This window comes from Malaclemys terrapin, chromosome 4 (genome assembly GCF_027887155.1).
Source record: "Malaclemys terrapin pileata isolate rMalTer1 chromosome 4, rMalTer1.hap1, whole genome shotgun sequence".
NCBI lineage: Eukaryota > Metazoa > Chordata > Testudines > Emydidae > Malaclemys > Malaclemys terrapin.
The window spans coordinates 27,940,638-28,050,660 of record NC_071508.1 but is presented as its reverse complement, the minus strand read 5'-3'; the positions used below and the strand labels follow the sequence as shown (position 1 = coordinate 28,050,660).

The following is a 110,023-nucleotide window of genomic DNA, read 5'->3' as shown; positions in this document are numbered from 1 at the left end:
TCTACCACTCCTCGCAGTTTAGTGTCATCTGCAGACTTGCTGAGAGTGCAGTCCACGCCATCCTCCAGATCGTTAATGAAGATATTGAACAAAACCGGCCCCAGGACCAACCCTTGGGGCACTCCGCTTGTTACCAGCTGCCAACTAGACATGGAGCCATTGATCACTACCCATTGAGCCTGACGATCTAGCCAGCTTTCTATCCACCTTATAGTCCATTCATTCAGCCCATACTTCTTTAATTTGCCGGCAAGAATACTGTGGGAGACCGTATCAAAAGCTTTGCTAAAGTCAAGGAATAACACGTCCACTGCTTTTCCCTCATCCACAGACCCAGTTATCTCCTCATAGAAGGCAATTAGGTTAGTCAGGCACGACTTCCCCTTGGTGAATCCATGCTGACTGTTCCTGATCACTTTCCTCTCCTCGAAGTGCTTCAGAATTGATTCCTTGAGGATCTGCTCCATGATTTTTCCAGGGGCTGAGGTGAAGCTGACTGGTCTATAGTTCCCTGGATCCTCCTTCTTCCCTTTTTTAAAGATGGGCACTACATTAGCCTTTTTCCAGTCATCTGGGACCTCCCCCCATCGCCATGAGTTTTCAAAGATAATGGCCAATGGCTCTGCAATCACGTCCGCCAACTCCTTTAGCACCCTCGGATGCAGCGCATCCGGCCCCATGAACTTGTGCTCGTCCAGCTTTTCTAAATAGTCCTGAACCATTTCTTTCTCCACAGAGAGCTGGTCACCTCCTCCGCATACTGTGCTGCCCAGTGCAGCAGTCTGGGAGCTGACCTTGTTCATGAAGACAGAGGTGAAAAAAGCATTGAGTACATTAGCTTTTTCCACATCCTCGGTCACTAGGTTGCCTCCCTCATTCAGTAAGGGGCCCACACTTTCTTTCACCATCTTCTTGTTGCTAACATACCTGAAGAAACCCTTCTGGTTACTCTTAATATCCCTTGCTAGCTGAAACTCCAAGTGTGATTTGGCCTTCCTGATTTTGCTCCTGCATGCCTGAGCAATATTTTTATACTCCCTGGTCATTTGTCCAAACTTTCAAGCTTCTTTTTTGTGTTTAAGATCAGCAAGGATTTCACTGTTAAGCCAAGCTGGTCGCCTGCCATATTTACTATTCTTTCTACACTTTGGGAGGGTTTGTTCCTGCAACCTCAATAAGGATTCTTTAAAATACAGCCAGCTCTCCTTTGCTCCTCATATTATTCTCCCAGGGAATCCTGCCCATCAGTTCCCTGAGGGAGTCAAAGTCTGCTTTTCTGATGTCCAGGGTCCGTATTCTGCTGCTCTCTCTTCTTCCTTGTGTCAGGATCCTGAACTCTACCATCTCATGGTCACTGCCTCCCAGGTTCCCATCCACTTTTGCTTCCCCTACTCATTCTTCCATGTTTGTGAGCAGCAGGTCAAGAAGAGCTTTGCCCCAGTTGGTTTCTCCAGCACTTGCACCAGGAAATTGTCCCCTACACTTTCCAAAAACATCCTGGATTGTCTGTGCAGTCCCCAGGCACCAAATTAAAATTGCCACAGGGAGAGTTCTAAGGGGAGTGACTCCTCCTTGTGGAAGCGGGTGTGAGGCCCTTTCCACTGCCTAGACTACATGGTTACCAGGTTGCACCCAGGTGTGGTGTGACTAGGCATATACCTGCATGAGCTATCACCAGTATCCAACTGACCCACATGTGATCTGGACCCCTGGCATGCAGAAGGGGTCATCACACAAAAACGTACACTCTTATGAGTTGAGCACAACGTGCACCTGGAGCTCTCGGCCTCACTCCTGATTAGGTTATTGCTCCATAACTCTCACCCCCTGTTGTATCACTTTGTCAAGTTGTGTCATACTGGGGCATATGTTGCTAAACCATTACATAACATTTCCCCCAAGATTCCCCCCTCCCTCTCTGCATGGCTGAAAGTATGCCGGGATTTCCTAAAGCTGTACCATCAAATTCGGTCCTGGCATAAGTGACTCCAATTAAGTTGTGCCTGCTTATGCCCAGGCTGTATTTGTCTCTTGCTGTCTACCTGCCTTCCGACGTGCAAGGACAAACTATACTTTCAATGGGACTTCTGTGAAATGTTCCATATCACTCCACACATGCACTGGGATCTTCTTCATGTCAAGCCACAGTGATGCAGGAGCACCAATAGAATGGCAGCCTTCTGTGACACACACCTGAGCTTCTGCATTCTGCCTTTCTGGGCTCCCCCGGCTTGGCACTTAGAAGCAAACTGTAATTACTAGTCACTTACAACCCAGGAAGGAGAACAGACAAATGGGATTAGTGGGTGTTGATAGTATGTGTCCAATGCATACAAAGACAGGGGCTGGCATGAAGGAGCTTGAAGGCTAAAAGTTAGATCTGGTCAGATGGGAGCATGAGGAACTTTAACTACAGCTCTCATGAAGCACCCTGGCAGTATTTCCAAAATGAAAAGTTCAGTCAAGAGTTCTCAAGTTTTATTTTTTTGCCCAAAACCTGGTAAATATTATAACAGAGTTACTGTTCTGGGAGGGAGTGAGTATGGCACATCCACACTCAGCCCCTAAAGTGTGTGGCTCCTCCCAGCCAGTCACTTGCCTTGGGAAGAGAGGGAAACTGCACTTGCAGCAGGAGGAGAGTTGCCCTCATCCCCTCATCCAGTAGCAAAGAGATGTGCTGTTCTTGACTGAGCGTACACCTGTGTCATTATCCCGGGGACTTCTCTCTCTCTCTCTGGCAGGTGTTTCCAACAGCTCAAGGGAGAAGATGGATTTTCTCTGAAATAAAGAAGAAGAGGAAGGAGCATATTCAAGAGGCTGTGCACAATGGCCAGGAGCGTGGGAAAAAGGGTGAGACAATCTAGAGGTGATACTAAATGATGGAGATTATGATGTAGCACAGTATGGAATGAAACCCGGAATCCCTGATGGATTGATGAGGCTGGAAGAAGAGGTGGAGTTGTGTTCTGTGTCAAAAATATTAGTATGTGACCTCATGGTCTGTTGATCGATAGGTTAACACAAGCTGGAAGAATCCCTGGAATACTAACCCACATCATTGGGTGTGGGGGGAGGGTTGAGACCTGCTAGGATAAACGTCTCAAGGATGGTAGAGGTTTACTTGGTCCTGCCTCAGTGCAGTGGGCTTGACTAGATGACCCCCACAAGGTCTCTTCCAGCCCTTCATTTCTATGGTTCTGAGAATGCCTGCTTGCTATTCACATGTGCAGTGGGAGTTATTTCTTTAACACGGTTCAGTCACTGGAGTGGGGAGTTGGGATCCAGGCCTGGTGAGTGCTGTTCCAAGCTTCAAAGAAGACTCGCTATGTAATTTTGGGCAAGTCACTTGCCTTCAGTGCCTCAGTTTTCCCTATCCGGAAAGAAGAGATAACTGTCTTACCCACCTTTATAAAGCAATTGGAGACCTATGGATACAAAGTGATATATGTGAGTATTATTACTAATTCTCTCTTCTCAGTGTTCTGTTACATACTTTTACTAGCAAAATTTTTCTAGTTTCACAGAAGCTTCATTGATACTAATACAGTCCCATGAAAAGTCTTGGTTTTGTCCAATCTGCATTTTCGGATGGAAAATGCTTGGCCAGCTCTGTTTGGTACTCCTGCTGGAGAGCATCTAAACCTGCAGCATCTCATCATGCCTGCCTCCAGTGCTCCATGACTTCAGCACCCTCGTGACTTGGTCTTTAGTAGCAGTCTTCTCTCTTCTTCACTGGAAGATTCTCCAAGATCACCTAATTCAACCTTGGCTTCAGTTCTCTTCGCAGGTCCCCACTGTGATCCTTGTTTCTATCTGATCTCTCTTTCTGATGTCAATTTGTTCCTACTTGGATTACAATCAGTGGGCACTCTTCAGGATGTCTGGCGCCCTTGTGTTAGCTCAAAACCAGGAAGGCAGCGTGTTCTCTATATCTAAGCTATCCCCATCCCAGGCCTGATTCCTCACTATGGAACCTTTTTGGGGGCTGACTCTTGGGGACGGGTTTGCCTTCCTAGCATCCTTAGAGCATCAAGTACAGTAGGTAGATCTAAGGATAACAGAACATTGTGCTGCCTGGCACCTGGTACATTCTAGGTGCCTCGCAGCAAGAGACTTATTGCTGTTAACACAGCAGGGACAATGAACTGGTAAATAATTCAAGCAGATTGTTGTGCCATGTCAAAAGCTTTATCAGATGAAAAGGTAGTTTGGCCTCTTTTAAAATAGGTGGCCCTGCTCAGCTGTGGAGAGAGGTGGGGTTCTGTTACAGGCCCAGGGAGAGAGTTTTAGCTCGTATTGTAGCAGCTTGTGCTCTTAGCTCTGGAGATCCTTGGTTCAGTCCCCAGTGTGTTGGCCATGATGGGGGCTGTCCCATAAGTTGTGGGGGGAGGGGTCATTTGGGATTTAAGCTGTGGTTGGCCTCAGACACTCAGGAAGCTGACACCCCAGGGGCCGAAGTGGGGACCTCCAGAGCTAAAAGCATGAGTTGCTACAGCCTGAGCCACAGCTCCCAAGTTGGGTCAGTAAGAGTCATATCGTCTGTGAATCGGGCATGGGGGGAGGGGAGACACACATGCTCACCAATGGGTTACAGTGGGACACTCCCACTCCACATGAGACAGCAGGGCATGGTTACGGATACATGTGTTTTGGTCCAGGCAACCTAAAAACCCAGGTCTGTTTGGTCTGAGTGGGGAGGACGGAGCGGAGGAGGGGGTAATTCAGATGGGGCTTGGGGAGTTAAGAACTCATTGGTAACTCAGTCCATGCACCTGCGGGCAGCCATTGCTGAGCATAAGTAAAGAGGGGAGCAGGGCCGTGCTGGACAGGCAGGTTGAAGCAGCATCTGCAGTTCAGCGAAGCAGGGTGGCGCAGAGCCCTCAGTCCGGGGGATGAGGTCCCAGGGCAGTGGCTAGGCAGAATGCCCTTTGCCCACCACTAGCAATTGTGCTGCTCCACTGAACTTCATAGCAGCTGCAGAGGCTGTCGCTGCATCGTAGGCCGCCCTATAGAGATTGCACCATGGTAGCCCAGCCATGCTGCCCCACAGCCATGTAAAGGTCACCATCTCATGCTGTGGTAAAAACCAGCCCTGCTCCAGCCAGCCTGTCTCCTCAGGCTCGCTCCACGCCACGGCTCAGCCGGCCGAGCAAAGTGCCGCAGGTGACTCCTGTGAAAACAAACCGCATCAGCCCAGCTGTGGCGGGGTCAGAGGCCCGGCTCAGGCAGTTTGTTGCCATCCAGGCTTGAGTTTCTGCCTGAAATGGAAAATCCCCCCTCAGAGTCAGGTGCTGAGGAAGTGCCTCGAAAATGCCCCCCAGTCAAAAGCGAGGCCTTTGAAATCCTCAGATTCAGCATGGAGGCTACTCAGGCAACTCTGAGCGAGTCCCAGAACCCCTGGGGAGCCGCCCTGGGAAAGAAAGGAAGCAGGCGGGCAAGAAACAAACCCAGCCCAGTTAAATGGCAGGAGGCAAGAGATTATTTGAACCCCCAGGGATCCTTCAACAACTGGAACCCGGCCCTAATGAAGCCCATAGAGAGGAGTATAAACTACTGAAAGTAGAGGAATCATAGATTATTAGGGTTGGAAGGGACCTCAGAAGGTCATCTAGTCCAACCCCCTGCTCGAAGCAGGACCAATCGCCAACTAAATCCTCAAATGGCCCCCTCAAGGATTAAATTCACAATCCTGGGTTTAGCAGGCCAATGCTCAAACCACTGAGATATCCCTCCCCACCCTTTGTTGGAAGAACAAATAGAGAAAGTTTTTAAAATCCTCTCCCCTGTTTGGCTGCAGCTGGCTGTGCCACCAACCCCAGCGGTTCAAAAATCGTGAGTCAGAGCCCAGCAAATCACGAGATTGACCCCCAAAACGGTCAGCTTTCGTTATTATAAAAAGACTGTTTGGGAGTTTTGTTTTTTGCCTTTTGTGTCTCTCAGTTGCTGAACCCCCCGCCCGTCCCCGGTGTGTGAGTGACAGCGTCGCCCATTTTCATAGAATCATAGAATCATAGAATATCAGGGTTGGAAGGGACCTCAGGAGGTCATCTAGTCCAACCCCCTGCTCAAAGCAGGACCAATTCCCAACTAAATCATCCCAGCCAGGGCTTTGTCAAGCCGGGCCTTAAAAACCTCCAAGGAAGGAGACTCCACCACCTCCCTAGGTAACGCATTCCAGTGCTTCACCACCCTCCTAGTGAAATAGTGTTTCCTAATATCCAACCTGGACCTCCCCCACTGCAACTTGAGACCATTGCTCCTTGTTCTGTCATCTGCCACCACTGAGAACAGCTGAGCTCCATCCTCTTTGGAACCCCCCTTTCAGGTAGTTGAAGGCTGCTATCAAATCCCCCCTCATTCTTCTCTTCTGGAGACTAAACAATCCCAGTTCCCTCAGCCTCTCCTCATAAGTCATGTGCTCCAGACCCCTGATCATTTTTGTTGCCCTCGGCTGGACTCTTTCCAATTTTTTAACATCCTTCTTGTAGTGTGGGGCCCAAAACTGGACACAGTATTCCAGACGAGGCCTCACCAATGTCGAATAAAGGGGAACGATCACGCTCCTCGATCTGCTGGCAATGCCCCTACTTATACAGCCCAAAATGCCGTTAACCTTCTTGGCAACAAGAGCACACTGTTGACTCATATCCAGCTTCTCGTCTACTGTGACCCCTAGGTCCTTTTCTGTGGAACTGCTACCTAGCCATTCGGTCCCTAGTCTGTAGCAGTGCATGGGATTCTTCCATCCTAAGAGCAGGACTCTGCACTTGTCCTTGTTGAACCTCATCAGGTTTTTTTTGGCCCAATCCTCTAATTTGTCTAGGTCACTCTGTATCCGATCCCTACCCTCTAGTGTATCTACCACGCCTCCTCGTTTAGTGTCATCTGCAAACTTGCTGAGAGTGCAGTCCACACCATCCTCCAGATCATTAATAAAGATATTAAACAAAACCGGCCCCAGGACCGACCCTTGGGGCACTCCGCTTGAAACTGGCTGCCAACTAGACATGGAGCCATTGATCACTGCCCATTGAGCCCGACGATCTAGCCAGCTTTCTATCCACCTTACAGTCCATTCATCCAGCCCATACTTCTTTAACTTGGCAGCAAGAATACTGTGGGAGACCGTATCAAAAGCTTTGCTAAAGTCAAGGAATAACACATCCACTGCTTTCCCCTCATCCACAGAGCCAGTTATCTCATCATAGAAGGCAATTAGGTTAGTCAGGCACGACTTCCCCTTGGTGAATCCATGCTGACTGTTCCTGATCACTCTCCCAAATGTATTGGGTACAGTGATTGTGGGTCCCGCAGCAGGAGCTCTCACCCCACATCTGCCTGCTCCCTTGCCAGCAATTAATTCTGTCCCCCAACCTCCAAATCAATCCTGTTCTCTCATCAGTTCTGTCATCTCCCCCACTCCCAGCTTCATCTCTGTTCCTCTGGGTGTTCTTCATCCCCTTTCTCAGGTTGCGGGGCTGCAGTGGGGCCCCTTTCCCAGGCTGTGTGGTGTTGGGGGTGTAGGATGGAGGAACTGCCCTGAGCCGCTGAGTGCTTTCTGCTCCCCCTCTCCTGTGAGAACGGTGTCAATCCCTGGGGATGGGGTGGGAAGGAGGTGGGAGCCTTGCCTGCTTCCTGCAGGAGCCCCAATAGGCTGCTCTGCCGCAGTGGGTGGGACAGTGGGGGAAGTGGCCAATGAGAGGGGTTTCCCCAGGCAGGGATGGAATTCACAGAGGGCTGGAGTTTCTTGCATCATCGCGGGACGGGCCGCAGCCCAGCCGAAATCCTGTCACTCATGAAGAAATTGTGACGTTTGCCGGCGCTGAGCTGGGTTTAGGCAGGAGCTGGCCTCTGGGAGGCCTGAAGTCTTTGTCCCAGTGGCAATAAACACCTGTTGCACTTGTAACCAGTTGGCTAATTGCAGCCAGCAGAGCGCCATAAACTATGGAGCAAGTGAACATTCACTTTTTTCTCGGGCTCACAGAGAGACTGTTGGCATACAATTGATATTTCTAAGGGCTGGTCCACACTAAGCCCCCAGTTCGAACTAAGATACGCAACTTCAGCTACGTGAGTAACGTGGCTGAAGTCGAAGTATCTTAGTTCGAACTTAAAGGTACTTATCGCGGGTCCACACGCGGCAGGCAGGCTCCCCCGTCGACTCCGCCTACTCTCGCAGAGCAGGATTACCGGCGTCGATGGCGAGCACTTCCGGGATCGATTGCTTGCCGCCGAACCAGTGGGTAAGTATAGATGTACCCTAAGGTGCAAATTTGGCTCCAAATTTGAGTTTTGTAAAAACTAACCCAAGCTTTGCAAAACCTCAGAGCCACTGGAAGATCTCAGGCTTTTATAGCTTGTAAATACCAGCGGCAGATGGAGGAGCTGGCCTTGTGGCTAGCCTGGGACTCAGGTGACCTTGGGGTAATTCCCAGCTCTGCCACAGACGTTCTGTGTGACCTTGGCCAAGACACTTAATCTCCCTGGGCCTCACCTCCCTAGCTGCAAAATGGGGATCAGAACATTCCTCTCTGCCTTGTCTGTTTGGAGTGTGAGCTTCTTGGGGCAGGCCAGGGACTTGGTGTCTGTACCGAATCCAGCACACTGGGCCCTGCTCTAGGCATGCCATGTAGCATCCGTCTCACTCCCGCAGCCAGGCTGCAGGGTCTGAGCAGGGTTTATCCTGCGGTCACTCCTCCCAGACTTGATAGCACCAGCTCTGAGGGCAGAGGAACTGTCTCTGCTCTGCTCTCAATGGCCCCGCATGGGATTGGAGTTGCCAGGGAAAGTAGGATGCAGCCGCTGGCTCCCTCAGGGCCTTGCTGACAGGAGGGTGAAAGGGAACAGGCTGGGGTGGTGGGAGATTCAATGGGGCTCATTGGAAGCAGGAGCAATGTTGGGAAGGCTGTCCCAGACACTCCCAGTGCCCCCTCCCCAAGCCTTCTCCGTCTCAGTGCCATAGGAGGGGCTATTCTAATGTTATGTGCTTCAGTGCTGTGGCATGTCATTAGGAGTCAAAATCCCAGATGTGCTGCTGGGCTGGGCTTGGCTGTGAGGCCATCCAGCCAGCTCCTTCTGCAGGTCCACATGCCACGGCAGCATCATGTGGCTCCTACTGCCGAGGAGGAAAGGGCCTTTCATGAAACATCACCTGCGGTCAGGGGCTGATGCTGGAAATCTGGTGGAGGGCTAGATTTCCGGTCAGCTGTTCTTTCTCTGGGAAGATACCCAAGAGTGAGCTCCGTAGGCACTGTCAATTCAGGAGCGCTTGACAAGTTCCAACAGAGAGGTCTGCAGCATTTTGGGAGCAGTATCGGGCCAGCGAGCCCTTTGATTGTAATCAGTGGGTTGGCAAGAGTCCCAGAAACTCGGAACAAAAATGCTTTGAACAGGCCAGATGCACAAGGTGTGTCGCCTTTAGTCTGTGGGGTGTGGAGCGGTGACTCATGGCATTATCATGTTCTGCTCCTGTGTGTGAAAGCATCCATCAGTGCCAGGCACCTTGTTCAGAGCTGGCCAGCAGCTGCTTTTTCACCCGCCAGACTTCCATCGCTCACATCCTAAGCTCTTGCTCCCCGTCTGCCCCCCTTTGCTGCCTCAGAGAATTGTGTGCTCCACCCCAGTACAGCAGATGGGCCCTTTGCTTAATGATAGTTGCAGATGCTGGGTTTGCACCCTGCTTGTTGATAAGACACTGCAGCAGGTCTGGGGTTAGGTCTCCACACCTTCAGCATTGTCTCTCCTGTGTCACAGTGCAGATGGCGCCTCTAATGCCGGCCAGACCTGCCATTCTCACTGAGCTGCAAGGACGCTCTTTTGTTTAAGATGCTGAAGGATTTTGATGACCTAGGTCCTTTCCAATAAGATTCTTAAAAACCACACTCTTTGGTTTGGTTGGCGGATGCTCCGCCAGTGTAGGTTACGAGGATCTGGTCCATTACTTTTTGAAATCTTCCCTATTTACATTCGACAGCCCCGGTCGGCAGTTTTGCTGAGGTTATGAAATAAAGCAGAGGCCTACGTGTAGTAACATTTGCATTACTCTGCAGCAGATGATTGGGACCGGGTTGATCTGATAAACATTTGGCTGTTTCTGCACGGTGACGAGCACAGAGTGTACCATGCCTGCATGGAACTGGTCTTGTTGGTTTGCACGGGCAGCGTACAGCATTGTATGGAAGCTGTCTGATGTCGACAGCTTCTCATCAATATAATAATTGCAGAATTACCTGGCACTGATTGTCACTTCTCCATTGGTACAAGAAATAGGGCCGCACAGGAAAAGAGCCTCAGCCTATTTCACTTTCATTTTGTAGCTGGATGTGCGAGCTCACAGACTGATATAGCACTAGATGGAAATGAGACAAAAAATCTTCCTCCAGGTAGTAATGTAATGCACCCCAATCCTGGACTGCACAGCCCCCTGCTATTTTTTCTTTTCCCACCTCCAGCTCTGCCAGTCCTCTCTCTAGTCCTGATGTGCAGCTGTCTGCTATTCCAGTCCTGGGACCACACACAGCTCCGCCGATCCATCTCGATTTTAACCCGCTGCAGCTGCCTCCTTGATGACTTGACTTGACTTGACTCTGACTTGAGCCTCTCTTTAGCAAAGAATGGTAATTAACTTTGTGGTGCTGTGGACAAGTGAGCGACTAGGGACTAAAGTGAGAAGAAAAGTGGGTGAAATACTCGTAGCTACACCTGAAGTACTCTAAGTACGAACGTTGCCATGTTTTCTCGCTCTTTTGACATTGATCCTGGCTTCATGAAAGCGTGAAATTTGTGGTACTTTTGCAGTCAAATTTAGGGTGACCATATTTCTTAAAGTAAAAACGGGATGGCTGAGGCTCGCCCAAGCCATGCCCCCCCCCCCCCCCCAAGATTGCCAGAGCTGCCCTCCCCATGCTGCCCGCGGCTGAGGCTGACCCCCCGGTGCCGCACGCGACTGGGGCTGACCTCCTGAGCTCCATGCCATCTGGGGGCGGGAGTCAGCTCTGCAAGCAGCGCTGCCCCACAGCAACAAATTTCTCCGCTCTCCTGCTGGCGGGCAGTGCTGCCTTCAGCTGACACCTCCGCTCTGCCTTGCAGCTGGGACAAATGCCCAGTTTGGGCAAAAATGTAGGGACAGCCGGGACAGAGCTGAAAAAGGGGACCGTCCCAGCCAAAATGGGACATATGGTCACCCTAGTCAAATTACTGTTTTCACAAAATGTTTCAGGGAGGCGTGAAAAGGGGCAGAACGAAATGGTGACCAAGTCCCCTCCGTGTTTTCCTCATGTCTCTGTACAAAGCCCATCAACCTTATGTGTGACCCCAGCCAGCACTTCAAGTTAGCCCTCCAGCCATGCAAAGCCAGATCTCTGACCCTCTGTGCCCCTGAGGTTCAGTAAGGAGAAGCCTCAGTATGAAGCATGTAAGGTCTCTGCATTAGGAGGATCTCTGTTCAGAAATGTAGAGGAGCTTGTTCCTCCTGAAGCGTGTCTGAGCCCTGCACCTGTACCAGCGGTATCTGTGCCTACACCTATCCTAATTAGTGCCTCGGCCTGCTTCTGCATCTGATTTTGTCTGTTTCACACTCGCTTTCCTACAGGTGCACCTGTTCGTTAGGGCTGGAAAATTGGGCTTTTGACCAAACAAAAATGGTTGCAGGAAGAGTCTGGTTCCCTAGGAGTGTTTATATTTGTGGTTGAAAAACTGACAAACTCAAAGCTGAAAAATTTGGGGGGTGGGGGGGGAGAATGGGTTTTGGTAGTTTTGGGTTGAAATTTTCAATTTTTTAATATCAACTCCCCCCACCCCTGAAATTCCCTCCACCCCTAAATTTTCTGACCAGCTCTGCTTCTTATGCGTGTATCATACATGTCTCTGGTACCTGCATTTGATTTTCTTAGTGAGAAGCTGTAGGCCATCCTCATGTAGGAGTGGAAGTGGAGCCCAGGTCCTCAAAGGGCTAACTCCCATTGCTTTCAATGGGAATTAGGCACCTACAGACCTTTGAGGATCCGGCCAGGGTCCCGTGCATTTTCCTGTCAAGTGCATGGAATGAAGAGCAGAAGTAGGACCAGTTCTGACTCTGAAGGGGTTTCTCTTTGGGGAGGGCTTCCCGTGGTGCTCCAGTAGCAGTACTAGAGTCTAGAGGCCCTAGCCGAGCACAGAGCCTTATTGTGCTAGGCGCTGTACATACATGGTGAGAGGTGTTCCCTGTCCCCCACAGCTTGCAGTCGAAGTGGACAAAGGAAGTGGTATGCTTTGACAGAAGGGGAACTGAGGCAGAGAGAGTCACACAGGGTTTCTGTGGAAGATCCAGGAACTGAACCCTATGTAGTGCGTCACCCCCTCCACACTTCTGCTGAGCAAACACCATGTCTGAAATCGTCTGTGCTGCGCTGTCAACCCAGGCAGCTCAAACTCCGGTTTGAGCCCAAACCCCGCTACCGTCCGCGCAGAAATCAGTCTGACTTGGGCCAGAACCCCTCTGGACTTGTGCCCGTGGGCCCTGCTGTGGGGGTGGGTCAGAGCCTGAGTCCTGCTGAGACTCTGCTGCAAGCCACAGACGCGAGTCAGAAGTTCAGCATAGCGCAGTACGGACGCGTTAGTCCGGCTGAGAGACCTGGGTCCCGCAATTGAAAGCCAGGTTTACAATGCAGCGTGGATGCTCTAGCAGACCCGGATTTACCATGCAGCGTAGAGATGCCCACAGAGGCGCCGCCTGTCCCGTAGGCTGTTGGTGCTGGTGCTGGATGCTGATCCAGTTCACATAGGGAAAAGAAAAAACCTCAAAGCAAAGAAGGGAGGGAGCAGGCTGCATGGGGAAGGGCCCAGTGATCCATTGCTGGGGAGGAAGGCGGTCATGCAGGGTAGTTTTCTACCTAGACACACAGCTGGCAATGAATCTGCAAAGGGGAACTGGAAGCTGTCACTCCGAGGATGAAGTTTCCCGAGTCTATTCCCCTCCCACTCCATTTGCCTGCTTTCGCTTCTTTACTGCCTGGTGCATTTATGTGATGAGTTTAAAAAGCGCAATCGCATCAAGGTCAGCAATAAACCTGCCTGCCCTGCAGCACCTGAGCTGAGCGCGCTGTGCTCTCGGAGTGGGTGTGTGCAGGCAGGGGGCTGTATATCCCGTCTGACGGAGGGCGTGCCAGCTCACACCCCAGCCAGAGAGCCAGGGGAAGGAGCACGGAGAAGCCAGCAGCAGAGGGACGTATGGCAAGGAGGGATTCTTGAGGTTTAACCCCAGCTCAAGAATTGTTACCGTTGTGTTTTCTGAAGTGCAGTCAGGTGAAGCTCCAGTCCACTCGCTCTATCTGCAGCCATGCTTCACTCTCCGCTGAAAACAGCCCTGGCTTATGAGTGTTTCCAAGACCAGGCCAGTTCTACATTGGCCTTGCCCTCGGATCACAAGCTGAAAACTAGGGGCACAGGAAAACAGAGAGTCCAGGAGCAAGTGATGATGACGGTGAAACGGCAGAAGCAAAAATCCTCTCAGTCGAGCCTTGGGCACTCCAACCGAGGTAAAACCCCATCCGCCGCGCTCCGAGTAGCAAGGGATTCACGTTCCCCCTCCCTGGGCTGCCTCAGAACCCACAGTGGGTTTGTATTTGGGGTCTTTGTAATCTAGGCTATTTGGTTCTGCTGGGTTTTGTCTATAGCTGACAAGCTGGCCCGTTTCTCTGGAGTTGCCTGCTGGGATTTCTCTGTCCAGAAGAAATGGCAGGCAATCTGGAATGGCTAGCACAGGACTAGGAGTCAGGACTTCTGGGTTCAATCCCTGCCTCTGTTGCTGTGTGATTCTGAGCCAGTGACTTTACCCGCTCTCTGCTGCCATTTCCCCATATGTAAAGTGGCAATCATCCCCTTCTCGTGGCTTGCTGTGAGGCATAGTTAATGTATCTTCATGATATGCCTTGACAGCATCAGATGGAAGGTGCAAAGCATTATTAACTCTTTGTTCCCTGACTCTAAATAAAGTGTTTCGCTTCCCAGACAGTGATCTATTTTCCTCTGCGTATTTCCCTGACAATTGGATTATTTGCCAAATGTCTTATGACCTGCTCTGTATCTGGGCTCACCGCTCTGTGCCCTTTGGGTGGCTTCCTCCCCCTCTAGTCTAGGCTTAGTAGCACTGACCGTGAGTAGCCCAACACATGTTTCCTGTAATAGTCCGGCTGGGCTCAGTGCAGCCAGCCAGACATGTGCTGTCTTTATACAGGGCAGCTCAGGCATGCTAAGGAGTTTAGAGTGGTGGAGAGCCAGCACCTTGTAAATCACAGGATATATTCAGTGTCTGTGGCTGGCTTGCTCTAGCAATCGCTGCTCTGTCGATTTGTTAGCACCTAAGAGGAGATGAAGGAAGACTAGGAATCCCCATCACATTTGAAAGGTGAAAATCATCTCTCCCCCGGCTCATTACTGCATCTTTGCACCTGAGCTCAAAGCGCTTTTCTGAACCTGACAGAAAGGCAGGTGAGCAGCATTGCACACATTTTACAGACAGAGTTAGTGAGGTACAAGAAGCAAAGCGACTCAGCCATGGTTACACAGCAAGTCTGTGGCAGAGATGGGAAAAGAACTGAAGAGCCCTGGACTATCCTTTCTCTTTAGAGTTTGCTTCATTGTTCTTCCTTTGGGGAACTGTAGAAATTCTCCAGCAGAGGGGAAAAAAACAAAACCCAAAAAACCCTCAGAGCCAAACCTTGCCCCCCTCCCTGGCCGTGTAGCATGGTCCATGTGTCGGGAAGGATTCTGTGACTGGGTCACCTACCTCGGTGATCATCTGAGCCGCTCTCACCATTCACTGCACCGAGTTATTCCGGTCTCGGTTGTGCTTGTGATTTCCAGTGGCCTTGCGATCTGGATTTCACTCCTGCCGAAAGAGCGGCAAAGCTGGGACATGTCCTCCTGGGGAGAAGATGTCCAGCTGTGATGGAAGGATAGTGAGGTGTTAGCAGGAAGGATGAGTGATACTGACGCTGAATGAGACATGCGAAGGTCTCTGCTCAACCCTTGAGGATCTGGACTGGCTTTGCAAGGTTGTGAGAATCTCAAGGCTGATATGTCTAGGTCGGGGTCGGCAACCTTTCAGAAGCGGTGTGCCGAGTCTTCATTTATTCACTCTAATTTAAGGTTTCGCGTGCCAGTAATATATTTTAATGTTTTTAGAAGGTCTCTTTCTATAAGTCTATAATATATAACGAAACTATTGTTGTATGTAAAGTAAACAAGCTTTTAAAAATGTTTAAGAAGCTTAATTTAAAATTAAATTAAAATGCAGAGCCCCCCGGACCGGTGGCCAGGACCCGGGCACTGAGAGTGCCACTGAAAATCAGCTCGCGTGATGCCTTTGGCACACATGCCATAGGTTGCCGACTCCTGGTCTAGGTGGACTCAAATATGAGAGGGGTCAAATATCCTTGTGCCTCTTCCAAAGATTCTAGGTTACAGTGGCACTTGACTTCAAATGTAGGGCTGGCTTCCGAGGAGAAGTGGGGCTGCATTGTGGAGTTTGGGGTAGGGGTCAAGAGGTTTATACAGTTCCAGCTGGCTTCCTAAGCCCCATCAAACTCTTTCCTTTGCATGCCGAACCCACAGCACAAGGGATGTAGCAGCTTTGTGGAGGAGCGTGTGTATGCAATACCCCATACTATGCCAGGATGGCAGTATATGACTCTGTGGCTGCTGTGATTGTGGGAGCCAGGGCGTTGGTATTGAAGAGGGCAGAGGCAAGCTTGTCTGTGCCAGCTGAAAGTGCTAATCACAGAGGTAACTGGAAGATGTGGTCATGTGTAAATCTGTTCCTAGCTCCTCTCACTTCTATCGCTTAAGGCTTTGTGGTCTCAGGACCTGGTAGAATAAGAAACAAACCAGGCTGACAGTAGGTGCTGGATGAAGAGGCAGGGACTGAGACAACTTTGCCAGTTAGTGATGCTATGGTCGCTGTTCACCACTAGCGCCTCAACTGTAGGCAGAAATCTTTGCAGACGTCAGGGCCGATTCTGCCCTACACCTTTGCTACAGCTCTGCTGGGGATTCAGCGTACGGCTGATGGGCAGGAGCAGGTGCCATGCAAAAAGTGTGTGGAGAAATTGGGCAGATATTTACATGCTGAAACAGAATTGCCCTTGAGGATTTGATCCAATAAACACCCTGATTTTCCAAAGTGCTGAGCACCCAACGCTCCCATGGATCTCAATGGGAACTGCAGAGCACTCAGTGCTTTAGAAAACCAGGCCCCTTGTTTAGGTAGATAGGCTCCTAAATCCAGGCTTCACATCTGGCTGCTGTTGAAAATTTGGCTAATTGTTGGTAATCACCTTGGATATTCTTGGCCAAGATATTGAGGAAACATCGACTATGGGACATTTTCTGCTTTTTGATTCTTCCATGTCTATTCAGGGACTAAATAGCATTTTGTTTTATGGCACCCAACATTGTGCTGGGTTCGTCACATGACATATAAATTGCACAAGGTCCCAGAAGACAGAGCAGATATCCCAAAGTTCCCTAGAGGGTGCGGCGGGGGTGGAATCTCAAAGCAAAGTCACTTGAAAGGAATTGGATTAGTGTGGGATTATTCAAAAGATCCTACGTGACCCAGGAGCTCGTAGAAAGTCAATGGGGCTTGTGGTCCTAAAATGAGGTGCTTTTTGAAAATTCCACCCCAAATCAGGCTGATTCTGAGCGAGCAGGTGTCTTCGTCAACAGCGACTCTGTGACCACCTTGTGCAGAGAGGCCAGTGAATGAGTGGGCCATGGAAAATGAACTCTCTCATCCTGGGACGGGTCTCTACAGCTCCCACTGCTGTGGTAGCGAGTGTGGGAAGCTTACTCTGTTGCTGCCCATTGCCAATCTCTGTTGTGGCTGGATAGAGGATTTTGCATACTCCAGAGCTGTTAAAATCAAGATACGTTGATTTTTTTTTTAAAGCCATAACACGGGCCATAAAATTTCATCCCATTAGCCCTTCATTGAGCACAATAACTTGTGTTTGGCTAGGACATGTCTTCTAGAGAGGTATCCAGTCTTGAGATGAAGACTTCAACAGCTGGAGAATGCATCGCTACCCATTGCTAGTTTGTTCCAATGGCTAACACCTTCCTTATTTCTAATTTGAATTTGTCTGGCTTCAACTTCCAGCCATTGGTTCATGTTGTGCTGCTCTACGCTAAATGAAAGAGATTAATATACACCCATTCCCTTACTATGGTCTGGGTTCCTGGGTTGTTAATTGTTCACTGTGTGGCTGTGGTTTATTCCTGTGATGTCACTTTGCATTTTTGAAATAGATTATTTTTGCTGCATGGATAAGGTTTGGGGTGGGGGGAACCTTCTGAATCTGCAAAGAAAATGGAAAAACTGCTCCCTTGACATAGCTTATCTCCTCCCCTATCCCTCCATCCGTCCTTTTAGCCCTGCTTAACGTAAGGTTGCCTGCGAGGAATCTGATTAACTTCCATTGACTAAGGGCATTCCTGCAACTCGTACTCACTGCAACTAGCCCTGAGTCACATGGGCAGCCCCACTGAAGAGTCTGTCAGCAGGACCCAGAGTTTGCAGGGGCAGACCCGAAAGACATACTAAGGAATGATAGAGGTCCGTACAGCAGTCTAACCAGCCCTGAGCCCGCTCCTGCCAGCACCTCTCTGTTCACCGTCACCTGTAGTGTGTACAGCTGCACACTAGAATGCTGTGGCCCAGCTCTCAGGTGGTGTAAATCAACATCTCTGCTGTTGACTTCAGTGCAGCTCACAGGTGCTGGAAGTAGGGGGGCTGCCGCACCCCCTGGCTTGAAGTGGTTTCCATCATATGCAGGCTTACAGTTGGTTCAATGGCTCTCAGCCCCCCCACTATACAAATGGTTCCAGTACAGTTGGTACAGCTATGCCAATTTACCCTGTGGAGGGCGTGGTCCTTCATGGCGTGTCTCTCCCTGCCACTAGGAACCCTCTGGCTTACCCAGACTCTGGCTCAGTCCAAGTGCATTGTAAAGATCGAATTAACTGCTGGACTAAAATAAATGGTGTACAGCGCACATTGAACTATTAGGTCATAATACTTCTGGGGGCAAGTGTAGGCTCTTCCCCAGTGAGCAGGACCAGTGGATTTCCCAGTAGCAATGAAGGGTTCCAGAAATGCTCCTCCTTTGGGGATTTTCCTTGGTACTCTCCCTTTTCCACCCCTCGCCATGCCATTTTCCAGGAGACTTTGGTTTTCACTTCCAGAGCCTCGAGATCTGGGATGCACAACAGCCACCTCCACTTGGAAAGGCAGATTATGGGAGACCCACATTGTCCTTCTCTCCTATCCACTGATTGCCAGTATCAAAGCCCCCGCCCACGATAAACTGAAGCATCAACTGCTTAAGTAGGACAGGACAATATGAGGCTGATGTTTTACATTGATTTCCCCCCACCCCACGGAAATGATGCTCTCTTGCATGGAAGCTGAATTTCCTGTCCAGTTCTAGTAGCTGAGGGCCACAATTCCATGACAGTAGAGAATGCAGATTTCACACCCCAGGCTTTAAAGAGCATAGCACTTTTGGTGCTGTATATGCCACAGAAATTCTCAGTAATAAAGCCAATCATTAAATCTCACGGGGAGGGGGCGAACTGTCCGTGATGCAAAATTCCTTGAGACTCCAGCCCATAGTAAGGAAGCTACACAATGAAAGCAAAGATGTGCATCAAAGGGGCTTATTTATTATTTGTATTGTATTATCGGAGTACCTAGGAGTTTAGACAGGATCCCATTGTGTAGGCATTGTACAGACCCCGAACAAAAAGACAGTCCCTGCCCCAAACAGCTTACATACTAAGTATTACAGACAGACGGGGGGACTGCAAAGAAACGATGAGACAATATCTGTCAGCCTGGCAGGTGGTGACCTTGCAACTCTGCTGACTGGTGACCCGATTCAATAAGCATTTAGCACTCTGTCCGTTGATGAGCATCAATCATGAATGACTCAGGGTGATGCTCAGCTAGGGAAAGAAACTGTTTTGCTGCAGCTCAGGGCAAATTAAGAAGGTCCTTATGAAAAAGGAGGGGAGGGGGAAATTGTCCCAAAAACAGTGAGGGTCAGATAAGCCCATGACCTGCCTTGAGCACCAAACCCTTCCTGTACTCAGGAGTGTGTAGTGAAGTAGTTGTGATATGGTTAGCTGGGTTACACAGAGCATTATGGGATGGAGCCAGGCTCCACCCCTCCCTTACTTTTAGTTAATGGAGTTTTCGCCTGACCCTTGTGATGAAGTTGAATGAAGCAGCAAGTTCCCAGCCTGCAGCTCTGTGAGTCGGCTGATTTTTGCTGCAGTGAGTGGTCCTTTTACAAAAAGGGGAGCTGTTGAACTGCATGGGAAGTGGGCAAGGGAGGAAGGCATAGAAGCTCTACTCTCGGTGTTATTGGACATGAGCACAGATCAGGAGAGTGTTAGCTAAGAAATGATTTCCAGGCAACTGGGGCCAAGGGATCTGTCCCTAGTGCCGGCTTTGTTAGAAAACACGTACCACCGGGGAGAATCGCATGGGTTAAACCCATAGTTTCATGTCCCACCCTACTCCTTCACCCTCCAGCACCAACCTGCCCTATTGAAATCAACCTGGGGAATTGTGCCAGGGAATGCATAGAGTGGGGAAGTACTCAAACGGAGCAATGCCAGTGTGCCGTACATCCATCCACACATCTTGCCACTCTCTTTGCCAATACAGCCCTTATAGGAAAGTCCTTTGGAAATGAATAAGGATTAAATGAGTTGGGTTATAGAGAAATTAATAGGGTTCTGGTCAGTGCTTAATTTGTAGTGAAAGAGGTGCCGGGGCTCAAGCAATTGTTTTCACTTTCATAACTGATGCAGCAAGCCCAGAGGTGCCGGGGCTCTGACCTGCCAAACTCAGAGATGCCGGGGCTCTGACCTGCCAAACTCAGAGGTGCCAGGGCTATGAACTATGAAGCCTAGAGATGCCGGGGCTCAGCCCTGGCAAGATCTGGCCCAAATTAAGAATTGGTTCTAGAGACATTACTCTCCGAACCTCTTGAGTTTAATGGACAATGGAATCTTCAGTCTAGACATCGGCACAGAGGAGTCAGGGGAAGATTTCCCTGCTGATGACCATTCTGGGTAATTTCTCCTACCTCTTCTGGATCAGTGTTTCTCCACCTCTGGTACATTGCTCCAGCCTAGGATGATCACATTGAATTGGCCCTGTTAACACTGGTTCTCCACTTGTGAAGTAAGTCCCTGCTCTCCATGTGTCAGTATATAATGCCTGCATCTGTAACTTTCACTCTATGCATCCGAAGAAGTGAGGTTTTTACCCACGAAAGCTTATGCCCAAATAAATCTGTTGGTCTTTAAGATGCCACCAGACTCCTTGTTGTTTTTGTAGATACAGACTAACACGGCTACCCCCGATACATGGCCATGGTCATCATCCATGCTATTGCTCTGGCCGGGAGTGGTGACTAGAATGTGCCAGCTTCCAGAGGCGGGTTGGGCTGGAGCACTCACCTGCGCCGTGGTCTTTCATTACCCAGTGTGGGCGTTACTAATGAGTTAGAAGTTAGGAGCCTAAATGCCTTTGAGGATCTTGGCATTAGTGGCTGTAAGGCACTTTGAAGAGGAACAGCTCCATGTGAATGACTGCAGGGTGTCTCAGAGTTGGCACACCAAACAGTCAAGTAAGAGGGAGAAAGAGAGCTGATGATGCATTTTCTGATGAATCGAGGCTTTATCAACAAATGCCTGTTTCTATAACACAAAATGTTTCATGGAAACGTATGGGGTTCAGTGAACTTTAGATGAACCGTAGGCAGGTTTCCATCAGAAATCTGCCAGGTTTCCTACCAGCTCACCAGGAGGGATGCTGAGCCAAGGTCTTCCAGAGTCTACAACTCTGGGACAGCCAGCCATGCAGACTGGCCTGGGGCTGTGGACACCAAGGCTTCCAGGCTCCCTGCCCCAGAGCTGGGAGCCTGGGAGTGCCTCAGCTAAGGCTCCCAGGGTTTCTTGGCTTCTGGTTCCCTGTGAGCCAGACTGACAGAGAGCCTAGAAGCTCTGGCAGCCACGGCTGGGCCAGGGACCACAGAGCTTGGGCTTCCAGGCTCAAATTTCTTTTGTAATTTTCAAAATGAAGTGTTTTCAGATTTCCCTTTCGCATGAAATTTTGAAATTCTGCTTTTTCATTCTGAAATGGAACAAATTCTTTTCCAGAATTTCCTGTTGAAAGAAAATTCCAGTTTAGGACCATCTCTACTAAGAGACGAAGGGGCTACATTTTCAAAAGTGCCTGCTAATTTGGGTGCTCACATTGAGATGCTTTGGGCCTGATTTTCAGAGGTGTTGAGCACCTAGCACTCCCGTGGAATTCCATCATTTGGAGTCAGTGGGTATTTACATTTCCTTAAATCAGGCCTCAGATGTCTCATTTTGGGCACCCAAAATTAGTGAGCACTTTCAAAAATGTAGGTCTTATTAACTCACACTGTATTGTGCTGTCACAAAGTGCAATGGAGTTCCAGCTTGGAGGATAGTTAATACTTCTTCTAATCTTTGTTCTTAATGATCAATGTCACCTCATATAAAAGGCTTTTGGAAGGAAAGGGAAATTGGAGAAATGAAGCAAGGATTCCCTTACTAGAGTTTGCCAGTGGGAGGTAGATGGAAAGAGGTTTTACACAGCAGGGCTGGTCAGTTGTAGGCTGTTGAGAAGTTCATGCTTCTGGGCTGGGTTATGCGGTGGCTGATTAGAAAACCTGCAGGGTTTCTTCTTGATCTAAGAGATTTGGATAAGGACAGAACTGAACCTCTAAACTCCATTTCCACCACCATTAGCTAAGGGCCAGAGTGTGTCTCCTTGATTCACAATGACTAGTTGAAATTCATGGGACTGCTCTCAGAGCAAGGCACTACCCAGCACAAGAAAAGGTGGAAGAATCTGGTCCTGAGAGGTGACTGGAAGGTTGGATCACCCCTCTCCTGCCCTTTATTCCTTTCTGAATGACTATTCAGAAGGGGCTTCTAGCCGTATGCAGCCATGTCCATTGAGAAAGGGCTTCTCTTCCCCCTGATTTATGATACATCCATTGTCCTTCTCTGGAGGCCAGTGGGGAAGACCTTGACCCATCAGAGAACAAAGAACTCCATGTCCCACATGCAAACCACATAGGAGCTTAGTTTTCCATTCCTAATGTTGTTCTTTTGCTTGCAGGTTCCATGTATGATGGTTTGGCTGATGGCGTCAACTATGGGACTGCCCGGGGCAGCTATTATGCCAAAGCCCAGACAGGAAACAGCAACTGGGGGTATCCGGTAAGGTGTTCTTTTCTCTGTGCCTTGCTGTTGGGGTGTACAGAGCATGAGAGTCCATAGGAATGGACTGCTGGTCAATATGGGGAGCCAACGGTGCCGTAGAGACAAGAGTAAGATGGACATCAACAGCCTCCAGATGTTCTAGGCGGGTGAGGGAGGAAGTTACCTTGTTCCCTAAGAATGGAGGTAACAAATTTGTTTGGGCAGTGCAACAAGCCTGGGTCTCAACAGTTCACAATCTGGATCAGAACTCTCCTCTGCTGCTGGGTGGATGGTGTGGGGCCATTACAGGGGTAGGTTCAAGAAAACTTGTTTCTGAAACTGGATCTAGTATTTTGCTTCGGGCTCATCTCTGCAAATGAGGGAAAGATTCAGCGACAGGTGTGTGGGGGATAGGTAGGAAGGTCTCACTTAAACTGTTGCCCCGCCTAATTGCTCTGACTGAGGAGGAAATGCTGCATTTCAGAGCCCTCTATTTAGCAAAGCTGACAGCACTGAATCCAGCATCACCTGTGTGGTATTTTCAGCACCCTACAAAGCCCGGTGATACTTTTCTGTGATTTGGCCATTGCATAAAAACACTCTAGGGGTGCGGCTGGCAGTTTGGGGGTTTAGATCTCCACTTATTTAGCTTTGTTCTTGCTTCTTCTCTGCACATTTGCAATAAATGCTGTGTCTTTGTTGGCTGGTGAAAGCCAAAGGCTGGTTACAATTTAGATGCCAGTTCATATCCTCTGTGATTTGCTTTGTTGAATGATCCTCCATATCCCCTAGCCAGCACCAGCTGAACAACAAGAGCTGTGGCCACCATGAGTGTGTATTTGACCTGAGTGGCGAATAGCAATGAACTCATGGGTCAGATCTGAACGCAAACCTATCCCCAAACTCAGAGCTGGTTAGAGTTAGGACTTAGGGTTCAGAGTCACAGAGTCCTCTTGGAAAAAGGCGGATGAGATGACTGGGAATGATCAGGGCTTCCATGTTACATCTTCTCCCAAAGATGGCACCAGCAATAGCGCAGTGCCCCCTAGCATTGCAGCTGGGCACTACTTCACTATTGACCTGGCCGGTCCCTGAAGGTCTCTTCTCCAGTTGCAGACCATGGGTACAGTTTCCCAAAGTGCCTGAGTCCAATAGACTTTCAGTGAGGGTCCTAAGTTCCTTGGTCACTTTTGAAAACGGTGCTGAGTCTTTGGTTACATTGGTGCTTTTGAACATGTAATCCCAGGCCTAAATCTGCTTGGGCCCATGAGATTGCACACTACATGCAGACAGGGGAACTTCTTTTTCCATTCTGCTTGCTCCCTAGAGGTATTAAAGGAATACAAACATCACCACCACCACCACACCCAACTACCACCACCACCTGTTTTCAGCTAACTTTGAGCTCTGTCTGCAAGTTTGCTTGAAACTCATAAAATGTCTAGACTCTGTTATGCAGGTGTGTCTCCCATTTGCATTTCCTCTACTTTAAGAAATGGAAAAGGTGGCAATAATAAGATCTAATTTTGTTTTTGAGGGGCAATTTCCTTAACACATTTCATGTCTTGATTAGAATTATCGTTTCTGTGAAGTCTTAAAAGCTTTTTGAGCTAGCAGGGCAGTGATAAGAACATGGCATCACTTATGGTTTTGCACTGAGTCCAGACAAAACGTTGGGACAGTGATCCATTATAGTCCTTGCAAGCCTTGATTGTCTCTCCCCAGAGTATGAAAAGTACTAAAGGAAATCCTTCTCTATCCTCTACCATAAGATATGGTCCCTGCCCAGAAGAATTTGCACTCTAAATACTGTTCTTGTTGGTAGGTGACCTTGAATCACTGATTCTAACCAATGTCTCTTTGGTGATAAGAGAGGTTATCTAGGAAGTACATGGAGTTGCTGGATGGCCCGTAGTTTGCGTGTTACTGGTTTATTCTCTTTCCTCTGCAGTTTTCTTTACCTGGAGAATCTGCATTGTTGCTCCTGGGTTTTCCCTTGTATCTCATTTTACTATGTGATGCAGTCTCGATAAGCGTGTGTGATCATGTCTCCCGCTAGTGGCTGGCACACATAGATAAAAGCCTGCACGTTATTTATTAATAAAGACCAGATTTTGATATCCTCACTCCTGCTGCGTAGTACCTTGCTCTGCACTTGGCCCTACTGAAATCGATTGGATCGCTCATGGAATATGGTAGTATTCAACCCGAGTGAGGGCATCAGATCTTGGCTCTAGGGTGCTCTCCTTTGGTGTTCCCTTGGTAGAGGCTTTTGATGATGAAAGTCCTGGGTTCTATTCCTGCTGATGACCCATGGTACAACAGCAGTATATTGGATTGTTCTGACAGAGAGAGGACCTGTGTTTAGGTGAATGTGGGCCCTTCTGTATGTTTCATCATCACGCCATAGGCGTGGTGAATTGTGTGATCTCATTTCGCTGATGGCTTCATGGAGCCACGCCACACAGTGAGCTCTGAGTCACGCACCGGGAGCCTGTGAGAGGCCCTTGCAGGTACTGTATGCACCTACAGGCAGCTTGCATGTCAGTCCTGAACCTAGAGGTTGCCACCACTTCCCCAGCTTGGTGATCACAGACCTATTGACGGCAAGAGACTCATCATTGCTGCAGCTGTTGTACTGAACTGGCCAGCGTACCAGCGTTTGACCCAGAGGATTCAGAAAGGGGAAGGAATGCTTGGAGCAGAAGTCCCATATTATAACTAGCAGAGCAAAAGACCCTTATAGGCCTGCGATTGCCTTTCCCTGCTGATGTTGCCCTCCCCCATAGTTTTTTCTTTTACGTTAATGTTTTGGGGAATGCAAGGTGCTGGATTGACAGCCCTACAGGCTGGAGTGCTCCGCTTATCCATGAATGGGTACATACAAGGCAGCAGAGTGCTCTGTCTCTGCAAATGAGACACACAGCTGGCCATCCTATGAAGGAGGCCATAAGTCGGTGTCTATAGAATCATAGAATATCAGGGTTGGAAGAGACCTCAGGAGGTCATCTAGTCCAACCCCCTGCTCAAAGCAGGACCAACCCCAACTAAATCATCCCAGCCAGGGCTTTGTCCATGACCCGTTAACGCTTTGGTCTGTCCGATGATGATGCTAACAGGAGGTAAATTAGTGCCTGTTATTACACTAATGAGTAAGTGCCCTTTTGTAACACTTCTCCAGTAGGAACTGTACTGAGACCCTCAAACTCATTACATTTGTGGGAGCAACTGGTGCAGGAGGTGGCAGAGCTCCAGCTACCAGCTTTCTTCCAGCAGAGTCCCCCTGCTCAGACTGAGTTCTCCGCCAGCTACAGTGCAGAATGGGCCTTAGCAGACCATGGAATATGGCTTTGTTATCCCCAATCCTGCACTCTCTCTGCAGGCAAAATTCTCCCTGACTTCAACAGGAGTTTTACCTGAGTTCGGATTTCAGGATCAAGGTCATTATTTGTTGCTACTGAAACATCTGTGGAGAAAAAAGGATGCTTGAGGCATATTTCTTAAAGAAAGGGAATTTTGTTTGTTTCATACAGCCACACACCCAGGCACCCAGATCCATGAGTCCAGATCCAAGGTTTTGCATCCTTCAGAATAGCTGCAAGTTTAACAGTTGCTTCCCTGGCCAATGCAAGTTGAACCATCACAGAACTAGATGAAAGTTGCCTCTGCCTGCGACAGAAGTGGATGGGAGGGGATGAGCGTCTCTGGAGAAGCAATATATTTTTGCTGCTTTTGCAAGTGTTCTCCTTGCCGTGCTGTGTTAACAGGCAGCAACCACTTCATTTCACAAGCAAGATCAAGGGTGTTCTCCACCCATCACTCAGGGTGGGACCCAGTCATATTTCATTGCCACAGCTTTCCCCTGCGGCCTGGGAGAGACTTGGTCTCAACATGTTTATACGGCATCATTTCCTTTTTGCTGTCTGCTGCTCTAGAAATAAACAAACTGATAGTGAGTAAAAAAAAAAAAAAAATCAGAGCTGGATAATAAAGAGATTGCGTTCTGAGATGCAGAATTCAAGAAACACCCAGCCACTGGAGTGTGTGTGTGGAGGTGTCTTGGAGTTGAAAAGCAAATCAGGAGATCTGGGTTCAATTTCTGGTGCTGGCAGTGACCTGCTGTGCAACCTTGAACAAGTCTCCTTGCCGCTCTGTGCCTCAGTTTCCCCATCTGCTCAATGGGGAACATGATAATGATTCTTCCCCTTTTAGTAAAGTGCTTTGTGGTCTGTGCATGAAAAGCACCATAACAGGACTAAATGTTGTTAACCATAATAATAATAATGAATATTGTTTTGTGACGCACCATGACTCAGTTTCCCCATCTGTAAAATGGGGATAATGATACATATTTACTTACCCCCTGTGGGTGTTATGTGACTTAATTAATGATCCCAAAGTGCTTTGCAATCCTGGACTGAGAAATGGTGCTCTGGACACACTTGTTAATTTAGATGTGGGTGGATTTTACTGCTTGTGAAGAAAAGGGATTGACTCCTGGGCTGGTCAGGGAAGTTCTGACTCTGAGAGCTCCTCTACCTTCGCAACTCTGCCATTGCCCCTCAGCCCCCTTCCTCATTGTATTTTTGTATGGATCAATGGCCCCTAGGGACTAGGCTTGGATTTCTAAGCTCGTTTTGTAGGGGTGATGAGAATTTCAGACTCAAACTTAGGGCCCTAGCAGGATACGAGGGACTTCCATTGAGTCAATGGGACTAGGAGGACCTCAGCTTTCCAGAGCTACAAGTTTAGGCAGTATTGCAGTAGATCTTCTGCTCTGCTGGTAAGGACTGTAGGAAATTCTGAACTCACTGAGTGAATCTGTACTGCTCAGGGAAGGACAGGGCTGTGCGGAGCTGCTGTAGGAAAAGCAGAAAGTCTCACAGTGAGATTGCTGTGTGGGGACTCTGGTTGTGCTTTCGTATGGAGCTTTGCAAAACTTGCAGTGTGGAATGAGTCATGATTTTCTGCCTCATTTCCCATTTTCAGGGGCAATTTCTGGGCTTTGCCAGTCCTGCTCTGCATTCTTAAAAAAATAATAAAGCTAGACATGAGGCTGGACTAAAACTCTGGACAAACACCCACAAGCTTTGGAGAAGTTCAGATCCCAGTATTATGGACTTGGGATCTATAGTAGGTGTGCATGGGAAGTAATGATTTATTCCCCTTTGTTAATCCTCAAATAAGCCTATTCCCCAGAGGAAGTGTTGGACCATCTGGCTTCACCCAAGTGATACCAACGTAATGGAAAGAGGAAAAATAACATGATTCTTGCTAAGTGGAGAAAGGGGTCTTGGGTGCATAAACTGCATAATCACATGTTCTCCTGCTCCAGAGTTGGTTCCCCTTAGTCCAGATGGTGAACAAAGCATCCTTAATCAATTTTACTCTGCTGCTCATTCCATTCCCCACAAGATCTCATGAGGCAGCCCTCAGTTTCTGGCCAAGGTGAATCCGAGTGTGGAATGCCATTACTCAGAGCTACCTTTGGTGCTCGGATTCTCTTATTATATGTTACGATCACCCTGGATTGGATGGACAGATGGATAGACATTAGATCGAGAACACTGCAGGTGAGGCACCAAGCCCACACTTGGAGTTAATTAAGTGATCAATTTAGGTGCATTTTAGAGAAAAAAAACTGATTCGGACCAATTCTTTGGTGACCTGTACTCTCTGTCTGATCCAATGTGAGTATGTGTGTGCGCGCACATGAGCAATCATCTTGGATGACTGTACAAACCAGTGGAATTCCCAACCAAGAAACACCACATGATAAAGGAGAACAAGGGTAATTATAATCAGCACATTCTCTCTGTTTGTCCCCTCACTGCTCCTTTTCTCCCACCCCATATTATTGGGTTTGGTTCCAGGGGAGCTCCCTGAATGTTCTTTACATTCATTAGGTTGTATATCTCCTTTGCGCAATCAACGTCTGCTGTAATTCACGAATATATTTTGGTCCTCTCTTTGCTATGACCAGGAAACTGGCATAGGGGGTGGGGGACAGCTGGTGACACTGTGCTCAGATATGTATATAACAACTGTTTATTTTAGATAGATCCAGACTGCTCTGTGATCCTAGTGCTAGAGCCAGCCAGAATTTTTCAGGTGAATAGTTTATTTGCTGAAAAAATCCAGCTTTGGTTCAAGTGAAACTATTCATGTATTTGGGTCAAATTCAGCAAATACTTTTGTCTGGGGGAAAAATTGAACAAGTCAAAATGTTTTGTTTTGACATTTTCTAGATGAAATGTTTCAATTCTTTCATTTTGAAATGAAGTTTCATTTAGAAATTTAGCTAGCTTTGTTTAAAACAAACCAACGGTAACCCCTTCTCCTTCTCCTCCCCCCCCCAAAATGGGTGGAGAAAACTATTTGGGGTCAAATGAAACCACACAATTTTTGTATTTTTCAGTTCAGCCAGAAAACCGAAAAAGCAGTTCTTTGCTCAGCTCTACCTAGGGCAGATCCAGAGTCCAGTGTAAATGAGAGGGGATTTGACCCAGTCTGTTGGCCCGATTGTCCTCTCTTCTCCATAAATCTGGTGTAGGGGAGTAGAGAATCAGGCCCTGTACTCAGCAGCGTTCCCGCCCTCACTTGTGCCAGCTGTTGATTTTTGGATATCCTCTCCACCTGGCCCTAAGCCCCAGATCAGTGTGACAGCAGAGGATATTCCGCGTGGTTAGGAAACTCCGTTCAACTGTAATGACCAGTTCTAAGCTGAGAGAGAAGGAGGCATGCTGGAGCCTACTTAGCTGGGATTTGGCCCCTATGCTCATCCTGAGAGGATGTCACTGCATCCAAGCAGGGGAAATATCTCCTCCGTCCCTGCAACTTGAGTTGACTGACGTAGGCGTGCAGGCAAGAGGACCTTCCCCTGTTGCTTGTTGGAGTGGTTCAAAGGCAGGGCTGGTTAGCTTATGAGCTTATCAGGGAAGCCAGAGCAATTCCTCGGTTTGGAGGGGACCCTGTTGCTTTTATGGTGGACGTGCTTATTCCTCAGTCAGAGTTAGAATACAGGGTGTAATGAACCTGACAACCAGCAGCTCTTTCTCTTTACGGTGGTGCCTTCCAGGAAGGAGAAATAGTAGGACCTAGGGAAGGGTGGAGGGTTTTGATCATATGCTTCAATACAGGCCTCTTACAGGATCAACACTGATGGGCTAAGGGGTCTAGACTAAAGGTTCCTGATAATAAGTGGGCTCTCTTAGCTCCTCTGGAGGTCTGAGCTAGCTGCCTGCAGCTGGTGTTATCATCATAATACGCCTGCTAGTCAGCAGAAGTTTGAATTCAAGCTGGGGAATGGGTGGCAGGACTCAAATGTCGTTTGCCTTCGAACAAACACAAACCTGCTGTGGACACACTACTCGAATGCACAGCACAGGACGTCCAGCATCTCAGAGGATCTCTGTGTGCAATGAGGAAAGTGCTATACACATGAGGGAGACAGGTGGGTGTATAACAGGGGATCTCAAACTGGGGGTTGGGACCACTCAGGGGGTTGCGAGGTTATTACATGGGGAGTTGCAAGCTGTCAACCTCCACCCCAAACCCGCTTTGCCTCCTGCATTGATAATGGTGTTAAATATATAAAAACATGTTTTTAATTTATAAGGGGGGGGGGTCGCACTCAGAGACTTGCGATGTGAAAGGGGTCATCAGGACAAACGTTTGAGAGCCCTGGTGTATAAGATGGACTCTGGTAACAGCTTCAGCAAGGAGTATCAGCTTAGTATTGCACCAGAGAGCCTCGCTGAGGAGCAGCCCTGTGACAACTTCCATCAACCAGTGGTGGCCGTGTGGGGAAGACTTTGCTGTATCCAGTGGCTAATGCCACCCATGCACCAATAGTTAGTGGCCCCAGGGAGATGGCCTTTGACCAAAGCCATCTCAGTATTACATTTTACACGGATACATCATATGTAGAGATGGGACCCTCCACAGTGACCCTTGGGAAGAGTCTAGCTGCTAGGAATGATGCAGTTAGAGTGGGTGAGGCTCTGACATCTCAGGAGTGGCTTGGCTCATTCTCTCCTGCCTAGCCATGATCACCTTTGCTCTGTGCAAGCTCTCAAGGGTATGTGATCTCTAGGGGCTGGGTGGAATAAAGAAGCAGCAGATTGTTTGACTCAGCATCCCCCCCCACTCCTTGCTATGGCTTCCCTTCATGAGTCAATGTCGGGTTTGACGCTGCTAGGATTATTTTGAGGAGCTGTCAGCAATTTGGCAGAGATGTTGAGCCCCTGGGGCCTTTGCTGCAGCCATTCAACTATCTATTATGTTTCCATTAAGGACTTAACATATTATTGATGTGAAGCTGCTGTTTTTCTTGTCAATGTGTTCACATCGGGGGTCTGCCGGGAGAGCAGATGAGGGGAGGTGTGTGGATGGGGGCGTGTGCACGCTGTTTGTCGTGGTACGTATGTTGTGGGGGAATTATTTCATCCTGCATTTTAGCACGGCCGGCAGGCGGTTGTTGTTTAGCTGATAAACTCTCTCTCCTCCCCACCGTCCTTGGAATGGCGAATTCCAGCTTATTGCCTTTTTTGGGAAGACTCTTTTCTGGTAGACAGTGAGCCCTCACCAGCAAGTCAGCACAGCTCCGATCTGGGTGGGGCAGGGTAGTTGGGAAACCTCTTGCACACTCCTGGGAAAACAGCTGTTGTGTGGTGAGAAGCTCATTACCGAAGCCAGTGCATGAGTTTTACTGCAGATGCTGCCAGCTGCCGGGCTGTTCCCATTCTAGACTTCGTTCAAGTGGCACGGCCCTAGTTGTTATCTGAAGGTTGCTGTGTACGGTACGGGCCTGATGCAAAGCCCTTGGAGGTCAGTGGAAAGACTCCCACTGACTATGGATCAGGCCTTATGTGCAGGTAGAACAGAGGCCAAAGCAGAGAAGTGAGTCTCTCAACAAATCCACTCAGCACCTATGTGTAGGATGGGCTGGGAGTTCATAAGGTAAAAATCTGCAGCTGCCCTGTTCTGAGCTGGAGGGCAACATTATAGCCCCACTCTCAACCACGGACGCTGAGTTTCCAAAAGAGCCCTAATTTGTACAGTGCTGTGGCTTATCCCATCCCAGAATTCATAGGGAGGGTTTGGATGGGGGCCCATGACAATGGTTCATCATTCCCCAGTTCCTCTTCACTGTAGCTGACCAGTAAGTTACCAAGTCATCTCTTCCCCTGCCCTTTTCTTTCAGGGCAAATCAGGCCAAAGCTTGGCTTAGTTGGAAGAGGAACAGGAGGAGGCAGAGAAAGGGAGCGCTCCCTTTGTTCAGTAGAGTGCAGTTCAACTGGGACGTGTGGAATTAGGAACCCTGCCTAATGGGGTTGTCCTGTGAGGAACCAGTTTGACCCTTAAGCCACTCAATGCTGGTGGGCCAAATTTTGAAGACTTCTGTTCATCTTTTATGGGAGTTTGCCTGGGTTAGGACTGAGTGAACATGAAAACTAGATTCTGTCCTCAGTGATGCAGAGTCACTCCGGAGTCACTCCAGATTTATACTGATGGAACTGAGAGCAGCGTTAGCCCCACGGAAGGATCTCAGGGTGTAGCTTCCCAACTTCCATGAGCATTTGTAGGGCTGAGCAAGGAGCTCAGGGCCTTGCCCTGTAATGGCTGTTGATGGGGATTTAAGAGATGGAGCCAGTGTCAAAGGCAGGCACTGGCTATGGCCGTCGGGGCAATGTGTCTCGCAACTTTCCCTGCCCAGGGGCTCAGACACAATGGCGATGGGCATGGCAGAAGAACCTGGCTAGATTAGAATAGCACTGAGCAGGCAGCGGACAAAGGCTCTGTTTTTTCTGGCCTGCAGCATGGCTGCGGGGCCTCCTCACAATACCACTGCCTTAGCAGCAGCATTAGTATCCCACTGGCATCTTCTGCTGATCAGGAAAGCTGCGTAACTGGGACCGAAGGCTGTGTCCACATGGGTATCCTGACGATGCAGATTCCACTACGCTGTAAGAGGAATGGGCCAGGATTTCCAGTGTTGCTAGTTGTCTGTCAGGAAAGCTGTCCTAACTGCCTGGGTTTGTTTTGTTTTGTTTTTTACATGGAGTAAAACACCTTAGCACCCCCTTTCCTATCTGGCAACGTTCCCAAGCCTCTGCCAAGTTCAGCCCTCCAAGAGGCAGATGCCAAAGTTAGCATCCAGAAGTGGTGTTGTTGCAACAGAATCTCAGGCCAGTTCTTGAGGTCAGTTACACTGGGGCAAATCTGGAGTAGCTCCACTGAAGTCACTGTGGATGTGCACCAGTGTAACAGATCAGAATCGGGCCCATTTCTTTGAACTAAATACGGTGGCGTTTTGCTGGCGTATCCCTGGCATTTCTTAAGAAATTTCACCTCATTGTTCCAAAACTTCAAACGTTATCATTGGCATGAGCTAATCATTCACTCCTTCTTTAATGTATAACTCCATCCTGTTTTCCCCGCATGGGCCCCATTTTGGACCTCTATTGGGGAATTCTCACATACAGGTTAGTGTGTCTGTCAGGGTGGAAGATGGATAAAAAGAGTTAATAAGGACAAAGCAAGCAATGGGAAGGATAGAATAGTGTTAGAGTCAGTGTCTGTGATGGGGGGGGGGTGACACGCCTTTCACGTGACATATACACCTGAGCTCCAGACCCCTGGAGTTCATATAAGATCCCATTCTGTGAGAAATGGGACATTTGCCCTGATGCCCTGCCAAATTCTGTTGGGTGGCAGTGTCGCTGCACTCTGTTCAAAGGTGCCACATTCCAGTCCAGAAGTGGCTGCATGTTGGTGTTAGGTGAGGTGGGTCAGGTGTATATAGAGTTGGTTAAGAGGCTTAGAAGCCTTGGCAATGAATATTAATGCATGGTATTGAGTAAAACTACAAGCAGATGGGGTAGTTCAGGGGCTAGGATGCTAACCTGATGCAAGGAGACCAGGGTTCAATTCCCTGCTGTGCTCCAGACTCCCTGGGTGAGTCACTTAGTCTCTCTAGCCTTGGTTTTCTAGCTGTACAATGGGGATATTAGCACTGCCGTACCTGGGAGGAGAGAGATGGCAGAGATTGTGAGGTGCTCAGATACTAGGATAATGGGGACCCTCAAAGTACCATGAACAGGTCCTATTGTAGTTAATGGGTGGTGTGCCCACAGCTCCCATTAAAGCCAGGGCTCAGTGCCCCTCAGGATTTGGCCACATTTGGTGAACTCCTGGGAGTCACTTCAAGCCCCTTTTAATTGTTTTGTTTCCTGTTTCCTCCCCCTTCAGATGTACAACGGGACCCTTAAAAGAGAGACCGACAACCGACGCTTCAGCTCTTACAGTCAGATGGAGGGCTGGGGCAACCGGCACCACAGCAAATCCGTCTGCAGCCCCACCAGCCCCGGCGGCAACTACTGCCTTAAGAGCAGCCGGAGTGAGCCTGACCTGTGCTGCGAGCCTCCCCGGGGCACGCTCAGGAGAAACCAGATGGGAAGCCAGGCAGTGCAAAAGGCAACCCTGAACCGCCAGAGCATGTACAGCACCTGCAGCACCCACCATGGGACTGCTCGGAAACCCCTCCCGGACCGCAATCTCTCCTGCTCTTTGGGCAACAAGCCGGATGCGTTGTACGCCCAGCCTGTGACGAGCGGCAGGCAGGATGGGGTGTATGGGCATTCTATGTCCAGCTCCAGGTGAGTTCCCACGTGCCTGTGAGCTCAGTGGATTAGCCTAGGACTTCTCTGCAGGGTGAAATCCCAGGAATGCAGGGGCCTCGGATGAGTGCCTCTCCTGCTCGCCCTGCCACTTTGGGTTGGCATTCATTTCCCTGCAAAAAAGCACCGGTTTTCATACTGCGAGTCCAATTTCCAAATAGCCAGCTCCTGGGGTCTGATCCTGAGAGGTGCTGGGTACCTGGTGAGTGCCACTGAGTCCTACTGCACTCCTGAATGAAGCCTTTGCTTAGACAGCACTGGCTGATTTCCACAGGAGGCGAGTAAGGATGAGCAGAGGCTCAGTAAGGGCCTCAGGATTTAGTCCAACTGCGAGTTTGTCCAGAAAGACGACAGAGTGAAAGTACTTCAAAATCTGATCCCGAATCATGCTGTGATCTGTTCTACTCTGCTCATTCCCTTCCCTATACACAGTATGCAATTCCATCAGACACGTACAAGTGTGGGAGGTATACGAGGGGTGGCAGAGGTGCTTCGTGTCCCAAACATCACTGTCTCTCAAACATCTGCATTCAGAGATCGAGGAGCCTAGGGTGTGCTCAGGAGGTGATGCTCTGAGCCGTGGTGTTCAAACCTGCGTTGTCTCATTAGCCATTTCTCTGTTTGTACAGCACCAGCACAATAGGGCCCTGGTTTATGAGGTGCTGCCTCACTGCATAGAATTAATAATTACAATAAAAACAGCAATCACAACAGGATCTGCCCGAAAGCCTTGCCTAATTCAGCCTGAGAGCACGAAGCAGAAGTTGTGAAAATTCCATTTTGGGGGCCAGTTCATGCCCCTTGATCACCACTGAGTTTTGACTTTTAGCTTTACACACCACTTGTAAATCTCCCTCATTGAAAATTGTCCACAGGTGTTTAGCAGGGTCTGAGACTCCGTGAGCTGGCCTGTTGGCGATTTGGCTTTATGCATGCGCAGCCTTCGCTACTTTTACACGTGCAAAATGTTATTCAGTTTAGCCACGGCTTACCTTGTGGCTGGATGGCACATTGCTCAGAGCATGGTGTTGTCCACTGGCTCATTTCCTAACCCCTGTAATTGCTTTGGGATGGAAGGCTGCCATTTACATAACTAGAAGCAATTAACTCCAGGAATTTCTGACCAAGGAGTTATGGGCAGTAGACTGAGAGCTGTAGGATGAAGAAATACACCCAGTGAACAGTTGCAACAATAAAGATTTTTTCTGCATAAGGTGAATGTTACTTTTAAGTAATTGGTCCCAGCTGGGTCGTTGTTTCCCTACTGAAAAAGCTGGTCTACATGGGACTTTTCTCATATGTAGAGAGTCCTGTGGCACCTTATAGACTAACAGACATATTGGAGCATGAGCTTTTGTGGGTGAATACCCACTTCGTCGGATGCATGCTACCCCTCTGATACTTGACTCATATGTAGAGTTACTCATAATTATGGAATGATATGATTCCTTGAAGAATGGCTGTGGTTTTCTGAAGATTTACTCCAGGCAGAACTGCCCTTGTGTCAGAAATGCTCTCCAATGCCAAACATCCCCTGGTTAGGGAGTGGTCCCCTTTGCCGAACCCTCCCAGCTTGGGGCGTGACTCACCCTGCAGAACTGGTTCTGACTTGGGAGTTGTCTATCATGAAGCATTAGACTTGGCTTGGGAGGTGTCATCCTGGTAGAACTGGTTCTGGATGGGGAGTTTAGTCCATTTTTTAGAATTGTACCTGGCAGGGGGGTTGTCCCCCACTGTAGAACTAGTTTAGTTTGGGGAGTGGTCTGTCTGGTCAAAGTGACTCTGCCTAGTGTGTGTTGCCCTCTAGAGTGAATTGAGATTAAGGACACTTCCTCTGTGTAGATTGGTTAGGGAGTTGTTCCCTTTGAAAAGCCACTCTTGCTTGGAGGCTGAGGAGAAGAAAACTAGTTCTGATGGAGGTTGTTAGTAACCTGGGTCTGGTTGTGGAGTTGTCACCTGTGCGCTTGTTAGGTTCTGTAGAACTTGTTCTCACTGGGGACGTGCAGTCTTTGTAGAACTGCTTCTGGGCTGGGTGCAGTTTGTTGTAGAACTAGATCTGATTGGAGAGTTCCGCCCCTTCGAGACTTAGGCAGCGTTTTGTTCTTTTGGAAGTACAGGTCTTTCTTGGGCATCTGTCCCCATCATTGAGAGGAGTTGTTGTCCTTGAGGAACTGGGCTTGGTGGAGTAATGGATACTATTGAAGAACTTTCCCTGGTTGTGGCATTGTCCACTATGTACTAGTGGTTCTTAAGGCGGAGTTTTCACCTTGCAGAACAAGGACTGTGTGGGGCGTTGTCCTCATACTAGGAACATTTTGTGTCAGAGAATAAGTTGTCTGCAATGAAACAGTGGCCTTGCTTGTCAAATTGTCTCCCGTGAACAACTGGACATGATTATGCAGTTGAATAAGTGGTTCCCTACTACAGAACTGAGAGTGCTTGAGGTATTGCCTCCTACATAGAACAGGTTCTGTGCAGTTATCCTCTTGCAGAACTGGGTTCTGGTTGGGAAGCATCCTCCCTATTAGCAATCTCTCTGGACTGATGGTCCTCTCCAGAGATAATCCTGGTTTTGGGATTGACCACACTGCACTACTGGTCTTGTTTTGGGTGAATTCTCCTTTTTAGAACTGATCCAGGTTGATGCAGTGTATAGGCAGGCATTGTACCCCTGAAAAATTGAGCTGGATTGGGGTGTTTCTCTTTTGGAGAACTGTTTACAATCGTGAGTGGTCCTCCTTGTGGAACTGGTTCTGATATGGGTGCTATCCCTGCTGTAAAACCATTCCTGGACAGAGAATTACCCCTAATGTAGAGCTGGTCTTGTTCTGAACAATCCTGCTAGCCCATCTGGTTCTAGTTCCATCTGCTGCATCACTCTGTTGTAGAGTGGGCTGAGGTTGGAGAGGTCTTGCTGTGGAATAGGGTTGGGCTGGGAAAATGTAAACCCATCCTTTTAGCCCTGGCTTTTCCTCAATCATTCTGAAGCTACCTCGTTGGGGACAAGTAAATGATACAGAGAAAAGAAGAGGAGGAGGAGGAGGAGAAGTAGTAAGAAGTAAAAGGAAGAAAGGGATGAGAGTTGAATTAAAAAAGAACTACAAGCACATATCACAGTGGCTTTTAGCAAGAGAAGATGGAAAATACTATTTAACTTTTTGGTATGGCTATGGTATTATTTGTACTCTGGTACCAGGATGCTAAGTGGATTAGAATTGTAAAGCTAGCTATACTGAGTAATCCCTCGTACAGAACTGGATCTGGTCAGGGCATTATTGTATTTCTAGAACTATTCTTGGTTGTGTGTTTTCTCTGAGTTCTTTAGGAGACTGCTCTTCTCCTTCTAGAACTGACCTCTCTCTTGTGCAGTACTTTCTGTATGGGAAGGACTCCACTCATGTACCACTGGTTCTGGTTGGGGAATTGGCTGTGATGGAAGTGTATTGTCTTTCGTAGATTTGGATTGTGGAATTGTTGTTCTTGTAAAACAAAACCTTGTTGCGGGTTTTCCCCTGCCTTGTAGAACTGGTTCTGTTGGGAAAGTTGACCCCTTGTAGAACTTGTTCAGATCTGCTTGTAGAACTTGGTCTGGTTTGAGAATTTTCCCCCTTGAAGACCTGTAGTCCCCCCTCCTCCCCCCCGATAAACCAGGTCCTGGCTGGACAGTTTGCTCTGAACAGTTATCAGGCAGACTCAGTGGTTATGTGAATAACATCTTCAGCTTGTTTAACTCACAGCAGACAATCACCTCTTCGCTCACCTCTGCTTCCCCCTTCACCTGGATGTAAAGCATGATATTCCTGTTCTAAGCCCTGGGGCATGGTGGGACTCACTGGGGGCCACAAGTCCCAGCTCAGAGTCTTTGAGGGCTCAGAACGCGCCTTTTGTTGTGCTTATTCCAATGGCTGCTGCAGCTGATCAGCTCCCAAGTAGTGCCATTTGCATGTCCCTAAATGGAACTCTTTGCAGTCAGTTCCTCTTCCAGTCGTATGGTGTGTCACTCGGTCACTCCTTGCTGGCCATGTTGGCTAAATGATCTGTAGCGACTCTGCCCAGTTAGGAGAAAGCTCCCTTCACTCCAGGGCCACCAGATTCAAACTGAACGCTATGAGCAAGTAGTGAAGGGCATGCTGTATATAATGCACGCTAGGAGCAAGGGCGTCTTTCGTCCCTCTCCAGCTGGTATACATAAGAGGACAGAAAACTACTACTGCCACCAGCTAGGGGAGTCCTACCTTTAGCTGAAGCTGTAGAAGCTCTCGCCTTTAGCACTTCCAGTCCCAGTTTCAAATCCCACCAAGTTAGGTCAGTTATACCTGCTCCATGATAGCCTGCCAGAGAGGGACTCAGTGTTCTTCTCTGTAAGGACGAAAAGGTGAGTTCTGGTGCCCGCAGACCCTCCCTAGCATGAGGACTACTGGACCTGAGCTGTAGCATGTACTGAATTTCGAAGGGGAACAGTGTCAGCCATAATGTGGATGTGCACTGAGATCTTCTTTCAAGACATGGTTGGCATGTTTGCTTTAACCCCACCGTTCAGCTTTAGGCTGAAGAAAGAGGCTAAGATACATCTGCTGGGTACACCTTAAAATGTGTGGCTGTTGGTGGCAATGGCATGTGGTGACCCACTTGCCCCCATTGGTCAACATCTCATGGAGTAAATGCTTCATCACCTCAAAAGTGACAGCAGGTGTGGGCATGACCGTAAGTCGTATAGAGAATAACTGACAGAGGAGCACTAAAAACCTGAGCTAAAGAAAAGGGCCACTGGTATAAGACTGGATGCTATGGAATAGGCAGCAAAGCTGTTGACTCGAATGGGATCCTCTGGACTTGTTGCCTGGCCGGAATGCAGTACAAAGCCTGATGTATTCATCACTGTCCATGTGTGGCTAACACAAGACATCCTGGCAACACTGCCAGGGCTGTGCTACGCTAGCCTGGCCTGCATGGGTTGTGCCTGAAGCGCTGGGTGCTGCCGCCATAACCACAGCAATATAAATTATTCTTAAAAGTAAGAGCACAACACCTCACTGATCTGTTATAACCAGCATTGCAGACTAGTCTCTGATGGAGGTCGTGATGCCTGATATAGCTCCTTTCTGGAGATGACTGGGAGACTGAAGAGAGGTCAATAGCAGGGAATGTATCTATCCTCTCTGTCCATGCCGATGGAACCATGGGGCAATACTAAATATGGAGACTAGCCCTGAGTCTCTTCCCTGCTGTAAACTGCCTCTGCAAATGGCCATAGTTCAGACTCTCATCACAAGTAATCACGGCCTGGTCCACTAGAGGCCAGAAAGAGTTGCCTGAAGTGTGTATCTGTTTCCCAAAGGTAGTGTGATGCCTCTGTTTGTTATGACATCCATCACAGTTGGCTTAGCAGGGGTTCATACTGCAATCGTTCACGATAGGAAGAAAACTTCCTTCTTTCAGTGTCTTGTGAATAGCACACTGGGGTTCATCTCTCAGGTCTTTAGCTCTCGAACCATTGAAACAACTTGCCAAGGGTGATAGATTCTAAGACCAGAAGGGACCATTATGATCATCCAGTCTGACTTCCTGTATGACACAAGCTATAGAACTTCCCCCAAAATAATTCCCAGAGCAGATCTTTTAGAAAAATGTCCCATCTTGGTGGATTCCCCATCACTGGCAATTTTTTAATCAAGATGGGATGTTTTTCTTAAAGATCTGCTCTGGTTCAAAACATGTATTATTTTGGGGAAATTCTATGTCCTGTGTTATTCAGGAGGTCAGACGGGAAGATCACAGTGGTCCAATCTGGCCTTGGAATTTGTGAATCTATGAAGAATGTAAGGGAATTCGCCTAGATAGCTGCCTATGATGCCAAAGCTTCAACACTAATTATTTGGGTGGATCAAATATGAGTGACAATACTCTGAGCCATATTTGCGCTCCTAATGGTTGTGGAAAGGGGCTTGGTGCAAGGGGTTTTGAGTCATATGTTAGGAATCATTGGGCTTGTGGATATTATCTTCTCTGTAATGTTTTTAATAAACAATGAGCAGTGGCTTTCCTAGCTCCTCCCTGCAACTTCGTCCCCAGGGCCCCTAGACTCTCAATAACAAAGAAGAAAAGTTTCCATTCTACTTAGTTGCTCTGGTTGTAGAACTTAACCTGAGTGAGGAGTTGTTCCCTTGGATGAATTCCCCTGGAGAAAATGGATTCTGGTTGCTGACCCTTTCCACTGTGGAACTGGATCTGGTTACAGAGATTTCCCTCTATGGTTCTGGTTGGAGATGGATTTGTCACTCTGTGGAAATGCCTGTGTGGGAAGTTGTCCTTGAAAAACTGGGGAACTCGCCTATAAAATTGCCCCTGCGTTGAGAACTTCTAGAACTGGATGCCATCATCAGAGCCGCCATCACAGCTGGCACTCATCGGCTGGTATGCTCAGCAGAATGGCCAAAGATTGAATGATCCCCAGAGATAGAACTTTCCTACTTTCCTCTCCCAGTCAGCATGGATAAAGTGCAGGGAGAAACTTCCCCTGTCACAGCTCAGGCTATGTCTGTTCTGTTTGTGGAGGGAGGGCTTCAGTTCCAAAGCTACCATCAGCCTGGTAGAGATGGTCAGAATGGATTAGATAAAATGACACCATCCTGAACCTTCACCAAAACATGGCCCAAAGCAAACGTCTTCTGAGGATCCAAAGGTTCAAAGTCAACCTTTCCTGCCCCCATTTTATATGAGACTGCACTTCTTTGTCTCTTGCTTAATAACAAAATCTCAGCAAGAGGGGCTATCCTTTATGGGGAAATCCTATAGAACTTAATAGAGATGAAACCATTAAGGTACCATGGAAGTTACTCTGGACAATCTATGCAATGTAATAGAGAATGACACCTTTCTGTGGATTGTTTAATAGAATTTAATAGAGGATCGTCTCTCTATATAGAATCTCATAGGTTAATTTAAAAATTCCATAGAAAAGATATAAGTCTCTTTTAGAGTCTGCTGGATTTTTCCGTCGGGGATATTCCCTCCATATGCTGAAACAAGAAACATCCAGTTCCCAAAGACACAATGTCCTGACAGGACCTGATCGTGACTCACTGAAGTCAACGGTAAAACCCCACTGATGTCAACAAGAGCACAAACAAGGGAAAACATCATGGCAGAAGCTGAACTCTTGGGTGCTTTGTTCCACCAAATCCCCTGAACATTTTAGTCTCACCCATCCTGTGACCTACCATTTTCCACTTGCATTCAGTTAATTGTTTAAATAAAATTAAACAAACAATTGGACTGCTAGTGCTTGATTTTTCCTTGCATTGCACTTTGTGTTGTCATTAGCATTGTGAAGTGAGAGCACTTTCTACCCACTCTGCATAGGTGCAAGGCAGGAGATAATCGGGCCCCTCGTTTCCAGAGCAAGGAGGTGCATTTTCAAAGGTCTGGGTGGGTTTTTTCCCAGGCTTTCCATCCACCCCACCCCCCACCAAGTCCATACTCTCTTGTCACTCACCTCGGGATTCTATAGACATCTGCAATCATTCCACTGTCAGTGTCCATCTGCAACTCAACTTAAAACCTCCCTCTCTAGGCTCTTTTTCTGACAATAACATGGCCACAAACAACAATGGCTTTCCTTGAAACAAGCTTGTGATTTAGCACCCTGAATGTTAAAGTAGATGCGTATGATCATGGGCATCAGTCTGAAATCTACAAGAGGTCACACACAGCTTCCCAGCCTTCTTCTTGTAAACAAACTACATTGTTCCATTATTATGGATGTCAATGGAACTAAGGACTGGGTAAAAACTGAGTCATAACCTGAATACTTGGCCCACCAGGTTTCTTGCGTTCATGGTGGTTGCAGCTCTCTTTGCGTGGACCATACTGCAATATTGATAGATCTGTCTAGATAAACAAACCCATCAGATCTAACAGGAGTAGGCTGAGGGGCTGTTGCCTACTTGAATCTGGTGGCATCTTTCAAAGAAGTCATCAGCCTCTAAAGCATCTTGCACTTGCCACGTAGTGACTGATCCATTTCTTTCCCTTCTTTTTGTTTAGAATATGCAATGATGAGCTGGACAGCGTGGCAATGACCATCCAGAAAGCCATACAGCTCCTGTGCTCCTCCGATGAGAAATCTCAAGCCATGGGTGCGTACTACCTCCAGCACACCTGCTTCCAGGATGAATCTGCCAAGCAAGAGGTAAACTAACTTGTTCATGGCTGCATTTTCAAAAGCAGGCTCTGGGTCTGGGTGCCTTCATTTTAGAAAGTCCACATGAGATATCTGGGGCCTGATTTTAAAGCAGTGCCAAACATCTTTATCTTCCATTGCCTTCAACTGGAATTGTGGGTGCAAGCACTTTGTGAAAATGTGCCCCAAGGTTCATTAAGTGAGGCTTCCAAATATCAAGGCATTTTTTCCCAGCTGACAGTTTCATTCATTCATTCAATTCAATTCAATTCAATTCAATTCAATTCATTCATTCATTCATTTATGAGCAGGTGGTTTCGCTAGCCCCTAGGCTCACAGCAATGAATTCCTTTCACAGGGGCTCTGGTTACTTTAGAGAAGTAGGACCAATTCAGTGCTGAGACGAATTAAGTCTACCGGTCTACAGACAGTCTAAGCTTGTGTGACTGTTACCTTCCCCCAGTCTCATCAACATGTATGTTACATCAACTCTAGGCTGCCTTAGACTTAGATTCAGACCCACCTCCCCTTACACATCAGCCTGGAATTTGGCCCCTTGATTCTGAGTATATATTACACCAACATACATGTCGCCTATGAATGTGGTCCATGGTTTCTGAGTGCAGGTAAAGCACTATGGAAAGTTGTTATATTACAATTATAAGGTTGTCTTTAGGTAGTTTTTCACTGCAGTAATAAGACTCATGAGGCTGTATCCTCAGGTGATGGAAATCAGTATAGCACTGCTGAAGTAAGTGGGAGCAAACACTAATTTACTCCAGCTGAGGATCTGGCCCATGGTCATTACTTGAAAGTCTTAATTGCTGACATCTGTTAGTAATAATACCTAGCTCTTTTCATCGGTAGAGTGTAGAGTGCTTTACAAAAGGGGTATCATTCATTATCCCTGTGTTTACAGAAGAGGAAACTGAGGCACAGAGCTGTGAAGTGACTTGTCCAACATCAAAGCAGGTCAATAACAGAGCCAGGAACAGAACCCAGTTGGTCCCAGGCCAGTGCTCTGTCCACTAGGCCACACTGCCTCACTAATCTGATACCCTAGTCATCAAGGCAATTAGCACAGACTCTCTTGACTACAGCTATCAACCCATTTGACTGCCTTGTGAAGAATGGGGTATTTTGGGTCTAGCCAGCCTGTACTGTTTAGCGTATCTTTTCAATTCCAATTAGTACACACTATGCTGTCTTCTTGTGTTAATGTCTATCACCATGGTCTTTTAATACACCAGAGCAAATAGACGAGCTTTTCATGGGATGCTGATCCTTGTCTGTCTTCCCCTCTCACAGGTCTACCGGCTGGGTGGAATTGGCAAGCTAATAGAACTCCTCCGCAGCCCAAACCAAAATGTCCAGCAGGCTGCAGCTGGGGCTCTTAGAAACCTGGTCTTCAGAAATCCTGCCAACAAGTTAGAAACCCGACGGCAGAATGGGATAAGGGAGTGCGTGAGCCTCCTGAGGAGAACTCCGAACACTGAAATACAGAAACAGCTGACAGGTACATGCAAGCAAATGAGAGAGCCGCAGCTGGTGTAACTTAGGATAGCTCCACTGACTTCCACACCAGCCTATAACACCTGGGGATCTGGCTCCTAGACCTCAGGGCCTGAGTCTCACCTGCCTGGCACCTTGCGTTGCCATATGCACCTGTGCAAAGTACAACACTACCAGACCAGCATGACACTTTGCACTCACTTTCCCCAGATGCAAATGACAACACAAAGTGCAAGGCAATGCAGGATCAGGCCCCTGGATTGCCCAGTTTATCAGCTTTGTGGCTCTTGCGCATGGTGGCAGGGGTTCCCAACTACTGGCCCGTGAATCAGGTCTGAGACTTAGAGATCACACCTGTCCGACCAGGTTTACCACCACAGCTGTGATCATGGAGGGTTTTTGAGCTATCAGGGCCTAAGTGTGATCATCTGAGAGCTGGGTCCAGGACATTCTCAGGGGAGGGTCCCATCCTCTGGCACTTAGTTCCCCTTCCTGGTCTGACAGGAGCTGAGATTTGGGGGTTTATTTTACAGAGTATTGCACAGTCTGTTTAGTGTCCCAGGCTTTTCCTGAAGAGTTGGGTTCTACTGGGATCAAGTTCGTGTGCTAACAGTGGGTCAGCCCGAGTTGTATTTGATTATATTGTACTTGACACCAGGCTCCATTCTGAACTGTAATAGGGGGCCTCTGTCCCAGGCCGGTGTGATGCCTCTACCATCTCCCATTTAACTGTATATACTCTGAAACTAGAATTTAGAGTATGCCCAAGTCCCATCGTGGGTTAGAGGGCACACAGTTAAATAGGAGGCAGTGAACGCTGCCTGAAATACAAGAGGTTTTTGTTGCCTGGAAAGGATGGAGTCCACTGAGCTAGTACAATGCATTATGGGAGAACTAGGTTCAAGGCCCTTCTCATGATAATATGGACTAGGTAGAAGAGGTGACATTCTGGGTCTGTACTGGGAAGCTTGGGGGTTTGAATTGTACACACAGCACCACACAGGTTGATCATGTAGTGACATATTGGTTGGTTTCAGATGAAACAACCTTTTCTGTTAGAGCTGGGATTGGACGAGGAGATTGGACCAGAGTGTCGCTCTCCAAACCTGGAGGCTGTCTCAAATGCCTCAGTTGTAGACCTAGAGCTTGATTCTCTTCTTCTTTGCACCAGTTTTCCATGGATGTAACTTTCATGGAGTTATTCCCTAATTACAATGTTAGTGAGAGGAGATTCAGGCCTTTACTGCATCAAGACCTTAAGGTCATGTTTGTCTTGCATTTTCTTTCTAGGGCTGCTTTGGAACCTGTCCTCCACTGATGAGCTTAAAGAAGATTTGATACATGAAGCCCTCCCTGTCTTGACAGATTATGTTATCATCCCTTTCTCAGGGTGGTCTGATGGGGTCAGTAATAGGACAAGAGAAATTGTTGACCCCGAGGTGTTCTTCAATGCTACAGGCTGTTTGAGGTAGGTCAGCAGACAAGCATTGCTCACACCCTTTGTGGCTATGCTTAAAATGGGCCCCTTGTGTTGATGTGTCTAAAACGCATTAGGGAAAATAGGTGCCGTATCTACACGGCTGCCAGTTAGACACAAAAGTAAGATTTCCCATCTTTGCTGAAAATGCCACCCTCCTCCGAATGTTCCTTCATAAATAGACTTGGAAGAATTAAATTTTTATTGGTAAATGTCAGTAAACATTGATTTCAACATACACACCAAAACTGATGAAAAATATTTCAATCGATAATAATCTCAGTTTACAGACAAGCAAAGTAAGAAAAATGCCTCTTGAGAACTTATTAGAGTTTGATTTAAGGATATTTACTTCGTATATTTTGACATGTGATGTTGACAATTTGTATTTTAAGTTATAAACCTTTAACTTTTTGAATCTCAGCATCTACTGTCATTAATTATTGTCTGATCTCCCAAAATTTCCTGCAACTGCAAATATTTAAATTGATAAAAAAAATACTTAAAATAAGCATGATTGATATTATCCATCAAAATTATAAGAACATCAGAATGACCATACTGGGTCAGACCAATGGTCAATCTAGTCCAGTATCCTGTCTTCCTACAGTGGTCAGTGCCAGGTGCTTCAGAGGGAATGAACAAAACAGGGCAATTGTCAAGTGATCCATCTCCCAGCTTCTGGCAGTCAGAGGTTTAGGGACACCCAGAGCATCAGGTTGCATCCCTGACCATCTTGGCTAATAGCCGTTGATGGACCGATCCTCCATGAACTTACCTAGTTCTCTTTGGAACCCAGCTATACTTTCGACCTTCACAACATCCTCTGGCAACGAGTTCCACAGGCTGACTGTGTGTTGTGAAGAAGTATCTCCTTATGTTTGTTTTAACCCTGCTGCCTATTAATTTCATTGGGTGACCCCTGGTTCTTGTATTATGTGAATGGGTAAATAACACTTCCCTATTCACTTTCTCTACACCATTCATGATTTTAAAAAAATACAAGTGAAATTCTGCCAAGCCTATTCATAAAGTTTTCACGGTGTCTAGAGCTAGATGAACATTTTCCACTGAACTCGTTTTTCAATAGAAAATTGGGTTTTTGATAAAATAAAAATTTTTCACAGACAGTGTCTTGTTTCCTTGAAAAGTTTTGATTTTTCATTAGAAAACTTTTTGAATTTTTTTAGCCAAAACAAGGAATTTGGGGTGGGGGATGAGGTCGGTGGGTTTGGGCCAAAAATGTTCAGGTTTCAGCTGAATTTTTTTAAATTTTGATTGCCAAAAAACAAAAACAAAAATTGTTTTCCATTATTTGATGAAAAGTCAAAATTTTCTGCACGGGACTAAACCTCCACATTTTCGATCCAGCTCTAATGACTATCTCTTGCCAGCAAATTCTAGCTGATTCTCTTTTTTTATACTGGATCCTTTCATTCCAGTTACAGTCACTGGGTGTTGGCCCATCCCAGTGTAAGTGTCTGTGTCAAAGTGAGAGGCTCATATATGGGTATGGGATGGTTTTATTTCTTTCTTGGAAAAAACAGAGAACTTCTTAGCATGAAGATCTTCGTCCTGACTTGCAGTTTCTTCTACCAGCCTCCAGCTCCACCATCACGTTGGGAACAACTCAGTGGGGAGATGAAAAAGCTGTATAATTAGGTACTTTAACGAACTGAAGCGCTGCCTTAGGGAGTGTAGCAACAGACTGCGCCCTTGCCAGACGCGCTAGCTAATGGGAGCTACATTCTCTTGTGAAACTGACTAAGCGGACTGCAGCAGGGACTGCAGATTACTCTGCCTATCACTATCAGCCCCCAGAGGTCTCAGCCCTTTGAGTCTAGAGATCACTTCTGAAGGACAGTGCGCTACTGCCTCCATCCCTCTTTTGGAGGAGAACTTTCCCTGCGCAGTTACGCAGCAGGATGGTTCTTGTAAGCAGGACTATCATCTGCTCCATCCCTCTAAAGGCACTGGAGCTCAGATACGAGGATACATATTAATGGAGAAATGGCAGTATCGGGGGATACTGCAAAAATAGCCATCCAGGGGGCATGGTCAGTCTTCTGCGCACTGGTTTGTCATTTCTTGTGCCCATAATGCATAGCAATGCCACGGAGATAATGCCAAACTTGAGTCAGTTTGGGCCTAAAATGGGTCGGTAATAATGAGGGACATGGACATCTGATCATTGACAGAAGCCTAGCCACTCGTTTCTGGCTGGCAGGTGTCTGTGAGCTATTGCAAACCACTCATTTGCGAGCTACCGGTGCATTAAAACAAGACCATTTCATGCTGCTGCTAAAACTCTGCTGTCTGAGCCGACACCTGATCCAGAGTATAGCGCAGTGAGACCATCACCACTTAAATCGAAGTTTTGCCCCTTTTTCTTAAAACCTGGTGTCCCCTGTGTGAGAGAGACGACAAATTCCTGCAATATCCCGGACAAGCCTTATTGGATTACGCTAAATGTTACTGAATTTAGTTAAAGTATTTTAGGAGTTCGTATTGTTGTGAGATCATATGTAATGTCTCTAGGAGAGAGACATGACTCATGTAAACCCTGGGCAATGTTAGGAGCTTCAAAGGAGTCTTTTAAACAATGTACTTTTTGAAGCTTCGCCTTGAGGAGGGGACCTTTGTGTGCTGGTCATGGTGGTCACCTGTCAACATGAGGACAAGATCAGAGGCCCAAACAGTAGAAAGGAGGGACTCAACGAGACATGGGGGTTCTTGTTCTGAGAAAAAGGTGTTATGAACTGATAACCACAGAAAACCCTCTGTGAGGTTTGAAGGACTGGTCACCAGCCCGAGCCCCTGTTGGAATTCGGGGTGATCTCTGGTAAGCTTATTAGCGTGCGTGTAAGTTGTTGTATTGATTTAATATGTTTTCTCTGTAATGCTTTCACCTTAAGAATAAATGTGCTTGTTTAGAAAGAACTGTGTGGTAATTGTGGTATTGAAGTCAATGATGCTACACTGACCTACGCCAGTTGAAGGTGTGCTCCTGGTTCTCTATGGCAATCTCCAGCTACTCATTTTTCAACCCTCTCTCTGGAAATAACTCTAAGCAGATATCCTGCGTGTCCTCATTGTACATTCATTGTCTCTAAGGAAAAATCGTACTGGTAGGATTGTTCTCTCTAAGGGGATATCTTCCCTCTGGACTTACCCTAAAAGGAAAATCTCCATGGATGAAATTCACCCCTCTGGAGAGGAACGTGACAAGACCTATACACCATCTAGGTCACACTCTAATCGTCAGAGTTGAAGTGGGACTTAGGTGGTGCATTGGCCTTGTTCCGTCCCCCTGCAGAGAGGTGAATTTCACCCTATAAAAGCAATCCTTCCAAGCAGGTTGAATTCAAACAGAATTATGTGTGATGCTCAGTGGCTGATGGAAAATACCCAGCTAATGGAGGTGCTTATCTGTCTTGGTTTATCTCCCTACATTTTATAAAATGTCTTCCTTCAGAAACCTGAGTTCTGCAGATGCTGGACGTCACACCATGAGAAACTACCCTGGCCTGATTGACTCAGTCATGACTTATACCCAGAATTGTGTGGCTGCCAGCCGGCCCGATGACAAGGTACTAGACATATGAGCTTTCCACTTACACACAGTTCATCAGCCTGTGCCTAGCCCTAGCCTCCTAGTAGTACACCCTGAGCACTGAACCTGCACAGCTCTTTTGATAGGCCAGCTATTGAGTTTGGTGCGCAAATGGGTGCAGAGCTCTTTTGAAAATTCTGGCCTACATGTCACAATGGTTGCTGCTGAGTGCTGAACGCTTCTAAAAATCTGGCTCTGATTTAGAAGTGAATTGGAAGTGAATTAAACTAAATCAGATTAAGGCTACTCTAACTCCAAATAAGAGTGTCCACACAGGCATTTAATGTGGTTTAAATAATCCACTTTAAAAGTTAATTCAGATTAACTTTCCAGAATGTCCCCATGTAGACAAGCCGTAAGTAAAATCAGAGTAAGGACCTCAGAGTTTGATGTATTATATTTATGTTCCAGCAGCAGGGTTTATCCGCCTTATACCGCAGCACATCATTGACTGTCACTAAATATTGTTACAATGCACATACTGTTCCATGTTCCTGTCTGACAGTAAAACTGTTGTGTTTTTTTGTGGGCTGATTTCAGTCCGTGGAGAACTGCATCTGTATCCTGCACAATCTGTCCTACCGCCTGGATGCCGAGGTGCCCAATAAATACACCCAGCTCAACCATGTGGCCAGGAATGCCTATGTGGACAAGACCCTCACAGGCTGCTTCAACAGCAGGAGTGGGAAGCTGGAGGTAAGACGTGCTCCTGATTCTGGGTGCTTGCAAAATGCACCGTTCACTCAGCCCCAGTCAGAGGGTTCAAGTGAAGAGTTGCCCTGCCCCTGCATTATCAGGGCCAGAAAGGAGGTCTAAGGAGTTACATAGGAGTCACATGTCCTCCAGTTGGTACACCTGGGCGAGTTGAGAGGCTGGCAGCATATGCCAGACCACACTAGATGTGTCGTCTGTATGCAATAGGTGCACGGGTGCATGCAGATATTTGTATGTGACCGACCGCCCAAGCCACCAGGGATAACGAAGTGTGATTCGTGTAGAAAACGCCAGGCTCCTGGATGTCAATCTTTTACTTCCCCTTAGAACGATGAGTATGTTCTACCCATTCCCGATGAGGAGTACAAACCCAGAGGGCCCAGCTGGCTCTACCATTCTGATGCCATCCGCACATACCTGAACCTGATGGACCAGAGCAAGAAAGATGCCACCCTAGAGGCCTGTGCTGGGGCCCTGCAGAACCTCACTGCAAGCAGAGGACTGGTGAGCGCTCTCTCTCTCTCTCTCTCTCTCTCACACACACACACACACACACACACACACACACACCACACACACACACACACATGCAGCCCAATGGGCTCTGCAGGGGGACAGATACCTCTTTTAAACTGCAGAGCACTGGTAGAATTGCTCCACAGTTTCTACTACAGCATTAAACTCTAATGCCATTGCCCGCACACATCCGATACAGAGAACACCGAGGATTTAGTCCACAGATCCGCTGGACACACCCTCAACACTCCCCCGGCTAGGGCTGACACCTCAAACCTTCCTCCACACTAGCAATGATGGGCATAGCTGCACAGCACACACTCTTCATGGCCTTCACCCAGCAGAAGTACCCTGGTTGTATTGCCTTTTGAGGTCTGTGTGCCAAGGTAGGAAGGATTGGGCCTAAGACACTGTCTGTGTATGTGCAAAATAGGGGATGGGCATGGTAAATATCTGGTCTTGTTCTTGCCTAAACGTTGTTGATTTTAATTTAAGTGAGATGGCTAGATAGATAATGGTTCGTTTATAAGCCGACCCCCCCCAAGATGGATAAGTAAAAATGGAAAATTTTTATGACCCATTCATAAGCGACCCTATAATTCAGGGGTTGGCAAACTTTGGCTGCCGGGCCATCAGGATAAGTCACTGGTGGGCCGAGACGGTTTGTTTACCTTGAGCGTCTGCAGGCATGGAGGTAAACCTAAGTAAACAAAGTGTCCCGGCGCGCCAGCTGCTTACCCTGACAGGCCAGGACAGCAACTGGTGGGGAAATGTTTTGGGGGGGAGAAGCTGGGGGTCAGGGAAGTAACCCCTGTGACCACCCCCCACATAACCCCACCCCTAGCCTGGGACCCCCACACTCTCCCCATCCCATCCCTTCCCATCTTAGCTGGGGCGGGCCAGGGGAGAACATCTCTGACTTGGCCAGAACTGCTCTGGCAGGCGGGAGGTGCGGCCGCAGCGTGCTCCGGAGGGCGGGGCCAAGGGGCACAGCTTCAGAGGCTGGGGGGAGAGCAGCGTGGCCAGAAGCAGAGAAACTCTGGCCCCACCTCTTCCCTTCTGGCTCTGCTGGCTGTGCTGCCTCTCCTAGCCCTCTCTGTTGGGGCGGGCTGTGTTCCACCTCTCCCTCTCTATACCCGCTCATAAGCTGACCCCCTTCTCTGATGCTTCCCTTTTTTACTAAAAAAAATTCGGCTTATGAACGAGTATATACGGTAACACATAGGTTGGGAAAAGAGTGTCTGTACAACTGGGTATAGTGCTTAGATTATCCACAAATACAAAATTAGTTTTTTACAAGTCATATGATACATAGAGCATATAATCAACAATAACCCAAATTTAGGTGAATAGATTTAACAATACAGTTTAGATATTAGAATCCGAATACTCAGGTACATCACTCATGAAAAGTTGTACAGAGATTTGATTGTGGAAAGCAAAATATATCAATGAGTGGAGATTGTCCCTCAGTAATTGAGAATTAGGTTGGTTGCCCATTTAGAAAATAAAAATCCACGAGGAAAGTATTTGTTACTTTCCTGACTGCGCTTCTCATCGGCACTCCAGTTCATCCCTCCTGGTATTGCCGATGTCCTGTGATGTGTTCTATGTAGATGTCCCTTGACCACGTGATAGTTTCCAACACCATGAGTTGCCTCATCAGCCGAGTGTAGCATTGACTGATTCTGCATTCTCTCAGCACTCGCTCGTTACTGGGGCCCCATGCGCACACAGCACAGAGACGTGTCGTGTGTTACGGCATCCCACCCAAAGGCCACCTGATGATGACACAGGGGAAGTCTTCTGCTGCGTGTCTAGCTGCTCAGTGTTTTGGCATGAAAAGCTTTGATTTCTTTCAAATTTGAGAAAATTATCCCTTTTGTCAGTGGGGTGAGAATCCTCAAAGGGCATCGGGAATTTGACTTTCAATGGGAGTTGGGTAGAGCAGGTTTGGGAAACTTTGATGGAACCACATGTCACTGGGATATGCAGCTCTGCCTAAATCAAAATGCTTATGACATCAGGTTGATTTCACTAGAACTTTGGCAGTACTTTATTTTTGTGGTTTTCTTCCAAAACCATGTTGAATCATCTGGTCTTGATGTTTTTTGGAACAAAACATTTTGATTTTTCATTCTGAAATGATGTTTTGTTTCAGTTTTAAAAACATTAGATTATACTAAATTTTTTAAAAGTCAGCTTCAAGAAGAAATGGTTTTGTGGAAATGAACATTCCTACTACCCTGAAACTCCATTTTTCTTCAGATTTTTCCTTCGCAGAGAATTTCCGATTCGAAATAAAGCCAATTTTCAGAATCCTTCCCAAAACGAATTTTTCCCCCTCCTTTAGAGTTGGGTGTCTAATTCCCTTAGACACCTTTGAAAATTCCAGGCTCGAGCTGGGATTGGTTATGTAGTTTAGGTCAACAAAGGAAAAGGGAGATTGGTGAGGTGAGTTACTGACTCCGGAATGTAGAGTTTTGTGAATGGTACGAATGTAGAACTTAAAGGGGGAGATGGAATGGAATGCTAAACTGTGTTGCACTGTTCAGAATTCTATTACCGGAACAATCACCGTACTCAGATTTCCTGCCATGAAGATTCCAGGTCTCTTCTATAGAGATTTGTTGAAATGTGGTATTTGTATGCAATTAATAAACTTCATTTTGTTAAGCTGAGTCTTTTGGCTGAAATCTGAGGCACACAATGCCTTGTGTGTTAGATCCATGTTCCTTTCAACTAAGATTTCTAGCATTTTTCCTTATATTGATCTCTGTTTGCCCTCCCAACATTTCCTAGAGTAGTGCAGGTTTGCCATGAGATGAACTGCAGAGCATAAAACAAAAGCAGCACATAAATGACATGGAAGTACATGATTTTTTTTTTCATGGGAATATCTTTTCATGTGCAAATGTGAAATGTAATGAGCTCAACATTGCAAGGGAGAAAGTTGCAAAGGAAATTTGCAAAGCCTATCCTAAAAGCTTTCCTCGGACAGATCTTCCATTGAAGGCGACAGAATTTTACGTGCAGGGAGTTTGCAGAATGGAATCCTTTAGCCCTTTTGGTTACAGACTTGTGGATCTGTTCTCTCCTCAGTGTCCTGGGATACTTACCTCAATCCTGTTAGCACCACTAAGTAACACAGCACATGTCTGTTCTGCACTCAGGGAGGGCAATCAAGCTGTCTGTCATCTCAACCCAGTAGAATGCACTGGTGGTAGGACTGCAGCTGATTACCCGAGAGGAGAAAAGATCCTGTGCCAATAATACATGCCCCTATTGGAAGAAAGAGTGCAGTTGTCTGGCAACATCATAAAATTGTTTAGCAGCTTGTTCAGTGTTGGTCTCTGAGGCCAAGAATTCAAAAAACAAGGCTCCTGTGTCCGTATGTAGGCACCTACCTAAATGGACTGATTTTCAGAGTTGCTGGGCATGCGTCAAGCCAATGGATTCACTCTGGATTTACAGCAGTGTAAACAAGGACAGAACTTCATGCAAGCGCCTATCTTTTTAAAAGTATCATTTAGCTGTACAAGAAGTGGTTTGTTCCTCCTGGGGTGCAAGGGGTGGCAGGAGAGGAGCAGTTTGTGCATGAAACTCAAAACCCTCCAATTAATGCTGATAGGATTTAAGCTCATAAACCTCACCACCTTGTGTTCCCGCCTCGCCCCCGGCCAACCAGGCTGAGGCGAGAACTGACTCTTCAGCCCCTAATATAAGTTGTTTATGGACAGAAAGGGATGCATAGGAGAGACCCAGATCCTCAAAGGTGTTTAGGCACCTAATTTTCATTGAAATAAATGGGAGTTAGGCACCTCAATACCTTTTGAGGATTTGGATCCAAGAGGCTACAATATGATATTGATGATTACTGTATTACCTAGCTATACTTTCCTGTCTATAGCATTTATACCCAGAAATACTGCATAGAATACACATGGCCTGCATGGGTTGGCCGTCACTAACAAATTCTAATTTGTCCCCTAGATGTCCAATGCAATGAGCCAGCTGATTGGCTTAAAGGAGAAGGGTTTGCCTCGTATAGCACGGCTCCTCCAATCCAGTAACAGTGAAGTTGTCCGATCTGGGGCTTCCTTGCTGAGCAACATGTCCCGGCATCCTATTCTCCACAAAACCATGGGTAAGGAGCTTCCATAAAGGCCATTTCTGAGGGGTTGTCTAGCCTCTCCCCTTCTTTCACAAGCCCACCTTCTGTTGTAAACCCATCAGCTGAACTGTGGCAAGCATCACCACCAGACACAGATTCACCAAGCAAATGCACTGATGTCACACGTAGGGTGACCAGACAGCAAGTGTGAAAAATCGGGACAGGGGGTGGGGGGTAATAGGAGCCTATATAAGAAAAAGACCCAAAATTTGGGACTGTCCCTATAAAATCAGGACATCTGGTCACCCTAGTCACACGTCCCCTCCCCGTGGCTGGTGATCAGCAGGGCTGTGACGCTGGCCAAGAGATGCTATTTATCCTGGCCTGTAGCCACCATAAGGAACCCTCAGCTGACGTCTTTTGGAGTAGTGTGCAGTCTGGTTAACAAATGCTACCTCACCCCATTAGTGGGCCTCTCACTTGATTCCTGGCATGCTTCATGGATGAGATAGATCAGCTGGTTTCTCTGGGCCTCTTTCTGGGAGAGGGAGTGTTTCCCCTGGTTGGGTTGGACTTAGCTTCTTGGGGTGGTGTATACGGTTTCCCGAGCCTCACCGCTTGTAACACCAAGCCATGTTCATTGTTATTGCTTAGATCAAATAGGATCAGATCTGCACTGGTTTTTATTTCAGTCTTGATTGGAATATTCCTCCTCTTTAGCTCCCCAGGTGCTTCCAGATGTGTCGCGTCTCCTGGCCTTCCAGTCTGGGAACAACAGCAACTTTGGAGATATCATGACCTCTGCTTGCTACACCATGCGGAATCTAATCATGTCCAACCCGCAGATGGCCAAGCCTTACTTGACGAGCAGCATGCTAAATAATGTAGTAAACCTGTGCCGAAATGGGTGAGTGATGGTGAGGAGGAGGCTGGAGGACCATGTGCAAGCATGTGAAGAGACCCCCTGAAAGGGGGTTCCAAAGAGGATGGATCTAGACTGTTCTCAATGGTACCAGATGACAGAACAAGGAGTAATGGTCTCAAGTTGTAGTAAGGGAGGTTTAGGTTGGATATTAGGAAAAACTTTTTCACTAGGAGGGTGGTGAAGCACTGGAATGGGTTACCTAGGGAGGTGGTGGAATCTCCTTCCTTAGAGGTTTTTAAGGTCGGGCTTGACAAAGCCCTGGCTGGGATGATTTAGTTGGGGATTGGTCCTGCTTTGAGCAGGGGGTTGGACTAGATGACCTCCTGAGGTCCCTTCCAACCTTGATATTCTATGAAAATCCTCCAAAATAAAAGAGCTGAATTGTAGCCTGGGTATGTGAAAAGACTCTCATCTGAACCTGACCTTAAGTATTCAGTGAGTGTTGGGGACGGCTGGTTCTGCTCATGACAGAACTCAGCTAGGGTTCAGGGTTAGGAATAAGTTAAGGAAACACAATTAAATCTGTTGAATTTTCAAAGAGGATGGATCTAGACTGTTCTCAATGGTACCAGATGACAGAACAAGGAGTAATGGTCTCAAGTTGTAGTGAGGGAGGTTTAGGTTGGATATTAGGAAAAACTTTTTCACTAGGTGGGTGGTGAAGCACTGGAATGCGTTACCTAGGGAGGTGGTGGAGTCTCCTTCCTTGGAGGTTTTTAAGGCCCGGCTTGACAAAGCCCTGGCTGGGATGATTTAGTTGGGGACTGGTCCTGCTTTGAGCAGGGGGTTGGACTAGATGACCTCCTGAGGTCCCTTCCAACCCTGATATTCTATGATTCTATGCAGCCAACTTGTGCACGTGCCCATTGGGCCCAGAACAACTGCATCCCTGTTGCAATGCTGTTCAGTGACCACTGTTAAAGGCCCAGCGGTCACCAGGTACTATCACATTGTAGGGGCTGAGAAGCCCCTGATGTTTGTTATGGGAGATTATTGCTGAATCTCCGATAGCACTTCCCATTTGTCACCACAAGATGGTAACTTCTCAGGGAGGCCCCCTCTACATCTAGGCTGGGGCTTGCATGGGAGCCTATGCCCTGGTAGGCAGACTCGCACTAGTTCTGCTGGAGCTGCTAATGCTAGCAGTGTGAATGTTGTGGCAGGGGCTGCGGCTCAGGCAAGCCACCTGAGCTCAGATCCAGGGCTCAGGTGGGTTTGGACTCTGGCAGCTAGCCTGAGCCACTGCCCATGCTGCAACCTCTGCACTGCTATTTTGTGTGTGAGTCTATCTACCCATGCTGGGAGTCACACCTCCCAGCTGCAGCGTAGACATATCCTAAGGGAGTTAGGAACCTACATCCCATTGAAATTCAGTAGGAATTTGGGCACCTAACTTCCATTGAAAATCCCAGCCCTAAATATCAGTGATGTTGTTATGAATCCCATGTGCCTCTTATTCAATCAGGTGCTATAGCTCTGGGTTCCCAGCATTATTGTTATTATTAACGATACTCATAGAAAGTGCTTGATAAAGAAAGCCAGGAGCATTATCCTAATTTAACAAGTGGGGAAACTGAGGCAAGGTCAACCTGCAGGCTAATGCTAGAGTCAGGAATCAAACCCAGGTCTCCTGAGTCACAGTCCAGTGCACTATCCACTTGGTACTTCAGTCATCAGCCAGGCTCTGAGGAAAGCATATAACCATGGCAGTAGAATCCACAAACTTATGAACGAGGCAGAGAATTGCTTGAACTGGCTGGCACTTGGCGCCTGCAGGAGCAATGAGGTTCTCCCAGAAGATGAGATGAGACTCGTTTTGGAGAAAGCTCAGACAGTCAGAGAAGCATTTGGAGCTGTGGAGAAGGCACACAGAGAAAAGCGACGGGAAGCGCAGAATGGGCGGGCAGACTTCATGAGCAGCACCCAAGCACTGCACCATTACCTGCTAGAGCTTGTATAATGCTCTTCTCACTCTGCCCTGGCTTTTCTGTTGACACTGTTCCACTTTAACTATTAATTGGGCTTAAGCCTTAGAAGTCCTCTGTAGCCCATTTGCTAGGGTAAGTCCCTACGGTGTTAGAGACTTGAGTTCAGGTCTTGCGTGGGCCTGAGGAGAAGTGATTGAAACAGCAAGCGCTCGCAGGCTGTCCTGTTGAAACTGTTCCATTCTAATTAACCACTGATTGGGCTAAGCATGTGAACCCCTCTATAGTCAGGGCCAGCTCCAGGTTTTCTGCTGCCCCAAGCGGCGGGGGGAAAAAAAAAAAGCCAATCGGCAGCACTTCGGCTGCAGCTCAGTCGTGCCACTCCATTCTTCGGTGGCGGGTCCTTCACTCCCTCTCTTCCTCTTCGGCAGCAGCTCAAAGAGGAAGAGAGGGACTGAGGGACCTGCCGCCGAAGACCCGGATGTGCTGCCCTAGTAGCGGACTGAGTGCCGCCCCTTCGTATTGGCCGCCCCAAGCACCTGCTTCTTTCGTTGGTGCCTGGAGCCAGCCGTGTCTATAGTATAGTGGTTAGAGTGCTCACCTGGGATGCTGGATCTCCTTGGTCAACTCCCCTCTGTGCCTCCTGAGGTAAAGGATTTTGAACAGGGATCCTCCATCTCTGGGCCCTTTTAATAAAATGCAAATCACTTTTCTGTCCCCTGTGCCTGGCTACCTGCCCAAGCTGTGGGAGATCCCAGTTCCAGTTCCAATCCCTCCTCTGCACAAGGACCGGAACAGGAATCTCCCACCTCCCAGGGACTGTTGCAACCTCTGGTGAATAAGGACCAATCCAGCTTTCCATTAGTCAATAGAAAGCTTCATTAGGAATTGGATCAGACCCTTAATCTGCTACAGGTTTGCAGCATTCCTTTGGGGATTAACTGGGTAGAGCCTCCAGTTTGTCACAGGCCGAAAGATTTCCAGAGTCAAAAATCCATCCACTTTAAACATCGGCCCTAGTATTAACTGACCTTCTCTCTCAGCAGAAATCATTGCCTGTAATTTTCACACCTGTTTTAAAGTGTTTGGAGGGGTCAGTTGTTTTTACCAGTGGTCAGTTGACTGCATTTCACATAGTCTGACCAGCAGCTGCTGCTGCTATTTGTGTGGCCATGTGCACACAGCTGCGTCACACCTAGAGCTGGCCACGCCCCTGCATGAGTTGCTTTCTAGCACTTCATTGTCCAGGTTTTGGCTAGAGCTGGGGCCAAGTTGCAGAGTATGAACTGGGTCAGAACTCTCTGAAAGTCTGGGGTGGTCAGGGTTTATATCGGGCCTGTTATAACGATCAGAGCCAGCAGTGAAGTTTGGATCCAGTTCTGGGGCTGAAGTGTTCCAGAATTTTAGGAAGACCTGCAGCAAATGCCTGAAGGCCTGAGTCTTGTTCACAAAGTTGTTACTTGGGCAAACGCCCATTAATTTTTGCTGAGTAAGGATTTCAGGGGTGGTACAAGTACAGGTCCAGCACCCTTGGGACCTGACCGGTGCCGAACCAGAGAATTTGCCGAACCACGGGAGGTCAATATTGTAGTGAGCGGGTCCCTTTTTATTTGGATCTCGCCTAGGCGAATAAACGGAACACCGCTTGCAACGCTGCCTAGCCCAGAATTACTGTCTCTCTTCATAACAAAGTGTTAGTGTCATTACACAAATTTACTGTATTGCTAGGGTTACCATACGTCCGGATTTCCCCGGACATGTCCGGCTTTTTGGTACTCAAATCCCCATCCGGGGGGAATTGCCAAAAAGCCGGACATGTCCGGGGAAATAGGGAGGCAGCATAAGCCAGGGTCCGCCCAGCCCCAGCACAACCCGTCGGGTCCGCAGCGCAGCCCAGCCGCCCGGCTACATTGTAGTGAGCCCGGGCAGGGGAAGTGGGGGGACGCAGCCGCAGAAGGCGGCGAAGGGGCTGCTGCTGCCCCCGGAGGCCGGGCGGACTGCGCGCCCCAGCTGAGCCCGCAGGACCATGGGGAGGCCGGGCCCAGCCAGTGGCTCGGGCTTCCCTCGCAGGCGGGGACTCCCTGGCCACTGGGGGACCCTTCCTGCGGCCCTGTCACCCCGCGCGGCAGGAAGGAGGCTGCTGGGTGGGGAGTGCGGCGTGTGCCGGGGCTGCAGGGACCCGCACTGCCCCGGTTGCCGCTGAGCATCCGAAGCCCCTGCCAGGCAGAGGCTGCCGGGGGAGCGGGGGAGCAGGGCAGGCCGGGGGGAGCAGAGGCTGCAGGGTGAGGAGGAGCAGGGCAGGCAGGGGCATAGAGGCTGCAGGGGCAGGGCAGATGGGGGCGCAGAGGCTGCAGAGGCGGGGGATTGCAGGGGCTGCAGGGTGAGGAGCAGGGCAGGCAGGGGCATAGATGCTGCAGGGGCAGGGTGTGCAGGGGTAGGCGGGGGGCGCAGAGGCTGCAGGGGTGGGGGGTTGCAGGGGCTGCAGGGCCAGTGGGGAGCAGGGGGCACAGAGGCTGCAGGGGCGGGGGGTGTGCAGAGGCTGCAGGGCGAGGAGGAGCAGGGCAGGCAAGGGCATAGAGGCTGCAGGGGTGGGGGGTGCAGGGGCTGCAGGGCCAGTGGGGAGCAGGGGGCACAGAGGCTGCAGGGGCGGGCGGGGTGCAGGGGCTGCAGGGCGAGTGGGGAGCAGGGAAGCACTTAGCAACCCCCAACTAAGATCAGAGCAGGAGGGAGATGGGGGAATGCAGGGTGCTCAGAGGAGGGGGCAGAGTTGGGGCAGGGACTTTGGGGAAGGGGTTGGAATGGGGCGGGGAAAGGATGGGGTTGGGGCGGGGCCGGGGGCAGGGGCGGGGAAGGGCAGAGTTGGGGTGGGGCCGGGGGCGGGACTGGGACCCCATGGAGTGTCCTCTTTTTTAAATGTTTGAATATGGTAACCCTAGTATTGCACAAGGCAATAAGTAGATAAAGCATAAAAAACCCCAAATAAAATCATGCTGGACCACGGATGGTGCCGGACCAGAGAGGTTCAACCTGTATTGTTATTATTTCTTCTAAGTCACAACTCAGCTGTCCCCACGAAGCAGCGCGAGGTTGTTCCTTATATTATATTACTGAGTGATCTGTGCTATCTAGTTCCAAAGGAGTCCCATAATGGCGCTTATGCCATTTCCCTCCTATTTTGCAGCTGTTTAGATTCGACGGTTCAGAAGTGTCTCTTTAGCTCAGCTTCCTCCCATTCCTCTGAGTTACTCCCCTTTGGACCATCCAGAAATCCCTGTCCCTCCTTGGCATTTGCCCAAATGATGTCTTCAAGGCAACCTGTGAGCATGTTAGTTGAATGATCTCCATTGTGGCTGGCACTCTGCAATAGTGGAGCTGGTTCACACCATGCTGAAAGGGGCATTGGTGGGCTGTGGCCAGCTAAGATTCACTGGATTTCTTTCATCCTTCCAGCTCCTGTCCAAAAGCAGCTGAAGCCGCTCGCCTCCTGCTGGGTGATCTGTGGTCACACAGGGAGCTCCAGGGCATTCTCAAACAGGTGAGAAAGCTAAGTGTTAGCCTTGTCCTGATTCTCAGCTAACTGGATTCACCCACTGAGGTCAATGAATTTGCGAGGGATGTAAGTCAGTGTTGAATATTGCCAGCGTCTACGAGAAAAGCTGGGGCTTTGAGGTGCCCTTAGAGCTGCCCACCAACATACGAGCCCCATTCGCCTCTCGTTTACACTAGTGTAAATAACTCCATTGAGGCCCATGCAGATCCACTGGTGCAAAGCCAGCGCGAGTGGAAGAAGCAGCTCCACGGAGTCCCTAGCTTGTGTGGCTAGAGGAGAAGTGATTGCGACAGCCCCCAACAACGGTTCTTTTTCTCTATTCCCACACTTCCTCTTTTGTCCCCAGACCTGCCCTGTGGTCACCTCCCCTACTTCAGGGACAGAATAATCCGTTAGAACAACAAGAGAAGCAGCCAGCATTTGTCAGGTCCCCTTTCCTTCCCCAGCAGAATCCCCAAAGCTGCAGAGTCAGAACTAGCTCTTTGCTCCAGACTGGTTTCTTTCACCAAACTGGGGTTCTCCTCCCCACACCATGGAAAGCCAACTGCTGTTGGAGTAAAAGGATTGACTGAGGGGAAGGGGCAGTGTGTGGAAAACGGGTGCAACTTGTGGGCCTCAAATCCACACAAAGGTTGATGGTGAGGGTTTTTTTCTGTTTTTAACCTTATGGCAGCCCTCCTTAAGACATCAATTCCACCTCCAATTTGACAAGACAGAGTCACTCTAGCATATTTTACACATGGTCCTTGCACAAATGTGCATCGTACATACCTGATCCTTACTGTCTTTCCAGTATAGGCAATGATATTTCCTCAGCAAGGCGGGTTGAGGTCCTGCTACCTATAGAGGGAAGACAATGCAAGAAAGACTCATTCCCTCAATAACTATGACTGTTTGCATACACATTACATGCTTTGTGCAGGCAAAAGATTGCACAAGGTGCATGCAACATTAACGTTTCTGCAAAGGACATAGTGAGTGCACGCAGCCTACTTGCTGGATGCGGGTGGTCTTTGAGGTAGGACAGAGGAATTTGACTCATGGGTGATGACATTAGATAATTATTGATTTGCAAGTTATCTGCATTAACTGCCTTCCAATAACTTCCACATCTCATTCTGCAGCAAGGATTTGATAAGAACATGTTGGGATCCTTAACCGGGAGCGCTTTCAGGACCCTGTCTTCCAGATTCTAAGAAGAGACCTTCAGCACAGGTTCAGCCTGCAGGTGAGAAGGGGATTGTCACTGCTGGAAAAAACATGGTGATCAAGGACAAACAAGATGGTGCCTTGACACCAGCAGCAGTCATGTCATGTAATGTAAATGCTGCTTTGCTCACTTACATTTGGTAAGCATGTGAGGCTGTTTCTAGGGCCAATTGCAAATATTCCATGAAAATCCTGTTTCACCAGAAAACGAGTGGGTTTTTTTGAGTCAGTGACATTTTTCACTAAAAATGCTTTTTAAAGAAACTTTTGACCATCGAAAACCTTTTTGACCAAAAACTTAGTTTTAGGCCAACAAAAATTTCCAGTTTTTGGTAAACAGTCAAAATTTTCAATAGGGGAGGAAAAAATTCCAATCATCAACTCTTGCTGCTTCTAATGCAGAAATTGCCTCATTGGTCTAAGATGTAGAGAAGTCATTTCCTTCCGACTCACATGGTGTAACAGCTACACAGATGAGGTTGGTAGGACAGGGCCTAGCACATTGAACAGAGCATGTGATGTGACTATGAAACCTCCTGTCTACAACCAGGACAGCCCTTCAGTGGCTTTGACCCTTTTTTCCAAGCTAGAATATGAACTGTTCAACATCATTTGCCGAATGCAATTATTGGGCAATGCAGCTTCTGTTTCAGCCGTCTCCAAGAACATGTCAGTTCTTGAACCACTAGTCACATTAATCAGACATAGTGATTAGCATGGAATGATTCCCAAATTTAATATGGCACTTAACAGCTTCTAGGCACTTTATGAGCCTCATTAGTCCTCAGAAAAGCCCATAGAGATAGCTAAGCAGTGTACTAGGTTCTGCATATTCCAGCTAGGGAAGCCAAGGCTGAGAGGTTAAGGCTACCAGGATTTTGAAGTACTCACTAAAATTCATTGCTTCAATTTTTGGTCAAGCAACCTGAGACGTAGGGCCCAGTGGCATGCTGTCATTTTATGCAAAGCATGTATTGCATGCCCCAGGACCGGCTGTGCCCATGGGATGATTCTGTCCAGTCCCCAATCATGCCAACAAAATGACATCTTCTGCATTCACCATCTGTGAGGTCACACCACAAAGAGGACACCATTTTGTAGGACAAAATGACATCCTCTGCACAGCGTGGCCTCACACGCATTGTGTGCGTGATGTCATGCTGTGGGGAAGATGCCATTTTGGATGCAAATGCACAATCACATGCCACTGGGAGAACCTGGTTTTCAGAGGTGCTGATTGCCCATAACTCCAACTGAAGTGAACCAGAGCTGCTCAGCATCTCTAACACATCAGGCCTTTCACATCTGGAGTTTGGGCACCCCAGAAATTGGGGCATCCAAAATTAGTAATTCGCCCCCTTCTGCGGTATATCCTGTGTGATCAAACAATGTGGGGCCCCCAAAACGTCTCTGTGGTGGGGCAAAAATGATGGAATCAAGTCCCCCTGCACAGGGGTGAATTTCAGCTGTATAACTTGACCATCTCTGCTGAGAATCATGGTCTGACAGTTTCTTGTAACTTTACCACAGATTCAGGGAGGGGAGGGGAACAGCACAGGGAAAGGATGTGGGGATTACAGTGAGTCAAAGGATGAGGACATTTCTGAATGTGAAAAAGACATTTTGAAATGAGTAATCAAGGTGTTTGTTTGTTTTTCCCTTGCAGAGTTTGTCGTTGGTTCGTGTCTGGAATGACTTAATCCTCAAGGGATTAGTTAGGACATTACAGATATACAGTGTTTATAGAGTTAATCCAACTGTAAAGCAAACTAAATATAACATTTTTTGTGTGGTTGATACAGATATTTGAAAGCATTTTGGGGGGAGGGCGGGGGGAGGAGGAATTTGAGTTTAAAGTTTTCTGATGTCTATAACTCTTTTTTTCAAATTGTGTGTGTGTGTTTAGACACACAGAGACACACACACAGTGGGATTTTCCAAAGAGATCCCTAAAACAGTTAATCCCACAATTATCACTGAAAGCCAATGGGCGTTGTACACCTTCACCCCCTTAGGCACTTACGAAAATCCCACCATATAGATGTGTGTATGTATATATGCACTAAACACAACTGTACCAACCCATGTCACAACCCATTCTTATGCAAATGTGTAAAACTACTAACTATATGCTATGTGTTTATTCCATTGTAGATGGCCACTGTAGACAGATACAAACCATAATGTTTTAGATGGCTGGTTATTTCTAAACTTGGTGGACATGGGCTTCTTTCTGCTTTCGACTCTTTGTCAAGTCAGCTTTCATATTCAGAGATAAGTATTTTCTCTCATAGGTTACATGGTTTCTAAATCTCAAGAAGCAAATTCATGTCTGAGAAATATCACTGGAAGCAGGGCCTCGGAAAATCTTCTCATAAGCTGTACGTTACTGCATGGAAGCTGCGGAGGCTGCAAACCATTTAAGACACCACAGCAAACATAAAAGACACGCATCTTACTAAATACCGCCATTGCTTTCCTAATAATGCTGTAACTGGCAAAGCTTGGCATTAGATAGGCTCAGCTCGACAAAGGGACATGACATTGTTTCCCAGGGCCATTGTGCACACTAAATGGGGATAAAAGGCAAAGAAAAACAGCTGTTTTATCACTGTTGGTAGAAACCAACATAAACTAGTAGTAGTTGAGTGGTTAAAGAAGTTAAAGAGAGCTCTTTAAGGAAGGACAGTCTGGAATACTTTCTGGTCTCAGATGCTATCCAGTTCATCCTGTATGTGGTAGAAAAGACCTAAATTTATTCTTAATCAATCATTTCTTCTATGACATTAACAGGATGAAACTGATGGCTCTGTCTTGCTCTTTTGAAAAAGTCCACACTATCTCCAGTGCTGTTGAGCGAACATGTGTTGTTTGGGGAAAGGTTTAGGTTCAATGGAATACATTTGCAGAAGGCCTGTCCTAGGTGTCCTGTTTGTTTAGCACAAGCAAGTCATTCTACAGATTCCACGGCTCGCTGGAGCTCCTGGAAAGAAATCATTAAGGAAGTGAGTGAGAGAAGGAAAATAATGCAAGTGTTTTGTTGGGAGGCAAAAGTCTAGGGTCAGCTCCGCAGCTGGGGCAATGCAACATAGCTCCGTTATTGGCAGTGGAGTTTTGTCAGTTTACCGCAGCTGGGATCTGGCTCACCGAGTTTAGGTTGGTCCTGCTATGCCTATTCTCTAGGTCTGAGCAAAGGGGCAGAACTTGCACCCTTTTGGAGTACAATGGAGAGGGGGGTCTCCAGCCAGGGTAAAAAGGCAAGAAGGAAATGGTAGAGTGGAAACTCTTAGCCAGTTGATTTTTCACTTGGGATGCAAAAGGTATTTTTAACCCTTTGCACCTTGATGAGCAACATCTCTTTGCCTATACCCACACATGTTTATTTCTGAACTTTCTATGCAAGGATGTCAGACAAGTGAAACAGATGGAGAATAAAGCCTCCCTGGGGTAGATTTGTGAACTTTGTAGGCTAAACAAAATCATAGTCCCAGTCTCAAGAGGGAATTTGGCCCAGGGACATGATGCCATCATACCTTTCAAATATGTAACCATCCATTTATGTGGTTCAAAATGTTCTTAGGAGAACAGCAAACTTTGTTTGTGCAAGATATCTTTTCAGTTTTAAAGTGCATTGTGCATATTTTTGGCAGGCATCACATTTCTCATTACTGGTGGTTGTAGGCACAATCTGAACAATTGTACGCTTACAGTTTGTGCATGCAGTTGCGCGTGTAAATGGGGCACACTCCTTTGAAATTCTGGAGCTGAATGTCCATAGCTGTAAAGTTAATAGGGACATCCTGCTGACCTGTTAAATGCATCAATGGCAGACTGAGGGAATCCCAGTGTAATTTTGCAGTTCATTGATATACGGTGCCTTTATTTTAAGGCACCACCACTGTCAGTTGTAGAGTAGCAGAATGTAGTATATCACTTTAGTTAAGGCACAAATAGCTGTAATTGGTTACTTTATAAAGACGATAGGATTTTATTAGTAATTACTAAACTCAAAGGGCCAGATACCTGGTATAAATTCCATTACTTCAGTAGAGAGTTTTATCTAAAACTAACAGCTAGCTTCAAAAACATTGTCCCTTTAGTGTGGGGTTAGTTACTGACTCACATAAGAAAGCCCATTAATCTGATATGGCAAATCACACATTATCAGCCATCTCTGTGCTCCCAGAGCTATTTTACAGCTACTATTCCCGGTAAAAATGGGTGATATTAGACTGTGTTCTCCCTGCTCACCATGGTGTGAATCTGGGGTAACTCTACTGAAGTCAATGGAACAATGCTGGTATAAAACGGTTGTAAGGAAAATCAGGCCCACTGGGATAACAGAGGTCACTGCAACCAATTGGCTGGGTGTGTCCCCCAAAGCATTTATTTGCCAGAGAAGAACAGAGTTCAGCAAAACACCTGACACGTGGTAAGGGTATAACTCTCACTTCCCAGTAGTAACGCTGTACTGTTTAGAGAGACGCTGTTTCGTAAATGCATATCTTTAACTGTGACATCCTCCTCGACAGTATATTCTCCCCCCTCATTCTAAGTATATTTTGAGCCAAGGATTTTTTGTTTGTTGGTGGTTGAATGCCAAAATTGGGCTTAGCATACCCCCAAAGCAATACTAATGAGAACAGGCCCAGTGTACATAGCATGTGCTCTTGTTTGTAGTGGGTGGGTGGGAGGGGAATAGAGACTTACCAGGGAGGGAACATACCCAGCACCAATGCTGGCCCTGCCACACATGTTAGGGCCTGGTATTTCCAGAGGACACTAGTCATGTAAATAACTCCCTTAATTTAGGCTGAGGTGAGCTTTTGGGGGAGGGTCCCCACATGTGCTTTGTTTTATGTATTTTAAATTCCTAGTAAAGGGAAGTGTCAGATCATCATCTGTCTTTGTAACATCCATAGCTGTATGGTCTATGCTGTAGAGATGTGAGAATAATGTCTGTTGTTTTAGCTGCACCATATGTACTTGCTTCACTAAAAAAATCTGAAATCCAATAAAAATGGCTGAAATGTCTTTGAACTTTTCTCTCTGGAGGGTGGTGGTTTTGCTTTCCCTGCCATTGGAACTACTGAAAAGTAAAACGCCCATTTGAAACTGGTCAGACCTCCTCACCTGGATTATTGTGCACAACATGGGTCTCCCCCCCGTGTTCAAGAAAGATGAAATCACTGGACCAGGTGCAGGAAAGGGCTGCTAGGGTGATCAGGAGAATGGAAAACTGATACTCAGAGAGGGGACTGAAAAAAGCTTGGCTTGTTCGGCCTAGCAAAATGTGGTCTGAGAGGTGTTCAGATTACCCCCCAATGTATTTAGAAAGTAAACACCAGTGAGGGAGAAGAGCTATTTAAGATAAAGGACAGTTTTGTACAAGATGTTACAGGCCAGGCATTGATTTAGGCTGGAAATGAGTAGAAGGCTTCTAGTCATCAGAGGAGTCAGGCTAGGAGGAGTGGGGACAACCAACCTAACTAGTTGTAAGATAAGATCTTGACACATTTACAAGCGGAATGCTATGACAAGGTTCCTGTGATGGTGGGGGCTGTGGCTCAGTGGCCCATGGGGCTCCCCTCTAGTCCTATAGTTTATGTTCCCAAATCTTATGCTGCAGCAGTCAGGAAGGAATGCCTCTGCCCCATGTATTGTTCTGAATGCCTCTCCCCCCACCTGCCTCTGAAGCATCAGAGATAGCTACAGCTAGAGGAGTAGGATAGGACATGAGGGACCAGCTTGATTAAAACTGGAATGCATTTTTGGACCATGTCTACATGTTTGTATATGGAATTAGTAGGGGACGGGATCACCTCAATTGACAGTAATTATAGTTCAGTTCCACGCTTTGTCCAGCTCTTGGCTGCGTTGGTGTAGATGCACAGGGTGAGGCACTTAGGAGGAAGATGACAGCTGGGATATGGAGAGCAAACTGCGGGGTGGACTATACATGGAGAACACTAGCTACAAAGACTCAAATCCTAAGTCTCCAGCTGCTTTTGTACAGGGCTTCCGGAGGCCTCATTTCCCCAACCGGGAGTACTGGGCACTCCCAGTAATTCTTCTTTCATGTTAGATGAGCAAGCTGCACCCTCACTTGGTGAACCCCACACATTATATATCTTTAATGGCCAGAATTTCAGATGTGTTGAGCACAAGTAGCTCCCGCAAAGTCAGAGCTCAGGACCTCTGAAGCAAAAGACTAAACTGGGAGGACTATTGCCGTTCTCGGTTTCAGTTGGGTTCAATTCCTCACACTGTATGTGCAATATTTGGCCAATCAAACATGGCTTATCCGGTTACATTCCTCACCACACAGACCCCACAAACAGGTACTAAGTTGGTATCCACAAAGTTCATTGTTCAGTTATTGCATTGAATAGGGTCTGATCCTGCATTGATTCATACATGAAGTGACCATTAGATCACTGTGTCCTCCTGCATATCACAGGAAATTACCTTTCACCCTGTTACACCGGCATTAAGCCCAATAACTTACGTTTGGTTACAGCAGACCTTGTGGCTCGCTAAAGTATAGCTTCCAGAAAGGCATCCAATCCCTTGGTAGTTTGTTCCAATAATTAATCTCACTGTTCAAAATTTGTGCTTAATTTCTAATCTGAATTTGTCTGACTGACTTCCAGCTATGGGTTCCTGTTCTGGCTTTCTCTGCTGGATTACAGAGCCCTGTCCTAGGCTGTATTTTCTCTCATTGAAGATAGATTCATAGAATATCAGAGTTGGAAGGGACCTCAAGAGGTCATCTAGTCCAACCCCCTGCTCAAAGCAGGACCAATCCCCAGACAGATTTTTGCCCCAGATCCCTAAATGGCCCCCTGAAGGATTGAGCTCACAACCCTGGGTTTAGCAGGCCAATGCTCCAACCACTGAGCGATCCCTCTCCCGCACTTATATATGGTCATCAGGTGACCTCTCACTCATCTTTTTGAGCACTTGGTCTCTCACCAACAGGCATTTTCTCCAGACCTTAAATCATTTTTGTGACTCTCTTCTGCACGCTCAAATTTTCCAACATCTTTTTGCAAGCGTGAGCACCAGCCCTGGCCATGTCTCCCTAAAGCCAGCCACAGAGGTAACATCACATCCGTAGGTCTAGTCACTCCTCCCCTATTTATACAGCCCAGGATCACATTAGCCCTTTTTGCCACAGCATCATCCTGGGAGCTCATGATCAGGTGCTTATCCACAATTGACCCCTCAATCCTTTCAGAATCGCTGCTTTCCAGAATACCACCACCCCCAGGCTATAGGTACGGCTATAGTCTCTAACTTTGCATTTGGTTCCATTCAAATCTGTTTTGTTGGAATGGGCCCAAGCTCAGTGATTTTATATTTACTTCCAGATCACTGATGAATAGCTGAGGGCCTAGTACTGATCGCTGAACCACCCCATTCGCAACATCTCCCCCATTCCAGGATGGTTTCCCATTGACACCTACTTCTTGAGATTAGCCAGTTCTCAATCCATGTAATGAGTGTTCCAGTGCGAATCTTTTAATCAATGTAGAGCATTAGTCAAAGCCCATTACATCGATGCTGCGCACCCCAAACGCGCACCTGCTGGCTTGAGTATGATTTTACTGCACCTACAGAATGCAGGATTAGGTGCCAGGGTATAGCTCAGCATATACATGTACAGATCCAGCAGGACAGGTGCATTGGAGGGTGGCTTCAGTTCAGAAAACAGAGAAATTGTTAAGCAAGGGAGCTGGTGATCCAGGGATCTACATGGGAGCATCCACCATGCAACCAGATGCAGCAGGTAACATACACGTGAGCACCATAAAAATGGAAGTTTGCTCTAACATGCGGTGTGTTTCACCTAGGAAGGCGCACGTGCACACACTAAGATAAGATGCCTGGCCAAACTAAAGTAACCCCATTTAGTGATAATGAATCTTTATTGAGGTGGCTGGACAGTGGACACAGGGTGGAGCCTGTAATTGGCCTGGAAGAAACAGGGACATATTGGAGTTGAGAAGGAAGGGCCCAAAGTGCCTTTCCTCACTCTGAGTTTAAAACCAGCTCTACCTTCTGTTACACCGTGATGCCTTTGTGCTTGAGGCTATGGTGCAGCTGGTAGGAAAAGGTGCCTGTGGAAATAAAGCCTGTCTCAATCATTGAGCCTAGGAGGGAGTGAGAAAAGGAGAACTGATGTACTGTGATAAGAAATGGTTAGCACTGGCATCTTTCGGAATTAGCTCTTCCTTGCTCATCTGACTCAGTGACACCAGCTGCTTGTCAAGACATGGCGATCTGAAATGAATGTGCAAGTGACATCAAATGATGTAAGAGATGAAGCGTCCTCAATTTCAATTGGGCCCTAGAGAAACCAGAAGCTCTCCTTTGGGGAGCAGAGGGGTAATTGGGCTGATGTAACTGCAGCTTGGGAACCTGCAGCTACACGTCTTGTGCAGTGCGAGGCCATGAGTACGGCACAATTGCAGGCCTGAACGCAGCACACGATTCTAGGAGTTCACTTTAGTTAGCTGGACGGGTTGGGTAGAAAAGCCCCCATTTCTCTCTCTGCCATCTCCAGCCTTGGTTTGGGTCCTCTGCAGGGCTAACAAGCAGCCATCTGATCTCTCCTGTGCTAATAAAATGTACTTAGTTAAGCCCACATGAAATTCACCTATGGGAACAGCCATCAGACAGCTCCCTACCTTGCTCTGGGGGTTGGTACCAGCCTATAGTCACTTTATATCACACCATTGGCCATAAAGCTACCCTGAATGGCACCAAAGATGCCATTGGTGTGGAGGGTGCAGGATGGTGCAAAAACATGAAGGAGAAAAAAAAAAGCCCCTTAGCATGAATGGCTCAGGGTTTTTAAAAAAAGTTCTCTGGTCTGAAACCTGGGGATAGCAGCACATGGACGCCACTAAGAGCAGGGCAGAGACGGGAGGGATGCTGCCCTTTGAAAATACACGTACCTACTCTACGAGCCACAGTGACACTTGGCACTTAAGCTGCTGGCATTGGATGTCTATTTCATTAGGGGCTGCAGGACACACTGGGTTTTACAGCACCATCAGAAGGGATGGGAATCATCACGTCACCAGGTACCTGCTTCTATCCTGCATGTTCCAGCACCGCTAAGACTGGCTGATGATTCATCATAAAAATAGATCATCATGCAGCACTATTACGCCAGGCCCAGCCAAGCTATTCTTGGAGGGATTGTTCCATTGGTAATTACATGCCAGAAAGTACTTTGGGTGACCGAGTAGTTACTGGGTATGTGGGGGAGGATAGCAAAATAAAATGAGGATGGAAGGAAGTTTTTAAATGTGCCCATTGTATATATGAAATGCCACTGGACTCAGTGATACCGCTAGAATTGGAATGCACCTGCTCTATACTATGGTGTAGGCTCATAGCTGCCTCTGTGTATCTCCTTCCCTCTGGGCACTCCCAGACTGCTGTCTTTGGTGCCTATCCCACTGGGCTCCATGGGCGGTGACCCTCCAGAGTCTGAATAGAGTTGAGGCCCTGCCCCCTCTGGGGTCTCTAGGCATGCCGTTGAGGTGCAGATCCTTTGTCTAGCACCCCTTTCTGAAAACTGAGACCCCCACAATCCAACTGCCCAGCCCTGACCACTCAGGCTCTTCCACAGCTTAAGCACCTCCTCACCCAGAACTCCAGCAACATGGGTGCTCTGGGTCTATAGTTCCCCTTTCCCTTGCACGCGATGGGGAATGCACAAAACACAGAATTCTGCACAAGCTCTAAGCAAGTTATTCTTTATTTAGATACTACAAGAAAGACACAGAGCAATACAAAATAGCAAACCCCATACACATTTCCTTTCCTCATCACTCTGCCCAAGCCCAAAGAAATCTCCAGAGCCCTCTGGGGTGTCAAAGATCCTCTTCCAGCTCATGGCTTCTCTTCAGGATTATGGAGTAATAGAATATCAGGGTTGGAAGAGACCTCAGGAGGTCATCTAGTCCAACCCCCTGCTCAAAGCAGGACCAACCCCAACTAAATCATCCCAGCCAGGGCTTTGTCAAGCCGGGCCTTAAAAACCTCTAAGGATGGAGATTCCACCACCTCCCTAGGTAACACATTCCAGTGCTTCACCATCCTCCTAGTGAAATAGTGTTTCCTAACATCCAACCTAGACCTTCCCCACTGCAACTTGAGACCATTGCTCCTTGATCTGTCATCTGTCACCACTTTGAACAGCCGAGCTCCATCCTCTTTGGAACCCCCCTTCAGGTAGTTGAAGCCTGCTATCAAATCCCCCCTCACTCTTCTACCGACTAAATAAGCCCAGTTCCCTCAGACTCTCCTCCTAAGTCATGTGCCCCAGCCCCCTAATAATTTTTGTTCCCCTCCACTGGACTCTCTCCAATCTGTCCACATCCTTTCTGTAGTAGGGGGCCCAAAACTGGACACAATACTCCAAATGTATTGTACTCCAAACTGCCGAATAGAGGGGAATAATCACTTCCCTCGATCTGCTGGCAATGCTCCTACTAATGCAACCCAATATGCCGTTAGCCTTCTTGGCAACAAGGGCACACTGCTGACTCATATCCAGCTTCTCATCCACTGTAATCCACAGGTCCTTTTCTGCAGAACTGCCGCTTAGCCAGTCGGTCCCCAGCCTGTAGCGGTGCATGGAATTCTTCCATCCTAAGTGCAGGACTCTGCACTTGTCCTTGATGGCCCAATCCTCCAATTGGGTAGGTCACTCTGGACCCTATCCCTACCCTCCAGTGTATCTACCATTCCTCCCAGTTTAGTGTCATCTGCGAACTTGCTGAGGGTGCAATTCATCCCATCACCCAGATCATTAATGAAGATGTTGAACAAAACCGACCCCAGGACAGACCTCTGGGACACTCTGCTTGATACCGGCTGCCAACTAGACATCGAGCCGTTGATCACTACTCATTGAGCCCGATGATCTAGCCAGCTTTCTATCCACCTTATAGTCCATTCATCCAGCCCATACTTCTTTAACTTGCTGGCAAGAATACTGTGGGAGACCGTCTCAAAAGCTTTTGCTAAAGTCAAGATATATGAGATTCTTCATAAAGGAAGCACCCATTCCCGACCACTCCTCTACCCCAATGTCCTTCTCAGTCTAGCTGGGGTGTTGGTAACACAGGGGAAGGCTGATGTGGGGCAGTTCACCTGCACATTGGTCACAAGAGTGCTAGTTCATTGGCGGTGTCTCAAGCGTTCACTGCAGATGTTCTCCCTGCAGTACACTAGTGAAATAATTCCTTTGCTACAGCCCCCAGCAGGGTAAACCCACAGCAAAGTGTTGCTCCAACCTAGTCGGGCTTTCTGCACAGAAACATTGTCTTGTTCACAACTGTGGAAGCAGCAATGAATGGCCAGAGGCAGGCAGGACTTCCCTTGCTGGTCAGCCAGACACTGCACTGACACTAACACTTTCCCCTTGTGAACAGGTTGCTGTTTCAAACTTTGTAATACGTCCCCCAAGATGAAATACCCCAAGATGCTTCAGACACTGAAGTGTCTCTCCTGCTGCAGGTCATCTAGCATTTCCTTGCCCTTGGCTGTTCCTGCAATTAAATGGGACCCCTCGTTATAAAAGCACACCCCTCTCTCCTGCCCAAAGCTTCCTGTGTCTTGCTCTAGGAGTCCCTTGCGTTTATAGGGCCTGCCACCAACCACCATAGAATCGTAGAATATCAGGGTTGGAAGGGACCTCAGGAGGTCATCTAGTCCAACCCCCGGCTCAAAGCAGGACCAATTCCAACTAAATCATCCCAGCCAGGGCTTTGTCAAGCCTGACCTTAAAAACCCCTAAGGAAGGAGATTCCACCACCTCCTTAGGTAACCCATTACAGTGTGGTGTCACTAGAACCTCCCAACTAAATGGTGCTAAGAATTCTTTTAACATGAACAAGACAGCCTACTTGGCCCCTGGCTTCAGGTGGACAAACAGCTGGACTGTTTCTGCTAAGTTTTCCCAAGACATTCAACCTGAGGAAGATACCCACGTGGACACACTTTTGACGGGTCACAGTAATCAACGTGCAGAACCCACCATAAAATTCATATTCATATTCACCCACCATATGTGAGCTGGAAGCTCAAGCCTCCATTCTATATCACATTCCCAGTGCTCTGAGATGCAACGAAGTATTTGATGAACTCAGGGAGAAATTAAAAAAAAAAAATCCTGTTGTCCTGCACATTCTCACTCAATCCAGCTGCTGCATACTTCCCTTTGGCCCTAGAAATTCTGTGCTGGCACCTGGGTCAGCTAGAGCTGTAAACCCATAACTGCATTTGTGATCAGAGCACCTGCATCCAAGCAGAACAGATGAGCCTCAAAAAAAAAAAAAAAAAAAAAAAAAAAAAAAAGGCTGGGGGGAACTGAACATTTTCCCATAAGAACAGCAGTGACAGGCTGAAGTCCTCTTTGCAATGTAAACAGGGATTATGCTGGGATTTTTAAAAAAAATTGTTGACAAGTAGATTAAGGTAGCAGATCTGGCATTGATTAGCGCATTGGCAAGAGTGCCAGCTTCGTTTTGGAGAACTCAGGTGCGAGTCATCAAATTCTTACAGGCTGACATTGACTAATAACCCTGGGGAGAATCGTACTTAACACATAGCGGAGTAAATCTCCACGAGCATGCTCAGCTGCTACAGCGTAAGGTGGGGGTGAAGCAATCAGAGGGGAAAGGCAGGTGCTGGATGAGGTGAAAGGTTGGGGGTGCCTAGCTGGATTAGACATGGAGATTAACAGCCTTAGCAGTGGTAAACAGCCTCTGGGGTGTCTGTTACTGATCTGACTCCAAACCCAAAATAAGAGCAGATTGGAAGGATACACAGCAACTTCGGGTTTGTACAAATAGTCCTTAAGTTTTAGTGAATTTCCTAAGCCTGCTCTTCACAGAGCCACCAAGAAGGATCGCATTAGAGGCTGAATGCAGAGCATATTATGTGCACACAAGCATAAATACAGTATACACGGAGAATCCATGTGCATGCCTAGTGCATACAGAATGTGTGCACATGAGCACACACTTATTCCTATCCCCACTCATGGTAGATGTTGGGTAGATATGCACACACCCTCTAACAAATAGTATATACTAACCATGTACACTCACACAAAGGGTGTGCACGAAGGGCATACATCCACATACCGTGTGTACACGCACACCACCAGATCCTCAGCCCGCCGGTGCAACTTGGTGCTACTCCATTGAAGTCAATTTATATCAGCTGAGGACCTGGACTGAAATCATACACAGAGCAAACAGTACACACAGTGGTGCGAAAGCTGGAATTGTTATTCTCAGCCACCCTCTCACACTTAATACCAAATAGCGTGACTTCCCTTCCTCAGTATCAAACATTGTTACAATCCCTATAACCCTGACTCAGCTGTATTGTGAGATTACGGTGCTCCAGGGGCAACCAACCTGTACAAATGAATCTGGAAGACGAAATGTTCCTACAGCTGTTTTTGATAACAACCTGCAGGATCAACCTCCCCCAGCTTCCCCACCTCCATGTCATAAAAAAGAAAACTGACACACACCTGTCTTAAAAGGAGATTTTATTTGTAAAACCCAGTGAATTTGGGATTGAGCCTTTAGGGTGCATTTGGATCAAACTTGGCTCTGCAATTTTTTTAAAAAAACTGAAAGCTGAGCTTCTCATATAATCACAGGACTCCAGGAACTGGGGATTTAAGACAGACACCAAATATCACAATACTCTCACTAGCTGGTAACACTGCAGCTCAAAGAAGGAAGGAGAGGTCCCTCTACATTGGCAGATTGTGTTGGGAATATGAAAGCAGCATAGGCATGTAACAGAACTAGTTCAGGCATGATAGCAGCCTGAGGTCTCCATGAGCAGAGAACATGGTGGTAGCAGGCACTAGACAAAAAGCAGGTCTTAGAATCCGCAGCCTCTGCCAGCCACAGGCATGAGACAGGCTTATTGCAGGGTCTACAGCATTTCACAGTTTTCAATCAGCTCAACAGGCCTATTTTGCCATAAAACATTGGCATGCTGGTAAGGAGTCTCAGCAGGGAAAGACAAGAGGCCTGGCCTTTGCACCTTGTGGATTCATTTACACTTGTGCAAACAGAAAGCAAAGCTTGTTATAATGCTACCAGGTCAGAAGGCACTGCGGGTTTTGTCTATGTGGAGTTTAGATCCTTTTCCAAAAGGTAACCTGCACCGACACTGAGGAGCGCTCTCTCTCTCTCTCTCTTTATGAATTACCTCAAAGCTTTATAAATATGCCACTAGCACTGGGCTAATTGACATGGGGCCTCCGCTCAGGCAATAGAGGTTGCTGCTGTTAATCCAACGGCTGAGGTTCAGTTCACAAAAAAACAAGCCAGCCAATGGTGTCATTGCACAGAGTTTAGTGTAACACCAACAGACCCTGGTCGTTGGTGGGCGGGATCGAACCTGGGATTTCCGGAGCTAAATGCATGAGCCTCTGCAGCAGGAGCTAAAAGTAGGGTGACCAGATGAGAGACATGAAATATCGGGACACGGGGGGGGGGGGGGGGGGGGGGGGGGGGAGGGGCCACTAATTCGCGCAAGCCTGGGAGGGAGGAGGAGGAATGCGGTGTGGTTGGGGAAGAGGCGGGGCCAGGGCGAGGATTTGGGTAGGGATCCAATGGGGCAGGGAGGGGACAGAGTCGGTGCGGGGCTGAATTGGGAGCGGGGAGGGGAGGTGCAAGCCGGAGTGCAAACTATCGGGACAATTTGCGTCCCGACCGAACATTGGTCAGGACGCGGGACAAAACAAGTAAATAATTGGGACAGTCCCGATAATATCGGGACGTCTGGTCACCCTAGCTAAAAGCCACGTGGCTGATAACTAAGGCTGTAGTAGACACATTAATCTCTCTCTAAGTGGTTTTGGTGCCACTAGATGGGACAGAACATCACACCCAGGAGGTACGTGGGTTACATTAGCTGAACAAATTCTTAGCCTATTTGGTTTGCACATCTCGTTGCTTTCTTCTTTGAGGAAACCCTCTTGTTCCATCACAGGATACAATTACTTCTGCTGTGGGTTAGGAATGATTCTTATGGGCTTCAAGCATGAGAACTGGGCCAAGGTTTCAGCAGGGCTGGAAAGAGCATAAGACGAGATGAGACCAGGAAGCAAAGGGCTACCTGCAAGTTTAAAGGTTATCTCAATCTCACAAAACCACCTCATTCCTATATAGCATTTCATGCACAGACCTTGCAGTGCTTTACAAAGGAGGAAAGTATCGTCCCCACTTTACATTAGGGGAAAGAAGCAGGGCAGTGAGGTTCCTTGCTCAGTATCACAGCAGGGGAAACAGCAAAGCCAGGACTAGAACCACGTTTCCTGAGTGCCACAGCAGTTCTCCAACCAACTTCTCCTAAGTGGCACCTGGTCATTTGATACGTGGTTTGTGGGAAGGGTCAGGCCAGTTTGCCTTTTCCTAGCGATGATTCCCCAACTCAAAAGTGATGTGGATGCAACCTCCTGCAGGCCTGGGGTGGCCAGCAGCCAGAGGGTTAAAGACAAGGCCAGGATGAATAGACCAGGTTGCTTACAGGTTTCAGTGGTAGCTGTGTTTTGCTCCATCAGCAAAAAAAAAAATCAAGGAGTCCTTGTGGCACCTTAGAGACTAACAAATTTATTTGGGCATAAGCTTTTGTGGGCTAGAACCCATTTCATCAGATTTATGAAATTAAAAATACAGGAGCAGGTATAAATACATGAAAGGATGGGGGTTGCTTTACCAAGTGTTAGGTCAGTCTAACGAGATAAATCAATTAACAACAGGATACCAAGGGAGGAAAAATAACTTTTGAAGTGGTAATGAGAGTGGCCCATTACAGACAGTTGACAAGAAGGTGTGAGTAACAGTAAGGAGAAATTAAGTTTAGGTTTTGTAATGACCCAACCACTCCCAGTCTTTATTCAGGCCTAATCTGATGGTATCTAGTTTGCAAATTAATTCCAATTCTGCAGCTTCACGTTGGAGTCTGTTTTTGTTGTTGAAGAATTGGCACTTTGAGGTCTGTTATTGAGTTACCAGAGAGGTTGAAGTGTTCTCCTACTGGTTTTTGAATGTTATGATTCCTGATGTCAGATTTGTGTCTATTTATTCTTTTACTCAAAGTGATGACTCCATGATGCCATGGAGCAATAAACCTGCATGGGTGTGGCTATGTTCCTGAAACTCATCCAGCACAAGCTCTTGGCTAGAATGCCAGCATTCCTGCTGGGGTGAGCCATCATGGGAAAAATCAATCGAGGGAGCATTCAGATGCCTGCTGTACAGCAGAGACATGGATGCAAAGTGAGTAAGAACCCCACCTTCCCCTACCTAAGCAGTAGGCAAACATGCTCATGAGAAAAAGGGAGGCACACACACACACACACACACACACACACACAGATTCTCAGCTGCTGTACATCACCATTGCTCCACAGACTTCTGTGAGGATGCACCAGTTTACACCACTTGAAGATCTGGGCCAACGAGCCCACCATAGGTGTAGCTGGGCAAATACATGGATTTCATTTGCATGGAAATTGATAGGATGATGGGAGTGGAGTTAGGGGACAGTCAGTTTCCTACTACAGTGCTAAGCAGTGGCACTCCAGGAATGTAACGATCTTTGGACGGGCAGAGTTTGGAAGCTGTGGGAAGGAGAAACATTCTCCAATGTTACAGTGGGAATTTGTCCATCAAATTCCTAAACACACCTAGCGCCAGCTGAAACTCAGGGTTTCTAGTTTGCAAGAAGTTTCAGCATTTCAAAATTTGGCTTCATTCTGATTCAGAGTGAAACCGAATTTTAAGTCTCTCATGAAGCAGAAATTCTGAAAGCATTGTGTTTTGGAAACATCAATACATGGTGTTTTCAAGAGGAAATTTTCTCTCTGGGATGAGACGAGTGATCTTGATGTTCGTGTCAGTTTCACCTCTGCGATTGCAGTGTTTTGTCAGAACGTAAGAACGGCCATACTGGATCAGACTAATGGCCCATCTAGCCCAGTATCTTGACTTCTGACAATGGCCAATGCCAGGCTCTTCAGAGGGAATGAACAGAACAGGTAATCATCAAGTGATCCATCCCTCTGTTGCCCATTCCCATTCAGAAAAGTTCCAACCATCTCCAAGTACAACAGTCCTGCAGTGTTAAGCTAGCACTCACCTCATGCTTTGCTGCCCTAGCCCTCCTACTGCTGAGTGCATCATCATGGTAGTAGAATGGGAATCAACACAAATCGGTTGTGCTATCAGGAGCAAAGCCTTTCTGGAAAGTAACAGCACTTCTCATCTGCAAATCTCCCAGCACTTTACTCATGTGGGAGATCATTTCCACCTTTGTTTAACTGGGGGGCACAGAGAGGCAGACAATACTATTCAGCAAGTTGGGGATGATACCCAAAGTCGGACTCCCAGTCTAGGGCCCCCATCTATGCCTTCACTGGGGTGCTGCACTTTTACAGATCCCATTGCACAATAAGCAATTACAGTTCTGGTGCCCACTGAACTTAATGGAAATCCTTCCACTGCCTTCAATAGGTCAGCCTTTTTGAGTGCCAGGGCTTCAAACAGGGGCATTCCACTCTGTGCAAGACAGACATGTGCCAACCAGGGCCGGCTCCAGGCACCAGCCTGGCAAGCAGGTGCTTGGGGCGGCCGCTCTGGAGAGGGGTGTCACGTCCAGGTATTCGGCGGCAATTTGGCGGACGGTCCCTCACTCCCGCTGGGAGCAAAGGACCTCCCGCCGAATTGCCACCGCAGATCACGATCGCGGCTTCTTTTTTTTTTGGCTGCTTGGGGCGGCCAAAACCCTGGAGCCGGCCCTGGTGCCAACACCCCCTGCAACAGTGGGAGTTGGAGGATGCTGCACTGTTGGGGAATGTCATCACTCAATGTTAGGCGAGACATTAAGCCCAGGGACTGGCCATCATTCCCTGTCTGATTGATCACATTCGGAAGCGGTAGATGAGCTGTTGCTGAATGCATATGATGCATTGATCAATGTATTTGATCTGTAAAGCTATCAACAGGCTCCCATCCCATGGCTTGCTCTGCATCCCATTTGCCTTCTCATACAAATGTTCAATTGATTCTGCTCGTAGATATTCATGGAACACCAGTATTTTCACCCAGATAAAACTCAACCTTCTGAAGTCCTTAGTTCTTCTCTATCATTCAGAATGAAAACGGTGGCAGCCCTGGCTGAGAACCAGTTGCACTGGTAGCACAGCAAAATTTCCCTAATCCAGAGGCTTCTGTGCTGGGAGGGATGGGGTTGTCCCCGAGCCTGCATGTTCCATCACCTGGAGCTCAGCAGGGTCCCTCTAAAGCACAAAGTGAGTCTACGCTATTTTTAACTGCTAGTTTCAGCTCTCTGGCATTTGTTTTGTTGCTTTGATTTGGGTTATGCTCCTAATGAGTTGGAACTGGCAGTGCAGCTTGGCGTTGAAACTGGCACTCCATGTTCTTCAGCCAAAGGGAGGAAAACACCCTGCCCAGAAGAGCACAGGGCTGGATGTAAACAGGCTGGCTGTTACAAGGTGAAGTGCGATCTGTCTTTTCATCCCATCAGCTCCCTGCGTGAAAACTTCCCATACAGGGGCAGATTTTCAGAAAAAGCCCATCTCCTGTTTAGACACACGCTGGATTTTCAGAATAGCTCAGCCCCCACCATGAAAGTTCAAACATATGGCCATGTCCCAGTGGGAACCGCTGGGTGCTGGGCATTTGGGAATCTGGCCCTGAGTTCTTGGAAGAGCTGACCCCTGATGTCAGAGGCCACAATTTTCAGACACAGCTATCTAAAGTTAAGCTCCTGAAACCACGTTTCGGCACCTAAATAAAAGTGCACCACAGCAACTCCCGCTGACGTCAGGGGGAGCTCAGACATCTGAAAAATCAGGCCATTGGTTTGAGTGCTTAACTTTTAGGCTTCTGGGCCAAGTGAGTAGTTGTTTGGGGGCCTTATGCTTTCAGTGCCCCATATGAGAAGCTTTAAAGGGACCCCTTTCAGAAAGTGCTGAGCGCCCCCGCACCGGGAATCAGATTCTTTCAAAGCAACTCACGTTGAGTCCCCAAAGTCAATACTGGCTTTTGAAAACCTTGGCCTTAGGTTTAAAGTTTTGTCCTGGAAGATTATAAAGAGGATGCTCCCAGAGAACTCCATGTTTCTTATACACTCCTCATCCTAGAAAAGTGAGGGACAGGGCTCTGAGCTGCCACCAAACTGAAAGGAGACCAGAGGGGATTTTACTGCTGCCAATGAAGTCAGCCTGTTTCTGGATCACACCTGCTACAAACGGCCTTTTACCCATCATACAATTTAATGTGCTCCTGAAAAGCATAACAACTGTTGTCAGTCACACACATTTGCAGAGCCCAAACTAGACCCAGATTTGCAGTTGCCACTATCACCGGAGCAAAATGAGCACTTTTTCAGCAGATACAGCTAACTGGTCCCTAACTCCTGTGGGAATTAAACACAGTTGAAAATCCCACTAGGCAACTCTCTGCATCTTTATGCACCTAACTACCTTTAAAAAAAAAAAAACTTGACCCCTGATGTGCTAGTCTGTAAAATGGGGGTAATGTTTTACTGTACCACACAGGGGGGTTAAGCATTTGTGAGGTGCTTATGTGCTCCAGTGCCAGGAACAGACTTGTCACATGTTTATACAGCACACACTGCAATGGTGCTGGAGTCCATAGGCGTTACCGCAATATGAATAAATATGATGTGAATACCTAGATAGTTTATTGTGTAAGCTCTTTGGGGTAGGGCCCCAAGGGACTCCTATGGGAGTGAGATGCCTTAATATCTTTGAGGATCTGAGCCCGTGTCTATGAAGTGCCGAGCATATATATTAATAAAACCCATCCCTCCAATTATGCACACAAGGAACAAACTTCTGCCGCGGGACACCTCTGGGACCTGATTTTCCTTTAATAACCTCACCCTGTACTGTGAGGAAAGACCAATGGAATCCTAAGAGAGGCCTTTTCCTGCAGCTCAGTGGAATCCTGACATTTGAGCAAAACAAGCTGGGGATCAAAGAACTGGGTGAAGCCAGCTTGGGAAGATCTTATGGTCCTGTAACACAGCAGTGTTACCAATTCTTGCACTTTTATTGCAAGTTCCGTGGTATTTGGTGTTTCTCTTTAAAAAAGTGAGAGCACCTGGAGTCATGTGATTAGAAAAATAGCCAAGATTCTGAATATAAAGTACATTTCTACCCCTCCTGGCTGAAGAAAGAAGCTTGAAATGTGAAGTTCAAAGGCTCAGAAGCCAGCAGGCAAATAAAAATATCCCCCAATTTATCATTTTTAAAAATCTTGTTTTTTGAAGGACTTGACAACATTGTGGATAGGCAGACTACACAAGCTGGGCCCATAACCAGGTTCATTTCGCCCTTAGGATGACCAGGCCTGGCTGTTACTAGGGTTACCTTGAGCTATGGGTGAGGGGGTGGGCTGGAAATAGGACCCTGGTCACAGAAACCCATGTGAGTAACAGAGATTACGTCATGGGACTTCTCATCCCTGGGACAGGACTGATCATGGGGGTGTCAAAGCTGCTACGAAGGCCCAGGAAAGAGTGTTCTTTGACCCAGTGTTGATTCTGTTAACAGCTCTGCCGTGTCTGTACATGGATAACACAGCCCCCTCTGAGGGCTGAGAGAAACACTGGAATCCATTCTACACAGGATGGGTTGGCTCTTCAAGCCAATAGGACCATGATTCTGAAGGGAGTGGCTTCCAGAACCATCTGTGTATACACGCAAGCATGCACACACACACGCCATTGAAAACAAGCTCCAGATCAGAGCGTCCTCCTAAAAATCTGGAGAGCAGACATCCCTAAGTGTTTAAATGTGATCACCCAGGGGACAGTTTCAAGCGCACAAGAGGCAGAGAGGAAACCAGTTCCCACTGGAGGAAAAAATGGGTGTTAGACACTTCTCCCATTTGTACTTGGAGGGGGTTGAGGGTTAGAGGAACCACACCTTGCAGACATATAAGAGAGTGAGTATAACCCATTGCTCACTGTGTTAGAACCAGAATATTAGGTTTGGAAGAGACCTCAGGAGGTCATCTAGTCCAACCCCCTGCTCAAAGCAGGACCAATCCCCAATTAAATCATCCCAGCCAGGGCTTTGTCAAGCTTGACCTTAAAAATCTCTAAGGATGGAGATTCCACCACCTCCCTAGGTAACCCATTCCAGTGCTTCACCACCCTCCTAGTGAAATAGTTTTTCCTAATATCCAACCTAGACCTCCCCCACTGCAACTTGAGACCATTACTCCTTGTTCTGTCATCTGCCACCACTGAGAACAACCGAGCTCCATCCTCTTTGGAAACCCTTTAGATAGTTGAAGGCTGCTATCAAATCCCCCCTCACAATCCTCTTCTGCAGCTAAATAAACCCAGTTCCCTCAGACTCTCCTCACAAGTCATGTGTCCCAGTCCCCTAATCATTTTCATTGCCCTCCGCTGGACGCTCTCCAATTTGGCCACATCCTTTCTGTAGCGGGGGGACCAAAACTGGACGCAATACTCCAGGCGTGGCCAGCGCTGAATAGAGGGGAATAATCACTTCCCTCAATCTGCTGGCAATGCTCCTACTAATACGTCCCAATATGCTGTTGGCCTTTTTGGCAACAAGGGCACACTGCTGACTCATATCCAGCTTCTCATCCACTGTAATCCCCAGGACCTTTTCTGCAGAACTGCTGCCTAGCCCCTCGATCCCTAGTTTGTAGCAGTGCATGGGATTCTTCCATCCTAAGTGCAGGACTCTGCACTTGTCCTTGTTGAACCTCATCAGATTTCTTTTGGCCCAATCCTCCAATTTGTTTAGGTCACTCTGTACCCTATCCTCACCCTCCAGCGTATCTATCTCTCCCCCAGCTTAGTGTCATCTACGCACTTGCTGAGGGTGCAATTAATCCCATTATCCAAATCATTGATAAAGTTGTTGAACAAAACCGGCCCCAGGACCGACCCCTGGGGCACTCCGCTTGTTACCGGCTGCCAACTAGACATCGAGCCGTTGATCACTACCCATTGAGCCCGACAATCTAGCCACCTTTCTATCCACCTTATAGTCCATTCATCCAGCCCATACTTCTTTAACTTGCCAGCAAAAATACTGTGGGAGACTGTATCAAAAGCTTTGCTAAAGTCAAGATATATCACATCCACTGCTTTCCCCATATCCACAGAGCCAGTTATCTCATCATAGAAGACAATCAAGTTGGTCAGGCATGACTTGCCCTTCGTGAATCCATGTTGACTGTTCCTAATCACCTTTCTCTCCTCCAAGTGCTTCAAAATGTATTCCTTGAGGACCTGCTCCATGATTTTGCCGGGAACTGAAGTGCGGCTGACTGGTCTGTAGTTCCCCTGGTTCTCTTTCTTCCCTTTTTAAAATATGGGCACTATATTTGCCTTTTTCCAATCGTCTGGGACCTCCCCTGATCGCCACGAATTTTCAAAGATAATGGCCAATGGCTCTGCAATCACATCAAGAGTTCCCTCAGCACCCTTGGATGCATTAGATCTGCACCCATGGACTTGTGCATGTCCAGCTTTTCTAAATAGTCTTTAACCTGTTCTTTCACCACTGAGGTCTGCTCACCTCCTCCCCATACTGTGCTGCCCAGTGCAGCAGTCTGGGAGCTGACCTTGTCTGTGAAGACCAAGGCAAAAAAAGCATTGAGTACTTCAGTTTTTTCCACATCATCTGTCACTAGGTTGCCTCCCCCATTCAGTAAGGGGCCCACACTTTCCCTGACCTTCTTCTTGTTGCTAACATACCTGTAGAAACCCTTCTTGTTACCCTTCACATCCCTTGCTAGCTACAACTCCACTTGTGCCTTGGCCTTCCTGATTACACCCCAGCATGCTCTAGCAATATTTTTATACTCCTCCCGAATCATCTGTCCAAATTTCCACTTCTTGTAAGCTTCTTTTTTGAGTTTAAGCTCACTGAAGATTTCACTGTTAAGCCAAGCTGGTCACCTGCCATATTTGCTATTCTTTCTGCACAGTGGGATGGTTTGTTTCTGCGCCCTCAATAAGGCTTTTTTAAAATACCGCCAGCTCTCCTGGACTCCTTGCCCCCTCATATTAGCTTTCCAGGGGATCCAAGTCTGTTTTTCTTAAATCCAGGGTCCATATTTTGCTACTCTCCTTTCTTCCTTTTGTGAGGATCCTGAACTCAACCATCTCATGGTCACTGTTGTGTTCCTGTCATCCCCATCCACAGAGAATGGGTGTCTGCATGCAATCCATGCCAAAAAAAGTCTTTTAGTTCAATCTGCATAGGCTCAGGCTTTATATCTAGAAGCAGCAGCCCCCAGTTCAATACCCAGTGGCAACCAAGATGGCAATTGTTGCATGAGCAACGAGCATCTTCCTCTCACAATGAATGGCTAAGCAAAGTTATATTCCCTGTAACTCAATAATGTTAACTAGAAATATCTGTAATCTTACAGATCAGCAGCTGAAATGCCTTCGAGCAGGTTGCAATGGCTCATAGCAAGTTCCCAAGTGTTTCCTAGCTATACAGCAACTGATCTAGATAAGGAAAATTTTAACAAGTAAAGTACACAGTGATGGGCACACTAAAAATGCATGATAGATAAATAGCCAGTCCTTTGGATCTCACCATCGGTCTGATGAATGTCTCACTAAAAGTGATATTTTTAGATTTTTCTTAGAAGCTTTGGTCACGTCAGACACCCAAGAACCATCCCTCACCTACAATGGCGAACAGCTTGTCATATATAACTTTTCAAGTAACAGGCTATTTAATTTCACACATACCTTAGAGCTGCTAGATTCTCAACTGATGTTCCACTGTTGAACCTGAGAATCTGATCCCTAGGACTCAGTTCTCTGATTCACTCCAGGGTAAATCAAGAGAGTCACTGCATTAAAGTAAACAGCCTTGATTCTTATTTATGCTAAGGCCCCTTTACCATGCTCCATCAGGGTAAATGGAAGTCACAGTGGTGCCAAATCACATGTGCATTCAGTTTTAAGTTCCCTTTACTCTGCCACAGGCCTAATGCATTTACATTGGGGGAGGGATAGCTCAGTGGTTTGAGCATTGGCCTGCTAAACCCAGGATTGTGAGTTCAATCCTTGAGGGGGCCCCTTGGGGATCTGGGGCAAAATCAGTACTTGGTCCTGCTAGTGAAGGCAGGGGGCTGGACTCAATGACCTTTCAAGGTCCCTTCCACTTCTAGGAGATGGGCTATCTCCATTTATTTCTACAGTAGAAGCGGTGTAAGTGTGAATATAATTGGGCACATTAAGGTTTCATTTATGTTTTGTTTAGCTTACAGAGCATCTCAAAACCAAGTCTGGCCCATAGTTCCCTATAGCACAGGATATCATCTAGAATGATCCTTCACACTCCCAGTGCTTTGCACCTTCAAAGCACTCTACAAACACAAGCTAATTAATTAGCCATAGAAGGACATGACTAAGAGCTGAGAAGCCGCATGATTCAGTCTGCCTGCAACAGGTCTTTGAAGATGCTGCTAAAAACTAATTTCGTAGGAAGGCCTGGTCACACCAACTGGAGACTGTATTCCAGGGCTTTGAAAAGGAGGGCCAGCCTCAGTGCTGGAGTAACTGACTTACAAGGAGCCACACACAGAATGGAATTGTCCAAAACTCATTCATTTTTGACTGAGTTCTGTGCTGGAGAAAAGTGCTGAATTTAACAGCCCTGCACAAAGAATCCTGTCTTCTCTGTGGAAGTATAACTAGCAGCCAGCTCACCGCATGGGAAAGGGATACTTTCACCCAGCCCTGCTCCCAATATCATGTGCTGATCCTTTGATTTCTCTTTGCTAAAGGGCGTTCTTCAGGCACAGTGCCCTGTGTCCAGAGCTGTACCATTCCCACTCAGGGTCCAGCTATGCTCCACATCAAAGCACAGGTAGGCCCAGCTGTGCCTGCTTTAATCTACCTAGCATGGGTAACCATAGAAATACAGATGTGATAGCACAGGCTTCAGCAGAGGCTAGCAACTCAAGGGCCTACCCAGGCTCCCCAGTTACTCTGTACTCTGGTTGTCAGTCCATGCTGCCATTTCTATACTACCACTGTGACCCATGCTACCTTGATTAAAGCTAGTGCAGGCAGGCATACCCATTGTAGAGGCACCTTCACTTGCAGTGTAGATGCCCTCAAGTTTTCAGAAGTGCTCAACTCCCATTGTGACATCTATTGTGATACTAAGGCCTTGGCTACACTTACCAGCTAGTTCGACGGCTGGAAATCGAAGTTCTGGGTTCGACTTATCGCGTCTAGTCTGGACGCGATAAGTCGAACCCGGAAGTGCTCGCCGTCGACTGCGGTACTCCAGCTCGGCGAGAGGAGTACCGCGGAGTCGACGGGGGAGCCTGCCTGCCGCGTGTGGACCAAGGTAAGTTCGAACTAAGGTACTTCGACTTCAGCTACGTTATTCACGTAGCTGAAGTTGCGTACCTTAGTTCGAATTAGGGGGGGTAGTGTAGACCAAGCCTGAGTTATTCTGGAAACAGGGCTTCCACTTCCCCGCACCTGTAAGATGGGGATAAAAGGACGGTACTTCCTCTGGCGAGGTCTCCCTAATGTGTACGTTCTTTGAGGCAGGGGATGTCCCTTATTACAGGCCAAATTTTCAAGAGAGCTCAGAGCCAGATTTCCAAGAGCTCAGTATTCAACCTGCTGAGCTCTCCTGAAAATCTAGCCACATATTCAGGTGCCAGAGTGGGAGCTGGGCCCTCGTGAAAAGTCTGGCGTGGGTGTTTGTACAGCACCTAGCACAATGGAGCCCTGATCTCAGTTGTGACCTCAAGTTACTATGGTCATAGTGATTACTGTAGTCTCATTCAGTTCACGCCGGTTTAATCCCACCACCCAGCTCTGCCTTTTCTTTCCGCACTTTGTTTTTCCTTCTTGAAATTTTTTTCTGCCAAGAGGAAGTGCTTCAGTGAAAGTTTTGATTAGTCTCCCTCTCCACGTATTGCAATGGCAGCAGCAGCTGGTAATTTGTACTGGTGCTACGCCAGGGTGCCTCCCAGGGGGAATTAGTTGCTCATGTTTGGGGCTTTTGTGCGGCAGCCACAAAAAGACAATGATATTTAAGATTTACTTACTAAGCTGTTCCTTTGTCATTTCAATGTTTGGATGAATTCAGGAACACTGTTTTCTGCAAGTGAATTGCACTAATTGCAGCCATATCGAGTGTAGGCAGGTACTGAACAAGATTTGCTATTACACCTCAATCCCAACTGCTGTTATTCCAGCCATGAGCCCCCCTAACCCCAGCACTTCCAATGTACCACAATGCCACCCAGCAGTTTACCAGCCATGCATATATACACACACCCCTTCACAGCTCTGCTGATATGCCTTAAACCTGGCCTGCAATACAGCACAGATTTTTTTTTTGTATAGAATCCATCACATCAGCTATGCTTCACATGAGGCAGATAAAAAAAAAAAAAAACCACCTAAGAACAAGAAGCAGAAGAAGTGAGGCAGAAACGGGAGGGTTTTAGCAGCGATAAGAAAATGGACAAATAGGTGGCAAGGCATGAGGAAACAGGGAGGCTGTTGCAGATGGCAAAAGATAGAGGGGAAGGCTTTTGCATGCAGAGTGTTGTGAACAGGTGAAGGGTAAGAGATCAGGCAGGTGCTAGAGAAGAGGAGTAGAAAGAAATATCCAAGAGCAAGTGAATAGAATCAGGGTCATTTTAAATTGGCTCTTGAAATGAATTGGCCCCAAGTGGGGTTATCTGGGAATGGAGTAACATGGCCATTTCTTTGTCCTGTCCATGTGCGGAGGGCAGACCTCAGCTTTCAGCACCAGCTGGAGGCTCGGGAACTAGGACCTGCAGGTCACAAGAAAGGACATGGATGAGAAGCTCAGTGTTTGCAAATCTGTTTTTTGCATATTGGACCAGCTCTGGTCACAACAACGGAGAGACACCTCCCACCCTCTGAAGATGCCAATGGCTTTCTCTTCAGCCTGAGAGCAGCGTTGCTCGGTGATGAGAAGATCCTGCTCATACAGGCAATGGCACAGACTCTGCTCTCAGCACCTCTTCCCCTGACTGGGAGGAGAGATGTAGGCTCGGAGCTGCGATATCCCGCAGGGCCATAGGAGCGAATAAGCCTCCAAAGCTGGAGCCGACAGTCTCGCCCCAGGAAACAAGAGATGCTCAGACACCACCACAGAGGTGCAGCATGAGGACACAGAGTGCAAGAGACACATGGCAGGAAGGGATCCCAAGAGGGAGGAGAGCTCTGATGTGCAGGGAATGGAGAGCAGTCACTGGTCCCAGCCCATTGAGGGCTTAGAAAGTATGGGCCAAGTGAGGCCACATGTCCAGCTGATGTAAATGGTGCAGCTGCTTTTGACATCAGTGGAGCCAAATTGATTTTACACTGATGAGACTCTGGTCCCAGAGACTAACCCTGGGCTTGCATGAGAGTTCCAGGCTTTACCTTCTTCTCCAGACAAGTTGTGAGGTGTGGGAGGAGACCTGCCCTCCCATCCAGACCTCAGAGGAGAATGAAAAACAGACCGACAGACAAATAACTGACCTCGATGTTTCAGACCCCAGAATAGGGTCGGTCTGAATTATGGGTGAGGATTCGGGCCAGTGTCCGCTGTATCCGAAACGTGTGGTAGATCTCCAAGTCCTGAGCCTCTTGCCTCACATGGCACAAGGCCCCACCAATGAACTTTGGGGCGCAACTCATCTATTGGGTACGCCGCTTGAATGGTTTGGGACAAGCTAGTCTGCAATACAAGACTGATCTCCAGGGAGGTAACGTGAGTCCTGGAGTGCTTCAGCACAGCATGGGCTTCCCACATTTAAAAGGTAGTAGGATCTCCCTGCCGGGCCTCGAGCCACACTGCTTGGCTTGCCTGCTGACTCTGCGGAAGGAACGCTTGAGTCTGCGGCTGCTCAGCCAGAAGACTGACTACAGCCTCCTTTTTACTCTCTCTTGACCCTCAAAACTGCTCACCTTGCTGGGAGGAGATCTCCAATCCTGCTCGCTACGCCAGTGTCACAGGGCAAGCTGCCTTCTGAGCACTCCCTCCTGGCAAGGGGCGGCTCTGCAGCAAACAGCCTCAGGTTTCCCCTCCTTAAACTCCATACGTAGGCTTTCCATCCAACACCATCCTGCCTAGGAGACTGGTTTTATTAACAAAACAGTTCCAAATAAAAGTTCTCAAGTTCATCCATTTACCCTTTGCTCCCAGGCCTTTCCTGCCTGTAGCCTCACTCCCAAGTCTCTGCTGGCACCTCCTCTCCCACCATCCTCTGTATTCCACCCTTAGCACCCCCACCCCTCTGCTGATCTTTCTAGGGAATCAGCTGATCCCTGCTCAGCTGTGCCTCCTTAGTAACCAAAGAGAGCCGGATCCCGGGGCTGGACACTCTGTTACACAGACACATGGCTTCGGAGTCCAAGGCTCGCAGCAGTGGGGAAACGGTCCATGGCATGGAAGGTGAACACTGAAGACATGGAGGAATGGCTAAAACCCCTGGGGTACTGTGATGCCCAGCTGGAGCCCATACAGGAAGAGCTGCTCAGGTCATACAGTTGGGGGAATGCAGTTCTAATAAAAGAAGTTCTGAGTGAGACGAGTTCTGGTTGTCAAGGACCACACAGTACAGAATGTACAGCTTCCAATTCCCAAGTATTAGGAATACAAATATTCAAGTAGGGCTGCATGACTCGGCCTCTAGCCTGGGGAAAGGATCTGACGTGTGTCAGAGGTGACTAACTCTGATAAAGTTCTATCAAGTGGTGGAAATCAGCTCCCTGTATATGCTTAGTTCTGCATCAGCACAGGAACTGAACAATCCCTTGAGGTCCCTTCCAGTCCCATATTTCTATGATTCTATGAAGCCGGTCAAACGTGCCAACAGGAAAAGGGTTAGAGAAGCAATTGCATGACACCCTGATGATTGCTTTTTGGAGTCTAGCACGCACAAGAGGCAAGACTATGCTTGACTAATGCGTAAGTGACAAACAGTAGTTGGCTCAAGAAGTTGAGCCACTAAGTAACAGTGACCACAATATAGTTATGTTTGACCACCTCAGAGGATAAAAGCTAGTGCAGTGGCAATAAACTTGAAAAAGGGACGTTTCAGATGATTTAATACTGAAAAAAAAGCTCTTACATAATGCATACTTCACCGGTGGAACTCATGGCCACAATGGGCATGAAGGGCAAGATGGCTTTTCCCCAAAAGGAGTTGTAGGTGCCAACTACACCAGCTCATGCCAGGTGACATACTGATGGAGCAAGAGAGAAGGGGTCAGAGCAGATCTCAGCAGAGGACAGAGTCGGACCCTAATTGCTCAGTAGAAGTTAAGTGTTACACAGTGCTCCAGGCTGGGTCATCAGCAGTTGGGACTGAACTGGAGACCTCTGGAGCAAAAAAACCCCATGAACTTCTACTGCTTGCACGACAAAGCCTACTTCTGTCAACCCAGGCAGCAGCTCTCTCACCAGCTGTGTGTGACCCAGCCACTAGACGAGGAGAGAGCCCTGCACTGAGTAAGCAGGGTTACAAAAAAAAGTAACATGCATATGGATAATGAAGCCATCCTCACTTATATGAGAGAAGAAATACATTTTTATATGGGATATAAATCCTCATGCTCCAAGGCATGGTCCCTGCAGCCCCTAGAGCAACTCTCTGGGGTCAGGAAGAAACTTCCCCTTTGGGCAATTCATTCCATAATTGCCCACCGGGAATCTGCCAATCCTATTAGGTCTTGCGTTGTCAAGCCCAGGGGGTAATTTAATATATTAAGTGGAAGTTTTCATCGTCAAAAGCACTTTACAAATATGACCCACTTAGTTACCGTAATTGCCACAGCACCCTGGGCAAGAGACTTATTCCCATTACAGGCAGGAGGAGACTGAAGCAGAAAGGCTAAGATAAGATATTTAGAAGCAGCCTCTAATTTTGGGTGGCTGGCTTTAGACACCCTGGTTTGTGAGTAAGCCACTCTTGGAAATGAGCACCTTAGTGACTTACACTTTGAGTACATGTTGGGGATAGGATGAGAATGCGGGAACCTCAGCTAATGACGTCTCCCCTTTCTTCTGTTCAGTAGCTTCATGTTAAGTTGTTTGCTACATACAAGAAGTCAGGAGTGACGACAGGGCATTCGGAAATCCCCATAACGTAGTAAAACTAGAATTTACTACAATTCAGAACTAGGGTTGCCAACTTTCTAATCGCACAAAACCAAACACCCCTGCCCTGCCCCTTCTCTGAGGCCCCACCCACACTGGATCCATCCCCCCTCCCTCCGTCACTCACTCTCCCCCACCCTCTCTCTTTCACTGGGCTGGGGCAGGGGGGGTTGGGTGTGGGGGGAGGAGGGAGGAGGGAGAGGATTCTGGCCGGGGGTGTGGGAACTGGGGTGGGGCCAGGGATGAGGGGTTTGGGGTGAAGGAAGGGGCTCTAGGCTGGGGCAGGGGGTTGAAGTGTGGGGGGGAAGGGCTCTGGCTGGGGGTGTGGGCTCTGGGGTGGGGCCAGGGATGAGGGGGTTGGGGTGCAAGAGGGGACGAGGGTGTGGGCTCTTACTGCAGGAAGCGGCCGCCAGGTCCCTGCAGCCCCTAGATGCACGGCCAGTCAGGGAGGCTCCACGCGCTGCCCTTGCGCCTGCACAATGGGGGTTCCCAGCCAATGGGAGCTGTGGAGCCAGCCCTCAGGGTGGGGGCAGTGAGTGGAGCCTCACTGGCCACCCTGAGTCTAGGGGCTGCGGGGATCTGGCGGCCGCTTCCAGGAGCCACACAAAGCTAGGGCAGGCAGAGAGCCTGCCTTAGCCCCTGGCCCCCACTGTGCCACCAACCGGACTTTTGATGGCCTGGTTGTGGTGCTGTCCAGAGCCACCAGGGTCCCTTTCCAACCGGGTGTTCCAGTCAAAAACCGGATGCCTGACAACTGTACTCCGAACATTTGCCCAGAATATTCTACATTATGGGTCCAATCTAAATCCCTTGGGGTCCGTCTACACTGCATTTAAACCCGCAGCAGCAAGTCCCAGAGCCAGGGTCTACAGACCCGAGCTCACCCTACAGCGTTAATAGACAAACTGTGCAGACATTTGGGCTCAGGCCTGAGCTTGGCCCCTGAAACCCCGAGAAGGGCGTGGATTTGGGAACCTGCACTCCAGCCCGAGCTGCAGTGTTTATGCTGCTGTTCTTAGCACCATAGCATAAGCCTGAGTCTGTAGATCTGGGCTCTTAACAGGCACAGCAAAAAATCTCAAATGCAGTGCAGACATTGCCATAGAGGCCTCCTCACTGAATTTAGTGGGGGTTGGATTGGGTCCAGTGACCCAATTCAGCAAAGCCCTTAAGCACATACTTAACTTGAAGCAGGTATTTAAGTCCCTTTGACTGCAATGGACCCCAAAACAGGACTTAATGAGATGTAAAGGGTGCCTAAGCCTCATGGGAGGGTGAATTTCATGCCCTAAATGTTATTGGGGGTCAGGGTGCTCTTAAGTTGATGGGAGTTTTAGTGATCAACTTGAGTGGAGCCAGGATTCCAGCTAATGAGTTTTTCTTGAAGTGACCAAACCCAGCGTGTTTGCAGTTCACAGAGCTGGGCACTGAAAGACAGAAGGAAAAGAACTAAATGAACAGAAAACATATTAAAAAAAAAGTAGAGTACCCTCCCCTGCGCTCTGCTCAGGCCATGTTACACGTTGCTCAATCCACCCATCCTGTTGAAACACATCATGAAAGATTCAAGACCATGGATTGTTACAGCCTCTCATTTTTTATCTCCACGGACATACGCACTCCTCTCACACAGCACCACCCTTGCCAACACGCATCTTTTGCTTGTACATCCTGTGTCTCTGGTCCCTGGCTCGCACAACCCACATTCAGCAAGACCACTAACAGTGGGGGCAATAGTGGATGGAAGGGCCAATTATGGTGGTGGGTGCCCTCCAAACAATGCCCTCACATGCACCAAGGCCTCTGAGCTGGTGCCAGAACTTTGAAGCAACAACAGATGCACATTATTATGCGCAACAAGCATTGCTCTGCAAATTGGCATGGGTGGAGTTCCAAGGAAACCACCCTGCACCCTCAATCAGCCACCTTCCTCCCCCTCCCTGGGCCTAGCGTGTCATCCCCCTCTTCACAGCACACAATAAAACCTGCCCAACAAAGTTTCAGCTCAGCATTGCTGTTGGGTCCTGTGGGAAGGGTAATTAGCACCACACCCATGGGAAGGGATGGAGAGGTATAGGAGGGGCCAGTGCGGGATCCTATTAATTCTATAAGAGCTACTAAATCAGCTGGGGCGGTCACAAGCTGTGGGGACTTGGCTAGCATGCCCCATCTCCAGCCTGGCACTGTAGCCCCTTTGAGCCCATTACAGCTGGTGGCTGGCAGATCCAGTGCCGCGCCAGGTACAGCTATGTACGGGAGTGTATGGGAGTGTACAGAGTGCACATCCCTGTCCTTGAGTGTGGTTGGTTTGACTATGGGCATGTACATGCTGTGTGTGTGTGCACGCATGTGCACACACACACACGTACGTACCATGGGGACCTGATATTTCTGTGCAGTTGAGAGACTGGGGAACTCTCCTTTGCAGGGGAGCAGCGGTCAGCGAGCCTGGACTTGTAGGGTTAAGGAGCGTTCCCAGGAGGAAGGCAGCATTTCAAAAAGGAACCTAACGATAATAACAAACCCCAAAGCCCTGGAGGCGTTTGCAGAGGGCTGGCCCCACAGAGACATTCCCAAGCTTCTGGAGGAGTCTGTGCCTGGAGTTCGCACCACACCTTCCTCAGCAACAAGGGACTGGGAGAGCCCTAATGAAAGGGAGATGCTAATCTCCGGGGATCTGTCTCATCAGTGATCCAGCCCTGGGGGAGGGGCAGTGACTAAACCCAAGCCCAGCTCCAAGCTCTGTGTTATGCCAGATCAGTTCAGGGTTTGGCCAGGAGCCCAGCAAACCCCTTCTCTCTCTCTCTCCCCTGGTGTCTTGTTTACTACACTCTCCTAGCGACACCCCTGATGCACAGAGACACAAGGTGAGTGAGGGTCCAATAAAAGATATTACCTCACCCACCTTGTCCCTAATATCCTGGGATGGACACAGCTATAACACTGCATACAACTACCTGATCTACAGACGCAGGCTAAACACCATTGGCTTTGGCGGGGTTATATCGGCCCCATTCACTGAGTCAGTGTTGGGGGCGGGCAGGGATGGACGGATGGACACATACACACGCACGCTTGCTTCCTTACGCATGCATCTTGTGGCAATCCCTTCTCATCTAGGTACCTGGAGGGAGGAGCCCTTTGCCCCATGCTATCTGAGACTTCCCTGGGCACAGAAGCCTATGCACTTCTACGGGCCTTGTGTTTGCTCTCCGTACAGGGTGAATTTCACCCCCGAATGAGAAGTGGAGTCAGATCCCCTCTCTCCCAGGACAGCAATGGGGGGGGGGTGTCTTGGCTGGATCCTCTTCTCAGATCAGTTCTTTCTACCTGGCAGTTGGATTTGTGCCCATCAAAACACACGCCCAACCTGTTCTGGGTAGGGCCTGATTCTGGGAGGCTGCCAAGCATCAGCTACTCCCATGGGTTCTAACAGGAGCTACAGCTGATCAGCGTTTCTCCAGAGCCAAACTTCACATGAGCCAAGGATCTGGCCCTAAACTGGCACAGCTCTAGTAGGGTCAGGGACTCTGCACTGGTTTACATGAGCCCTGTGTGTTTAGCAGGGCCAAAGGGGTGCGTAGTTAGGCACTGCTCTGGATCTGAAACCCAGGCAATGGATGTGAAACTCCAGGCTGACAATAACTCCTGGCACCTCACTCAGCACCTCCCATTGACTTCTGTGCTGAACAAAGAGAAGAGCACAGCTTGCAGCTGATACCTGTACGCAAACACTGGGCATGAGAGCACATGCAAAAGCCATGACTCAAGAGCTCAGCTGGAAGCCAGCTCTCCTTCATACAAAATGTAGCTTACAGACAACAGCTAGAGCCCTTTCCTTTCCAGCCCAGCCACTCACAGCCTGCTTTAGCAGCAGCCTCTGATGGTACTGGACTTGCCATACTCCAGGTGACAATGACAAGAGCCTGGTGTGATGTATATGCTGAATGGTGCCCACCAACAGGGCCGGCCCACAACACTTTGGCACATGAGATGGGAAGCTCAAATGATGCCCCCATGGCCCCTGGCTTGGGCCAAAACTTTGAAAGGTCTCAATTCTGCCTTCTTCCTGTTCTACTCCTCTCATGGTACTACTCTGCTACTTACTCCAATAAAGGAGAACTAACAACTTAAAATGCCTTGTTCAAAAATTTTAAATAACACTTTGCTGTTCAGGCATTTGTAAGTTAATGTAACTTTTCTTGTCTGCATAGTAAACACTGGCATTTTTATCTGTTTGAATAATCAAAGTGGTGCTTTCCGTGCCTTCTTGGTTGCAAAGATTTGAACTGTTTCCTGAAGGTCCACAGTCTGGGCCAGCTCATGCTCTATTGAGATGGTTGCAAGGCCAACCAGCCTCTCCTGTGTCATTGTGGAGCGTAGATGTGTTTTTATTAACTTCAGCTTGGAGAAGCTGCGTTCTCCACTGGCAACTGTTACAGGGCATGTTAGAAGTCTGCGCAGAGCAACAAAAGCATTTGGAAAGAGGGTGGTCATCTTATTTGTGCACATATATTCCAGAACAGCCTTTGGAGTTGATCCTGCTGAAATGTATCTTGAAAGGGCTTTCAGTTCATCACCTAAATCACTCGCATCAATATCACGCATGTCATGTGTCAACACTGTCTCTAGTGCCCTGCATTGCTGGTGTAGGTCTTCTTCAGGTATCGTGAGGAGTTTTGGAATATCATACAACATCCCAAATATACTGCTGTGTTCTTTGAGCTGAATGAAATGTTCTTCAACTGACTCTATTGCACAATCTAGAACCTGGTTAAAGAAATCAACTTTGAATTGTTGTTTGGAGTCTCTTATGCGATTATCCCATGCCTCGTAATCAAAATGTCTTCTTCTTCGGTGACTCTTGTATTCTTGAATGAAAATAGCTTCAGTGTGAAGTTCCTCTGCCAACTTCTGTGTACTCTTCAGAACGTTTTGAAATCCCTCATCTGACTGGTAAGAATGTAGGTATGACTTTGCTTTGTCCAGTTGTTCCATTGCTCCAGATATATCAAGGTCAACACCTTGGAGTCTCTTGCTTACAATATTTATTTCAAACAGTATGTCACGCCACAACACTAAGCCATAGAGAAATTTGAAGTTATGTATGTTTCTGGTGATTCCATTTCCCTCTGCCACTGTTCTCCCATGAACAGTTCCTGTCATAGTATTATCCTCCATAATGGCAACTATGGTATCATCTATCTTCCCAATTTCGTGTTTGATAGGCTTTATTGCCTCCACTCGACTTTCCCATCGTGTGGCACTCAGTGGTTTCAGTGTCAGAGAGGATGTTCCCAGATGTTGCTTCAAAATTTGCCATCGATGAGTTGATGCAGAGAAAAATACATAGATGCTTTGAATTACATTTAAAAAATTCAGCAGCCTCACTAGAAGCTGATGCTGCATCACTGACCACCAAGTTCAAAGAATGAGAACTGCATGGGACAAAAAAAGCTCGAGGGTTTAACTCTCAGATCTGTGTCTGCACTCCTCTGTTCTTTCCTCTCACGTTGGTACCATTATCGTAGCCCTGACCTCTCATGTCAGCTATCGCAATTCCCGTATCTTCCGGCTTTGAAGCACATTTGTCATACCAGCTCCTGTAGTATCATCAATGTCAATAAATTCTAGAAAATGCTCTCTGACAGTCACCATTGTAGAGACATTTTCACTAGGTTCTGTTGTTGTTACAAAACGCACCATTAAAGTCATTTGTTCCGTATGGCTGATGTCAGGTGTGCAGTCCAGACTAAAAGAGTAATATCTTCAAAAACAACAAGGAGTCCGGTGGCACCTTAAAGACTAACAGATTTATTTGAGCATAAGCTTTCATGGGTAAAAAAAAAACTCACTTCTTCAGATGCATGGAGTAAAAATTACAGATGCAGGCATTATATAATGACACATGAAGAGAAGGGAGTACCTCACAAGTGGAGAACCAGTGTTGACAGGGCCAATTTGATCAGGGTGGATGTAGTCCACTCCCAATAATAGATGAGGAGGTGTCAATTCCAGGAGAGGCAAAGCTGCTTTTGTAATGAGCCAGCCACTCCCAGTCCCTAGTCAAGCCCAAATTAATGGTGTTAAATTTGCAAATGAATTTTAGTTCTGCTGTTTCTCTTTGAAGTCTGTTTCTGAAGTTTTTTTGTTCAAGTATAGCTACTTCTAAATCTGTTATAGAATGTCCAGGGAGATTGAAGTGTTCTCCTACTGGCTTTTGTATGTTACCATTCCTGATGTCCGATTTGTGTCCATTTATTCTTCTACATAGGGACTGTCTGGTTTGGCCAATGTACATGGCAGAGGGGCATTGCTGGCACATGATGGCATATATAACATTAGTAGACGTGCAGGTGAATGATCCCTTGATGGTGTGGCTGATGTGGTTGGGTCCTCTGATGGTGTCGCTAGAGTAGATGTGGGGACAGAGTAGGCAACGATGTTTGCTATAGGGATTGGTTCCTGGGTTAGTGTTTCTGTAGTGTGGTGTGTAGTTGCTGGTGAGTATTTGCTTCAGGTTGGGGGGCTGTCTGTAAGCAAGGACTGGCCTGCATCCCAAGGTCTGTGAGAGTGAGGGATCGTTTTCCAGGATAGATTGTAGATCATTGATAATGTGCTGGAGAGGTTTTAGCTGGGGGCTGTACGTGATGGCCAGTGGTGTTCTGTTATTTTCCTTGTTGGACCTGTCCCGTAGTAGGTGATTTCTGGGTACCCTCTCGCTCTATCAATCTGTTTCCTCACTTCCCCAGGTGGGTATTGTAGTTTTAAGAATGCTTGATAAAGATTTTGTAGGTGTTTGTCTCTGTCTGAGGGAGTAAAATCTTGCTGACTTCAGATCTGCCACAATCTTCTCTTTGCCAGTAACTGTATGATCTCATTTTGAATTCTTTTTCCAAGGTAGTGGTGTGTGTACATTTCTTGGGCTGTGACTCTTCTTAGATGTTCCTGGAGTACAGCATTAAACTCAGCCATCAGCTCCACAATTTTAAGGAAGTTTCCATTGTTTGGCACATACAGCTGATCTGAAGTGCCACACAGTGCTAGGTTTTGGGTAGCAAGCCTTCTCACAATGGCAATGAGCCTTTTCAGAACATTTTGCCAGTAAAGAGACTCTGATGCAATCTTCTCTTGATTCTGATCATCTATGGTGGCCTTTAACCTTAGTCTCATCTCAAGGTCTTTCCACCTATGGAATGCTCTCTGGTGATTTGCTGCCTTCTCATGGAATGCCAGATTTCTAGCAAGATTTTTCCAGTCCTTTGTTCCTGTAGAACCCAATGTGGCTGGAACATTAGATGAAGAGTTTGCAACAAAAACAGTATTCAGCATTCTGGGTTTTTGAGTACATAAGCCATGGCCTCTCCACTTTGTCACCATTGGGGATTTTACACTAGTAATGTGTTGGATGGAAACTTCTATTTTCATTGTCTTTGGGGAACATGAAGTTTTTCACTTGCTGTGGCCCATGCAGTACAAGGAAGTCCCTTAGGCTACTGATCAAGTGGGTCCACAGTCCTGGATCATCTAGACTTAAGGAACAAAACTCCTCAGTGGCTGTTTCTTGCGCCTCCACCACACTCTTCTCTGATCTACGCTTTTCTTCAGGAATGTGCATGGTTACATCCATTTGAGATGGAGATATGGATGCTGCAGTAGCTGCCAGGTCACCTGCACTCTGACTAATTGGAAGATCAGGCATCTCCTCACCACTCACATCCTCACTGGTAGGGTTACCATATTTCAGCAAGCAAAAAAGAGGACGGGAGGAGCCCCGCCCTTGCCCCGCCCCTGCCCCTCCCACTTCCCGCCCCCCCAGAAACCCCCAACCCTCCCCCCATTCCTTGTCCCCTGACTGCCCCCTCCTGGGACCCCTGCCCCTAACTGCCCCCCAGGACTCCACTCCCTATCTAAGCCTCCCTGCCTCTTGTCCCCTGACTGTCCCAACCCTTATCCACACCCCCACCCCCAGACAGACCCCTGGGACTCCCACGCCCCATCCAACCACTCCCCACCCCCTGACAGCCCCCCCCCCCAGAACTCCCAACCCATCTAAACCCCTCTGCTCCCTGTCCCCTGACTGCTCCGATCCCTCTCCCCACCCCTGCCCCTGACAGCTCCCCCCCAGAACTCCCAGCCCCCCACCCCCCTGCTCCTTGTCCCCTGACTGCCCCCTCCTGGGACCCCTGCTCCTAACTGCCCTCCAGAACCCCACCCCCTACCTAAGCCTCCCTGTGCCTTGTCCCCTAACTGCCCCCTCCTAAGACCCCTCTCCCTAACTGCCCCCCAGGACCCTACCCCCTACCTGTACCCTGACTGCCCAAAACTTTCTCCACTCCCCCCAAAAAGCCCCCCTCTGAACTCCCGACCCCCCCCCCCCGTTTCTTGACTGCCCCCTCCAGAACCTCCCTGCCCCTTCTCCTGCCCCCTGGCCCCCTTACCCTGCTGCTCAGAACAGGGTGTTGGGCTCTGTGCGAGCCGGACACGTGGCTGCGCTCCCCAGCACAACAAAACCCGGTCCCTGGCCCTGCACAGTGTTGCCGGACCGGGCTGCAGGGGAGAGCTGCCGGCTCAGAATGCAGGGCGGATCCGGCTCTTCTACAGCTGCTCCGGAGTCCAGCCCGGGACTTCCCTGCAGCCCTCCCAGCTGCTCGCTCTGCTCTGCCGGGGGAGGGGGGAAATCCCGGACATTTTGAGTGCTTTACAAATTCCCCCCGGACGCTATTTTTAGCACAAAAAGGAGGACATGTCCGGGTAAATCCGGACGAATGGTAACCCTACTCACTGGGGGCGGAACGCTCACCGTGAACATTTGTGTCTATGTATCTCAGGAGAGCTCCTTCCTGCTTAGATAGAAAGCAAAGGAAGCTTTTCTTTCTTTTTCTGAATGCTGCACCAGGGGGGCGTTTTCTTCTTTCACTCATGACTGCTGTTCTGTGCCAGCTATAGTGGCTCTCAACACTCAGTTGAAGGGGACAAATAAGCAGGCTGGTAGCAGGGCCTGAGTGAGGGAAGATATCAGCGTCTTAAGGGCCTAACTGGCTTCAGTTGACTGCCTGTTTTCCTCAAGTGGGTTCAAGGAAGCAGCAGGAAACAGGAAGCTCCCTGAGAAGCTGGTGTGAATCAGTCAAGGCTCCTGGGGGTGCTGGAGAGGTACATAAGAGGCTCCTCCTCTGCTCTCTCCCTGCAGCTCCTGCTGCTTTCTGTTATTCCCTCTCACCTTTTCTCCTGCCTGCCTGTTCTGTCTCTTGTGCCCTCCTTCCTCCAGCACAGCACTCCACCATCTCTGTGCAGCTAAAGCAGAGAGAATACATATACACCAGCAGCAGACACAATTTCCTAGACTCTGGGTCCTAGTGGCACCCGCCCACAGTCTGGCACCTGAGGCAGCCGCCTCAGTTTGTCTCATGGCAAGGCCAGCCCTGCCCATCAATGGCTCCCCAGAGCATTACTGATTGTATTGCTTGAATCCAGATGTCCATCTATCACAGTCACACTTACTAATTGATACCTGTGTACTGGCTACAGTCGCCAGCAATTTACAGGCCAAATTGGTTGCTGGGGGGGTGAAATCCTGTCTTAAGTAGACCTAAAGAGAACATACAACCTGGATTTAGCAGAAGCCTGAACAAACAGATGTATCCTACACTATAACCAAACCAGCTGCATAGGATGGTCTTGTGGGTGAAGCATTGGCTAGGCTGGTGATTATGGTACCGGGGTTCAATCCCCAGCTCTGACCCTCAGGGGAAGTCTGGAGATGTCTACATTGCAATGGGACGGGAGGGGTGATTGCAGCATCTGGACATCCCGAACTAGCTTTGATCTAGCTAGCCCAGGTACTGGTAACAGCGCAGCCATGGCAATGTGGAATTCAGCTGCCTGAGTAATTACCAAGGATCAGGGGTTTGTACACTCTGTTCAGCTTCAACACACTCATTACCCAAAGTAGCTAGCTCATGGGTCTTGCCCACATGCTCAGGGTTCGGCCAATTGCCATATCTGGGGTTAGGAAAGAATTTTCCCCAGGACAGATTGGCAAAAAATTGGGGGGAGGGGGGGGAGTTGCCTTCTGCTGCAGCAAGGGGCACGGGTCATTTGCTGGTTTAAACTAGAGTAAAAGGTGGATTCTCTGTAACCTGAAGTCTTTAAAAAACAAACATACAACAAGATTTGAGGACTTCACTAACAGCCAGAGGTTATAGATCTGTTGCAGGAGTGGGTGGGTGAGGTTCTGTGGTCTGCAACATGCAGGAGGTCCGACTAGATGATCACAATGGTCCCTTCTGGCCTTAAAGTCTATCAATTGTGCACAGAAAGGAAGCAAGTTCCAGAAACAGAACTTTCAACTCAGAATGCCCTGCTACAAGGCCCAGATCCACAGGTAGTATTTAGCTGCCTAACTCCCATTGATTACAATGGGAGTTAGGTGTTTAAACACCTTTGAGGATCTGGGCCCTAACCTGTTCCCTCCCCTAATTCAACTCCAAGGAATCACTCTCAGAACCGAATAGCAGGCCAATGCAGTTATGAAGACCAGGTGTTATATGGCTTGCAGGTGACTTTGCTAAGCAAACAAGCTGCAGCTTTCTGCAAAAGCTGATGTGCTATGCGTGGAGACCATTCAAATGCATTGCCTGCTCGGGGGCAGATTGCTGTGAAGGCCCATCTCACTGCAGCAAGGTCTGGACCAGGATGCAGCCCCCTCGCCAAACACATGGTAAGAGACAGTCCCAGCACTGCTGAGAATGGAGTCACCAAGGAGCTACCATTGTGAGCAATGGCTAGTCAGAGATTTTTCCCCTTGAAATGTCCGTCCCTCCCCGCAGTAGAAAGTTGGGTTTTTGATTCAAGGAATGTTTTCCACACAGTGTCTGCTTTCTTCAAAAGAAGTTGAACCCCCCAGTTTTGGGGTGTTTCAGTTGAAAACATTTGGGTTTGCAGCCATTTCAGCCACTAGTTTTTTGCTTTTCAGTTTATTGAAGGAAAAAAAAAAAGTCAAAGATTTCCATGGGAAAACCCATGTCCTGAGCAGCTCTCTCGTAAACCTCCTTGAGGCAAGGTGGGCACATCTCTCACTAGCTCTAGATGGGTTAGGCTGGGAAAGAGGACACACAGGGCAGACGGTCTCCCATGAGTTACATGATGGGTTGGGACACTTCCCACTCACATACACACACCCTTCACTCCCACCCTAAACTCATGTTGAGCCTGCCTGGAGGAAGCTGCTGCAGTACAAGGCCTTAGGAATCATCCCACCAAGTCTTGGTTATACAGACAAGGTTGGCATACACATATATGCACACGCCCCCATCTGTCCACAATTAAGTTACCCGTGGAGATAACATTAGCTAGGGGCCTTGTCCTGAACTGTAGATCTCAAAGGCATGTAAGCACCTAACTCCCAATGGAATCAATGGGAGTTAGGAGCCTAAATACCTTTGAGGATCTGGACCCAAGTGCTTTCTTTGCAAAGGAGGGTAAGTAGTACTATTATCCCCGCTCGAGAGGTGGGGAAGCAGGCACAGGGAGAGAGAAAGTGGCTCATTTGAGGTCACACAAGTAAGTCACTGGCCATTCCAGGAGTAGAACGCAGGGCCACCAATTCCCCCATCTGTGCCCCAGTCACTGGATCATGCTGTCTTGTTCTGCCACAGCCACATCACCTTGTTGTGCCAGGAGAAGCCACATCCACTGGTGGAAATGAAGCACTTTGTCCTGATCACATAGGGTTACCATACGTCCGGATTTTCCCGGACATGTCCGGCTTTTGGGGGTTCAAATCCCCGTCCGGGGGGAAATCCCCAAAAGCCGGGCATGTCCGGGAAAATCGGGAGGGAGGAATGGAGGGCTCGGCCGGGGCCGGTGCGGGGCCGGGCCGGGGGCATGGTGCCGGGCCGGGCGCGGTGCCGGTCCGGGGTAGCGGGGGGGGTGCGCCGGGCTGCGGGGCCGGGCGGGGAGCCGGTCCGGGGTAGGGGGGGCGGGGGGTGCGCCGGGCTGCGGGGCCGGGCGGGGAGCCGGTCCGGGGTAGCGGGGGGGGGGGGGGGGGGGCGCGGGGCCAGGCGGGGAGCCGGGGGTGCGCGGGGCGCCGGTCCGGGGTAGCGGGGGGGGTGCGCCGGGGAGCCGGTCCGGGGTAGCGGGGGGGGTGCGCCGGGGAGCCGGTCCGGGGTAGCGGGGGGGGGGGGTGCGCCGGGGAGCCGGTCCGGGGTAGCGTGCGCCGGGGAGCCGGTCCTGGGTAGCGGGGGGGGTGCGCGGGGCCGCGGGGCCGGGCGGGTAGCGGGGGGGTGCGCGGGGCCGCGGGCCGGTCCGGGGTAGCGGGGGGGGGGGGGTGCGCCGGGGAGCCGGTCCGGGGTAGCGGGGGGGGGTGCGCCGGGGAGCCGGTCCGGGGTAGCGTGCGCCGGGGAGCCGGTCCGGGGTAGCGTGCGCCGGGGAGCCGGTCCGGGGTAGCGGGGGGGTGCGCGGGGCCGGGCGGGGAGCCGGTCTGGGGTAGCGGGGGGGGGTGCGCGGGGCCACGGGGCCGGGCGGGGAGCCGGTCCGGGGTAGCGGGGGGGGGTGCGCGGGGCCGCGGGGCCGGGCGGGGAGCCGGTCCGGGGTAGCGGGGGGGTGCGCGGGGCCGCGGGCCGGTCCGGGGTAGCGGGGGGGTGCGCGGGGCCGCGGGCCGGTCCGTGGTAGCGGGGGGTGTGTGCGCGGGGTCGCGGAGCCGGAAGCCGGTCCGGGGTTGCGGGGCCGGGCCGCCGGGGGGTGCGCTGGGCCGCGGGGCCGGGAGCCAGTCCGGGATAGCGGGGGGGGGTGCGCTGGGCCGCCGGGGGCCGGCAGTGCTGGGCGGGCCGGGGGTGGTCGGCCGGGGCCGGCACCCCAGGGCCCAAGCCGACCCAGGCTGGAGCCGCCGGGGGGGGCCAGCCTGGGCCGCACCTCCTCCCCCCCCACACACACACCCTTACCTGCTTCAGGCTTCCCGCGAATCAAATGTTCGCGGGAAGCAGGGGAGGGGGCGGAGACTTTGGGGAGGGGGCGGAGTTGGGGCGGGGGGCGTGGGCGGGGCTGGGGGCAGGGCCGGGGCCCCGTGGAGTGTCCTCCATTTGGAGGCACAAAATATGGTAACCCTAGATCACATTCAGGAATAAATACAAAAATACCAATTCCCCCCCATAAATCCTTGTGGTTAGACCTTAGTGCGGTGGAAGGGCACATTCTGGCTCACTTTGGCACGCTCTAGCCCCGCTGTAGCTACCTCACTCTGATTTTGCACTGCATGGCTCTCATGACCACTACCCGGTATTGCTATACAACTGTTTGCCTGCCTGTTCTGAAGGGTTCATTCCTGTTGCCTCTTGGTTTACATCTGGGGAGGCTACAGGAGTTCATAAGGGTGCTGTGGGATATAAGGCTACAGCTACACTGATAGAACCCAACCATACAGCTCCACATTCAGGCTCTGGTACAGCCAAACAAAACATAAGTATGTGCTTTGTTGAGCAGGGAGGGTGTTTCCCTTTCATCCACTCAGACGAAGGGGCATCAAAACAACACAAGGACAACACAACAGCTCTTCAATCCCTTTCAAAGGGAATCATCCCCAGCTGACCATCCAGAGAGTCACTAACCAGTCAGCCCCTGTTCCCAGTCTCCACTCACTAGACCTTCTGCCTGAGAGTTCCAAGATTCCTTCTCAGGCCTCCTACCTTGTCTGAAAGTCCTATCCCTTCTCAGGGAACCTCCTTCCCCACAGCACTTTCTTCCTGGGTCAGGCCTGCTGCAAGGGGGACTTCCCAGAGCAGCCCACTCCCCAGGTCTCCTTGGTGAGCCCTACCCTGTCCCCTCCTGAGAGCTACCCTGCAGAGTCAGCCCCTTACTTCCAGCCCTGCTTGCAGTGACCAACCTGGTTCATCCCCACCTTCCTTTACACAAGCCCTCCTGCAACTCAGCCCAGCTCCCAGCACTAGCCAGTCCTCATCATTCATCACTGGTAACTCACAGGTACAGCACGCCTTCAGCTTCTTTCCCCTAGATACTATTTCTCCCTCTTTTTTCTGGCAGTTGTCACCTGCCCCTTCCTAATAATCTCCCTTTCTATAGAGCCCAGGTGCCTTCTCTTAAACCTGAGTGGCAGTTGACCAGTCAGAGGTGCACAGGTCCCCTCTCCCTCTTAAAGGGCCAGTCACCCTGTGACAGATGAGATTATTCACATGCTTAAAAGTAAGCACGTTTAAAGGCTTTGCCAAATCAAGGCCTGATTTTCAAAAAAGCTCAGTGCCTGTTTAGGCACCAAAATATATGGGCAGATTTTTCCGCTGTGCTCAGCAAGTTGTGTGCACATTGTGTGTATGCTGGGTGCATGTTGGGTGTACACTGGGTGTATGTTGGATTACATTGAGTGTGCATTAGGTGTGTGTTGGGTGTATGTTGGGTGTGCATTGAGTGCATGTCGGGTGTACATTGGGTGTATGTTGAAAGTATGGTGAGTACATGTTGAGTGTACATTGGGTATATGTTGGTTGTATATTGGGTGCACATTGGGTGCCAAGCTCTTTGGAATATCTGACCCCGTGAGGAACGTGTGGTCACAGCTGACTCAGGCTCAACACAGGCCAAAAAGCGGTACCACTGGTTGGCACTTCGAAGAACTGCCAGAGCCATCCCCTCAGCAGAATGTGCCTGACCCCGGTGGTCTTGCTAGGGCACAGTTTGTGGTCCTGCCAGCCTTATCTCCCCACCTAGACTCCCAGAGAGCAGCGAGTGCCAAAAACGCCTCTATCTACAGCTGGCTGAGGAGACTGTACCATCCACCGTCACATGAAGGCCTAGCAAGAGGCAGCTCCCAGCATCATCCCAGTGATCAGTCACTCACAAGCAAAATGTTCTACAGTGCCTCTGTGATTGCCAGGGCTGGGGCCCTGTTCCCTTTCCATGTGCATGGCTTTCTGCAGGGCTAAGGGATTCCCAAGCATGCAGCATGCTCCTGAGCCAGCTGATGGCTTCTGCAACCCACCTCTGCTCTCCTGCAGAGCCACTGTAGCGAGCAGAAGGCTGCTGCTGGCTGGCTGGCTAGATGACGTCCCCGGAGCCAGGACCTGGTGCTATGCAGCCTGACCCCAGCAGCGGGCACATGGGGGCTGGGTTCTGACCACGCTAACATTCACCATCGCTCTTACTGCCCTGGATTCCTTTGCTGCTCGCTGGCTTGTTCAGAGAAACCACCCTCTGCAGTTAGGCCCCTGGCTGGGTCTCTGGCCCTTCTGAACCCAGCAGGAGACTTACTACTTGGAGAGGCCTTTGAGGCAGAGGGAGAGGGATGGGGGCTGTGACTGGGGACAGCCCAGCTGAGAGCTGGCTCTCCCCACATGCTGACTCAGCTGCTCCCTCGTGGTTTAGCTTCAGAACAACATGCATGGGGTGGGGCAGCGCCCAGGCGTTGCCCTGGGAGAGCGCACAGGTGTGGCTGCATCAGCCTGGCCTGGCCAGGGGCCAGCACTGCTTTAAACAGGCAGCTGTGTGGGAAGCAAGGTGTCACCCCAGCTTGTGGCCAGCACACCAGGCCTTCGGGGAGTGCACGGATGGTGCCACCTCGTGGTGAGCCCATGCGGATGCATGTCAGAGGCCCTTCCTCTGCATGGCACCCAGGGTCCCAGCACCCACTGCCCCCTGCTCATGGCCTCTGTGGCAGACGACAGATGGGAAACAATCTCACCCCACCCAGGCTGAGGCCCCTGCTGCCATCAGATGGTCCCTATGAACTGGGCTTTTGTGAGCTCTGCTAGATCAGCTTCACCAACTCAACCACACTGACCCATTCGCTGGGGTGCGGGCAGGGAACACTCCTCTCTGCCCCCCCAGCAAAGGTCAAGCCGGCCCCCTCCGTTCACGTTGGCCTTTCATGATGTGGATGGTCACTCCTCCTCAGAGAGGCTCGTTGCAGGGTGGCTGAGGCCTGGTGTGCCCCCAATTCCTTGGAGGGGGCAGGATGGTGCCACCCACCTTCAAGGGGCAGCAGGGAGATGCCAGTTGGCTGACTCCACTGCCAGCCAGCTCAGTTACTGAGCACAGGGCTGGGATGGATGCAGACAGCTCACAGGTGCCACAGGGAGGGCAGACAGTACTGCAGGACAAAGGAGCCCATGTGGTCGCCCTCTTGGCCTGTCTCACCCATTTGTGGGCAGCTAAAGCCAGTCGTAGATCCTCCTCCCATGTTCTGGAGACCCCCGCACAGTCCTGGTCCTTACTGAGCAGCTACTCAGAGCCAGTCCCTATTCCACTGCAGGACTCTGCTGAGCAACAGTGAGGTACTCACTGTCCCAGGAGCTAGGCCAGTTGGGGATGCCAAGGCCCCATGCCCAGGGACCAGACATGCTCTCCCATGACACACGTGCAGAATCATACACCAGCCCCAATGCAAAGAGATTATATCCACCTCTATTTGCAGTGGATATGTGCTCTACAAACGAGCAAATATTATAGCTGCTGTGCTGACTTGTCCTAGCAATATTCCAGGCTAACTAGCTAAGAGATTTGATTCCATAGACACACAGCTATGGATTTCTAGAGCGCGCTGGCGCACACCTTTAGCAGATGGTGTCAGAAGCACACAAAGGCTCCTGGGTCTACCAATCTGGAAGGCAAGGCAGGGAGCTGGTGGGAGTTGGCAGCAGGGCCTCCAAGTATTCATAGGAGCAAGAGGTCCTGCAGAGACAACCCACCGCCTGATCCATGGGGCAGGCCCAGAGGCCCTGGGGATCTACAATAACTACCCGTGGGGGCAGAGGCGGCCACTTACGGATATCCAAGGGCCCTGTGCTGCAGGCAAGACCGGCACATGAGAAAAAGCACATGTTCCTTCCATTGCATCAGGTGGGAGCATTCAGCATTAAGAGCTAGGTAATGAAACTAAACCGAGTGGATTTGAAATTAGAGAGTGAGTCGTTTGTCCTTGAAGCAGGACAGAGGTCAATTTTTCACCCTTGCACAAGCTGGACAAACCCACAGCTCTAAATCTAGGACAGAGATTGAGCAAACCAGCCTAGATAAAATATGAACCTTGCACTGCAGCTCAAATCAAGAGGCTGGGGCTGGGAAAAAGCCTGGTTAACTATGTTTTCCATTAGTGTTGATTTTCCTGCAGCTCTGTAGTTCCTGATCAGAATAGGGAGCACTGGAATAGTATGGGAGAGGGGCCATAGCCTCAGGATATTTCTGGCCCATCCAACAGCTGGAAGTGCCTCACTAGCTTCATTAAGGGCTTATCTGCATGACACATTACTGTACAGATGGCCAGGGTATAAATCTACAGCCCACTAAATAGCCATGTGGCAATGTCCCATGTAGATACTGCTACAGCGCAGTGAAAGTCCCAGAGGCCGCTTTAGCTACTACTGCTTGTAAAGTGCAGGAAGGCTTGGTCTGTACTTCAAATTTATAGCAGCCTGGTTATGTCTCTCAAGGTGTTAAAAACCACACCCCTAGTGCCAGAGCTACACCAGCAGAACCCCCAGTGTAGACACAGCTGTGCAAACAGCGGAGTGCTAATGTCATGTGGGGAGTTGGTGTTCCTAGATTGGCAGAACTCCCCCTTCTGGCAGTGGCTCTGTAGTATAGACACAGCCTAAGTCAAAGGGCTCTCAGAACTTTCCGTGCACTGGGGCGGTGTCCACATGGGATATTCCTGACTGGCAAGCTAGCGGCCTGTAGAGTCACATCCTGGCTTACTGCACCCAAAGATCCTGTGTAGACAAGCCCTTCATTGGTTTTCAAGAGTTTCCCAGCCCAGCTTCTCAAAATCAAGTGGGCTGTTTGGATACATCTCTGGAATTCATCCAACAGTTTTGGGACCTTTCTGAAACTAAAGTTCATCCAGCACTAGCAGAGAGCAGACACTCAGCTGCTGTAGCTCAACGTAGCTCCACTGAACTCAGCGAGCTCGATCCTCCAGTAGCGTATATTCGCATGGCACCACAGTGACATACACCAGCTGAGGGTCAGCTCCACAGCCTGCATCTTCTGGACGCAGGGCAGCAGGTCAAGTTCAGCAAGCAGGCCACGTGAAAGAT

The 110,023-nt window shown here is 48.6% G+C and overlaps 1 protein-coding gene across 1 annotated transcript; it reads left to right on the top strand.

The window, feature by feature from the left end:
- Positions 1 to 13,170: 13,170 nt before the first annotated feature.
- PKP1 (plakophilin 1) lies at positions 13,171 to 66,745 on the top strand. The gene is made up of 14 exons (XM_054025866.1): positions 13,171 to 13,514; positions 22,211 to 22,311; positions 33,547 to 33,953; positions 42,021 to 42,165; positions 43,465 to 43,672; positions 44,959 to 45,136; positions 48,621 to 48,735; positions 49,299 to 49,454; positions 49,800 to 49,976; positions 53,982 to 54,135; positions 54,823 to 55,009; positions 60,403 to 60,487; positions 61,627 to 61,730; positions 63,378 to 66,745. The coding sequence occupies exons 1-13, from the start codon at positions 13,316 to 13,318 to the stop codon at positions 61,696 to 61,698; spliced, it is 2,184 nt and encodes a 727-aa protein (XP_053881841.1). The 5' UTR covers positions 13,171 to 13,315; the 3' UTR covers positions 61,699 to 61,730; positions 63,378 to 66,745.
- Positions 66,746 to 110,023: the final 43,278 nt, after the last annotated feature.

Bases quoted from the DNA above. Each gene is read 5' to 3' on its own strand.
- PKP1 (XM_054025866.1), top strand. From the start codon at position 13,316: ATGCTTCACTCTCCGCTGAAAACAGCCCTGGCTTATGAGTGTTTCCAA. The intron at 13,515-22,210 runs GTAAAACCCCAT...TTTTGCTTGCAG, and splicing joins CCTTGGGCACTCCAACCGAG to GTTCCATGTATGATGGTTTG. The intron at 49,977-53,981 runs GTGAGCGCTCTC...TTTGTCCCCTAG, and splicing joins TCACTGCAAGCAGAGGACTG to ATGTCCAATGCAATGAGCCA.